The 144,179-nt window shown below is 43.2% G+C and overlaps 2 protein-coding genes across 4 annotated transcripts; both read left to right on the top strand.

The window, feature by feature from the left end:
- Nucleotides 1–59,425: 59,425 nt before the first annotated feature.
- Nucleotides 59,426–93,132, top strand: SLC5A3 (solute carrier family 5 member 3). Of its 3 annotated transcripts, none has more exons than XM_043893073.1 (2): nucleotides 59,426–59,624; nucleotides 81,894–93,132. In XM_043893073.1, the coding sequence occupies exon 2, from the start codon at nucleotides 82,234–82,236 to the stop codon at nucleotides 84,388–84,390; it is 2,157 nt and encodes a 718-aa protein (XP_043749008.1). In that variant the 5' UTR covers nucleotides 59,426–59,624; nucleotides 81,894–82,233; the 3' UTR covers nucleotides 84,391–93,132. The 3 variants fall into 3 exon arrangements, with proteins under 3 accessions (XP_043749008.1, XP_043749006.1, XP_043749007.1); XM_043893071.1 differs by lacking the exon at nucleotides 59,426–59,624 and adding an exon at nucleotides 59,987–60,118; XM_043893072.1 differs by lacking the exon at nucleotides 59,426–59,624 and adding an exon at nucleotides 73,684–79,670.
- On the top strand, nucleotides 59,789–123,741 carry MRPS6 (mitochondrial ribosomal protein S6). The gene is made up of 3 exons (XM_043893076.1): nucleotides 59,789–60,118; nucleotides 107,931–108,070; nucleotides 123,186–123,741. Exons 1-3 carry the CDS (start codon nucleotides 59,804–59,806, stop codon nucleotides 123,373–123,375), a joined length of 645 nt encoding a protein of 214 aa, XP_043749011.1. The 5' UTR covers nucleotides 59,789–59,803; the 3' UTR covers nucleotides 123,376–123,741.
- The last annotated feature ends 20,438 nt before the right edge of the window (nucleotides 123,742–144,179 follow it).

Genomic DNA, 144,179 nt, shown 5'->3' with positions numbered 1-144,179 from the left:
AAGAAGAGTAATGCCAAAGAATGTTCAAACTACCACATAATTGCACTCATCTCACACGCTAGCAAAGTAAGGCTCAAAATTTTCCAAGTCAGGCTTCAACAGTACATGAGCTGAGAACTTTCAGACGTTCAAGCTGGTTTTAGAAAAGGCAGAGCAACCAGAGATCAAATTGCCAACATCCACTGGATCACTGAAAAAGCATGAGAGTTCCAGAAAAACATCTACTTCTGCTTTATTGATTATGCCAAAGCCTTTGACTGTGTGGGTCACAACAAACTGTGCTGTGAAGTGCTAATTCACTTCAGTCGTGTCCGACTCTTTTTGACCTCAGGGACTATAGCCCACCAGGCTCCTCTGTACATAGGATTCCCCAGGCAAGAATACTGGAGTGGGTTTCCATTTCCTTCTCCAGAGGATCTTCCTGACCCAGGGATCGAACCCAGATCTCCTGCATTGGCAGACAGATTCTTTACCACTAGCACCACCTGGGAAGTCCCAAACTGTGGAAAATTCTTAAAGGGATGGGAATACTGGACCACCTTACCTGCTTCCGGAGAAATCTGTATGCAGGTCAGGAAGCAACAGTTAGAGCTGGACATGGAACAATGGACCGGCTCCAGATCAGAAAAGGAGTATGTCAAGGCTGTGTATATTTTCACCCTGCTTATTTAACTTATATGCAGAGTACATCATGGGAAATGCTGAATTGGATGAAGCACAAGGTGAAATAAAGATTGCTGGGAGAAATATCAATAACCTCAGATATACAGATGACACCATACCTATGGCAGAAAGTAAAGAAGAACTAAAGAGCCTCTTGATGAAAGTGAAAGAGGAGAGTGAAAAAGTTGACTTAAAACTCAACATTCAGAAAACAAAGATCATGGCATCTGGTCCCATCACTTCATGGCAAATGGATGGGAAACAATGGAAACAGTGAAGAGACTATTTTTTGGGCTCCAAAATCACTGCAGATGGTGACTGCAGCCATGAAATTAAGAGACGCTTGCTCCTTGGAAGAAAAGCTATGACCAACCTAGACAACATATTAAAAACCAGAGACATTACTTTGCCAACAAAGGTCCATCTAGTCAAAGTTATGGTTTTTCCAGTAGTCATGTATAGATGTGAGAGTTGGACCATAAAGAAGGCTGAGCTCGAAAGAATTGAAGCTTTTGAACTGTGGTGTTGGAGAAGACTCTTGAGAGTTCCTTGGACTGCAAGGAGATCCAACCAGTCCATTCTAAAAGAAATCAGTCTTGAATATTCATTGGAAGGACTGATGCTGAAGCTGAAACTCCAATACTTTGGCCACCTGATGCAAAGAAGTGACTCATTGGAATAGACCCTGATTCTGGGAAAGATTGAAGGCAGGAGGAGAAAGGGATGACAGAGGGTGAGATGGTTGGATGGCATCACCAACTCGATGGACATGAGTTTGAACAAGCTCCAGGAGACGGTGAAGGACAGGGAAGCCTGGCATGCTGCAGTCCATGGGGTCACAAAGAGCTGGACATGACTGAGCGACTGAACTGAACTGAAAACAACAAATACTTATTATCTCACTATTTCTGTGGCCAGGAATTTAGGAATGGCTTAACTGGATAGTTTTGGCTCAAGATTTCAGCAGGGACTGCAGTCATTTGAAGGCTTGATCAGGACTGAAGGATTGTCTTCCCGGTTTACTCCCATAGCTCGTGGCTGGAGGCTTCAGTTCTTCAGCTGATGAGCCATTTTTTTTTTTTTAACTGATCTAAAATTTGACTTTTTTTTTTTTTTTTTAGATTTTTTTCTTTGGAACTTTTAATTTTATATTAGGGTATAGCTGATTAGCAATGTTGTTATAGTCTCAGGTAGATAGCAAGGGAACTCAGCCATATATTTACATGTATTCATTCTCCCCCCACATCCCCTCCTATCCAGGCTGATTCATAACATTGAGTAAGTTCCCTGTGCTGTATAGTAGGTCCTTGTGGGTTATCCATTTAAAATATAGTCGTATGTACATGACCATCCCAAACTCCCTAATTATCCTTCATGAATATGATTAGTGTTTTTTTTAACTGATTTTTAAATTGGAGTATAGTTGGTTTACACTGTTGTGTTAGTTTCTGCTATAAAGCAAAGTGAATCAGCCATGTGTGCATGCTAAGTTGCTTCTGTTGAGTCTGACTCTTTGCAATCCCATGGACTGTAGCCCACCAGGCTCCTCTGTCCTTGAGATTCTCCAGGCAAGAATACTGGAGTGGGTTGCCATGCCCTCCTCCAGGGCATCTTCCTGACCCAGGGATCGAACCCACATCTCTTATGTCTCCTGCATTGGCTTGTGTGTTCTTTTCCACTAGGCCGCTTGGGAAGCCCATCCATATACATATACACACTCTCTCCTAGACTCCATTCCCGTGTAGGTCATTGTAGAGCACTGAAGAGAGGGTCTTGTGCTATACAGCGGGTTTTTATCCACTACCTTTTATAATTAGTAGCATGTATATATCAATCCCAGCCTCCCTTGGTAAGCATAATTTTGTTTTCTACATCCGTGTAATTAGTGTTTTTATAAGAAGACCCTCAGACAGTAAAGAATCCGCCTGCAACGGAGGAGACCCAGGTTCTATCCCTGGGTCTGGAAGATCCCCCGGAGAAGGGAATGGTAACCCACTCCAGTATTCTTGCCTAGAGAATTTGAAGGACAGAGGAGCCTGGAGGGCTACACAGTCCACGGGGTTGCAAAGAGTCAGACATGACTGAGTGGCTAACACACAAGAAGACTTTAGAGAACTTGCATGATGATTCAACAAGAAGACAGCTTTCCATGAAGCAGAAAGAGTGCCTTTCTCAGACACTGAATCTCCTGGTGACTTGGTCTTGAGTTCCTCAGCCCCCAGAGTTATGAGATTAAATTCCTGTTGCTATAAGCCACCTGCATGCATCTTAAGTCGCTTCAGTCATGTCTGACTTTTTGTGACCCCATGGACTATAGACCACCAGGCTCCTCAGTCCCTGGGATTCTCCAGTCAAGATTGCTGGAGTGGGCTGCCATTTCCTTCTCCAGGGAATCTTCTCAATCCAGGGATTGAACCCACGTCTCTTATGTCTCCTGCATTCGGTTCTTTACCACTAGTGCTACCTGGGAAGAAGAGGCTATGGTGTTTTTGTTATAGTGGCCTGAACAGACTAAGGCAAGGATGAAAATAAGAATGTTTCTGAAAGTTTCTTCATGTTTTCTGTAGTGACTTTTTGTTTTTCCTTCTCCAATGGGTTTCCAAATAGGTTTACCTGTCCCATTGCACTAGGCCTAGTTGAATCACAAAAGACCATCACCCTTTAAAAAATTTATTTTTTAATTGAAGGATAATTGCTTTATAGAGTTGTGTTGGTTTTTGCCAAACATCATACTAGCCTCCATTGTAGTCTCTGTTGACACAAAAATTAAGGTATGAGTTTAATAAGCTTATGTAGTAAAAGATTAACTATACAGTTCACTTTAAAAAACTATAGAAGAAGAAATAAGCAAACAGAAGAAATTACTTTTAACTGGATGAAGAAAATTCCCCCTTTTTGTCGAACTTTGCTATTTGATAATGGAATACATTCTTAAATATATGTGATTATGTTACGCATTATTTTAATGTGCATTTCTAGCTTTGTTTTTGCCAATAACTTGTTACTTGATGTTTATTTTTTATTTATTTTAGACTATAGAAATGATGTTAGAAAAAAAACAAACGAGAGATTTTTTTGAGTTCGAAATGGGTCTTAAAGCAGCAGAGACAACTCTTAACATCAACAACGCATTTGGCCCAGAAACTGCTAACGAATGTACAGAGCAGCAATGGTTCAAGAAGCTTTGCAAAGGACACGAGCCTTGAAGATGAGGAGTGTAGCTGCCAGCCATCGAAGTTGACAATGATCAATTGAGAGCTATCATCAAAGCTGATTCTCTTACAAATACATGAGATGCTCCTGAAGAAATCAGTGTTGACCATTCCATGGCCATCCAGCATTTGAAGCAAATTGAAAAGTGAAAAACCTCAATAAGTGGGTGCCTGGTGAGCTGACTGGAAATCAAACACTGTCATTTTGAAGTGTTATTGTCTCTTATTCTGTGCGACAACAACGAACCATTTCTCAGACTGTGATGGGCGGGCGACAAAAAAGTGGGTTTTATCCGACAACTGGCAACCACCAGCTTGGTGGCTGGACCAAGAAGAAGCTCCAAAGCACTTCCCAAAGCCAAACTTGCACCAAAAAAAGGTCATGGTCACTGTCTGGTGGTCTGCTGCCTATCTGATCCACTACAGGTTTCTGAATCCTGGTTAAACCATTACATCTGATAAGTACACTCTGCAAATCGATGAAATGCACTGAAAACTGCAATGCCTGCAGCTGGCATTGGTCAACAGAATGGGCCCAATTCTTCTCCACAACGACACCCAACCGTAGCATGTTGCACAACCAATGTTTCAAAAGTTGAACAAGTTAGACTGTGAAGTTTTGCTTCATCTGTCATAGTCACCTGATCTCCCGCCAATCAATTACCACTTCTTCAAGCATCTCTACAACTTTTTGCAAGAAAAGCGCTTCCACAGTTAGCAGGACACTGAAAATGCTTTTTTTACACTACAGGAATAAACAAAATTATTTCTCATTGGCAAGAATGTCTTCATTGTAATAGCTCCTATTTTGACTAGTAAAGATGTGTTTGAGCCTAGTTATAATGATTTAAAATTCATAATTCAAAATTGCAATTACTCTTTCACAAGCATAATATAAACTCTGAATAATATTGTCCAGATATGAGGCAGGGTGGATTAAATTGAGAAAACTCACAGTCACTACATAATTCCACAGTCCTGAAAGTCAGACTCTGTTCCCTGAAGTCTTCAATGGTGAATTCGAACATTTGGCAAAGAAATAACACCAGTCTTATATGTATGGTCTCAGAAAATAGAAAAGGAGGAATTCTTCAAAACTTGTTATATGAGGAAAGCACAACCTTGAGGTCAAAACTTGACAAGGACATTATTCAGAAAGGAAAATTCAAGTCAATTATATTCTAGAATCAACAAGCAAAAATCTCAAACACTGGCCAACCAAATTCAGCATTATGAAAAAATGATATCTTGACTAAATTAAATTTATTCTGTGAATAACATTAGAAAATAATTGGTGTAATTTGCTACATTAACAGATTAAAACAATTATGACCACCTCAGGGATTTGGCAAAAAATCTTTTTTTTTTTGGATAATGGATAAAATTTATCATCCATAAAATTTTGTTTTAGAAAATTGCAAATGAAAGAGAACTTCCTCAAGGTGGTAAAAGCTATCTAAGGAAAAAAACTACAGTAGCAAACATCATACTTATTGAATGAGATGTTAAACGGTTTCCTTTTGAAGATGTGAATATGACATAAATGTCCACCCTTACTCCTATTCAGCATTGTGCTGGGGCTCCTAGCCAATGTAGAGAAAACTAGATAAGGAAATGAAAGAGATATGAATTAGGAAGGAAAATATAAAAATCTCATTATTCATAATTAATATCATACCATGTGTCAAAAAGACCTAGTGGTATTGAAACGCAGAGGACAGAGAATTGCAAAACTTCCCTAAGAATAATAAGGCAGAAGGATTTGGTCTACTGGATATCAAGTTATGAAACCACATTAATTAAAATAATGTGTATTAGTGGATGGGCAGGCAGATGTTTCAATGGCACGATATAAAGAGATCTTGAAACACATTCATGCATATTTGGGCCCTGGGTATTTAACACATTTCTCTCCAACAAATGATGTAGGACAAAGAATATCTACATGGAAAGAAAAAAAACTCAACCCATATCTCACATTATACATAAAATTCAATTTCAGATGTATTCTATATCTAAATGTGAAAGATAAAACCAAGCTTTTAGTTGATAATATAGTATACTCTTTTCCTACTTTGAGAGAGAAAAAAAACCTTCCTAAAAAGGGCACATAATGTATTAACCATCAAAATAAAGATTAAAAAATTGTACTTTATTAAAAGTAAGAATTTTTGTTCAACCAAAGATACCATTAAAATAGAGAAAGGGCAAGCAATCATTCAGGAATTTTTTAAAAAGCAACTTTTACAAATCAATAAGAAAAGGCTTCCCTGGTGGCTCAGATGGTAAAGAATCTGCCTGCAATGTAAGAGACCTGGATTCGATCCCTGCATCTGGAAGATCCCCTGGAGAAGGGAATGGTTACCCACTCCAGTATTCTCTCCTGGAGAATTCCGTGGACAGAGGAGCCTGGCAGGCTACACAAAGAGTCTTAGCAACTGAGCACACATGCACACTAGAAAAAGATAACTAGGAGAGAGGCAAGCAATTTGAATGGGCAAAAAGCATTAATCCAAATGGCCGATATGCCTCTAAATCAAAAAGATGCACATTAAAACCACAGTGAGGATCAACAGAGTCATCAAAATGGCTATGATTAAAAAGACTGATAATGCCAAGTGTTGGTGAAGATATAAAGCAAAGGGAACTCTCACACACGACTAATAGAATAAATGCCGCAACCACTTTGAAAACAGTTTAGCATTACTTCTGAATTTGAAAGTACACACACATAATATTCCTACAGTTCCACTCCTATTTCTATGCCCACTAGAAATACATGCACTGTGTATGCGCAAGAATGCCCAGGAAAAAGTTCCCAGGAACCTCAAACTTTAAACAGTCAAAAATTCCTATAACAGTGGGGTACATAAATGAATGAGAACATATTCATAAAATAAAGTGAGCAATGAAAATGAATGAACTTCAGCTGTATGTAACAACATGGATTAATGTCATAAACATAAATGAAGTAAAGAAACTAAATGCAAAGGAAGGCATACTACAAGTTTCCATTTATATGAAATTCAAAAATCAAGTGAAACTAAACTATAATGTTTAGAGATATAAGCTTAGGAGGTTAAAAACTTTTTAAAATTCAGGAAGTGACTTCCATAAAAACCAGGATAATGGCTACTCTTATCAAACAGGTATAATGATTGGGATATTGAGGAGACTTCTAGGCTGCCAGTAATACTCTGTTTTGAACTAAAGAGATATTCACTTAAACAATTATGCCATATGTTTTTGGTTTTTCCCTTTTCTGTATTTGGGTTCTTTCTCTCATACACACACACACACAATTACAAAAAGAAAAAAGAATGATTAAATACGTTAAGATACATGTAAATTACAGTGTCTAGTGATGCTGGGCATCAGTTTAACAAAATGAAGTAGAATTATACATAGTGATGTTGGAGAGTTTTTGAAGACATATTGTTACCACTGAGAAAACAAAGCAAATTTCTTAATGATGCACACAATGTGATACATTTATATCAAAACAAAACATTACTATATATTTTTGTATGTACATTCATACATATGCAACTACATATACTTCTATAGTACATAGAAATAATTTCAGAAGTATTTATATAAATCTAAAAACTGTGGTGACTTATAGGGAGAGGCCTGAGTCCTTGTTGGTGGTGGATGCTGTATGTATCACTTGCATAACTAAAAGTAAACAAAGGTGGAAGGGAGGGAGGGAGGAAGGAAGGACCAAGCCCAGAAATTTGGACCAAGTCACACAAGATTAAAATGGAGATAGTTTAGAGTAGCTTCACTAGTTGCTTCTTTCTTCAGTTCAGTCGCAGTCATGTCCGACTTCATGTGACCCCATGAACTGCAGCACACCAGGCCTCCCTGTCCATCACCAACTCCCAGAGCTCGTTCAAACTCATGTCCATTGAGTTGGTGATGCCATCCAACCATCTCATCCTTTGTCGTCCCCTTCTTCTCCCGCTTTCAATCTTTCCCAGCATCAAGGTCTTTTCCAGTGAGTTAGTTCTTCACATCAGGTGGCCAAAGTATTGGAGTTTCAGCTTCAGCATCAGTCCTTCCAATGAATATTCAGGACTGATTTCTTTTAGAATGGACTGGTTGGATCTCCTTGCAGTCCAAGGGACTCTCAAGAGTCTTCTCCAACACCACAGTTCAAAAGCATCAATTCTTCGGCAGTCAGCCTTCTTTAGGGTCCAACTCTCACACCCATACATGACTACTGGAAAAACCATAGCCTTGACTAGATGGAACTTTGTTGGCAAAGTAATGTCTCTACTTTTTAATACACTGTCTAGGTTTGTCATAGCTTTCCTTCCAAGGAGCAAGCATCTTTTAATTTTATGACTACAGTCACTGCAGTGATTTTGGAGTCCAAGAAAAAAATATCTGCCTCTGTTTCCGCTTTCCCCCCATATGTTTACCTTGAAGTGATGCACACAATCTTCTAAGATACCATGATCTTAGTTTTCTGAATGTTGAATTTTAAGTCAACTTTTTCACTCTTCTCTTTCACTTTCATCAAGAGGCTCTTTAGTTCTTCTTTGCTTTCTGCCATAAGGGTGGTGTCATCTGTATATCTGAGGTTATTTATAATTCTCCTGGCAGTCTTGATTCCAGCTTGTGCTTCATCCAGCCCGGCATTTTGCATGATGTACTCTGCATACAAGTTAAATAAGCAGGGTGACAATATACAGCCTTGACTTACTCCTTTTCCTATTTGGAACCAGTCCGTTGTTCCATGTCCAGCTCTAACTATTGCTTCTTGACCTGCATACAGATTTCTCAGGAGGCAGGTAAGGTATGTCTGGTATTCCTATCTCTTGAAGAATTTCCCACAGTTTGTTGTGATCCACACAAAGGCTTCAGAATAGTCAATGAAGCAGAAGTAGTAGTAGCTTCTTTCTTACTTCCACACTTGGGGGTGCCATTAGTCAAGAATTAGTTCATTCATTCATTCAACAAGCATATATATTATTGTGTTTCCTGAAGTAAATGTGTTTGTAGCTTTCATGTTTCAGTACAACCACTGAATGGGCAAGTATTTGATGATAGCATGGCACCCTGATGACATTCAAAAACTTCACCATTAACAGGTGACAGGTAGATCATGTTTATAAGAAATGTGTGCATTTCTGAATGTTTAGTTAGCCAATCTAAGAATTGCACATGTCCTCCTTCATTCAGTTCATCAAAGTTTAAAAGTCTTAAAAGTGCAGTGATGGCAGAGGAGCTTCTAGAACTCTGGGAAACTCTAGGGGAAATGTTGAAATGTTTTGGATCCAAATAGACACAGTGACGGATCTGAAACTCCAAGGAGACAGGAAAGGAACAGCAGAGACACAAGCACACAGGAGAGCCAGATGTAAACGTCTGCCTAGGTGTGATCCACACAGAGCTTGACGCTGGACGAGTGTGTGATTCCCGGGAGCTGCTGGAAACCCAGGCTTGTTCTCACACATCCCATCAGGCACAGACGTGATTGTCGTACCCAGCAGGAAATCTTCTCAACGTGCCTTTATAGTGGGACGTGTCAGTAAAGCACAAGAACACCTAACGAGAGCGGCTTCCAGAGACATGAAGTTGGAAACTTCCCCTTAGCATCACAACAGCCTCCTGTGGTCTCCCTGATGCCCCTCCCGCTCATGCAAACAACTTCCCATATGCAACTGGGTATTCCTGTCAGAGCAAAAATTAGATCACCTCTCTCCCTGACTTCAAGCCCTGCAATAAGGTGACTTCTATGAAATGTCACTGCTGCATCCATATTTTCCTATTCAGCATTTTTCTCAGCATATTTCTCATTTTTTTCTTCAAGCACCCTGACATTGGAGCTGTTCTTAAGATTCCCACCTTACAGATGAGGAAGTTGAGATAAAGAGTTCAGTTCAGTCTCTCAGTTGTGTCCGACTCTTTGTGACCCCATGGACTGCAGCACGCCAGGCCTCCCTGTCCATCACCAGCTCTTGACTAGACCGTCTTGACTAGACGGACCTTTGTTGGCAAAGTAACATCTCTGCTTTTTAATATGCTGTCTAGGTTGGTCATAACTTTTCTTCCAAGGAGCAAGTGTCTTTTGATTTCATGGCTGCAGTCACCTCTGCAGTGATTTTGGAGCCCCCCAAAATAAAGTCTGCCACTGTTTCCACTGTTTCCCCATCTATTTGTCATGAAGTGATGGGACCAGGTGCCATGATCTTAGTTTCCTGAATTTTGAGTTTTAAGCCAACTTTTTCACTCTCCTCTTTCACTTTCATCATGAGCCTCTATAGCTCTTCTTCACTTTCTGCCATAAGGATGGTATCATCTGCGTATCTGAGGTTATTGATATTTCTCCCGGTAATCCTGATTCCAGCTTGTACTTCACCCAGTCCAGTATTTCTCATGATGTACTCTGCATATAAGTTAAATAAGCATGGGGACAATATACTCCTTTCCCTATTTGGAACCAGTCTGTTGTTCCATGCCCAGTTCTAACTGTTGCTTCCTGACCTGCATACAGGTTTCTCAAGAGGCAGGTCAGGTGGTCTGGTACTCCCATCTTTTGAAGAATTTTCCACAGTTTGTTGTGATCCACACAGTCAAAGGCTTTGGCATAGTCGATAAAGCAGAAGTAAATGTTTTTCTGGAACTCTCTTGCTTTTTCAATGATCCAACAGATGTTGGCAATTTGATCTCTGGTTCCTCTGCCTTTTCTAAATCCAACTGGAACATCTGGAAGTTCGTGGTTCACATACTGCTGAAGCTTGGCTGGGAGAATTTTGAGCATTACTTTGCTAGTGTGTGAGATGAGTGCAATTGTGCAGTAGTTTGAGCATTCTTTGGCATTGCCTTTCTTTGGGTTTGGAATGAAAACAGACCTTTTCCAGTCCGGTCTTCGTGAATCCTTCAGCTAATTCTGAGTGCCTCTCCCTCGCCTCCACCCCAGTGCTCTCTCCCATTATTCTGAGATTTTCTTCATGGCATTTAAAGGACACATGCTCCTTGAAAGAAAATCTATGACAAAGCTAGACAGTGTATTAAAAAGCAGACATCACTTTGCCAACAAAGGTCCATAGAGATGTGAGAACTGGACCATAAAGAAGGCTGAGTGCCAAAGAATTGATGCTTTTGAACTGTGGTGTTGGAGAAGACTCTTGAGAGTCCCTTGGACTGCAAGGAGATCAAACCAGTCTATCCTAAAGGAAATTAGTCCTGAGTATTCATTGGAAGGACTGATGCTGAGGTTGAAACTCCAATCCTTTGGCTACCTGATGCGAAGAACTGACTCATTGGAAAAGACCCCGATGCTGGGAAAGACAGAAGACAAGAGGAGAAGGGGACAACAGAGGATGAGATGGTTGGATGGCAGAACCGACTCAATGGACATGAGTTTGAGCAAGCTCCGGGAGATGGTGATGGACAGGGAAGCCTGGCATGTTGGAGTCCATGGGGGTCACAAGAGTCAGACATGACTGCATAAGTGCACAACAAAATGTTTTTATAGGGGCTTCCCAGGTGGTGCTAGTGGTAAAGAACCCACCTTCAATGCAGGAGATGTAAGAGATGTGGATTCTACCCCTGGGTTGGGAAGATCCCCTAGAGGAGAGCATGGCAACCCACTCTAGTATTCTTTCCTGGAGAATCCCATGGACAGAGGAGCCTGGAGGGCTACAGTTTATGAGGTCCCAAAAGAGTCAGACACAACTTAGTGACTAAACAACAACAGCACACGTTTATAGGTCACCTTTCCCCAGTAGAACACAAGCTTCAAGAGGAGAGGGACTCACTAACTTTGCAGTATCCCAAGTGCCAGAAGGATGCCTGACATACGGTGGGCAGTCAAGAAACCTGTTCACTAGGCACTGAACAGGTGAGCTTAATGCTAGTCCCTCTGGAGCTTATTACGTTACATCCAAAGTGATCAGTATAGTTGCTTGCATTTATAATGAATTATGTAAATAAAAGAGTTACCCTTTGAATAACACTGGGGTTAGGGACACTGATGCCCTGCACATCTGAAAAATCTGTGTATAACATTTGATTCCCTCTCAACTTAACTACTAGCAGCCTTGTTGACCAGAAGCATTGATGATAAAATAATTGTCAGTTAGTACATATATTGCATGTTGTATGTATACCTACATATATTTTATGCATCATGACATACCTAACTTTTTCTTGATTTTTAAGATCTTTCTTGGCTGGATACACAGTTTGTGAGTTTTTTTAAACTGTTGCAAATCTCTCCCAAATATGTAGTATATTTAATGAAAAAGTATATAAGTAGACTCCCAGAGTTCAATTTTGTGTTGTTCAAGAGTCACCATACATTACATATGATATTAATTCAACAATAAGAATGAAGCATGTTACCTGTATCTAGTTCATTTACCAAATGTTGACTGTGTGCCACACATTGTTGGGTGTGGGTGAAAAAACTAACCATTACTTAAGGAGCTTGTAAGTATGTGTGTGTGTGTGTGTAGGGTGTGGGTGGGAAAGAGAATACAACACTGAGTAGTAAGTGCAATGGTAGAGGGAACACAGATGCTGGTGGCACAGAGGAAGGGCAGGTGAATATGAACAGGATTACAGTGGGGTGTGAGGGGAAGCTTTCAAGAGGAGCTGAGAATGCAGCTGAGTTAGGAAGACCATAATAATCATCCAAATATGTGGGGAAGCCTGTGAAGGGCATCAGCTTACTAAGAGAAAGGAAATGGCCCTTTGCGGGGTGCCGTCTGGCACAGGCAGGGGTGCCCTGACAGGTTAGACTGGGTATGTGGAAGAGACACTCACGGATGACTCTGGGTCTCATTGAGTTTCTTTTCTTTTCTTTTTTTTCATTTATTTTTATTAGTTGGAGGTTAATTATTTCACAACATTGCAGTGGGTTTTGTCATACATTGACATGAATCAGCCATGGAGTTACATGTATTCCCCATCCTGATCCCCCCTCCCACCTCCCTCTCCACCCGATTCCTCTGGGTCTTCCCAGTGCACCAGGCCCGAGCACTTGTCTCATGCATCCCACCTGGGCTGGTGATCTGTTTCACTATAGATACTATACATGCTGTTCTCTCAGAACATCCCACCCTCCCCTTCTCCCACAGAGTCCAAAAGTCTGTTCTGTACATCTGTGTCTCTTTTTCTGTTTTGCATATAGGATTATCATTACCATCTTTCTAAATTCCATATATATGAGTTAGTATGCTGTAATGTTCTTTATCTTTCTGCCTTACTTCACTCTGTATAATGGGCTCCAGCTTCATCCATCTCATTAGAACGGATTCAAATGAATTCTTTTTAATGGCTGAGTAATATTCCATGGTGTATATGTACCACAGCTTCCTTATCCATTCGTCTGCCGATCGGCATCTAGGTTGCTTCCATGTCCTGGCTATTATAAACAGTGCTGCGATGAACATTGGGGTGCACGTGTCTCTTTCAGATCTGGTTTCCTCAGTGTGTATGCCCAGAAGTGGGATTGCTGGGTCATATGGCAGTTCTCGTTGAGTTTCACATCACCATGTCTCCCCTGTTTGCCAGTGTACACCCAGTGCTGGCACAGTGCTTGTCGGATGGTAGGACCTTGGCAAAGATTTTTTGAATGAGTGAATAGACTTGGAATGTTACTCCAGAGTATCCAGGAGCCAGTGAGAGTGTCAATAGGGAGGGGGACCTGATCAGAATGCCATGTGAGATAGACCCCTCTGGAAGCAGCAGCAGAAGATTCAAGTCAGTGAGAGGTGATTAGGAGTGAATTTAAGGACCCGGGAGTGAGGTAGGTCAGAAGGACGAGATGGATTTGAGAGTTACTTGGCAACTGATTAGATGACGGGAGGTAAGAAGCAGGGTCAAGGTTGCAAGGGTTGCAAATTTCTGGCTTAAGAACTACAGGACCCAAAGGGGAGTTACTGGATTCAGCCGGACTCTTGAATCTGAGTCGCTTTTGGAACATCCTGGTAGAGATGCCAAAATGTGGGCCTGGAGCCCAAGAGACAGATCTGGGCTGGAAGATCTCTGGGAGCCAGCAGTGTCGAGGTAGTGCATGGAGACTGCGAGTGAGGAGACAGCCCAGGGAGGGGGCCCTGCAGGGTGGGGACTGCAGAGGCACGTAAAAGGATGAAGCAGAGAGGTGCCCACGAAGGGCTGAGAGATGCTGGTAGATGGAGAATTACTGTTTGAAGGAACCAAAGTCCAAAGCAAAAGGATTTTGCCTATGAACACAGTTGAAGCATGCAAGAATAACCAATAAGAATCAAAGTTGAAAGGATAAAATCCAGGATGGAGTGTGGCCTGAAGGAACAGACCAAGGCAAGCAGCCTGGCACAAGCAGGGACTCCCTTTTTATATGATGCCCTGGGTGAGGTTAGGGCTTCCCTGGTGGCTCAGTCGGTTAAGAATCTGCCTGCAATGCAGGAAAACCAGGTTCGATCCCTAGGTTGGGAAGATCCCCTGGAGAAGAGAAAGGCAACCACTCTAGTATTCTTGCCTGGGAAATCCCATGGACAGAGGAGCCTGGCAGGCTACTGTCCATGGGGTCACAAAGTGTTGGACATGACGGAGTGACTAATACTTTTCAGGCAGGGTGAGGTGCTAGGTGGGGTGGCTTCCAGGAACCATTGGGTTGGGGCGGTTTCTGTCTTTTTGCAACTTTGGATGCCATCTCCCAGGAGAGTAGAGGTTCTCTAAGTGTCTTGCCCCTGGGCTTGTGGCCTTCGCCCATCCTTCTCCCCTGCCCAGCCTGTGCAGCAGAGCCCTTGAGCAATTCAGGGCGGTGCAGAAGGTCCAAGTGCACCACCTGCACACGTGGGCAATTACACGTCTAGACTCATTACTCACATTCTCTGGCACAGATTTCCACATAAATCAGGTGTTTTCAGCCATTCCCAATTCCTCTTCCTGGGTCCTCTGACCTCTTACCCTAGTTCTGGGAAAGTTTGGTTGTAGTTTCTTGGAGACTGAGAACTTAGGATGCTTGCTATTTGGGCCTCATTTCCCCCCCAGTTCTGGCTCTCCTTTGAGGGCTGCTCCACCCTGCTATGCCCTCTGTGGGAAAACCGTGTGACCTTAAGACCATAAATAGTTCAGGAAATTCTTCCTTGGGACACTGAGTGAAGGAGGACTTCCTAAATGCAGGAAAAAAAACCGATGCCCAAAGATGTTCGTTTTGGGATTGGTTTTAAGAATGAAGCATGAAAATAGCACTGAAACATGTATATTAGCATATGTGAAATAGACCGCTAGACCAGGTTTGATGCAAGAGACAGGGCTGGTGCACTGGGATGACCCTAAGGGATGGGATGGGGAGGGAGGTGGGAGCGGGGTTCAGGATGGGGAACACATGTACACCTGTGGCTGATTCATGTCAATATATGGCAAAAACTGCTACAATATTGTAAAGTAATTAGCCTCCAATTAAAATAAATAAATAAATTTTTAAAAAAGGAATGAAGCATGTAAAATGGTGACGTGAAATGACCAAAAGCAGGGGAATGATTAAGAGGACAATGGCATTTCCTTGGATGGAATATAACACACTGGTGTAAAAAAAAAATTTATTTATTTGGCTCTGGAGGGTCTTAGTTGCAGCATGTGGAATCGAGTTCCCTGTCCAGGGGTCACTCCCTGCATTGGGAGTGTGGAGTCTTAGCCACTGGCCACCAGGGAAGTCCCTAATGCAACAGTTTTTATAATAGTCACAAAGATAATTAAAGAGCTTGAAAATGTTGCTGGTAAGATATTAAGGAAGGAAATAGAATACAAAATTATGTGTGTAGTGTGATTAAAACTATGCAAATGAAAATGCACAAGAAGTCTAGAAAGGAAACTCTAAATGTCAACAGTGGCTGGGTTTGGATTATGGGATTATGGGCATTTTTTTTTTTTTTTTTTTTTACTATTTCCCAGTTTATCTGTAATGAGGTTATATTGATCTTGCAATGGAAAATACACATAATAAAAATAACTTTAAAAGCCCTGAAGTCTAATTGGAAAACTATCTTCCCTTCTCAGACTTTTCAAGAACAGAATTGTCCCAGGCTTCCATCAACTCCCTCTGTCCTCCACGGCCTGGAATTTATCTATCGATCTGGGGAAGTTCATGGAAGTAGGCTAGAACCTGCTAGGCAGGGCGTCCCCTGGAGACTAGACCCCCTCCCCAAGGTGGGGTAGGTAGGGCTCTGTCCTGGGGTGTTGGCATTCAGAATGTGCAAAAGCTACTAAACACAGGTTGTGAAGAGCACGCTGAGCAGGGAGAGCTACCGGAAAGTTCCTGAGGGCCGTTCCCACACCCTGTCCCTGACACCCGTCACGAAGTCACACCCCGGCACACTCCTGGGGGTGGAGCCCTCAGCCTCCTGGGGCCAGTCTGGAGCCCCTTAGGACCCCACCCTGGCTCACCCATAGTGGACTCCCAGGCCATCCATACAGAGTGAAGTCAGAAAGAGAAAGACAAATACTGCATATGGAGGCATATATGTGGAATCTAGAAAAATGATACAGAGATGCTTATTTACAGGGCTGGAATAGAGCTGCAGACAGAGAATGAACTTGAGGACACGGTTGGGGGTGGGGACGGAAGGAAGGATGAACTGGGAGATTAAGATTACAGTAGCATGTGTAAAGCTGCTGTAGTGGGAAGGGGCTGCATGACACGGGGAGCTCGGCTTGGTGCTCTGTGATGTCCTGGAGGGGTGGGATGGCAGGGGGTGGGGAGGAGGGGATATAGATACACATACACCGAAATCAGATTGATTATATTCTTTGCAGCCAAAGATGGACAAGCTCTATACAGTCAGCAAAAACAAGACCAGGAGCTAACTGTGGCTCAGATCATGAACTCCTTATTGCCAAATTCAGACTAAAATTGAAGAAAGTAGGGAAAACCACTAGACCATTCAGGTATGACCTAAATCAAATTCCTTATGACTATACAGTGGAAGTGAGAAATAGATTTAAGGGACTAGATCTGATAGGCACAGTGCCTGATGAACTATGGATAGAGGTTCGTGACATTGTACAGGAGACAGGGATCAAGACCGTGCCTATGGAAAAGAAATGCAATAAGGCAAAATGGTTGTCTGAGGAGGCCTTACAAATAGCTGTGAAAAGAAGAGAAGCAAAAAGCAAAGGAGAAAAGGAAAGATATTCCCATTTGAATGCAGAGTTCCAAAGAATAGCCAGGAGAGATAAGAAAGCCTTCCTCAGTGATCAATGCAAAGAAATAGAGGAAAACAACAGAATGGGAAAGATTAGAGATCTCTTTAAGAAAATTAGAGATATCAAGGGAACATTTCAGGCAAAGATGGGTTCGATAAAGGACAGAAATGGTATGGACCTAAAAGAAGCAGAAGATATTAAGAAGAGGTGGCAAGAATACACAGAAGAACTGTGCAAAAAAGATCTTCACGACCCAGATAATCACGATGGTGTGATCACTCACCTAGAGCCAGACATCCTGGAATGTGAAGTCAGGTGGGCCTTAGAAAGCATCACTACGAACGAAGCTAGTGGATGTGATGGAATTCCAGTTGAGCTATTTCAAATCCTCAAAGATGATGCTGTGAAAGTGCTGCACTCAATATGCCAGCAAATTGGGAAAACTCAGCAGTGGCCACAGGACTGGGAAAGGTCAGTTTTCATTCCAATCCCTAAGAAAGGCAATCCGAAAGATTGCTCAAACTACCACACAATTGCACTCATCTCACACACTAGTAAAGTAATGCTCAAAATTCTCCAAGCCAGGCTTCAGCAATACTTGAACTGAGAACTTCCAGATGTTCAAGCTGGTTTTAGAAAAGGCAGAGGAACCAGAGATTAAATTGCCAATATCCGCTGGATCATTGAAAAAGCAAGAGAGTTCCAGAAAAACATCTATTTCTGCTTTATTGACTATGCCAAAGCCTTCAACTGTGTGGATCACAATAAACTGGAAAATTCTGAAAGAGATGGGAATACCAGACCACCTGACCTGCCTCTTGAGAAACCTGTATGCAGGTCAGGAAGCAACAGTTAGAACCGGGCATGGAACAACAGACTGGTTCCAAATAGGAAAAGGAGTATGTCAAGGCTGTATATTGTCACCCTGCTTATTTAACGTCTATGCAGAGTACATCATGAGAAACGCTGGGCTGGAAGAAGCACAAGCTGGAATCAAGATTGCCGGAAGAAATATCAATAACCTCAGATATGCAGGTGACACCACCCTTATGGCTGAGAGTGAAGAGGAACTAAAAAGCCTCTTGGTGAAAGTGAAAAAGGAGAGTGAAAAAGTTGGCTTAAAGCTTAACATTCAGAAAACTAAGATCATGGCATCTGGTCCCATCACCTCATGGGAAATAGATGGGGAGACAATAGAAACAGTGTCAGACTTCATTTTTTGGGGCTCCAAAATCACTGCAGATGGTGACTGCAGCCATGAAATTAAAAGACGCTTACTCCTTGGAAGGAAAGTTATGACCAACCTAGATAGCATATTAAAAAGCAGAGACATTACTTTGCCAAGAAAGATCCATCTGGTCAAGGCTATGGTTTTTCCAGTGGTCATGTATGGATGTGAGAGTTGGACTATAAAGAAAGCTGAGTGCCGAAGAATTGATGCTTTTGAACTGTGGTGTTGGAGAAGACTCTTGAGAGTCCCTTGGACTGCAAGGAGATCCAACCAGTCCATCCTAAGGGAGATCAGTCCTGGGTGTTCATTGGAAGGACGGATGCTGAAGCTGAAACTCCAGTACTTTGGCCACCTCATAGGAAGAGTTGACTGATTGGAAAAGACCCTGATGCTGGAAGGGATTGGGGGCAGGAGGAGAAGGGGATGACAGAGGATGAGATGGCTGGATGGCATCACCAACTTGATGGGCATGAGTTTGAGTAAACTTCGGGAGCTGGTGATGGATAGGGAGGCCTGGCGTGCTTCGATTCATGGGGTCACAAAGAGTCGGACACGACTGAGCAACTGAACTGAATTGAAATGAACTGATAGCTGATCCACTTCGTTGTACAGCAGAAACGAATGAAACGCTGTGAAAAGGACAGCCAGCTGGCGTTAGAGCTGACTCTCTGAGGGAGGAATTAAGGGGGATGTAAAACACCAAAGGCAATGGCAGCCCACTCCAGGATTCTTGTCTGGATAATCCCATGGACAGAGCAGAATGGTGGGCTACAGTCCATGGGGTCGCAAAGCGTCTGACACGACTTCAGCAACTGAGCGCGCATGCACACACTCTGTGGGCTGGATTATGAGGGACAGGAAACCCCCGCGGGGTCATCGTGTTGTTTTGCACAGCTGTGGACCCAAGAAAGGAGAATGCCCTCCTTCTCCACATGCCACTAGGATGGAGAGGCTGCCATTTGCTGAAGACCGAGCTGTCTTGGAATTCCTCCTAGAATATTCTTAATTTAGGCCTCCTGAAGGGACTCCTTAGCTTCCCCTGTAGCTCAGCTGGTAAAGAATCCGCCTGCAATCCGGGAGACCTGGGTTCGATCCCTGGGTTGGGAAGATCCCCTGGAGAAGGGAACAGCAACCCACTGCAATATTCTGGCCTGGAGAAATCCATGGACTGTATAGTCCATGGGGTCGCCAAGAGTCAGACACGACTGAGCATGTCATGGGACTCCTTAGGGGGAGGGGGCCCGGGGGCAGAAATGGCAGTGATCTGTGTCCCAAATGGAGCCCAGAGCCTCAAGTTTGATGATCTTGTTTTTCCTCTAGTCTCCATTCCCGGGAGCTTCACTGAGCTAAAGGCTCGGGTACATCCCATCCCGGGACTCACAGGTTGACACCCACAGCCTTCCCCTAGACAAAATGCAAGAAATGCTGCCTTGTCCTGCCAGCAGATAGTTACTGCATGCCCTCTGTGTGTCGGCTGTTCCACAGGAACCAGGACCAACAGCAGTTAGACTAAGCCCCTGCCCCGGGGACGTCCCAGAGGCACTGCAAACCCGTTATGTTCTGTGGCTGACGCTGACGGAACCAGGCACTGTCTCAGAGGCTTCACACATGTACACAGATTTCATCTTCACATCAGTACCTTCCTCATTTTCAGACAAGAAGCCTGAGAAAGGGGCTAAGGGGTTTGCCTGGATGTGCAGTTAGTGGGCGCAGAACTGGATTGGAACCTGGGCAGCCTGATTCTGTACGCTACTAAACTTCCTGTTTTTTTGCCTTAAATAGAAATTGTGATTTCCCTCTCATGTCATCTCCCTAAATGTCACCAGTATCTATCCAGTGAGAGAATCAGAGCCCAGAAGTCCCCGTTGACACCTTCTTCTGCCTCACCCTCCACGTCCACTCAATCAATAAGCCTTGCTGATGTTACCTTTTATGTTTTTCTTCAGGAGGCAGAAGGGTGTGTTATTTTGGTCGCCAATGGGTCCGGCCACCAGCGTGTGTACTGACCACTCCACGCTGAGTGCATCAGTGAACTCCACGCTAGTGCTTGGCCTGGGGTTTTTCTACCTTTGGATGCATCCCTTTGCTCTAGATGGAGAATGAACATCCCAGGGGCAAATCATGACTGAGATAGAGTCCCTCGTCAGGCTTGGTAGGTGGGAGCCAAACCAGAGAATCTGATTTAGATTGATATGTAGGTAGATAGGTTAATTAGTGAATGCAATAATTCTAGTGCCTGTGATGGGGAGTAAATTCATGCAATATCCATCTGTTTTCTTGTCTGTCTTTTTGATCAGAATACATAGCACACAGCTATGAAACACTTCCTACATGGCAGGCAGGTTTCCCCACGCTTTCCACGTGCTACCATATAATCCTCACCACCGTCCTTTGCTTTGGCTCTGATTGTGTTATAGATGGGGAAACTGAGACCCAGAAAATCCACCCACTTGGCCAAGGCCACACAGTCGTGAAGTGGTGGGACCATGAGTTTGGATCCAGAAAGTCTAGCTTTGGCTCCATACCCTTTACTGGCAAGTTCTATTATCCCCAAACTGCCGAGGACAGCTCTTTCCTGAGGACCAAGTATTTGAACTCCATGGCCACACCCCCTTGGGCTCCAGGTGGATGTATCTCCCAGGGTGGATCTCAAGTGAGTTTCCTTCTTCAGGCCAAAGATGACGGTCAATGTCAGTAGTCACCTGAGCCCTCAGGGAAGTCGGGCTATGGGACAACCACCTTCCACGTGGGAGTTGGGGCTGGGCGGAAAAGCAGAGAGACAAGATGGGGTGGGGAAGGGGGAGACAGCGTCAGATACTTCTAGAGCAGAGCAGATATATGTAGTCCCAGAGACACCAAGACTGTCACATCTAGTTCCTTAGGAGCCTCAGCTTCACGTTCTGTTTCTGGATTCTAGGATATACTCTGGAATCCTTTAGTAAACTCCTGGGTTTTTTTCTTTGTTGTAACAATTATAAAATGATGGTCAGTGAGACAGGCAAAAGCATAGAATATCAGCATTCAATTAACTCATCTTACGGATAAGAGACGAGCTGCAATCTAATGTCTGTGTGTGGGGGTGAGTCTTCATATATTTATAGGGTATGTCTACTCATATCAGGGACAAAAAGCTGGCAGAGGCGTCAATCAAAATAGTATAAAGGAGAAACTTGAAAGCCACCTGGAGAACACATGATATAGTGTTAATGAAAACAAAATTGTAGGTAAAAGGCGTAGGCAAGGAAATTCCTTTTGACCCAGCAGATAGATTCCAACTCTAATACCTCAGCCCTAGCTTTCACAGCTGCTCAGGAAGAGTCACTCTAGAATCACCACGCTCCCACGTCCACTGCCTGTCTTCACGTCTCTACCAAGAACTTGAATCTGTAGCTACTTCACGGTCCTGAATTCTTCACAACTGGACTCAGTTGGCCTGAGACAGCAAATATCCTCTTCTTGGTTGTTGTGTTAGTGATTTTGTAACCTCTGGAAAATGTGGAGATCAGAATAGAAAATGAACTAATCAAGACCAGAGTACTGCCGTATTTTATCCATTTTAGCATCTTGGAAATCAGAGTGTATTCTACAGTCAATGATATCATATACTTATAAATGGTGTTATTTCTTCTTTCTTAATGATATTAAGAGTTCCAGGATATTAAACTTCTGGAGTTGGCGATGGACAGGGAAGCCTGGCATGCTGCAGTCCATGGGGTCACAAAGAGTCGGACATGGCTGAGCCACTGAACTGAACAGAATGATATTAAAATAATGTTGCATATTATAATTGAAGATATCGTGGATCCTATGAAATATTGTTGACCTTCGAACAACACGGATTCAAACTGCACAGGTTCACTTATATGCAGATTTTTTTCAATAAATACATTGGAAGATTTTTTCTTGAATTTGCAACAATTTGAAAAATTTACATAATTTTTTTGTAAATTGCATAGCCAAAAGAAAAAAAAAAGAGAAAGGAAAAGGTAAGTCATGAATGTGCAAAATACACATAGATGCTAGTCCATTTGATCATAAAATATGCAGAAATCTATTATAAAGAGTTAAATTTTATCAAAGCATGTACGCCAACACTTATAGACCATACATGGTACCATTTGCTGCTAAGAGAAACATAAACGAATGTAAAGATACAGTAATAAACCACAACTGCATAAAATGAACTGTAGTACATACTGTGCTATTGTAACAATTCCACAGCCACCTTCTGTTGTATGACGGTGAGCGCAAGAGCTGTGATATCTAGTTAAAACACCATGTGATGCTTATCATCTCCAAGTGAGCAGTTCCTCTCTCCAATATATTGTGTTTCAAAGTAAAAAGTGACCGCGGTTCTGGCTGACTTTTCAGTGGGTTTAATGTAATACTGTAAACCTTGAATAACACACTGGGACCCATACAAAGTGTCACTGGTGGTGTTGGAAGTGCTCCCAAGACACAGAGGAAAGCCATGACATTACAAGAAAAGGTTGACTTGCTGACATGTGCCATGGAGACGGCAGTGGCCCACCATTTCAAGATAAATGAATGCAATATAAGGACTCTGGTTAAAAAAAAAAAAAGCTACATCAGTATGTGTGAAAACCTTGAGGTTTATGAAGTATCTTTTTATCTGGTATTGAAAATGCAGCTGTTGTGGGAATGCAGGATTAGCATTCCTATGGACTCTAACATAGTTTGAGAAAAGGCATAGTCATTATATGATAACTTAAAGCAAAAGGAAGGTGAAAGATCTAAAACAGGAAGATTTAATGGCAGCAAAGGATGGTTTGATAATTTTAGAAAGAGATTTCACTCAAAAAAGGTCAAGATAACAGGAGAAGCAACTTCTGCTGACCAAGAGGCAGATGACTTCCCAGACATCATTGAGGAGAAAGAAACCTGCTTGAGAAGGTCTTAAATGCAGATGAAAGTGCCCTATTCTGGGATAAAATGCCACAAAGAACATTTATTAGTAAAGAGGAGAAGTGAGCACCATGATTTAAGGTAGGAAGTGATAGACTAACCAACTCTAGTGTTCTGTGCAAATGAAGTTGGATTTCTGATCAGGACTGCTGGTTGTACAAAAAAAACTTGAACAACAACCTTTTTTTCTGGAATTGGTTCCACTAATGTGTTATTCCTAAAGTTAGGAAGTTACCTTGCCAGTAAGGGACTGCCTTTTAAAATTCTTTTGTTATTGGACAATGCTCCTGGCCACCCAGAATCTCACGAATTCACCATGAAGGTGCTGAATTGGTCTAGTTGCCACGAAACACAGTATTTCTAATTCAGCCTCTAGATCATAAGAACCGTGAAGGATCATTATATCCAGTACTCCATGGAGGGGATTGTCAAGTACTCTATCAAGGGGATTGTCAATTGTCAATAGAAGAGACCCCTGACAGAGAGATCATCATGAATGTCTGGAAGGATTACATCATTGAAGATGGTATCGTTTTTATAGCAAAAGCTGCGACACCCGTCAAGCCTGAAACAATGAAGTCCTGCTGGAGAAAACTGTGTCCAGATGTTGTGCATGACTTCATAAGAAGTATGACAGAGCCAATCAAGGGAATCACGAAAAAGACTGTAGATATGGAGAAATAAAAAATAAAAAAGCTGGGATGAACGGTTCCAAGATATGGGTCTTGGAGAAATTCAAGAGCTCATAGCACCACACCAGAGGAATGAGCAGAAGATGACTTGATGGAGATGAGTGCCAGATGATGAAGAAGACAGAAAAGACAGTGCCAGAGAACAAGACGTCAGACAATCTGGTAGAAGCGTAGGAGAGTTCTGATTATTCAGGACTGCTTTTGACTTCTTTTATGACGTGTATCCTCTTATGATATGGACAAAACTAAAACAAACAGTGGGAGAATGATCGGGACCAGGTAGAAACACTTTTAGAGCCATGAGAAAGCAAAGAAGTCAGACAGAACTTAGGATGTATTTCCAGAAAGTCCTACCAAGTGTGTCTGCACTTCCTTGCTCCCCTCCCCACTTCTCCACCTCTTCTGCCTCTGCCACCTCTTCCTCCTCTTCTTGGCCTCTTGAACAATGAGGATGAAGACCTTTATGATGATCCACTTCCACTTAATGTACAGTAAACAATCATCATGCCATACAGTTCATGAGGATATCTTTTGTGTGTATGTGAATGTCTTTGTATGAAAATCTAATAACTGTGCATCAAGAACTGTGTGGAACACTTTTGTGCCATGATCATGGCCTAAGTATTCATCATGTAGAATATCATGGACAAGACTAATATTGAAGTGGATCGCCTCTCCTTACATGGACATAGGGTGAGTGATAGCGAACATCAAATTAGTAATACATTAGTTTTCTTACTGTTTTACCACTTTACTTTCAAAAGAATTACATTATCTTACAGTACACCCCTCTCCTTTGTAATGGGAGAAACTGTGTATCAACCTATCTTCACAGGTTAGCGTTTTCTAAAGAAGGTAATGCTGTTTCCAATACTGGATTATGACTGGGACTGTAATACTGTATGACATAAATGTTTTAGAACAATTCGTTCATTTGTGTATGTGAAAGTCGCTCAGTTGTGTCCAACTCTTTGCAACCCCATGGACTATACAGTCCATGTAATTCTCCAGGCCAGAATACTGGAGTGGGTAGCCTATCCCTTCCTCAGAGGATCTTCCCGACCCAGGAATCAAACCAGGGTCTCCTGCACTGCAAGCAGATTGTTTACCAACTGAGCTATCAGGGAAGCCGTTCATTTGTGAATAGGCTAGGCTATCAGGGAAGGGGCTTCCTAAAGTACAATAGCTAAAAGATGTTAGAAGTTTACTTCATGCTCCTGTAACAGTCAGGTGGTGTGTGGTCAGAGCTGTGGACCAAGCAACTCTGCCATGTGAGGTCTCTAGGAAATTGGGTCCTTCTCTACTTTGGCTCTGCCATGGTCTGAGGGGTTATCTTTATCAACCTGGATAATGTTGGCACAGCACCACATCCAAGGGAAGTGGGAAAGAAGTGAGTCCAGGGCGAGGATGTTAGAGGGGCACACACCACATCTGCTCGTGTCTCATTGGTCACATGGTCACACCAGCTGCAAAACACACCCTGCTGTTGGGTGGACATGTGTCCAGTGAAACCCAGGGGTTTTAGCTAAAGGAAGAAATGGGAGAATTAACAATAGCAAATATTTGGCAGTCATCCACCGTGAGTCTTAAGAAACTTCACTCAGTAGATTAAATTACTAAATTTCAGTAATTGATTAAAGACTTAGAAAGATTTCACTTGTCAGTTTTATACATTTGCCATGGCAGATGTTTGAAGTGTTTTAGAGAGACAGATATATTTTAACTTTAAATGCACTTAAAATGTTTCAGGATATTAAATTATAAGTTTATAAATAGGGTTGATTATTTAGGAGAATTTTGTTAAATTTAAGAATCAGTTCAACATTAATCAGAGAAAAGTGGAAGCAATTAATGTTATTTTAATTAAGAAAAAATTCTGTGTTAAACATTTGTTGTCCAGTCACTCTGTCATGTCCGACTCTTTGCGACCCCATGAACTGCAGCATGCCAGGCCTCCCTGTCCATCACCACCTCCCGGAGTTTGCTCAAACTCAAGTACATTGAGTCGGTGATGCCATCCAACTATCTCATCCTCTGTCGTCCCCTTTTCCTCCTGCCTTCAATCTTTCCCAGCATCAGGGTCATTTCCAATGAGTTGGCTCTTTTCATGAGGTGGCCAAAGTATTGGAGCTTCAGCTTCAGCCTCAGTGCTTTCAAAAATGAATATTCAGGACTGATTTCCTTTATGATTGACTAGTTTGATCTCCTTGCAGTCCAAGGGACTCTCAAGAGTCTTCTCCAACACCACAGTTCAAAGGCATCAATTTTTCAGCACTCAGTGTTTTTTAGCTGTCCAGCTCTCACATCCGTACATGACTACTGGAAAAACCATAGCTTTGACTAGACGGACCTTTGTCAGCAAAGTGATGCCTCTGTTTTTTAGTACATGGTCTAGATTTGTCATAGCTTTTCTCAAAGGAGTGTCTTTTAATTTCATGGGCTGCAGTCACTGTCCACAGTGATTTTGGAGCCCAAGAAAATAAAGTCTGCCACTGTTTCCACTGTTTCCCCACCTATTTGCCATGACGTGGGACCGTATGCCATGATCTTTGTTTTTTGAATGCTGAGTTTTAATCCAGCTTTTTCACTCTCCTCTTTCACCTTCATCAAAAGGCTCTTTAATTTCTCTTTGCTTCCTGCCCTAAGGGTGGGGTCATCTGCATAGCGGATGTTATTGACATTTCTCCCTCCAATCAAAAATGGTTACAAAACCCCTTAAACATAAATGGTTACAAAAATCCTACCTTTTAAAAATGTAACAACTTTTCAGATGGACGTCTTAAACTTACTAATAGCATTTACATTTCCTCCATGTCTTTTCATGGCTTCACAGTCCATGTATGTTTTATTGCTGAATAATATCCAATTGTTTGGATGTACCATAGTTTTGTCAACCTAAATGAACTTAGGAGGCAATACTCAAACAAAAAGTGTTTATTTGGGATTGAAGAATTGCAATTCGAGACGCATAAATTCAGGTAGCAATCCAAACAGAATCCCACTGGGAAGTAAAAGTCAGGGGCTTCTAAAGGTAAAGAACAGAAGTTTGCATTACAAAGAATTTTAATTGGAGTTGGAGGCAGAAGTAAGTCTTGGCTAGACATGATTGATTGCTAGAGGGAAGAAAAAGTTCATTAATGTGATAAGTTGCAGGTGTTTTTGCAGAGTCCTTGGAATAATTGTGTTTTGGCCCGGTTCAAAAGTTCATAGCTCCACCTGGGGAGGATGAGTATGTATGATCTTAATGTTCTCTCAGCTTCATTTAAAAACCATTTTATAAAAGTGGCTCCATTGTACTTCACAGTTTCTTCATTCATTCACTTGCTTTGGGACATCTTGGTTGCTCCAAGTTTTGGCAGTTGTGAATAAAACTGCTATAAACATTCATGTGTTTTTGTGTGGATATAAGCTTTTAATTCCTTTGGGTAAACACCAAGAAGTACGATTGCTGGATTGTATGTTAAAAATATGTTTAGTTTTATAAGAAATCACCATACTGTCTTCCATACTGGCTGTATGATCTGTATGATTTTGAATTCCTACATTTCCTATTGCGTCATATCCTCACCAACGTCTGATGCTCTCAGTGTTCTGGATTTTGACCATTCTAATCTGTGTGTTGTGATATTTTCCTATCATTTTAATGTGCATTTTCCTGTAACCGGTGATGTCAAGTGTATGTTCATGCTTATTTGCCATGTGTATATCTTCTTAGATAGGGTGTCTGTTAAGGTCTTTGGCCTATGTTACAACTGAGTTGTTCTTTCTTTCATAGATTGTGCCTTTGGTATCATGTTTAAAGAGGCTACACACTGTGTTATTTCAATTACGTGACATTCTGGAAAAGGTAAAATTATGGAGACAGTAAAAGAAAATCAATAATTGCCAGGGGTTAGAAAGGAAGAAAGGATGAATAGGCAGAGCACAGAGGGTCTTTAGAGAAGTGAAAATACTCTGTATGATACTGTAACAGTGAAAACATGACATTACATATTTGTCCAATCCCATAGAATGTATAACACCAGGAGTGAACTCTAATACAACTCTGGACTTTGGGTGATGATGTGTTAATGCAGGTTTATCAGTTATAACAAAAGTACTACTCTGGTGGGGGATGTTGACTGTGCTGGAGGCTATGTATGTGTGAGGGCAGGGAGTCTATGAGAAATCTCTGTACCTTCTGTTCAATTTTTCTATGAATCAAAAACAGCTCTAAAGAAATAATCTTGATTAATATTACCTGTGAGGTCTTCTGGCCCTGAACTTACATTGTTGGGAATTTTAAAAATTACTGATCATTAGTCTCCCTTCATATTTTCTGTTTCTTCTTGGTTCAGTTTCAGGAGATCATACATTTCTAGGAATTCATCCATTTCTTCTACAATGTCCATTTTATTGGCATATAATTGTAGTAACCTCTTATAATTCTCTGTATTTCTGAGGTTTCAGTTGTAACTTCTCTTTTTCTATTTCTGATTTTATTGATTTGACTCTTTTTCTTCTTGAAGAGTCTAGCTAAAGGTTTACCAATTTTGTCTAACTTTTCAAAGAACTGGCTTTCTGATCTTTTCTATTGTTTTTTTAACTTCTATTTCATTTATTGCTGCTCTGATCTTTATGATTTCTTTCCTTCTAACTTTGTTTTTGGTTTGTAATTCTTTTTCTAGTTTCTTTAGGTGTAAGGTTAAATTATTATGAGATTTTTATTGTTTCTGAGGTAGGCTTAAAGAGATGGGAACACCAGGCCACCTGACCTGCTTCCTGAGAAATCTGTATGCTGGTCAAGAAGCAACAGTTAGAACTGGACATGGAACAATAGACTGGTTCCAAATGAGGAAAGGAGTATGTCAAAGCTGTATATTGTCAACCTGCTTATTTAACTTATATGCAGAGTACATCATGAGAAGTGCTGGACTGGATGAAGCACAAGCTGGAATCAAGATTGCTGGGAGATATCAATAACCTCAGATATGCAGATGACACCACCCTTATGGCAGAAAGCAAAGAAGAACTAAAGAGCCTCTTTTGATGAAAGTGAAAGAGGAGAGTGAAGAAGTTGGCTTAAAACTCAACATTCGAAAAACGAAGATCATGGCAACTGGTTCCATCACTTCATGGCAAATAGATGGGGAAACAGTGCAAATAGTGACAGATTATTTTTTGGGGCCCCGAAATCATTGCAGATGGTGATTGCAGCCATGAAATGAAAAGACTCTTGCTCCTTGGGAGAAAAGTTATGACCAACCTAGACAGCATATTAAAAAGCAGAGACATTACTTTGTCAACAAAGGTTCATCTAGTCAAAGCTATGGCTTTTCCAGCAATCATGTATGGACGTGAGAGTTGGACTATAAAGAAAGTTGAGTGCCAAAGAATTGATGCTTTTGAACTGTGGTGTTGGAGAATACTCTTGAGAGTCCCTTGGACAGCTAGGATATACAGTCCATTCTAAAGGAAATAAGTCTTGAGTATTCATTGGAAGGACTGATGCTGAAGCTGAAACTCCAATATTTTGGCCACCTGATGATAAGAGCTGACTCATTTGAAAAGACCCTGATGCTGGGAAAAATTGAAGGTGGAAGAAGAAGAGGACAACAGAGGATGAGATGGTTGGATGGCATCCCCGACTTGATGGACATGAGTTTGAGTAAACTCCGGGAGCTGGTGATGGACAGGGAGGCCTGGCATGCTACAGTCCATGGGGTTGGAAAGAGTCAGACATGACTGAGTGACTGAACTGAACTGAGGTAGGCTTGTATTGCTATAAATTTCCCTCTTAGAATCACTTTTACTGTGTTCCCTAGATTTTGGATCAGTGTGTTTTCATGTTCATTTCTCTCCAGGTATTTTTGAATTTCTTCTTTGGTTTCTTTAGTGAAACATTGCTTGTTTAGTAGCACATTTTTAGTCTCCAATTGTTCGTGTTTTTCACAGTTTTTTTTTTTTTTTCTATAGTTGATTTCTAGTCTCACAGTGTTGTGTTTGGAAAAGATGCTTGATATGATTTCAATTTTCTTAAAAATTACTGAGAGTTGTTTTGTGACTTAGCATGTGATCTATCCTGAAGAATATTCCCAGGAGCATTTGAAAAGAATGTGTATTCTTCTGAATGAAATGCTCTCTCTCTCTCTCTATATATATATATATAGTCCATTGGGTCTAACTTGAGGGAGGAGGCTGTATGCTGGGTCTTCATTGCAATGCGCGGGCTTCTCATTGTGGTGGCTTCTTTTCCTGTGGAGCATGAGCCCTAGAGCATGCAGACTTCAGTAGTTTTTGCAACTCACAGGCTCTGGAGAGCAGGTTCAGTAACTGGGGCATATGAGCTTTGTTGCTTCACAGAATGTGGAATCTTCCTGAATCAGGGATTGAACCTGTGTCCCCTGCATTAGCAGGAGAATTCTTAACCACTGGACCACTGAGGAAGTCCTAATGTGTTGTTTAAAACCAGTGTTTCCTTATTAATTTTTCTGTCTGGATGGTCTGTCACATTGATGTCACATTGATGTAAGCGGGGTGTTAAAGTCCTATTACTATTACTGTGTTATTGTTGATTTCTCTCTTTCTGTCTGTTAATATTTGCTTTATGTATTTAGGTGCTCCTATGTCTGGAGAAGGAAATGGCAACCCACTCCAGGATTCATGCTTGAAAAATCCCATGGACCGAGGAGCCTGGTGGGCTAGAGTCCATGGGTTTGCAAAGAGTCGGACACGACTGAGCGACTTCTCTTCACTTCACTTCACTTCATGTTGGGTACACATATATTTACAATTGCTATATCTTCTTCTTGGGTTGATCCCTTGATCATTATATAATATCTTTCTTTGTCTCTTGTCACAGTCTTTGTTTTAAAATGTATTTTGCTTGATATAAGTATTATTACTCCAGCTTTCTTTGAATTTCCATTAGTGTAGCATACCTCATGCCTGTCAGAATGGCAATTACCAAGAAACCAAGAAACAACAAGTGCTGGAGAGGATGTGGAGTAAGGCGGGTCCTCATGCACTGTTGGTGGGAACGTACCCCAAAAGTAAAAATAGAACTAACATGTGATCAAGCAATTCCACTCCTGGGTATTCATCTGAAGAAAACAAAAACACTAATATGAAAAGATGTATGCACCCCTACGTTCATTGTGGCATTATTTATAATAACCAAGCTGTGGAAGCAACCAGATGCTCATGAATAGGTGAATGGATAAAGAAGATATGGTGTGTGTGTGTGTGTGTGTGTGAAATATTACTCAGCCATAAAAAAGAATGAAATCTTGTCCTTTGTGACAGTGTGGATGGACCTACAGAGTATTATACTCAGTGAGATAAATCAGGCAGAGAAAGACAAATACTACGCAATTTCACTTATATGGAGAATCTGAAAAAACAAACCAAATGAACAGACAGAACAAAATAGAAACAGTGTTATAGAAAATAAACAGATGGTTGCCAGAGGGAAGAGAGTGAGGGAGAAAAGAAATAAGTGAGGGAAATTAAGAGGTACAAACTTCCGTTTGTGAAATAAATGAGTCACAGATATAAAATGTACAATGTGAAGAATAATTATAATATCTTTGTAATTATGTAATATTTTTATATGCTGACAGATCATAACTAGGCTTATGGTGATCTCTTTGAGATGGACAGAAATATCAACTCATTATGTTGTCTAACAGAAAATAATATAGTTTTGTAGGTCAATTACACCTCAGAAACAAACAAACAAACAAGCTCATAGACAAAAATATTAGATTTGTGGTTACCAGGGGTGGCTGCTGGGGGGAATTGAATTGGATGAAGGTAGCCAAAAGGCAGAAACTTCCAGTTATAAGATAAATAAGTACTAGGCAGGCTTATTTGCTAGGTCATGTCCAACTCTTTGAGATTCCGTGGACTGCAGTCCACCAGGGTCCTCTGCCCATGGGATTTCCCAGGCAAGAATACTGGAGTGGGTTACCATTTCCTTCTCCAAAGTACAAGGAATATAAGATAAATAAGTGCAAGGGATCTAAAAAATCCAACTTTAACAAATTGAATATTAATTAAAACAAGTAGCTCTAGGTGATTCTCTGCATAAATTTGTTTTATTTTCGGCTGTACTGGGGTCTTTGTTCCTGTAGGTGGGCTTTCCCCAGTTGCGGCGAGAGGGGGCTACTCTCTAGCTGTGATGTATGGGCTTCTCATTGCGGTGGTTCCTCTTGTTGCAGAGCACAGGCTCTAGGGTACTCAGGCTTCAGTAGCTGAGGCACATGGGCACAGTAATTGTGGCTCACGGGCCCTAGAACACAGGTTCAATAGTTGTGGTGCACATGGTTAGTTGCTCTGTGGCATGTGGGAGCTTCCCAGATCAGGGCTTGAACCCATGTCTCCTGCACTTGCAGGCAGATTCTTGACCACTGAGCCACCAGGGAAGCCTGATCCTTGACACATAAAAGCCTTCATCAGATATTAAAAAAATCTCGAGTGCCATGTTTATGAACTTTTCGATAGGTTCTGTTACTTACAACCAAGAATGTCTTGAGGGAGATTCAGTCTCTTCCCTAACCCCATTACATCATGTTTCCAGTTTGCCATGTGTCATAGGTCTCACGGTTATATTTCTAAATTTCATTCTGCTTATGATAACCCTCCACGCACACATGGGTGGACAAGATGCTTATTGGGATGCTTGTCTAGGCTTCTCTTGGCTGCATACTGTTTCTCCCCACTCCAAATCTACAGAGTTCAGAGGTATCTTAGCTGTCATGATGATATGATTTGGTCCACCTTGGTCCAAGGTGACCACTAACTTAAGCAAGGTTAATGAGAGTTCCAGTTGAAAGAGAGCCTCAGACTCTCTCTAGGTGGCTAGAAGGATCATATGTAGACGAAAGACTGGAGAGCAGAGGAAAAGGGTCCTTTTAGAGACAGAAGAATCAAGCTCATGGCAGAGAAACTGAAACAAAGATAGATGGAGAGCATTTGGGTTCTAGTCTGTTCCTGAAGCCCAGTCAGCTGCACATAGCCTTGAGTCTTGGGAGACATCTGGTACACTAATAATAATTCATCTCTCCCTTCTGAACAAAACAGAGTCAGTTTCTATTATTTGTAACCAAAAAATGCTATCTAATATGCCTGAAAAGATATTAAACTCTTCATACGAAGCAAACTCAAGGGTTTTATTTTAAAAAGAAATACCTACTTGGTTGTCTCAATGAGAGGAACTTTCCGGTGTGGATCTGACCTTTGGGTTATAAGTACTGGTCCAAGGTGTGTCCCCTGAGAAGTCCACAAAATTGAATTTATCTAAAACTCATCTATTAGAGTAACTGTGGCCTGATAATCACTTGCAAAATACCCAACGCTGAGTATAAGTTACAGTCAGTTAACCACTTGTGACTTGTGTCAGTTCAGTTTAGTTCAGTGGCTCAGTTGTGTCCAACTCTTTGTGACCCCATGGACCTCAGGCATGCCAGGCCTCCCTGTCCATCACCAACTCCCAGAGCTTGCTCAAACTCAAGTCCATCGAGTCGGTGATGCCATCCAGCCATCTTATCCTCTGTTGTCCCCTTCTTCTCCTGCCTTCAATCTTTCCCAGAATGAAGGTAGTCTTTTCCAATGAGTCAGGTCTTGCACAATGCCCAAAACTGAGTGTAGAAAATTACAGTCAATTAACCACTTGTGACTCGTATAGCATCTCATTATACTTAGTCTACTGGGAGATCCCCAAATTGCATTACATAGTCTGTGGTTAAAACTGTTAGTTCACCATTCTCTCCCAGCAAAAACTACATTTCCCAGCCCCTCTTGAAGGCAAGGCCAGGCCATGAGACTAAGTTCTGACCCATAAAAAATGAGTGGACATGACAGGTGTAACTTTCAGAACATCCCTTAAAGGAATGTTCTTTTCTTCTTTTTCCCTTCCTTCTCCTGAAATTTGAACGTGGTTTTGGCAGCAGGTCCAGCCATGCTGGAACAACAAGGGGAAAGTCATGTATTGTGAATAGAGATCAAAAATCTACAAAGAGCTCAGGTCCCCAGACCTACTTACATTTAGACCTTTCCATATGAGAGAAATAAACCATTTTATTTAAGTCTCTATTATTTTGACTTCTGTTTCAGTAGCTGAGCCAGTTGCTTAGCTATAACAACAGTCTTTACATGGTTTTCTACAGAAGGAAGCACAGCCAAAAGTAAAACTTTAAATTCATGAAACTCACTCATTCACCAAAGATTTATTGAGTCACAGAGGTCTGAATGGAAATGTGAAGTACCCTTGGAAAAAGTGTTCAGGCTAGTGAAGCAATCCAGCTCATACGAAATGAGGAGCACCCAAAAGAACATGGACCATTTAGCCTAGGGAAAAGGTTAGGATAGATTGGAGAGCTGTCACAAGACTTAGGAAGAACTCATGTGGAAAAGAGAATAGCTCCATCTGCTCCATATGGTCCCAGGTGGTTGAAGTAAGGCCAGGAAAGCATGTAGGGACGTGAAGCACTAAGATCCAAAGGTTTCCATGTCAGTTCCGGCTCTTGGCTTTAAGCAGTAGAAACAGACTCTAATGTTTTAGGCAAAACCAAAACTTGCTGGAATGGTATTTGCAGGGGAATCACAGATTTAACCATATACCAGATTACTGGCCTCCAATGGCTCAGCAGGTAAAGAATTTGCCTGCAATGCAGGAGACACAGGAGATGAGGGTTCAATCCCTGGGTTGGGAAGATCCCTCGCAGAAGGAAATAGTAACCCACTCCAGTATTCTCACCTGGAAACTCCCAAGGACAGAGGAGCCTAGTGGCCTACAGCCCAAAGGGTGGCAAAGAGCCGGACATGACTGAGCAACCAAGCAGGCAGAGTGCTGGCCAGGGACCAGTAGTACCCGGAGTGCTGGTTAGCAGGAAGAATAGCCACAGCCACGGGGCAGACCGAGGTCTGACCAGAATGGTGAATGACTTCTATCCGGTCCTCATGCCCCCGAGTCATTCACTCAGGAGTCAGAGTCATGGGAGAAAGTCTTATGGTTGCACCTAGATCATCTTCCATTCCCTGGCTGAACGCAGGGTGGATTAGGGGAAAAATAAGGTCCCTGTTGACTCTCATGTGGAAGTCAGGCACCACCCCCAGGAGGAACCAAGATACTATCAGGCAAATTTCCAGGGCCACCCCCTAATGATTCTTGCAAAGCCTGTGAATCTGTGACCTGTGTCTTGTGATTGGGAAGAACTTGTCCGTTCAGGGAAGTTATTTCTGTTCTATATTCCTCACATATGCTTGTATACTCTCTGCTGAATGATTCCATCCCTGAAAGATTCACTAGTTCACAAGTTCTTCTTCACATTAAGACTAAATAAAGCTGGGAGTTTAGACTCTGCCTGACACTCAAGACCCTCCAACTCTGGTTCTACTTTTGAACAGTTAAATTCTGTGATTCTTCCATCCAGCTTATTCACTCAATGTCACCATCCTCTGACCCCATGAAAACATCTTATTTATTCTCATTTATTCTCCTGTCTATCTAAATGTTATCCATTCTTCACATTCCAGCTCAGATCCCACATCCTACATGAAACATTCCTGAACCATCCCAGCCCAAAGTAACTCTTTGGAAATCATTTGCCTGTATGCTTCACTAGGCATTTAATCATTCTCCTTTTAAATGTTTTCTATTTTTTAGAATTGATACTTACACCTCATTAGATAATTTAACTTTAAACATACTTATATCCATCCTCTCTCTCCATCTGGATTATAACTTCTTGAAGACATGAACTATTTCTTATCCAACTTTGTATCTCCCATAAAACTTAACAAAATTCTTTACACATGGACTTTTTCCTCCCTTAATTGATATGAATACCAGAGGTAAATATGGTCTTGACTCCTTATCCAGGAATTTGGGGAAGAGGAAGCAGAAGATGAGGGAAGAGGTAAGTCAGGCAATAAATTTACAATAACTTCTTAGGCTATAATAATGTTGTGAGTGATTTATGCTTTACAGATTTTTCCAGTTATAATTGATACACAATACTGCACATATTTGCTAAATTTTGACATATGTATACTTCCATGAAACTATTGCCCTAATCAAGATAATAAATATATCTTTCTCCTCCCACAAGTTTCCTTATGCCCCTTCATAGACTCTTTCATTCACTTCTACTTCAAGCAACTGCTGATATGTTTTCTGTCACTATGGTTTGAATTTCCAAGAATTTTATAGAAAACAGAATCATTCAGTATGTACTGTTTTCGTCTGGTTTCTTTCACTCCACATAATTATTTTGAGAATCACCCATGTTGTTAAATGGAGAAGGAAATGGCAACCTACTCCAGTATTCTTGCCTGGAGAATCCCATGGACGGAGGAGCCTGGTGGGCTGCAGTCCATGGGGTCGCTAAGAGTTGGACACGACTGAGCGACTTCACTTTCACTTTTCACTTTCATGCATTGGAGAAGGAAACGGCAACCCACTCCAGTGTTCTTGCCTGGAGAATCCCAGGGATGGGGGAGCCTGGTGGGCTGCCGTCTATGGGGTTGCAGAGAGTCAGACACGACTGAAGCGACTTAGCAGCAGGAGCAGCATGTTGTTGAACGGAGCAATAGCTCACTCTTATTCTTTTTATTGCTGAGTAGTATTCCATTGCATGAGCATACCACAATTTATTTGTCTGTTGGTGGTCATTTGAGTTGTTTAATTGTTTCCAGTTTTTGGCTATTAAAAGTTAAGGTGCTATGAACATTTATACAAGTATTTTTATGTGGACACATGTTTTCATTCATCTTAGGTAAATACCCAATAGTAGAATGCCTGGGCCTTAGGCTAGGTCTATGTATAACATTTACGGAATTACCAAAATGATTGTGCCATGTTCATTCCCATCAGCAATGCAGGAGAATTGAGGTTGCTCCTTCTCCTCACCAATAGTTGCTTAAAAACAAACAAACAAAAAAACTTAGGCCATTGTGGTGAGTGGTAGCTCACTGTGGTTTCAATCAGCATTTTCCTAATGACTAATGATGAACATCTTTTCATGAGCTCATTCATCATCTTCTTTGACAAAGTGTTTGTTCATATCTTTTGTCCATTTTTAAAACTGAGTTGTTTTCTTACTGTTGTGCTTCAAGTTTTTCTGTAGATTCTGGATACAATTTTTTATCATACACGTGACGTAAACATTTTCTCATGGTCCATGGCTTGCTTTTTAACTATGTCTTTTTAAGTTGTAGGATGTTTAAATATTGATAAAGTCCAGTTTATCAGTATTCTCTTTTATGGGTTGTGCTTTTGGTGTTGCAACTCAGAAATCTTTAACTCAGGGTCACAAAGATTTTCTTTTTCTGGAAGTTTTATAGCTTTAAGTTTTACCTAAATAGGTTTATGATAAATTTTTTTACTTAATTTTTGCCTATGGTGTGAAGTACTGATTGAGGTTCATTTTTTCTAGTAAAGACATTAAGTTGCTCCAGAATCATCTGTTGAAAAGATGATCCTTTCTCCACTGGATTGCCTTTGCAACCATGTTGCAAATCAGTTAACCATATGTGTGTGGATCTGTTTATGGACTCTGTTCTGCTCCAATGGTTGTTGTGTCTATCTTTACACCAATACGTCACTGCATGATTTATATTCCTATAATGTTTTAGATAAAGTGCTTTCACCCATAGATATAGTGTTGTGTTCATGGTGTGGACTCTGGAGTCAAATTACTTATGGGCAAATCCTGGCTCTAGCACTACTGGCTATCTTCTGCATGTGTGCTAAGTTGCTTCAGTCATGTCCAACTCTTTGTGACCCTATGGACTGTAGTTCACCTGTCTCTTGTGTCCATGGGATTCTCCAGGCAAGAATGCTGGAGTAAGTTGCCATGCCCTCCTCCAGGGGATCTTTCTCCAGGGATCAAACCTGCGTCTCCTGTGGCTCGTGGGTTGCAGGCAGATTCTTTACTGCTGAGCCAACAGGCAAGCCCACTGGCTATATTACTTTGAAAAGTGAAAATCACTCAGTTGAGTCTGACTTTTTGCAACCCGATGGACTATACAGTCCATGGAATTCTCCAGGCCAGAATATTGGAGTGGGTAGCCTTTTCTTTCTCCAGACATTACTTTAGGCAAACTTTTAATATCTCTGTGCCTGAGTTTACTCATCTATATAACATCCACTCATCAGATTTCTTTGATCATTGTGTTGGTCCAGAAAAAGTATATAGAGCAACATTCAATAAAAGTTTTCTCTCATATAATTTCCTGCATAAAACAATCATAGGAGCTAGTTAGGAATTACTGTTCCTTTTAACAGATAAAGAACTTAAGATGAAAAGACATATTATCAGTATTGGCCATGCCACACAGACAAAAACTACACTTAAGTCTTCTGATGCTAAACCCAGTGTCTTTTCCACTCCATCTCTGAGACTATAATGGAGGCCCCAGTCTTTCTATAACCTAACCTCTGAAGTCATCTTCTGTCACTTCTGCTGTATTCAGTACTCTAGAAGCTAGTCTTTAAATCTGGCTCACACTCAAGGACAGGGAATTATTTGAAGTATAACACCAGTAGGTGGGGAATCACAGGAGACCAGGTGAGAGGCCACTTATGACTGGCCCCTCCCCCTTTCTAGGAGTCTCACAAGTCTGATAGGTGGGGTTGTGCTCAGAGGTTTTTGAACTGTGGAATGAGAGGTCAGAGCATTTCCAAGCCAATGACCTAGGAGGAGACTTTGCTTTCCCCTCCTGAAGAGAAAGAGAATCTTAGCTCCTTTGTTCACTGCTCCACATTGGCCACATCTTTTAATCAAGGAAGTGCAGTCTCAGACTACACCCATGGAAATAAAAGAGGTATCAAGGCTGGGCCGAGCAGTTTTCTTCTGCCCTTCAGATGACACTAGAAACATGTTCACGTAAGAGATTTCTTGGAGGAAATGCCTACCAAGGACAGACCTATGAAAGAGGGAACCAGAGAAGGTGGGAGAGCTTTCAGATTGCATTACAGGACATCTGTGCAAGGCAGGGTAAAGGAGGTGGGGACAGAGAGTTTGTGCTGCAGTGCAATTCCAAGAAAGGACATGCCAGCTCACTGAGAAGTCCTTGATCCATCATCCATCAGAAGGGTCCTGGGGATAATAGAAGTGAGCCTGGAATGGTACCCCCGCTGTGCTCAGCCCTTGGCTGGGAGCAGTCTGAGGGACGTGTGGCCTCAGCACTAGTAGAGCAGGGGGTCCTGGGGGACAGCAGCTAGGCATCTGGCCACATCTTCTCACATGTGTCATGCTCATGCCGTAGGGTCGGATTCCTGTGTCAGTGAGGTGAGCACAGGTGTTAGAGGAGCACAGAGGCGGTGCATCTAATCCAGACTTTCAGGGTGAGAGCGGAGCTTTCTGCAGTGCAGTGGTCAAAACTGACACAAGAGCAGAGAAGAGGAATTAGCGAATCCACCCACGCTGCTAATGCAGGCACGTACTGGTACCACCACTTGGGAAAACCACTGGTGGTGTGTAGGCAGCTGAAGTCTTTGCATGCCCTGGGAGGTAGTGCTCCACTCCTGGGGATGGCAATTAGAGGAAATCTTTCCCCGTGCACATGGATGCACTGGTCTGTGTGTACAAAAACGTGCCCAGCAGTATCACTGGTACTCGGCACCCACAAAGGACACAGTCCACGCCCATCAGCAGAACAGATGACTTGTGGTCCAGTGGGATAGTATCAGCAAGGAAAGGAAGTGAATTTATGGCTACACTCAATAACTTGGATCATGAACACAATGTTGGTGGGGTGGAAATCAGTTCACTAATGCAACATTTTAAAAGGAGGCAGAAACAAGATACTGCTTAGGGAATGTATGCATAGATGGTAAGACCATAAAGAAATACAAGGAGAGACTTCCCTAGTGGTCCAATGATTAAGAATCTGTCTGGCAATACAGGGCACCTGGGTTTGATCCCTGGTCTGTAACCAAGATTCCACATGCCTCGAAGTAACTAAGCCTGAGCCCTGTAACTAAGATCTGTTGTGATGAAATAAATAAATATCAAAAAAAAAAAAAAAAAAAAGAAAGAAAGAAAAGCAAGGAAAGTGAGGGTGAGTTGGGGCTAAGTTTCTGTGGAGAGGCACAGAAAAGGATTCTGGGATGGGGGAATCCCAGGATGCTTGTCTTGAATAATTTTTCTCTAAACTCTTCATATGTGCTTCATGCAATCTCTGTATAAGTCGTAGTTTTTTCTTTTTTTAAAGGAAGGAGGATAGGAGTAGGCTACGTGGAGGAAGTGGAGTGTGTTCCAAGCAGAGGGCAAAGGACAGGAGGGGAGGTGTGTGCAGGGGTTAGGGACTTGCAAACCCCGTAGGGTGACGAAATGAGGAGTGGCAGATCATGGAGGCAGACAGAGGCCCCTGCAGATGGAGGACTTTGAACCAGAGGGCAACAGGGAGCCCCTGAAGTATTTAAGCTGTGGAGAGACAGAATGAGATCTATTTCCAGAAAGATCCTTCGGCCCCAGCATGAGGATGTGCCTCAGAGATCCAGGTGAGTGGGGATGAGCTGGGGAAAGGAGGAGGGTGTCTGGTCCTCGATGTTGCCAGTGGCTGGTCTTCTTCACCATCAGGCCAACTGCTCTGCTCTGCTGCATCCAGGGACTTGTCATTTCTTAATCACAGAATCATTCGTAGCTGGAGGAGAGTCCCTACCTGGCTGCTCTCAACGTCAATCAGGAATATTACTGATGGAGGTGAACTGTAATTCTGGGTCCCAAGGGCCCTTTCATTTACATGCTGGACATTTTGGTGGAGAGGGGTAAAGAAAAACAAACAAAAGGATTTGTAAGTAACTAATCATCCCAAAAGTTCACCCTTTGTAGGAATCATTTAATAATAATGCTATATGTAACGATTCTTTATCACTAAAAAAACTTGTTCCATCTGCAGTAATATTATAGATGAGTGTTTGGTTAACATGGGGAAGTTTTTTTTTTTTAGTGATTATGTATTCGATTTTAAGGTAAGTTGTGGACTTCTTTATTCAAGTCAGGAACTGAATTCCCAAAATATTGGCCCATCCAAAAAGTTTGTTTGGGTTTTTAGGTAACATGTTATGGAAAAACCTGAATGAACTTTATAGCTAACCCCAAACTCCTGCATGTTCTCCTAAGGTCTCAGTAAACTTAGGCTGAAAGTTCAAGCTGATGTAATGTGGGAGGAACCACCTAATGGCTCCCAATTATCCTGTAATCTTAATTGCATGTGAGGAAATTATTTTCTTTCTGGCAGCATAAATAGCTGCTATTGTTGCCATTGTATTTATTTTTAAAAATATGGCCTATTTGATGAAATTAACAATATTTCTTTATTATAATCTATCTGCCCATGTCCATTTTCCTGTCTTAAAAATGTTTTATCATCTTTGGTTTGTTCAAATCAGGATTCAGAAGTTTCACAGGTTGTATTTTGTTGGCATGTCTCTTATGTGTCATTTTATCTGTAACAGCGGTCAGCAAACATTCTGTAAAAGGTTAGATACTTAATATTTTAGGCTTTGTGGCTTGTACAATTGTTGAGAAAGCACTAAACTCTGCAGTTATAGCATGAAAGCAGCCCCTTGAAAATGTGTGAAAAAGTCACCGAGCTGTATTCTTGTAATAAAACCTTATTTACACAGACAGCAGAACAGATTTGGCCCACTGCTTAGGGTTTGCAAACCAACCCCTGGTTTACGGTTCTGTAAGGAAAGAGGTTGGGTTTCCCAGGTGGCGCAAGTGCCACCAATGCAGGAGACATAAGAGACAGCAGAGTTTGATCCCTGAATTGGGAAGATACCCTGGCGGAGAGCAAGGCAACCTACTCCAGTATTTGGTAGCTCAGCTGGTAAAGAATCTGCCTGCAATGCAGGAGACCCTGGTTCAATCCCTAGGTCAGGAAGATCCCCCGGGGAAGGGAAAGGCTATGCAGTCCAGTATCCTTGGGCTTCCCTGTTGGCTCAGGTGGTAAAGAATCTGCCTGCAACGTGGGAGACCTGGGTTCATCTGTGGGTTGGGAAGATCCCCTGGAGAAGGGAATGTCTACCCACTCCAGTATTCTGGCCTAGAGAATCCCATGGACAGAGGAGCCTGGCAGGCTACAGTCCACGGGGTCCCAAAGAGTTGGACACAACTGAGCAGTTTTCACTTTCAAAGAAAATAACTTCAAGCATTATAAAGTTAATGAGTTTCTTTTGGAGATGCTCAAAAAGTATGGGCAATCTGAAAAAACAGATACTATCTAATAGGAAAACATTCTATCTAGATTTGATACATTCTAAAGTACAGAATCTTTCTCATAGCAGCTTTTGAGGAAGTTGGTTACTTACTAAATACCTTCTCCAGTAAAAATAATCATTTACCTTCCGAACATGTTCTCTGTTGGAATCCCTTCTGCCTCCTACACCCTCTCAGCTAGCTGTCCTCTTCTTCCTTTGTAAAAAGATGGTCAACGAAGTTCAGATCAAGGGCATAGCACTGTTTTGCCAAGGCAAACTTGACCCTGAGTCAGCAGGGGGCTGCATAGCTATTACTTGTAATCTAGTGCCTATGTGCTTTGCTTCTTTTACTAAATCTCTTCTCAGTCCTGTCTGATGATAATGGGGACATTCTCGCCAACGTCCATCAACAGAGCCCAAGCAAGACAGGGTGTGATGCTCCTCCCAGAGGGCTAGACTTTGAGATGGTGCTTGTATGTTGATTTTCTTTCTGGGAAGTGTTGACCTGTGGTGTCACAACATCCACCTTTCGACATTCCTCGGGTGACCAGGTCATTTTGGGGGTGCTTCTCATGCAGGCTTCAGGACTATTGTCTTCCTTCCTTTGGTTAAAGTTCTCTGAACAGGGAGACTATTTTGAGCAGTAAAAGACATCACCTGGGCTCTACAGAAGATTACAGACTTGCTATGAAGATTTATGAAGATAAAACAACCAGAGGAAAAAATATCAACCTGCTGAGTTGTAATCTAAGTGTGATAAATTAGGAGCTGAGGAAACATCATCCGGGGGTATGACTAGAACAAGGGAAAGTCAGTCTAGAATGTTTTCGCTATTCTTGACCTTGCCTTTCTAGCTGCCCCTCAAATATCCTATCAGTCTCCCAATCTGACAGGTTCCACCCCTCACACTCCTTCCTTCAACCTCCACGAGCTCGGTTCATGGTGACCTCTGAGTGTGTTCCTGCTTACACAGGTGCACACTTGCACACCTGCTCCCTTTGAATCCATTTAGCCCCAATTACCTCCAGCTGAGAAACTCCTCCGTGCTGAGCAGGGCTCTCCTTGAATGACTGCCCCCCTAGTTTATTTTTCTGGGTACTCTCACCTCACCCCGGAAGCCTGGTCCCTCCAAGACCCCTGCAGATGCTGTCTGATCCATCTGCAACCTTCTCCAGCTCATGGCCTTTGTTCATTTTATTAATATACATCTAAGATCTTATTGTGTGTGCATGCTCAGTTGCATCCAACTCTTTCTGACCTTATGGACTTGTAGCCCACCAGGCTCCTCTGTCCGTGGAATTTTCCAGGCAAAAATATGGGAGTGGGTTGCCATTTCCTCCTCTAGAGAATCTCCCCAATCCAGGGATCAAACCTTTGTCTCTCGTGTCTCCTGCATTGGCAGGCAGATCCTTTACCTGTTGAGCCATCTAAAAAGCCCCTAGTTTATTTTTCCGGGTGCTCTCACCTCACCCCGGAAGCCTGGCCCCTCCAAGATCCCTGCAGATGCTGTCTGATCCATCTGCAACCTTCTCCAGCTCATGGCCTTTGTTCATTTTACTATTATAAATCTAAAATCCTCCTATGTGTGTTCTTCTGGACTTTGCACTTGTGGAGAAAGAACACAAAGCTGTTTAATACCTCCCACATTATCAACGTTTAACATTAAGAACACTTATAGGCCTCCAATAGGTAGTTGAGGATACTTCACGAAAAAGTTAGAATAAAAACTAACTGCTTCAGTAAGTGGAGATACAGGAAGTATTGTCTCTTTATAGTCATAAAATTAAAAAATACATTAAGTATTTCTTTCCTAAAAAAAAAAAGCTATTGTGCTAAGGAGAACATCTCCCACAAACATCCCATAATTTATGTGCAGGGGAGGGTAGGCAAAGGTGAAAAATAAGAGAACATTCCATTTGCTGCTGCTGCTGCGACTTACCGCTTCAGTCGTATCCGAATCTGTGCGACGCCATGGACTGCAGCCTACCAGGCTCCTCCGTCCATGGGATTTTCCAGGCAGAGGTAATGAAGTGGGGTGCCATTGCCTTCTCCGACATTCCATTTAGGCAAACTTTTGCTTTATCTTTTTATTTTTCCTTGTAAGTGGAGCCCAGATTTGAGCTGCTCCTCTTCAAAAAAAAAAAAAAACAAAACAAAAACAAAAAACCCTTATTTTTTTTCAAAATTAAAAAATAACTTGAAATCGGTGGATCAAAAGCGAGGAAAATGTTTAGGGAACTGCCTAATGCCTGACCTAATAATGTATGTTGCCCACAGGGTTTCATTCTGCAAGGCACACAACCAGTAGCACATGCAAGTTGATGGGGTGAGAGAGATAAAGATTATTTCCGGGATATTATTTCCTGGATATTTACGGGAGGCTTGCTGAGAAGATGGACAACTGCAGGCAAATCAACACAGCTAAAAGGATCTAAACGTGGGAGCAAGGGTGTGGGGAGTGGGGGACAGGAAATATTATGGGTTCACGGGGCTTCCCTGGTGTATAGACGGTAAAGAATCTGCCTGCAATGCGGGAGACCTGGGTTTGATCCCTAGGTCAGGAAGATCCCCCTGGAGAAGGGAATGGCAACCCACTCCAGTATTCTTGCTGGGAGACTTCCATGGACACAGGAGCCTGGTGGGCTATGGTCCACTGGTCACAAAGAGTCAGACACGACTGAGTGACTAACACTTTTTTTTTTTTTTTTTTTCATTTCACTGGCTCACTGGTAAAACATTTAGGAACAAGATAAATTTAAAATGTTGTGACTTGGGTATGAGCCACTGTATCAGGAACAAAGGTGGTACTGAGCAGCCAGGCAGAGATACAGGATTTTCCCGGCCATGGTCTGGCTCTGAGCAATTAGTGATGAAAACAGCCCCAGGTCTCAGCGAGGAGGGATTTGGGAGATAGAGCTCGCATTTGCCAGAAATGGTGGCTCCCTTTTTCACCATGGAGAAGCTGATAGGCTGATGAGAGTGATGACTGACAGCTTTAAATATGACTTGGTGACACCATGGGATTTTTTCTTCATTGAAAACATTCACATTTCTTCACTTCCTAAGGGCTGTAGTTAGAAACTCAGGTCTATTTTTGAGGCATCTTTGAGAATTAATGATCTTGTGTGAAATCAATCAAGTCCCTTTCAGTTCAGTTCAGTTCAGTTGCTCAGTCGTGTCTGACTCTTTGCGACCCCATGAATCGAAGCACGCCAGACCTCCCTGTCCATCACCAGCTCCCAAAGTTTACTCAAACCCATGTCCATCGAGTCGGTGATGCCATCCGGCCATCTCATCCTCTGTCATCCCCTTCTCCTCCTGCCCCCAATCCCTTCCAGCATCAGGGTCTTTCCCAATCAGTCAACTCTCCCCATGAGGTGGCCAAAGTACTGGAGTTTCAGCTTCAGCATCAGTCCTTCCAATGAACACCCAGGACTGATCTCCTTCAGGATGGACTGGTTGGATCTCCTTGCAGTCCAAGGGACTCTCAAGAGTCTTCTCCAACACCACAGTTCAAAAGCATCAATTCTTCGGCACTCAGCTTTCTTCACAGTCTAGCTCTAACATCCATACATGACCACTGGAAAAACCATAACCTTGACCAGACGGACCTCTATTGGCAAAGTAGTGTCTCTGCTTTTTAATATGCTACCTAGGTTGGTCATAACTTTCCTTCCAAGGAGTAAGCGTCTTTTATTTTATTTTATTTTTATTTATTTTTATTTTTTTATTAGTTGGAGGCTAATTACTTCACAACATTTCAGTGGGTTTTGTCATACATTGATATGAATCAGCCATAGAGTTACACGTATTCCCCATCCAGATCCCCCCTCCTACCTCCCTCTCCACCCGATTCCTCTATGTCTTCCCAGTGCACCAGGCCCGAGCACTTGTCTCATGCATCCCACCTGGGCTGGTGATCTGTTTCACCATAGATAATATACATGCTGTTCTTTCGAAACATCCCACCCTCGCCTTCTCTCACAGAGTTCAAAAGTCTGTTCTGTACTTCTGTGTCTCTTTTTCTGTTTTGCATATAGGGTTATCGTTACCATCTTTCTAAATTCCATATATATGTGTTAGTATGCTGTAATGTTCTTTATCTTTCTGGCTTACTTCACTCTGTATAATGGGCTCCAGCTTCATCCATCTCATTAGGACTGGTTCAAATGAATTCTTTTTAATGGCTGAGTAATATTCCATGGTGTATATGTACCACAGCTTCCTTATCCATTCATCTGCTGATGGGCATCTAGGTTGCTTCCATGTCCTGGCTATTATAAACAGTGCTGTGATGAACATTGGGGTGCACGTGTCTCTTTCAGATCTGGTTTCCTCAGTGTGTATGCCCAGAAGTGGTATTGCTGGGTCATATGGCAGTTCTATTTCCAGTTTTTTAAGAAATCTCCACACTGTTCTCCATAGTGGCTGTACTAGTTTGCATTCCCACCAACAGTGTAAGAGGGTTCCCTTTTCTCCACACCCTCTCCAGGATTTATTGCTTGTAGACTTTTGGATAGCAGCCATCCTGACTGGCGTGTAATGGTACCCCATTGTGGTTTTGATTTGCATTTCTCTAATAATGAGTGATGTTGAGCATCTTTTCATGTGTTTGTTAGCCATCTGTATGTCTTCTTTGGAGAAATGTCTGTTTAGTTCTTTGGCCCATTTTTTGATTGGGTCATTTATTTTTCTGGAATTGAGCTTCAGGAGTTGCTTGTATATTTTTGAGATTAATCCTTTGTCTGTTTCTTCATTTGCTATTACTTTCTCCCAATCTGAGGGCTGTCTTTTCACCTTACTTATAGTTTCCTTTGTAGTGCAAAAGCTTTTAAGTTTCATTAGGTCCCATTTGTTTAGTTTTGCTTTTATTTCCAATATTCTGGGAGGTGGGTCATAGAGGATCTTGCTGTGATTTATGTCGGAGAGTGTTTTGCCTACGTTCTTCTCTAGGAGTTTTATAGTTTCTGGTCTTACATTTAGATCTTTAATCCATTTTGAGTTTATTTTTGTGTATGGTGTTAGAAAGTGTTCTAGTTTCATTCTTTTACAAGTGGTTGACCAGCTTTCCCAGCACCACTTGTTAAAGAGGTTGTCTTTTTTCCATTGTATATCCTTGCCTCCTTTGTCAAAGATAAGGTGTCCATAGGTTCGTGGATTTATCTCTGGGCTTTCTATTCTGTTCCATTGATCTATATTTCTGTCTTTGTGCCAGTACCATACTGTCTTGATGACTGTGGCTTTGTAGTAGAGTCTGAAGTCAGGCAGGTTGATTCCTCCAGTTCCATTCTTCTTTCTCAAGATTACTTTGGCTATTCGAGGTTTTTTGTATTTCCATACAAATTGTGAAATTATTTGGTCTAGTTCTGTGAAAAATACCGTTGGTAGCTTGATAGGGATTGCATTGAATCTATAGATTGCTTTGGGTAGAATAGCCATTTTGACAATATTGATTCTTCCAATCCATGAACACGGTATGTTTCTCCATCTGTTTGTGTCCTCTTTGATTTCTTTCATCGGTGTTTTATAGTTTTCTATGTATAGGTCTTTTGTTTCTTTAGGTAGATATACTCCTAAGTATTTTATTTATTTTGTTGCAATGGTGAATGGTATTGTTTCCTTAATTTCTCTTTCTGTTTTTTCATTGCTAGTATATAGGAATGCAAAGGATTTCTGTGTGTTAATTTTATATCCTGCAACTTTACTATATTCATTGATTAGCTCTAGTAATTTTCTGGAAGAGTCTTTAGGGTTTTCTATGTAGAGGATCATGTCATCTGCAAACAGCGAGAGTTTCACTTCTTCTTTTCCTATCTGGATTCCTTTTACTTCTTTTTCTGCTCTGATTGCTGTGGCCAAAACTTCCAACACTATGTTGAGTAGTAGTGGTGAGAGTGGGCACCCTTGTCTTGTTCCTGATTTCAGGGGAAATGCTTTCAATTTTTCACCATTGGGGGTGATGCTTGCTGTGGGTTTGTCATATACAGCTTTTATTATGTTGAGGTATGTTCCTTCTATTCCTGCTTTCTGGAGAGTTTTAATCATAAATGAGTGTTGAATTTTGTCAAAGGCTTTCTCTGCATCTATTGAGATAATCATATGGTTTTTATCTTTCAGTTTGTTAATGTGGTGTATTACATTGATTGATTTGCAGATATTAAAGAATCCTTGCATTCCTGGGATAAAGCCCACTTGGTCATGGTGTATGATTTTTTTAATATGTTGTTGGATTCTGTTTGCTAGAATTTTGTTAAGGATTTTTGCATTTATGTTCATCAGTGATATTGGCCTGTAGTTTTCTTTTTTTGTGGCATCTTTGTCTGGTTTTGGAATTAGGGTGACGGTGGCCTCATAGAATGAGTTTGGAAGTTTACCTTCATCTGCAATTTTCTGGAAGAGTTTGAGTAAGATGGGTGTTAGCTCTTCTCTAAATTTTTGGTAGAATTCAGCTGTGAAGCCATCTGGTCCTGGGCTTTTGTTTGCTGGAAGATTTTTGATTACAGTTTCGATTTCCTTGCTTGTGATGGGTCTGTTAAGATCTTCTATTTCCTCCTGGCTCAGTTTTGGAAAGTTATACTTTTCTAAGAATTTGTCCATTTCATTCAAGTTGTCCATTTTATTGGCATAGAGCTGCTGGTAGTAGTCTCTTATGATCCTTTGTATTTCAGTGTTGTCTGTTGTGATCTCTCCATTTTCATTTCTGATTTTGTTAATTTGGTTCTTCTCTCTTTGTTTCTTAATGAGTCTTGCTAATGGTTTGTCAATTTTGTTTATTTTTTCAAAAAACCATCTTTTAGCTTTGTTGATTTTTGCTATGGTCTCTTTAGTTTCTTTTGCATTTATTTCTGCCCTAATTTTTAAGATTTCTTTCCTTCTGCTAACCCTGGGGTTCTTCATTTCTTCCTTCTCTAATTGCTTTAGGTGTAGAGTTAGGTTATTTATTTGGCTTTTTTCTTGTTTCTTGATGTAAGCCTGTAATGCTATGAACCTTCCCCTTAGCACTGCTTTTACAGTGTCCCATAGGTTTTGGGTTGTTGTGTTTTCATTTTCATTCATTTCTATACATATTTTGATTTCTTTTTTGATTTCTTCTATGATTTGTTGGTTATTCAGAAGCGTGTTATTTAGCCTCCATATGTTTGAATTTTTAACAATTTTTTTCCTGTAATTGAGATCTAATCTTACTGCACTGTGGTCAGAAAAGATGACTGGAATGATTTCAATTTTTTTGAATTTTCCAAGACCAGATTTATGGCCCAGGATGTGATCTATTCTGGAGAAGGTTCCGTGTGCACTTGAGAAAAAGGTGAAGTTGATTGTTTTGGGGTGAAAAGTCCTATAGATATCAATTAGGTCTAGCTGGTCCATTGTGTCATTTAAGGTTTGTGTTTCCTTGTTAATTTTCTGTTTAGTTGATCTATCCATAGTTGTGAGTGGGGTATTAAAGTCTCCCACTATTATTGTGTTACTATTAATTTCCTCTTTCATACTCGTTAGCGTTTGCTGTACATATTGCGGTGCTCCTATGTTGGGTGCATATACATTTATAATTGTTATATCTTCTTCTTGGATTGATCCTTTGATCATTATGTAGTGTCCTTGTCTCTTTTCACATCCTTTATTTGAAAGTCTATTTTATCTGATATGAGTATTGCAACTCCTGCTTTCTTCTGGTCTCCGTTTGCGTGAAATATTTTTTTCCAGCCCTTCACTTTTAGTCTGTATGTGTCTCTTGTTTTGAGGTGGGTCTCTTGTAGACAGCATATATAGGGGCCTTGTTTTTGTATCCATTCAGCCAATCTTTGTCTTTTGGTTGGGGCATTCAACCCAATTACCTTAAATTACCATTTAAGGTAATTATTGATAGGTGTGGTCCCGTTGCCATTTACTTTGTTGTTTTGGGTTCACGTTTATACAATCTTTCTGCATTTCCTGTCTAGAGAAGATCCTTTAGCATTTGTTGAAGAGCTGGTTTGGTGGTGCTGAATTCTCTCAGCTTTTGCTTGTCTGTAAAGCTTTTGAATTCTCCTTCATATCTGAATGAGATCCTTGCTGGGTACAGTAATCTAGGTTGTAGGTTATTCTCTTTCATTACTTTCAGTATGTCCTGCCATTCCCTTCTGGCCTGGAGGGTTTCTATTGATAGATCAGCTGTTATCCTTATGGGAATCCCTTTGTGTGTCATTTGTTGTTTCTCCCTTGCTGCTTTTAATATTTGTTCTTTGTGTTTGACCTTTGTTAGTTTGATTAATATGTGTCTTGGGGTGTTTTGCCTTGGGTTTATCCTGTTTGGGACTCTCTGGGTTTCTTGGACTTGGGTGGCTATTTCCTTCCCCATTTTAGGGAAGTTTTCAGCTATTATCTCCTCGAGCATTTTCTCATGGCCTTTCTTTTTGTCTTCTTCTTCTGGGACTTCTATGATTCGAATGTTGGGGCATTTCACATTATCCCAGAGGTCCCTGAGGTTGTCCTCATTTCTTTTGATGCTTTTTTCTTTTTCCCTCTCTGCTTCATTTATTTCCACCATTTTATCTTCTACCTCACTTATCCTATCTTCTGTCTCCGTTATTCTACTCTTGGTTCCCTCCAGAGTGTTTTTGATCTCATTCATTGCATTATTCATTTTTAATTGACTCTTTTTTATTTCTTCTAGGTCTTTATTAAACATTTCTTGCATCTTTTCAATCTTTGTCTCCAGGCTATTTATCTGTAACTCCATTTTGTTTTCAAGATTTTGGATCATTTTTATTATCATTATTCTAAATTCTTTTTCAGATAGATTCCCTATCTCTTCCTCTTTTGTTTGACTTGGTGGGCATTTTTCATGTTCCTTTATCTGTTGGGTATTTCTGTGCCTTTTCATCTTGTTTAGATTGCTGTGTCTGGAGTGGGCTTTCTGTATTCTGGAGGTCTGTGGTTCCTTTTTATTGTGGAGGTTTTTCCCAGTGGGTGGGGTTAGACGATTGTCTTGTCAAGGTTTCCTGGTTAGGGAAGCTTGCGTCAGTGTTCTGGTGTGTGGAACTTGATTTCCTCTCTTTGGAGAGCAATGGAGTGCCCAGTAATGAGTTTTGAGATGGGTCTATGTGTTAGGTGTGACTTTGGGCAGCCTGTTTGTTGACGTTCAGGGCTATGTTCCTGCGTTGCTGGAGAATTTGCGTGGTATGTCTTGCTCTAAGACTTATTGGCTCTTGGGTGGTGGTTGGTTTCAGTGTAGGTGTGGAGGCTTTTGGACGGTCACTTATTACTTAAAGTTCCATGTAGTCAGGAGTTTTCTGGTGTTCTCAGGTTTTGGGCTTAAGTCTCCTGCCTCTGGATTTCAGTTTTATTCTTCCTGTAGTCTCAGGACTTCTCCAACTATACAGCACCGATAATAAAACTGCTAGGTTAATGGCAAAAAGATTCTCCCCCCTTAGGGACACCCAGAGAGGTTCACAGAGTTACATGAAGAAGAGGAGAGGGAGGAGGGAGATAGAGATGAGCAGGAGGAGAAAAAGGGGGACTCGAGGAGAGAGACAGATCTACGCATTTGTCTGTTCCCAGAGTGTTCTCCATAGCCCAGACACCTACAGAGATTCACAGAATTGGATTGGGAAGAGAAGGGGAAAGGAGGAAATAGAGGTGTTCTGAGGTAGAAAACAGAGAGTCAAGATTGGGAGAGAATAATCAACACACTCCTGAATAAAAATGGGAACTGAATATTGGATTCTTAAATGTTCAGAATTTATATCATATACTGAAAAACAAAAATTAAAAATCTAGAGTAGAGGTTAGACTCTTAAAAATACTATATTAAAAACAAAAACCAAAACACACACAAAAAAATTTTAGAAATATATATGAAGTTCGGTTTAAAAATAGGGCTTCTCTTCTTTTTTTTTTTTTGGTAAGATTATAGTGTATTGAAAATGAAAATTAAGGAGTAGTAGAGGAGTACTAGAGGACTTTAAAAGAAATAAGAGAAAAAGAAAAATATAAAATAGAAGAGAAAAAGGAAAAAGAAAAAAAAGAAGGAAAAAAAATTTTCCCTAATTAAAAAAATCGTAAAAATCTATGAAAATGAAAGTTAAGGAGTAATGGGGGAGTAATAGGGAATATTAAAGGAAAATAAAAGAGAAAAAATAAAAAATAAAAAAAATTTTTTTTCTTACTTAAAAAAAAAAAAAGTAAAAATATATCTAGTTATTTCTCTGGAGCTGTTGTGGTCAGTGTGGGTTCGGCTCAGTTTCAGATAGCTCCTCATTCCAGCTTACACTTCTCGATATCTACAGGCCCCTTCCGGTGTAGTCGGTGTTTTCTACAGGGATTTTAATCTGTTGCACCGGTCCCTTCTGAAGCGGTTCCCTTTGTTTATTTGGCTTCTGTTTGCCGGTCTCTTCAGAGCCTCATTTCCGCCCTGACACAGGCGGGTGGAGGTGAGACTCTTATTCAGGTAGCTAGTTCCGTCGCTCTGCGGGGAGGGGCTGGCGCTATGGGGAGGGGCTGGCGCTGCTTTTTCAGTCTGCGCCGCTCAGGCTCCCGGCTGTTCTATATGGAGCGCGCCTCGCGCTGTGCGCGGTTCCAGCCCTCCCGTGTTCCACAAAAGCGCGGAACAAAAGCTGCGCCTGCTCTTTGTGCCTTCCCCGTCAGAGCGGTCCAGGCAGCCAGGGCCTTGACAGGCGCACTCTCCCCGGGTGCGGCGCGCCCACTCCCTTCCGCGGTCCCAGTCTCAGTTTCTGCCGGCGCCAGTCGGGTGCGTGCGCCTTCTGCCCTCCGCGTCCCCAGCTCCAGACCCCGCCCGCGCCGGTCGGGTGCCTGCGCCCTGTCTCGCCGCGACCCTCCCGGCGGATGTCGACCATCCAGAATCTCAGGAGGTCTTTGATTAGAAACTGGAGGCCTGTTTGCAATAGGTTGGGGTTGCGGTCCTTGGGGCCGAGCCTGCCCCTTTCCCCTCCCCCCGCCCCCTGCCTCTGGTGGGGCTGGGCCGGTCCGCAGCCTGCGAGCTCTTCTCTGGACTTTCTCGGTCCCTTTGTTCTGCGAACAGCCGGCAGTGTGTTCGGCCGGTTAATTTTCTCTCTCTCTTTTGCTCTCCCACAGTTCAAGTTGGCAACTCACAAAAGCTTCCTCCAATTGTCCTCAGGGCACTCAGGCCCGGACCCTACCCAAGCAATGCTGCCGGCTCCTCTCAGTGCTGCCCCCACTTGCTGGTGGTGGATGCGGGTGTCTGGGGTACTTTTCTGCTGGGAGTTGCTTTTAGGCTCATAATCTGTGGGTTTTATTTATTGCTTCCCTCCCAGTCAGGTTGCCCTCCGAGATTCAAACACTTCCCCCTGGCCCGCCAGTGCGAGGGTTTCCCGGTGTCTGGAAACGTCCTCTATTAAGACTCCCTTCTTGGGATGGATCTCCGTCCTTAGCACTTTTGTCTCACTTTTTATCTTTTATATTTTGTCCTACCTCCTTTTGAAGACAATGGGCTGCTTTTCTGGGCGCCTGATGACCTCAGCTAGCGATCAGAAGTTGTTTTGTGAAGTGTGCTGTGTGTTCAGTTATTCTTTTGATGAATTTGTAGGAGAGAAAGTGGTCTCCCTGTCCTACTCCTCCGCCATCTTGGCTCCTCTCTCAGTAAGCGTCTTTTAATTTCATGGCTGCAATCACCATCTGCACTGATTGTGGAGCCCCCCCAAAAATAAAGTCTTACACTGTTTCCACTGTCTCCCCATCTATTTCCCATGAAGTGATGAGACCAGATACCATGATCTTAGTTTTCTGAATGTTAAGCTTTAAGCCAACTTTTTCACTCTCCTCTTTCACTTTCATCAAGAGGCTTTTTAGTCCCTCTTCACTCTCTGCCATAAGAGTGGTGTCATCTGCATATCTGAGGTTATTGATATTTCTCCTGGCAGTCTTGATTCCAGCTTGTGCTTCTTCCAGCCCAGCGTTTCTCATGATGTACTCTGCATATATGTTAAATAAGCAGGGTCAGAAGTCTCTTATACAGGAACATAAAATAAGAAGGAAAAGGTGATTATACTGACCTAGGGCATACACTGAGGTTACTTTTTTGGAAAAGGATCAGATTTTGACATCTGGGCTTTTTTTGGCTGCACCGGGTGTTAGTTGTGGCATGTGGGATCTTTAGTTGTGACATGTGGGATCTTTAGTTGTGACACGTGGGATCTTTAGTTGTGACATGTGGGATCTAGTTTCATGACAAGGGATTGAACCTGGGTCCCCTGCATTGAGAACATGGAGTAGCCACTGACCACCAGGGAACTCCCTGACTTCCCTTCTTATTTTTTCTTTTCTAATAATGTAGTGTGTGTGCTCAGTCGCATCTCACTCTTTGCAACTCCGTGGACTGTAGCCCACCAGGCTCCCCTGTCCATGGAATTTGCCAGGCAAGAATACTGGAGTGGTAACCATTCCCTTCTCCAGGGGACCTTCCCAACCCAGGGATGGAACCTGAGTCTCTTACATCTCCTGCATTGGCAGGCAGATTCTTTACCATTGCACCACTTATTCCCTATCACAAAAACTTAGTTGAAAATGAATGACAATTTCTGGCTAGTCAAATCTTAAACATATACCATATAAAATATTTAGGAAACTCTAAATTACAGAAAATTTTTTTTTCTTGTCAAACTGAGACTTTGTATTCTTTGACTAATACCTCCTGGTTCCTCGCTTCTTGCAGCTCCTGCCAATCACTTCCCATGTATGCTTCTATGCGTTTAACTACCTTAGATATTTCAAGTAAGTGGTATTATATAGCATTTGTCTTTCTGTGTCTGGATTATTTCACTTACATAATATCCTCCAGGTTCATTCATGGAGATCATTTTTGTACAGTTCTTCTGTGTATTCTTGCCACCTCTTCTTAATATCTTCTGCTTCTGTTAGGTCCATACCATTTCTGTCCTTTATTGAGCCCATCTTTGCAAACAAACAGCAAAGTTTCTCTTTTTTAAGGCTGAATAATATCCCATTTACCACATCTTCTTTATTTACTCTTGGACATTTTTTAAAAAAAGATTTAATTACTTATTTTATTTTTTCACTGTGCTGGGTCTTTGTTGCTGTGCATGGACTTTCTGTAGTTGAGGTGAGCCAGGACTACTGTTTGTTGTGGTGCCTGGGCTTCTTACTGTGGTGTCTTCTCTTGCTGGGGACCACAGGTTCCAGGCATTCAGGCTTCTGTAGTTCCAGAGTGGGCTCAGTAGCTGTGGCACCCAGGCTTAGCTGGTCTGCAGCATCTTCCTGGAGCAGGTATCGAACCCATATCCCCTGTGTTGGGAGCTGGATTCTTAACCGCTGGACCACCAGGGAAGCCCCATTCTTGGACATTTTATTTCCTGTCTTCGAGTGAGAGATCTCTTCAACACCATGATTTCAATTCTTTTAGATATAGAATCAGAAGAAGGATTCCTGGGTCATATGGTAGTTCTATTTTTAATTTTTTTTTTGCAGAGCATACATACTGTTTTCCATAGTGGCTGCACCAATTTACACTGTCACCAATAGTGTGTAGGGTTCTCCTTTCTCCACGCTCTTACTTGTGTTCTGTTGGCTTTTTGGTAACAGTCATTTCAGCAGGTGTGAGGTAACATCTCGGTGCAACTTTGATTTGCATTTCCCAGATGATGATCCCAAGGATCTTCCCAGACCAGGGATCAAACCCACATCCCCTGCATTGGCAGGTGGATTCTTAACCATGGGACTACTACGGAAGTCCCCAAGAAATTATTACCAAGGCCAATGTTAAGAAGCTTCTTCCTATGTTTTCTTCCAGGAGCTTTATGGTTTCAAGCTTTATGGTTTCTTTATATATATATTTAACCTGTTTTGAGTTGATTTGTGTGGGTGGTATGAGGCTACCCCCCATGGCTCAGCAGTAAAGAATCTGCCTGCAATGCATGAGCCACAGGAGATGTGGGTTCGATCCCTGGATCAGGAAGATCCCCTGGAGGAGAGCATGGCAACCCACTCCAGTATTCATGCAACCCACTCCAGAGAAGCCCAGAATAGACAGAGGAGTCTGGCAGGCTACAGTCCATACAGTTGCAAAGAATTGGACACAACTGAATCGACTTAGCATGCAGCACATGTGTGGGTGGTATAAGACAAGTCCAATTTTGTTCTTTTGCAAGTGGATATACAGTTTTTCCAGCACAATATACTAAAGAAACTATCCTTTTCCCTTTGTGTATTCCTGGATCCCAGATGAAGGTCATTGGTTGACCTTATACTTGTGGGTTTGTTTCTGGTCACTCTATTCTGTTCCACTGGTATACATGTCTGTTTTTATGCTAGTACTGTTTTGCTTGCTATACCTTTGTAATACAGTGTGAAATCAGGAAGTACACTGCCTCCAGCTTTGTTCTTCTTGCTCAAAATTGCTTTGGCTTTTCAGGTTTTTTTTTTTTTTAATTCCATATGAATTTTAGGATTGTTTTTTCAAAATTCTCAAAATATTATTGAGATTTTGATAAGAATTGCATTGAATCTGTAGATTGCTTTGGGTAGTACTGGCTTCTTAACAATATTAATTCTTCCAACTCATGAACATGGCTCTCTTTCCATTTATTTGTGTCTGCTTTCATTTCTCTCAAAAGTGTTCTGTAGTTTTCAGTACATCGATATTTCACCTTTTTGGTTAAGCTTATTTCTAAGTATCAGAGCAACTTTTAAAATTAATAAGTGAATACTGCAGAAACATTTTATAATTCTAAATGACTCTGTGTGTGTGTATTAGTCGCTCAGTTGTGTCTGACTCTTTGTGACTCCATGGACTGTAGCCCATCAGGTGCCCCTGTCCATGGGATTTCCCGGGCAAGAATACTGGAGTGGGTAGCTATCCCCTTCTCTAGGACATCTTTCCAACTCAAGGACTGAACCTGGATCCCTTGCATTGCAGGCAGATTCTTTACCATCTGAGCTACCATGGGAAGCCCCCTATATGTCTATGCAGAGTACAAAATTCAAAAGATCTTTTTTGGTGAAGTAACATTTATAGTTATCATAGGAAGACACTAAATTTGCAGCAGCATTCTCTATGATTTTATTATTATTTTTAAATGAACCCACCAGTATTCTGCCACTGTGTTTAAAATTTTGTTTAAAGGGTTGTAAAATTTATTAATGGGGACTTTCTCAGTGGCTCAGCAGTAAAAGAATATGCCTGCAATGCAGGAGACACAGGAGTCTCAGGTTCGATCCCTGTGTGGTGAAAATCCCCTGGAGGAGGACGTGGCAACCCACTCCAGTATTTCTTGCCTGGACAATCCCACCGACAGAGGAGCCTGGTGGGCTACAGTCTATGAGGTGGCAAAGAGACACGACGAAGCGACTGAGCACACAGCAGAAAGTTTACTAACAACCAAAAAAGAAGGAACAGTAAACAGCTACTGAATATAGGATACTTTCTTATTTACATGTTTCAACTGCAATAAGCATGTTTTAATCAACATTTCAAGTACAACTCCTTTTTCTCCTTTTCAGAAGAAACCCATGAGCCCTCAGGCAGTCACCAGATTGGGAGAGTTGAGGGTGCTGACTGTTGAAATATTATGCAGTCAGGCTAATTTCCTTATGCTACTTCTCAGGTTAGAGGGAGGAGGAGGGGAAGAAACCAGATTCTCAAGCAACCCTGGGCATTAGGGGAAATTATGGTGACTCTAGAGGAGATGCTAAAAGTTGAAGTCAGCTCATGGTATTGCCCTGGTCTTTGTCTTGGCATAGTCCTTTATGCCACATTTCCTCATTTAAACTGGGACATGTGACAGGAGGGACAGCTGAGGTAGGTACCATCCTGGGAAAACTGTACATAACTCACTTCTGAAGGTTCAGAAATTTCTTACTTCCTTTTTATTTATTTACACTACCTTATTCTCTTTAACCAAAGGCGAAATTACACTAACTAGGTAATTTGTACTACTGCCTCCATGGTTTTTCTTTGAAAGGACAAGGTGATGGAGAGGTCAGAGAAAATGTCAAAATTCAGGTGTCACAGAAGCGGTTGTACTCAAACCATCCTTACCTTTCGTGGTGGATGCGAGGTTGGAGATAAGAATCAGTAAGGTGTCTGGATACGGTGGCATACGGAGTCTCAATTTTGGTTTACACAGAGTACATGGTAGACCTACTGCAAAACAGTATGAGCTCAGCCTCCATATAGTCTGGCTCCAAACTTGGTCCCTATTCCTATCAGACCTGGGGCTGGTCTTGAGTGACTGCTTCTAAATCCCTAAGGAGGGGTTACCCTAACAGTTCTTGCCTCATACAGCAGTTATGAGATTTTAAGACACATAAAAAAGCCACATTGTGGTCCCTGGTACACAGTAAGTGCTCAGTAAACCTTACCTATTATTAAAGCAGTGAAATGTTGACAAACATCTTGCCTACAGACCCTTTTAATGGGGCAAGCACGGGCAGGGACAACAGTTGCAGGGGAATCAGGAGCGAGGCTTGAGAAAGAGGCATCGAGTCCAACTCCTGCCTCAGTTGGTAAAGTATCCGCCTGCAACGCAGGAATCCGCCTGTGATGCAGGAGACCCCTGGGTCCCTTCCTGGGTCTGGCAGATCCGCAGGGAAGGGAAATGGCAACCCACTCCAGTATCCTTGCCTGGAAAATCCCACGGACAGAGGAGCCTGGCAGGCTACAGTCCATGCGGTCACAAGAGCTGGACACGACTTAGCGACTAAACCACCACCGCCACCACCACGTGCCGGGGCCGGCACAGCCAAGCCTGTTGGGCAGTGAGCTGTGTGTGCATGTTTGGGGGTGGGGTGGGGTGGGGCGAGGGTTATTCACTGCGTCCAGGGCACGCACAATCCCAGACGGTTACTAAATGGCCTTCCAAGCTTTCAGCTTGGTTCTCTAAGTGAACGCCCAGTAAACATTGAAAGAATATCGGTTTGAGCCGGAGTATTAGCCTGTCCTTAGCAACAACACGTGGGTCAGGCTATGCGCACAAAACAACAAATGCCAGTCTGTGCCAGGCAGCGTTCTCAGCGGTTTATGAGCATCAAGTCACTCACAGGTTATCACGGCCCCTAGGAAGCAGGTGCCCTTCACATCCCCCTTTTATGCAGGAGCCGGCCCCAAGGTCAGGCAGCCCGCGAGGGATGGGGAGAAAAGGGGAGCCCTCCCGCCCCACTGCCGGCGCCGGGCGCCCACTTTTCCCGTCCAAGGGGTCCAGGGAAGCCGCCCCTGGGCAGCCACGCTGGAAAAAAGGAGAGCTGTGGGCAAGGTCGTCTAGGGCAGCCCACCCGGGTATCCCCCCCGCGGAGTGGGAGGTGGTGGTGGTGGGGCGCAGATCGAAGCCGCAGAACGTTCCAGAACCTGGGTGAGCGGCCGGGGGGAGGGTGGGGGTGCGGGGAGAGAGAACCCCCGTGTCCCGCAGATATTCCCGCGCGGAGCAGTGTGACCGCGGAGCAGGCCCCTCGCGCCCGGCAGTCGGGGCGCGCGAGCGCGCGCAGGGACCGCACCGCACCGCACCGCAGCGCACGCGCACACGGGGGCGCAGGCTCGTCCGCCGCCCAGGACGAGACGGGAGGCCTGGAAAGTTCCAGCTGGTTCGAGAAGCGTACGTAGCCAGCGCGGCGGCAGCAGGGTCGGAGGGGGGCGATCGGCGGCTGCCGGCGGCTCCCGGTCGGAGAGACCCGCGGCGCGTCCCCGCTCCGTCGCGCCGGCCAGGCCCGGGGGCTGGGGGCGGAGGAGGGGAGAGGGAGGGTCCCCGGGCGCCGCCGAGAGCCGGGCTTTTCGATGGGGGCGCGGCGCGGCCGCCTTAAGGAGGGGGCGTGGCCTGGCGCCTGTGTAGGGGGTGTGGCCCGCCGAGGGGGCGTGGCAGCCCCGTCTGCGCAGCTGCCAGCGGCTTTAAGCCCGGGCTCGCGCGGCCGGAGCGTGCTGTCGCCGCCCGGGAGCCTTCCGGCCCAGTTAGTGAAGCCCGTCAGCTTCTCCGCGCGGGTCAGCCCGCCCTCCTCCGGTGTCCTGGGAGCCGGCTCCGTGCGGAAGCCGCACGCCATCCGTTCGGGCATGCCCCGCTACGAGCTGGCTTTGATCCTGAAAGCCATGCAGCGGGTGAGTGACCTTCCCACCGCCCCCCCCCCCCCCACCTCACCTCACCTCAGCCCGCCTTCCCCGCTAGGCCGCCGCCGCCGCCCCTTCCCTCAGTCCCCGCGGGGCCGGAGGTTGGGGGAGTGGGGGGACTGGGGCAGCGGGCGTTCTCGCTTGATGGGGCGCTTGTGGAGTGGGGGGAGGCCCCCGCCTGCCCGGCGAGGCCGCGTGCGCGCGGGAGGCGGGGGTGTGCCGGCGCGGGAGGGTGTGTGTCTCGCACGCGGCCTCGCCGGGCGGGCGGGCGGGCGACGGGAGGTGGGGGGACGGGCCGGCCCTCGGGATCCCAGTGAGAAGGTCCGCGGGGAGGACACGCGCCAGCGCAGGCCTGGAGCCCAGGGCCCCCCGCGCGCCCGCCGTCGCGAAGCTGCCTCGTCGCCGGCCCCGCTCCGCCGCCGCCCACTCGCCTCAGCCTGCCTCCGCCGCCCGCCCGCCCGCCTTCCACTGTAGCGCCCGCCGGCCGCCCCGGAACCGTCCGTGCTCAATAAAACCTTCTCCAAAGCGTGTGTGTGTGTGTGTGTGTGTGTGTGTGTATGTGCGCGCGCGCGCGCGCGGTTGTGTCTGGACCATGGTCGCGTAGAACCGGTTCTCACTTTAAAAAAAAAAAAAAAAATCTTTGATTTTCTCTTTTTGTGACTTCAGAGGCAGTCCTGCTCCGGGTGCCCTTAGCCCAGTTTTCATTCATCCAAGTTGTGGCCTTTTTTTTTTTGCGCCTTCCGGAAGAAACTTGGCTTCCCCCCACCCCGGCCCCCCACCCCCGCCCTGCTTTTGATTGCTCTTGAGGTAGGGGATTTCAGATTTGGAGGGATGCTAAGCGATCCTGCAAGTCCGTTCCACTCCAGGGAATGGTGCGGCCGAGGACAGGGACCCCGCAGCCCGGAGCCGCTCTTCGTTCTCTGTTCTGGGTCAGGTGCTCCTCAAGCCGTCGCCGAAACCCCCTTCTGTGAATTTGGTAACGTAGCGTGTGGTGTATGCTTTTTTTTTCCCCCCCCCCCCCCCACCCCATTTCCCTTGCAGGTATAGATAACGACGACAACAACAACAACAAAATACTAATGTTTGAACTTTGGGAACATAGCTAGCTTCTTAACAGCGCCAGAGACTTGGGCACATTGTATATTTTGGGTCAGTTTTGAAAACGAGCTGTTAGAAAGTTAGGTGGTACTTAAATTTGGGGCTATTGGAAAACTACCAATCCCAGAGCATTAGGAAATTTTTAGTTCTTTGCACACTATGAGCTGGGAAGACACCAGTGTCTCTGGATCAGGTCGGGAGAGCCTGGTCAGGCATGCTGTTGTGGCCTCAAGCTTGTTCTCCCTGAATTTGGGAGAAGATAAAGTTGCATTGTTTAGCCTCTTGAGTATTAGCGCTTTCTTGGCTCACTTCCCTCTAAAATACAGTGCTTAAAGAGAATAGGAACAATGAAAAAACTCTTCCTTTTAACTTACCCGTTTTAGGAGGTATCAGAACCTGGGAAATGTGTTGAAATTTCTTTTGTTTCACCTTGTTTTAGGGAGAAAGCAAGTATCATGAGTCAATGTGTATAGTATTTGTTCATTCCATAAACCTTTGAAATGAAAATTCAGAACTCTTTTATCTTTAGGATAGCTTCTGAGTACTGTGCGTTTGTTCACAGAGCTTCTAGTATGTTAGTTAAATGTATTTATTATATACTTTTTTTGTGTGAAGATTATTCAATCATCTGCGGTGTGGAACACACATTTTTTTCACTCCAGATAAGCTACATAGTGCAGTTTAAAATAATAATTCAATTAACTTTTCTTGAAATCCTGGCAAGTGTGTGTGGGGGGTACTTTGCAGATAATCAAGGTGAACTCCTGCCTGGAGGTGCAGGCCTCCATGGCTACAAATAAGGACATTGTAACAATGATGATGAAGTTGTGTTGAAGAGATCCTTGATCTAAATAAAGTAAGATTAAACAGTAAAAAAAAAACCCTCTCTTTTTTTGCATTCATAAAACGTGTTTTTGAGTAGGTTGTCAATTCGAGTAACAAACACAAAACTTCTGTCTTCTAAGTTCTGCTTGCTTTCAATTTGGGGAAATTGAGTTCTAAAATAAGATCAATACTTAGGGGGGAAATGAATGAAAAATGCCACTGTGAGCTTTGACAAGCTTTAGGAAAACTTCCTTTCTAATATGCAACAGTTTTGTCCTGCTGTAGGTAGCCCATTGTGTGTAACTCCCAAATTTTAAGTAGCGTATCTATTTTTAGATTTGGAAATGTGTATGCCTCTTATGGTGCACCTTTTTGATGACTTAATTTCCACCTCCCTCAAGTCATTTATGTATTTTGGAATAGAGGGAATACTCTAGGTGATTTTTAAAACAGATGTGGATGTTGAGACTAATTTTTTCAGTCTTTTCATAGATTCCCAGAGAGATTTTGTTTCTTTTTTGGGGGGGATACTCTATAGGTCTGAAGAGCGTTTGAGCCTGGTGGGCTACAGTCCATGTGGTTGCAAAAGAGCCCGATGTGACTTAGTGACTAAACCACCACCATAGGCCTGAAGAGCATTCCTCCTCTCTTTGGGGTGTATTACTTTTCCCTGTCCAACTCTTGCATTTCCTTTGACTCCCTAGCTCAGAGTCCTTAAAATTGAGCATAGAAGAGGTGTCGAATTTAAGGTGCAGATACTGTGTTGAGGCTTTCATAGCATTTCTTGTGTTGGAGCCCCACTACATTGTAGCAGTCTCTACAGGAGTCCCCATTGGAAGATTTCAGAGTGTAGTATGTAGAATGATTCCTTATTGAACTATATTCAATTGTGTGTTAGTCACTTAGACGTTTCAGTGCTTTTTCTCGTTTGCAGTTGGGAGTCACTGTGAGTCTGCTTTTTTTGCACTTGGAAGTCTGTGCCCTTAGGAATGTAGATGCCAGACCTCCCAAGAAGAAATTTACTTGCATGTACCATTTAGCTTGAGTTGTATTAAACATGTATATATAAAGTTGACTTATTTCCATATTTCCCCTCTTTTTTACCAGTCTGATGCGAAAAGTAGATAACTTTAATTCTGAAAATTGATGCAGTAAAGTCATGGATGTTGTGAAACTAGACTTTTAAAGGTCATGATTAAAGCCATTTGAGAAGGTGGATGCTTAGACCAGTCTTAGACCATTATGTAGAAGAGTCTCCAGAACAAAAAGGTTTTGAGAAGCTTATCATAGATTTAGCATTGTGAGAGTTACATTCACTTCTTGCAAACACAGTATTCAAGGCTGTAGTGTGGAAGGACACAGCTGCAGAGGAAAGACCACACACTGCAGGCAGTCTCAGTCCAGCCTATGGAAGACATTTTCCAACAACTGAAAAATTAACAAATTGCCTGTGAGATGGTGAGTTTTCTCTCCACGTCCCTGCTGACCTCTTGCTGTGAGAAGTTTAGGTAGATAGAGGAGAGGAGAGGTCATGACTTTGGTGGGTGAGATAGGACTCTGATTTCTGAGGTCCCTTCTCTTGAGAGTTTGAGAAATTGCTTATGTCTGTTGAGTTCACTTTGCAATTTGATATAAAAGATGGGCGCTTCATTTAAGCTAGGTAAAAGAATGAATTGACAATTTTTTAACTTAAAGCCATGTACTATGTTGAAAAGCTGAACTTTTAGAAAATATTTGTACGTTTGGGGTAGGCTCCGGAAGAGGAATTTTGAGGTTAAAAAGAGATCTATGCAGAACATTTATATTTTTTGGTTACTTAGTTTAGGAACACGTAACATGTATTATCACATTTGCCCAAAGGATGATAACCAGTTGGCATATTTAGAGTTGTAAAAGCCCTGGGAAAATATTTTTTCCTGAAGTCTTCTCATTGCTACTCAGGAATTTTTCCATGAAGAATTAAAGGTTAATGGTTTAAATAATTAGTTTAGTTCTAATTCTTAGTTTAATTCTAAGTAAATATAGGTGTGTACAATAAAATAGCATTTATATATTCTCGTATATTTTTCGAATAGAAGTAAAAGCAGATGGCTGCTTTGAAAATCTTTTTAATTAAAACAGATTTCACAAGTTATTTTATGTTCAATATCTTTCATATTTAATTTTGTTGCAAGATTATATTTAAAATTTTAAGGCTAGCCCATTGAAATAGTTCTTTGCAAGTAAAGAGTTTTATGATGTGCTGAGTTTATGACTTGGGGTTTTTACATTTAGAAATAGAAGTGTAGTTATATTCTAGTTTCTATAATTGTACAAAGCAATAGGTTTTCTGATAATGCAGGGAAGAGTTTCTCATATTTTTCTTCAGTCAAGCATTTTTGATTAGAAGACCTGGCAAAAGTGTGTTCTAGAGGTGTATCCCAAGTTTAGCGTTTTGTGAAAGTAGTTTCTCCAAACTGTTAGCATTTTAGATACTTTCTGGAGGCGTAGGGTCTAGCTGGGAACTCAGTATGAGACTGGCCAACCTTAGGTCATTGTAGCTTGGCTAGCTTGGCAATATTTGATAACTAGGAACTAGTGGTATTTTTGCTGTCAGGTGGTGGCAGACAGAAGTTCAAATGGAAACATCCTTGTTCTAGTTGTCAGATGACTGTTTGGTCTTTTTTTTTCCACTTCTCCGAGCCTGCCCTTAACAGCTTAGCTTGTATCTTTATCTTCAGTAACCACCCTTTGTGTTTTGCCCTTGAGCTACAGCTAAGGTACAAGGAGTGGCTGGGGGCTAAGGAATCCTTCACCAGATGTGGTTTGTATGTGTGAAGACTGTTGGTCACAAGTTTGACTTTCTGCACTAACCTTTTTTTGTTTCCTTTGTGACTTGCAAATTCAATGAAGATGTTGATTGCCTTTCAAAATCTAGATGTTTTCACATGGAGACTACCACTGAATCTTCTCAACCTTTAGATTATAAAATCACTCCAAGGAAAACTTAAGTTTGAAAGCAATGAAGAAATTCTAGAGTAATGTTTTTCATCTAGTACCCTCATTGTATTTGTAGTACAGGTAGGACTTATCTGTTCATCATGAGGAATGCATCTTTTTAGTGGAAGGCAATTCTAAACCAACAGGGATTGTTGCCAACACAGGTAGTTAATCTTTTCTTAGGGGAATCAAATTGAAGGAATTAGTCAGATTTAAAGAAGTCATTAACATTTAATGACTGTCTGGTAAGTTACCAATTTATCTCAAGGAAAAACTACCATCAGAAGTTTGGAAAAAGACAGTTAATCCAGTCCTGTTATCCTTGTTGTGCTCCAAATAGCAGTTGGCGAACTGTATGGCTCACAGGCCAAATCCGACCTGTTGCCTGCATTTGTGTGGCCTGTGAGATTAAGGAAGGATTTTACATTTTTAAATAGTTGGGAACAAATTAAAAGAAGATTTTATGGAAGTTATATGAAATTCAAATATCAGAGTCCATAAATACAGGTGTGTTGGAACATAACCCTATTCATTTGTTTATATTTATTATCTGGTCCTTTACCAAAAAAAAAAAAAAAGCTTGCTGACCCCTGATTTAGAGGAAACAGACATAATTTCCTAGGTTCACCATTTATCTTAACTTCTTACAGTGTTATATCCTGAGATTTCTGCTTTGATTCCTTCCTTTCCCTCCTTTTTCTATACTGTACCTTTGCCTTCGTATGGTTTGCCTTTCTTTGGTAGCAAGCCGAGAACTCTGGCATTTTGTGCTTTTCTGTGCTGGTTATAGCCTCCTGGATGTTCCCATGACACTGCTAACTCGGTTTGGTTCAAACTCGGTGAGTTGCCTACCCCCAGACTCGCCCGAGTTGTTGCTGTTTGTGGCTCCTGTTTTCTGTCACACGGGGCTAAACCAGTCCGACTCTTGGTTCCCGCAGTCTCATTCCCATATAGTCTCTTCTCTGCCCTAGCTGAGCTACTTAGGTTCCTCGCTTGGGTTCTTGCACTTTCTTAGTTGATCTCTCTAACGTACTGCTGAGGGGAGGGTAATCAATGCCTATTAAATATGTTTTCTGGGGTGCAAAAATACAAGTTTTTGAAATACTTTTAAAGAATTAAACTGGGATGCATTTTTAGGGAAATAATACAAACCATTGTATAGTGATGCCTTTTTGATTACTTCATCACCTCCCCATGTCAGTTGACTGTGTCAACACCATTGCCAAATTACAGCACATTCAGATATGTGCTCTTTCTCAGAGATACTTGGAATGAAGTCTGGCATTCAACGCCACCTGTGATACGACTCATCTTTTTTTTTTTTAACCTCATCTTTTAATTTCTTTCATTCTCCATTTTTGTACAGTACTGAGTAAAGAAAATTGCTGTATATCCCTATAAATATCATTCCCTTCTATTTCCTTTGGTGCCTGTGTGATACTGCTTTTCTTGGAATGATCATCTCCAAGAAAACATGCCTCAAGTTCATTTTGACTCTTTTGGTATATGAAACAAATACTGGGGACCTGCCCTGTTTTGAATTGTAATCTTTCCTTTGAACTTGCATGGTGTGTTTCTGTGTCTTATCCCGTGGACAGCTTTCTCGTTAGTGTTACAGTTTATTGGTGAATGTTTCATATCTGCTTTGGTAGGTTACATGTGCTTGAGGGACAGGTCTGTTTCAGGTCTGCTCTGCTTTACCCACAAGGTTGATGCTTATTTAGCTTCCTTGGGGATTCCTGTTCTCATCAGTCTAAAGCAGTTCTTGACTATGAGACAGCATGCTGACCTCTGGTGCTAGTAAGTTGCTTTTAGATCAGTACACATTGCATTGAGGGAGTTGTATGCTTACCAGAAGTTGTGTTGGTTTCCACGACTGTTTCACGGCAGGTAATCTTGCTTTTATAATATAATAGTTTAAATATGTAAACTGATGAAATGAGTGCAAACTTTTTTTTTTCTCTCCTGAAAACCAAGTTGGATTCTTTGGAAAAAAACATGCTGAAGGTGAGTCCCTAAAATAATGACTGTAGAATCAGGTATAGTTGTCATAAAGTTTTGGAAAGAAGATAACAATAGTCCAGGATGATTCTGTATGTAGACTGCCATACAAGGACTCCTTAAAGCTTTGCACTTTGGTGAAACTGGAATGGAGATGGTAGATGATGGATTTATAGATAACAGTTTAGATCAAGCAGAAGGAACTTCGGTCAGCAAGGAGCTCTACGTCATCAGTCCTGTTCTGCCAAGTGCTTGACCCCATACTCAGATTGGGAAATACATTTATATATTACATGTAGGTAAAATGTTTAAGGTATGTATGATTTTTTTTAAATTTCCTATTGTAGCTTTAACCCCCTTTTTACTTAATACTTCTGTGTATGATTGTTTTGGATACAGATGCTTCTGCTTCAGTAAGTGCTCCAGTTTTTGTTTTCTCAATGAATAGAAGAGCAAAAGATCCGAAATGAAGGTCCTGGTTGTGTTATTTTGGAATAAACAAAGAACTGACTCTGGGGCAGCAGAAAGAGCTTTAGAGACAGTGAACCTGGGTTTGGTTCCTGGCACCTAGCTACAAGGAATAGTAACCCTCTTGGATCCTCACTCCTGTCTGTGAAATGGGAGTGATCTGTCAATTGGAGGGTCTTTGAAGATAAATTGGTAACATAACCTTGGAGGTAGTAGGTGTTCAGTATGTCATTAAGGTACCTTTGTGCGCTCAGGCAGGGTATTAAACTTTATTGTGTAATTTTCCATTATTCCCGCTTTATTAATGAAGAGACTCCAAAAGGTAAATTTTGTTAATGTGTAAGCTACCAGAATCCAAGACTTGAGTCAAACCTGGAATGTAGCACTTGCTCAGAAGTTTTTGAAATGAACATGAAAGTTTTTGAAGTGAACATGAGCCATACTTTCTAATAGCTTGTATGCTAATTAAGTAAGGTTGAGCTTTTGCATCCGTGAAATGTAGAATGTATGTGAGGGGGTCCAGTGAATGAACTCCACCGCTTGGAACGACCTGTCAGACAGATGTGCAACGTTGATTCAGCAGCTGCTGGTCTTTGCCAGGCTGAGTGCACTGGGATTCCTCATCAAGAACTAAACTATTTTGAAGCTGGACTTTGTGTTCATCTCTGTCTCTCATCTGACCTTGTAGAACTAGTATTCAGTTAGACTTATGTCTTTTTTAAGTGAGGAGAAGGTTGGAGAAAGTGAAGAAAATCTAAAGAAAAGAATTACTTTGGATAGGCTTGTAAGTGTCAAAGTGATTTGAGGCAGGTGAGGGGAAAGCTTAGTATTTTAATCTTCAAGTAAATTTTGATTGCTGTTTGCCGAATTGCTGCTGAAACTTCAGGGATGACCCTGTTTCAGTAAAATTGACACATGGAGCAGGTGGATCATAGCCTAATCGATTTCTGTTGCTGTGTGATACCTTCGGTTAGTATTTTTCTGTTCATTTATTTTTTTTAACTTATAATTTTTGATGGAGCAATGTATTATAAGACTACACCTTTCCATTTAATACTTGATTTTTTAAGAGTTTTTTTCCATTCCTATTGGTACAGATTTTATTTTTATAAAGGAATTAAAATAAAACAGTATTTGGCATTGTAGCATATATTGCTGGAATGTACATATATCATTAACATGATTGAATTTTAAATAATTATCTTGTAAGCCAGAGGGACCTATGATCCAAATCTGCAAGACCAATTTACAAGAGAATGCACATTTTATTTTGATGTATATTTAACTGTCAGCTTCTGAAGTCCAACTTTGTTTCAGACTTAATTTGTGACTTTTTTTTGTACCCGATTATTTTACTCTGAAGCTCCATAATGAGATATTGGATGATACAGAATATCAGGCACTTATGAAGCAGATTGAGAAATGTGTGTGTGTGAGTGGATGAAGAAATAAGAATGTGACTAAGAAGATTGAATAGTAACACTGGTAATTTTAAAATCATTTTCATTGTGTTTGGAGATGGCAGTGTGAAGTAAATATGTTTGTGAGTTAATGTGAAAACTGTTTAACAAAGTTGTCTAAGGAATAGAAAGGTTATGTGTTGAATTCTTTTGACTTCGGTGTTTTAAAACTGGTAAGTATGAATTAGCCTTAGATTATTTTGTCCCACTTTGTAATGTAATTCAAAGACTGAAAAGGGTTAGTGGGCCTGTGGCAAAATGGTAGAGCTGCTACAGGTGTGTGTGTGTGTGCACGCGCGTGCTCGCTCATGCTGGTGCTGGTGCTTACCACTACAGTGTATTATTGCCATGGGGAGTGCGGGCCTGGTTTTGCCACCTTGTCTTTATCCTATTCTTAGCCAAAACTCCAGATGTTACAGGAAGTTGATTTTTTGGGGTTCCTTTTGTCTTTGTTACATTTTTAGATGTTTGCAACAAAAATATTAAAGCACTGTGGATCTAAGGCAATGTATCTGTTGGTCAGATTTGGCTAACATCGTGTAATTTCTGATTTAGATAATGGGTTTTAGATGTTCTTTAAAGACATCCTTAATTGCCTTTGGACCTCTTTCAGCATTTAGGTTACAGAAATTGCCGCTCACATTGACAGAACCCATCTAGTTAATTGACCATTGATTTACAATAGGACTAATAGTAAATGGCAAACACATCCAGGTCTTTAAAAGAAGTATCAGTTTATATCTAGTTTTGGACTAGTGGATTATGTATGCCCATTTAGGCCAAGTGTACATACAGACTTCAAAGAGTCGCACAAAGACTGAGGTATGACTTAGTGTGAACTGTCAGAAATTGGTATTTGTAGTTCACTTTCTCTTTAGATGTCTGGGTGATTGCTTATTTTAAGGATTCCTTAGTACAGTTTGGTTTACATCTGCTGTACTGAAGTCCTACAGGTTTGAAATACTGCTTCTTGAAAGAGTTTGCTTTATCTAGAAGATGACATTTTCCCTCAGGGTATATCAGGGTAATTCACGTTAGCTTACATGATCCTTGGAATATAGTATTACTATGAAAAAAAATTAGGTGTTTCTCTAGTCAGAGTGTAGAACAAGGGGATGATGTGGCATTACAATTTTTGGCCAGGCTTCATGTTTCCATAGAACGGAAGCCAAATCATTACCCTGACTGACTTTCCCTTTTTGTCTTTGTTACTTCCCCACTCCCACTCCAGGTACTCAATAGCAGATTGCAAATAAACTCAGGTCCAGTTTGTTCTTCCCTACCTTTCAAGTCCAGGGTACAATTGACTTGTTCCCACTCATCTCCCCTATCATTTTTATTATGATTACAGTGCCCTAGTTAAGGGAATCCCTACCCACTTTGGGAACATTTCAGTAGAGATTGACATGGATGAGAGCTTAAAAATGGAATTGCAAGTGAAAGCAGAGACTTCTTAAAACCTCCATCTGAAGCACTCAATGCTCATAAACTGGCATTTGCCTGTTTCTGCCCTAGCTTCAAGAATTCCTGGTTTTGAATTCCCTGGCAGTCCAGTTGTTAGGACTCCGAGCTATCACTGCTGTGTGCGCAGGTTTGATGTCTGGCCAGGGAACGAAGATCCTACAAGCCCCGTGGTGCAGCCAAAAAAATTAAAAATTCCTGGTTTTGTCTTTGTTTAGACTTCGATGTTTAAAGTGTCTCCTTGGCTATTAAAATGCTTTGATTTTTGTCAGGTGTAGAAGCCCGAGGGCAGCTCTAACAGCCAGGTTGCTGTGGAAGTAGTTCAGTACAGGGACACCTTGGCTGGGTGGTGGTCAGTTAAGTCTGGAGGTAGGATCTTTGTCAAGCATGTATTAGAGGAAAGGTGTACTTCAGTGTCCTTTTAAGAAAGTTGGCTTCAACCAAGGTAAATATATAACCCAGTAGTAGGTGGCTTTGATTCTCATTCTTTTGTGCTAGTATACTGCTTGTTTTCTGTTTTGTTGGCAGTGACATGAGAGCGCAGTTTTGTAACGTTTACGATCTTGAAAACTTAGAATGCTGAGTTTCCATCAGGGATGATCTTTAGTTCACGAGACTCTAGTAGCCTGATTGGTTTCAGGGATGCCATTCTTATGTATAGACTGAGGACCAAGAGTTTGTGCAAATCCAGTTTAAGAAGATTAAAGTGAAGAAATTTCTCCTAATACCCTTTCCTTTATTAAATATTTTATCTGATTTGGATGAAATAATTGGAAGCTGCTTACAATTTCAAGATCTCCTGCCTTCTGACATCCAAGGAAAGCATTTCTGATCTTATTTCTCTGTATTTTACTTGTTCTATCTTTGAAATGTAAGAGAAAAATCAGCTGCATTTGTAATCTGTAAAACCATGCCTCAGTTTTATGTTCACTTCTTCGGTTCTGTTCAGGGCATAAACTCGACCATTCCTTCCAAAAACTGTTACCCTGTTTATGGTCCTGTTGTTTAGTTCTTGAAAACCCTGTATTCCCCAAACCTTTGAGAAGATTAGAAGATTTAAAAGTTTTCTAACCAAAAGCATCTGCCTGAGGAGTCATCCCAATTTCAGGATCTTCTGTTTTATGACTTGGCCTTCTGGGAGTTAGAATCTGGTTTACCAGGAAGACTCTTGTGTTTACATTTTCTGGCCTCAGTCTCATGGAAAAATGAGAAACTTCTTGGCTTCTCTTCTTCTAGGAACAGTTTTTCTAGGAACATAAAATTGGAACCAAGTAAGATATGAACGGAAAACATGAAGGTAAACCATCACAAGTTGACGTGGTTGGGTGTCCTACATCTATAAAACTTATGGCTTGTAATACCTCATCCTCAGTGGCTGGTTTAAGCAAGTTGTGTGTATTGTGTGTGTGTGTGTATTCTCCATTTTACACATGAAAACACTGAAGCAGAAAGGTACCCGGGACCACACAGCTCAGTAAGGTGCCAAGTTAGGATCCTAAAGGCAGTCTCAAAGCTAGAAGCTAAACTTTTGATCACTGCATCCACTGTAATAGTATTAGAGCGAAAAAGTCGCTTTAGACCGAAGGAAGTGTTTCACATCTATTTTGAGTGTCTACCACTATTATGTGTTGTAGACTATAGGACAAAGTTCCAGCTTTCCTGGGGCTTACATTCTAATGAGGGAGACAGACTTAGCAGATGCTGTGAAGAGAAACATCAGGATAAAGGGACAAAATGTGGCCTAATATATTTTTGTTACAGTGCTCGGGCAAGACTGAGACTTCAGCGAGGGAGCGAGCCTTGGCCACTAGCTGTGGGCAGAAGAGCAGAGATGAGTGCAGACGTGTTGGAGTGATTATATTAACATGCATTCAATCTAGCAGGCTTCTATTTTATAGGTTGTCGCCAAGCCTTCCCGAAAGAATTGACTGTATATGATGGTTGTTTAATGCTTACTTTTTTCCCACAGGACTTTTACCTAGTAATCTACCTTGATTAGTAATCCGTCTTGATGATGTTGGCTTGAACTACATGTTTTTTTCTGTTTTGTAGAAGTGAGAATTAAAGACATGGGCTTGAGCATACACAGAAGTAACTCGTTTAACGAATCTCTGTATTGTACCTATCACCCAGCTTCAACAGTTATCAATGTTTACCACTCTTGCTTTATCTCCACCACCCCTTCCCTTTATTCGTTTATTTTTTGCTGGAGTACTTTTATATTTTTTTTTCCTGAAAATTTTACACCTTTAGAAGAGTTATAAGAACCATTAAGTTAACACTTGTATGCTTTTCCCATAGATCACTGGTGATTAAAATTTGCCCTATTGGCTCTTTATCTGTACCATCTGTTGCTGGTATTGTTGATCTGCCTTTCTTAGGAATAAGGACTTTCTAACCATATCATGACCATTACAAGTTTGACATTACTACAATACAATTGCAGAATGTTCAGTTTGTGTTCAAGTTTACCTTATTCCAGTGTTAGCCGTTAGTTCTTTAATTCAATATTCAATCAAGGTTCATGCATTTGGTTGTTACTTAGTCTCCTTGATCTTGAACAGATCTTGAACCGTTCTTTGTCATTAAAGACAGTGTCACTTTGAAGAGCCCAGGCCCTCTAGTCTGGAGAGTCCCTAGATTGGAATTTGTCTAGTTGCTTTCTCATGATTAGAGATAGGTTAAACGTTGCTGGCAGGAATATTACACAGGGATATCAATGTGTTATACGAGGAGACAGGTCAGTTTGTCCCATTGTTGGGGATGTCACATAGTCATTTGGTTAAGGTGATATCCACCAGATTGTTCCATTATTAATGTACTTTTTTTCCTTTAGAAATTATTAAGTGATTTATGGAGTGACAAACTTGAGACTGAATATTCTTTTCTCCAGCAGTCTTCCACCAGATTTAGCATTTATTGATAATTCTGAATCAGTTGGGGTTACAAAGAGTTGGACGCAACTGAGCAGGTCACACACATGTGCATGTGTGTGCATGCACATACTAAATCAGTTTTTGCTGGAGTCCTTTAAAGCAAATGCAGACAGAAAAATTCACCTGTAAATATTTAGTATATATCTGAAAGGTAAGGGCTTAAAAAAAAAACAAACAAAAAAACAGTGCCTTTATGCCACTTAACCATAATTCCTTAACATCTGATACCCATATTCAAATGTCCTAAATTGTCTTAGATGTGTCTCTACAGTTGACTTGCTTGAACCTGAATCGAAGCAGAGTCGACAGGTTGTATTTACTTGATGTCATGAGGCAGCTGTTGTCAACTTCATTCATCCATTCTGAAGTCCCCATCAAATGTTTTCACCTTCTAGCATCAAGCATAATCATTGCCTCAGAACATTATTTCATTAGGGATTACAGAAGATGATTCTCAGATTGCATCATTTCCCCTGAATTGATTGGCAGATTTTATTTTTCTGAGATGTATTTATTTCTACTTTTTACATATATCTTCCTGGGGAGTGTTGTGAAAGGACACATTCTTCATCTTTACTTCACAGAGGATGGTTCTGGACTTCCTTAGTAATTCTTTTAATATGTCCTCAAATTTAGAGTAGTTATCATGCCTACCTCTGGGGGATTTTGTGAGGATTAAATGATCTGGTGCATGTAGTATAAAAATGGTGCCTGGCACTCGAGTTGGGAAGTGCTAGTTATTAAAGTAAGTTTTTAGTGAACTCTTCAAGTGTTAGTGGAGAGGCAGAGATGGGAAAGATTTCTTCCTGCGTTGACATCAACAGGAGGCTGGGGCCTGTGTCGAGGGAGCTGAGGGAGGTGCTGCTTGCCCACACCAGCATGGAAACAGCTGTAACACACGAAGCATGTGCCACTGCTCACGGTGAGGTGGCTGTTGGCAGTTGCAGAGGTGAGATCTGGGACACATTGTGAAGTGGAGCTAGCACATGAAGGAACATAGGTAGGTGGATGAGATGAGATGGTCGCTCCAGACAGGTTTCTCCTGGGTCATGGCCCACTGAGGTTTTCATCTGAACAAAGGGCAGCATGCTTGCCTAGTCTGATCTGCCTTGTCATTCTGCACACTCTCAACCAGCGCTGTTTGAGATTGCAAATCACTTTGCTAAGGGAGGAAATGCTTAACCTACTTCTTGGCCTTTTAATCTACCTTCTGTTACTGCTTTAAAACCCAATTGTTGATGAGTGTATAGACAATTGGAATTTTAACACTCTTGATAAGGTGCTTATTCATTAATATTGGATTCATTTAACAAACATTTGAGCATATAGTGTGTAAGATGATGTTCTAGACAGACCAGCCACATCTGTGAACCTGAGAGACGAGTCTCTGCCCTCATGGAATTTAACGTTCTGGTAATGAGGTGACAGTAAACACAACGAAGATTTATTGAAGTATGTTAGAAGTTGTTGCGTGCTGTTGGGGGAAAAATAAATCAGGATAAGGAGAGATGGAGATGGTTAGGGAAATGACCTTTGAGCCAGAAGGTCAGGGTGCTAGCAGTTGAGATTATAGATGTTCTGATTGTGGGTATATTTTTGAGATAAAGCCAGCAGATTTTGCTAATGGATTGATTGTGTGTGGGTTGAGGGAAAGTGAGCAAGCCTTCCAAGTGAAAGTGGCTCAGTCGTGTCCGACTCTTTGCAGCCCCATGGTCTATGCAGTCCATGGGATTCTCTAGGTTAGAATACTGGAGTGGGGAGCCTTTCCCTTCTCCAGGAGATGTCCCCAACTCAGGGATTGAACCTGGATCACCAGCATTGCAGGTGGATTCTTTTTCTTTTTTTTTTTTTGCAGGTGGATTCTTTACTGTCTGAGCCACAAGGGAAGCCCAGACCTTCAAGGATGGCTGTTAATTTTTGACTGAAACAGTAATAGTGAGGATGGAATTGATGTTCTCTGAGATGAGGAATTCAGTGGAATAGTTTGAAGGGTGATGAACCAAATTATGCATACTCCCAGGGAAAAGGTGGTTACAAACAGTTCATTCAGTAAGAAGAGTGGTCTGTAGATTTTACTATGAGAACTCATCTCTATAGATCACCGAGCTAATTCTTTCAATCTTAATGTTTTAAAGATGGAAGTTAGCAGAGGACGGAAGTTAGCAGAAGAAAGAAGGATGACTGAGACACATATAGCCATGGTAACAAGGTCAGGTGTAGAATAGACTTTGAGACTTAATTTTTTAATTCTAACACTGAAAAAGAGAATGGAGGCAAAAGCCTTCATCTTGAATGAGAAACTGGTTAAACCTTGATCTTCTAGCTGAATTTTCTGATCTGCACGTTTTTACTTACATAGGAAGCCTGTGCCTGGGACTTCTTTTTGTTTTAATCTCTTTATTTTCTTCATACATGTATCCATCACGTATGATCATACATAGATACTTTAGTTGGACTTTATCCTGTGCATTTTTTTGCAGTCCCTTCTGTTTAACATTTGTTATTTATACATCTTACGTGTTTGCAAGCTCAAAAATTTTTAAACTTTTTAATGTTGATGTTGAATGACTTTTATTAATATTGTTTCTGTTAATAAATTGCCCTTTGCATTAAAGATAGTATTGTGTAGTGATTAAGGGAAGAAGCAGTTTAGACACAAATGGGGGTACAAATCCAGATGTAAATACAAATAATTGTATCCTGGGGTGTTACACTACCTCACTGGTTTCAGTTTTCTTGTGTGTAATATGATCATAATAATTGTACTTCTCCCACAATTATTGTGAGGATTAAAGTAATGCAGACAGCACTTTAAGCACAGTACCTACAAGGTGTCAGGACTTAGTGCCAAGTTTTTATTTTTTAATCTCCATTATGTATAACTTACATGATAATCAATCTTTTACAAGCAAACCGCACTGAGCCTCTTGAATTCTTCCCCATTCAAAATTAACACCAATGTTTAGTCATTGGGATTACATAATATGGTACCATAGGCGCTACAACTCTTGTTATTTTATGTTTTCGTTGCTCTGAAAGAAATAGGTTATTGGAGTTTGCTCCATACACATGTTCTGGCATCATCCAATAAAGGTTGAAACCAGCGGTAGTTTTAAAGTTGCCCCCATACCCAAAAGACCTTCTTCATTAGCCGAGACTTCTTTAGAAGAACAACCAAAACCAGACAGACCCATTGTGAGCCACACTCGGGCAGTGGTAGAAGCAAGTCAAAATGACTGCATCTCAGGGGTGTTTGTGTATGGATGAAGTGATAAGTCTGGTGGTTTATGAACTTTTCCAGGTGAGCAACATTTTATTTGAAGAATTAATTTACTTACCTGGGAAGTCATCCCTCCTAACCCCTCTCCCAGCAGTACTTTGCTTAGAGTATAGAGCTGTTCTGGTTGGTCGAGTCTGCTAGAGCAGGGCTTTAATCCCTGCTCATTCTGCCTCACCTCCTGCCCCTGTGCTGGGACACGGTGACTAGGAACCCTCAGAATATAAACCCTCAGAATAAGCCATTTGAGTTTAATTCAGGGCTTCAGACAGTTCTTATATACTTCCAAAAGCTTGAATAGTGAGATTGTAGGTATAGTAGAAATACTTTGCCAAAGAAATTTAAGGGCAGGCTCCTTAAAAGTTTTAGGGACTGTTCTATGACTACATACAATGTCTCCAGCTCCATTTGTAATTTGATCTAAGAATTGATCTAAGTTGTATTAGAAGCACTCGGCTTTTGTTTTGGTGTCCCTGATAAACTGCTCTCATAGCCAAGCTCTGCATTTTTAAGGGAAGCAGGGGTTGGGCAACGGAAGGTCCTGTTTCGAGTATTTACATACCAAGCATGAATAGCCTGTTCCACTAGTGGAATTGGCTTTATTGGACTTTGAATCAAGATGACGAAAGTGAAAAATATGTCTGAAAAGTAGATTTTTATGTAAATTTAGTGAGTTTTTTTTTTCCTTGAGTTTTGCTTGAGTGAGTTTTATTTGAATGAAGTGATGTAGATAGGCACTAATAGTTGATGAGGTGGTTGGGAGTTAGTTCGAAATATTCATGAGAGAACTGCATATTTAATACATTATTTTATCTATTTCTTTTTTATCAATAAATAACTTCTAAGAAGCTCCTATGGAGAAGGGAATGGCAACCCACTCCAGTATTCTTGCCTAGAAAATTCCGTGAACAGAGCAGCCTGGAGAGCTATAGTCTATGGGGTCCTAAAAAGTTGGACTGGAGAAGGAAATGACAGCCACTCCAGTATTCTTGGCTGGAGAATCCCATGGACAGAGGAGCCTGGCAGGCTACAGTCTATGTGGTCGCAAGAGTTGGACACGACGGAACAACTAAGCACGTAGCAAGCACAGCACAAGACGCTCCTAAAATGCCTTGGGGTATCGTTGGCAGTTTAATTTGAAAGAGGCTGATGGCACCACTTCCAGTCTATGCAAGTTGTAGATGGTGAAGTGACATTTACTGAACACCGGCCTGTTGCACTGGGCAAGATGACAGACATCCTAGGTGTGCTTACTCCTTATCAAACCGTTGGGTCAGAAAATGCACGAGACTTGGCAAGCCTACTTTTGTCAGTACTGGGTTCTGCCTGTTCAGATGGTACTTTTTGAGCCCAAAGCTAAAAAGATTGTGGTTTGGTCACCTTGAGAGTCGTTGCGTTCTACTCTTTGTCGGTCCACGTGCCTCATTGACTTGATTATGACTTGGAGCCCTGATGGCTTTAGAAATTGTTTTACTTGTTCTTTGTTTGGTTTTTATGGCAGATGAATTTCTTTTTAGAGTGACCATACATCCTATTCTGGACAGAGTGTCCCAGAATAACTTCCTAGTTTGAAAGATAAATTGTATGGTCTCCCTAGATAATAGAAGAGAAATGTTAGATTTGGTCATTATAACTAATTTGTTTTGATTATATTATCTGGAGGAGTTTAATAGCTGATGTTAATTTGATCTTTCCTATTTGACTCTTTCTAGTTCAAACAGCAGATATTTATGTATGCTTCTCTATCTGGATTAATTCTTCAGTTGTAATTTAGTTCATCCAAGTACATGAAACAGTGCTTTCATTTACCAAGATTGTATTCTAATTTTGTGCAGAACTCCCAATAAAACCCTGTTGTCTGAGAAGGAAGCCCTCTCCTGTTGGCAGAAGTGTCTCTGTTTCACGACACCCTTGTGTTTGATTCAAGTTGGCTAAATTTATTATACTGGCCATTATAACTAGGGGACTATTTCTTTATACATTCTATGACTATTACTTACATTATAATTGTTTTCTTAAAAATGCACTATGAGGGAACCAGCCCACATACTTACCATTACTATACCTACTTTATTCCTTGTCCTACATTTCTCACTTAAGGGATTTATCTGAACTGTGAACCAGCTTAGTCCTAGAAATATGAAAACATAAATTAAAAGGCTTCTTTTTAGCAGCTGGAGAAAAAATTTTTTCCATGTGTCTTCTTTCTAACAGTAAAGGAACTCTGGATAGTGTTCACTATATTTTTGTTGTAGAAATGTTTACTTATTAAAAAGAGTGAGAGAAAATATGCAAAACATACTGTATAGTTTATTTGAGACCATTTTTAGGAATTGCACAGTTCATCTTCTGAAAGGCTGAAGTTCAAGGCTGTGACAATCTAAATGACTCGATATGAATTTGGCTGCATTGCATTGAGTATTTTACATCTTTCTATAAACTGATTTGACCTATTTTAATTTTCCTTTTCCAGTCTTCACTAGGTGCTGGTTTCTGGATGTTTTTTGTTTAAATTGGAAAAATCTTAAATCTGTCCACAGACTGACACAGTGTCCCGTGAGATGGGGGCTGCCGGCAGTGGCTTTTGGAGGATCTGAGGAGGGAGGAAGCATTGAGAACTGACTAGCGTTTGCCCTCTCTCTGCCGCCTCTCCTGCGGGCAGACCATCTTTTCTCTAGCTGACCCGCTAGCTGTTCTAGGGAAGTTAGGGGTTAGACCAGCCTAAGCATTCATCAGGGAGCGGAGTATGGCTTAAGATGTCTGATGTGCGTCATGTTTGACAGTGGGAACAGTGTGGTCAATTTGCACTGCTTCCTAGTGATCAGAGAAGGAAGGGCTTAGTTTGTGCCTGAGTGCTTTGTTCTTCGAACGAATAAGCTGCTGTAGTGGCCACTACAATGCGTACTCCACTCCACCTTCCCTCCAAACAGAAATAAACACTGGGTGTTTGTCCCTCTTGAGGAGATGGCCAACGACTGCCATTGAGAAGAGAGACACTTGAAATGGCCCTCGGACCAGTGAACTAGGCTTACCTGTGTGTAAGTTGGAACAGAATGGCAGGGGTGTGGCTGGATGTTGGGTGGCAGGGGGAGCCCTGTTGACAGCGGGGAAGGATCTCATAACTGCCAGCTACAGTTTTCTGTGTAGTTGAGGACCTAATTCATAGTGAAACACTAAAGATGCCCTTTTAAATAATAATTGCTTATTAGTTATTTGATTAGATTTTATTTGAAATTTAGGTAATTCTTCCTAAATAATATCCAGGTTTTTAAAAAAAATAACTTGAATGTTTCAGGGTCAGAGAAAGTAGTCATAGAAATACTACCAGTTTCAGGATTTGGCAAGAATACAGTGATACAAGTCCCAGCTTTTAGTGTATTTTTGTTTTTGTTTGTGGCAGTTTTACTCATGCCAGTCATTATTGACACTGAGTTTTAGGATGAAGGATTTTAGTCAGTTTTTTTTTAGTATAGTTGCTGTAGTGTGTTAAGCTTCAAAAAGGCATAGAGAACAGTTTAAGACATTTCTATGTGGCAGTATTATTAATTAGACTTAATAACTAATACGGTAGAGCATTTATCTTTAAGCTTTTTTCCCAGCTCCTTAAGAGGTATGTTGTTAAGTGACTAGTACTGTGGTCTGTTTTGAAAAGAGGTGGCTTTAGTATCATTTATAGGACTTGATAACTTTGCTACTGATTTTTAAAGGAAAATATCTCGGTTCATCAAAAAGCATCTGCTTTGTCAAGCATAGAAAAACGTTTCACTCTGACTTTGGGTTATCTCAAAAGGAGAAATCACTTCAGGAGTTAACATGTGGAAGGCATTAGGTTGAATAACAAAATGTTTTTCATATTCTTTCTCAGCTCCAATTATAATTACTTTGAAGGTTGAGAATTTTTCTCTTTTTCCAGGAGAAAACCTGTCATATTCATAAACTCAATTTTAGGTAAATTTAAATGTCTGTTTTTCAGTGATTTTCTTAATCCAGGACTGGAAAAAATCTGATTAATACAATTAATAAAAATATCTGATTAATAATTTGTTACCTAATGGCTTACAGATGTCTGTTTTGTTTAGGTTTGGAAGATATAACAATAATGATGTTGTTTTTCAGTCTTCCAGAAAAATTTTCTCTTTTTCCCTTCTCTCCTTGCTTTGTATACCATTCAACGAGAGAGCATTAAAAGGAAAAATCATTCAGCAAAATCACACCTTCAGTTAGTGCCTTTATCCTCTCAGAGGATCTCTTGGAAATAATGCCTGTTGGAAGGGAAGGAGATTACTTTCTTTAACATTAAAAAAAAAAAAACCCAAAACTTTTTTCAATGTCTTCTAGCTAACAAAATAAAAATTCAGGGTTGTTTATAAATTGTATGTTCCTAGTTTCTTTGTATGGAAAATCTGGTTTCCCTTTAAGGCAGGAGTCATGTCACAGTTTCTAGGTTAATGTGTGATGACTAGCACAGATGTACATTTGTGGTAGGAATTTAGGGAAATTTTGTGACAGTAGTTTACCTAGATTAAGCAATACTTGGTATTGTGTTTGGGAGTGGATAATAATACCTAGTAAATACCTGTTCTATCCAGGACCCTAACTTAGCTACAAAATACATTACTCTTAGAACTCAACAGTAGTTGAAGATTCATTTTGTTGTCGTTTAGTCATTAAGTGGTGTCTGACTCTGTGTGACCCCGTGGATTGTAGCCCATCAGGTTCCTCTGTCCATGGGATTTTCCAGGCAAGAATACTGGAGTGGGTTGCCATTTCCTCCTCCAGAGGATCTTCCCTATGCAAGGATTGAACCTGTGTCTCCTGTGTTGGCAGATGGATTATTTACCACTGAGCCACCTGGGAAGACTGAAGATTCATTTAGGTGACCTTATTTAGTATGAATAATTAGAGTCCCCCTCCCCCAGGTTGCTTTATGACCTTGGTGCTTTTCCAGTCTGAGACTACCACAGTAAGAGAAGAAAGGGCAGTGTCATGGTGGGCAGTTGTCAGTTGCCAGAGAAGTTAGATGACTTACTTAGGACAGTATATTTTTGTTTTCAGTTCAAAATGATAAATACTCTCCCTGACTTTTAAGTGATAGCATGGATCATTCTTTCCTGTGGAACTAAAGTATATATATTTTTAAAGTTTTTTTTTTTTTTAAATAATGTCTTGTTGCGCCGTTTTGTTAGACTGAAAGTTTCCTCATCGCTTGGTGAGCCCCTCCTCTAATTCAATCTTTGTCTTTTGTCTTTGCTGCCTTGCAGGGTTGGTACAGTAGGCTTCACTAGACTTAGCTGCAACTCAGAATGTCTCCTCCAGCCCCTGAGTAAATGCTGATGGTCTTGTGGAGAGTGGATTAAGAGGACGAGCTAAGTTCTCAATCCCAATTAAGAAGCGGAGGAAAATTTAAACTGTCTCCTTCAAAGTTTATCACAACCACCACCATCAAGACAGCAAACCAAAGGACAAAGACTTTGACCTGCTGTGTTGCTCTGTGTAGTCCAGTTCACGTATGGTTTCCAGACTTGGCTGGGGTTACTCACGAGTAAATAAAAAGTCGGACACTTCTGTCATTGGACGTTTTTATTCGCAAAGTTACCAAACATGAGGGCTGTACTGGAGACAGCAGACATTGCCATAGTGGCCCTGTATTTTATCCTGGTCATGTGCATTGGTTTTTTTGCCATGTGGAAATCTAATAGAAGCACCGTGAGTGGATACTTCTTGGCGGGGCGCTCTATGACCTGGGTAGCAATTGGTGCCTCTCTGTTTGTGAGCAATATTGGGAGTGAGCACTTCATTGGGCTGGCAGGATCTGGAGCGGCAAGTGGATTTGCAGTGGGCGCATGGGAGTTCAATGCCTTGCTGCTTTTGCAACTTCTGGGATGGGTTTTCATCCCGATTTACATCCGGTCGGGGGTATACACCATGCCAGAATACTTGTCCAAGCGATTTGGTGGCCATAGGATTCAGGTCTATTTCGCAGCGTTGTCTCTGATTCTCTATATCTTCACCAAGCTCTCAGTGGATCTGTATTCGGGTGCCCTCTTTATCCAGGAGTCTTTGGGTTGGAACCTCTATGTGTCTGTCATCCTGCTCATTGGCATGACTGCTTTGCTGACTGTCACCGGAGGCCTTGTCGCAGTGATCTACACAGACACCTTGCAGGCTCTGCTCATGATCGTTGGGGCACTCACACTTATGGTGATTAGCATGATGGAGATTGGCGGGTTTGAGGAAGTTAAGAGAAGGTACATGTTGGCCTCACCCAATGTCACTTCCATCCTGCTGACATACAACCTTTCCAACACAAATTCTTGTAATGTCCACCCCAAGAAAGATGCACTGAAAATGTTGCGGAACCCAACAGATGAAGACGTTCCTTGGCCTGGATTCATCCTTGGTCAGACCCCGGCTTCGGTCTGGTACTGGTGTGCCGACCAGGTCATTGTGCAGAGGGTCCTAGCAGCCAAAAACATTGCTCATGCCAAAGGCTCCACCCTGATGGCTGGCTTCCTGAAACTTCTGCCGATGTTTATCATAGTGGTCCCCGGAATGATTTCCCGGATACTGTTTGCTGATGACATAGCTTGCATCAACCCCGAGCACTGCATGCAGGTGTGTGGAAGCAGAGCCGGGTGCTCTAACATTGCCTACCCGCGCCTGGTGATGAAGCTGGTTCCCGTGGGCCTCCGGGGCCTGATGATGGCCGTGATGATTGCTGCTCTGATGAGTGATCTGGACTCCATCTTCAACAGTGCCAGCACCATATTTACCCTCGACGTGTACAAACTCATCCGCAAGAGCGCCAGCTCCCGGGAACTGATGATTGTGGGCAGGATATTTGTGGCCTTCATGGTGGTGATCAGCATCGCATGGGTGCCCATCATCGTGGAGATGCAAGGAGGCCAGATGTACCTTTACATCCAGGAGGTAGCCGACTACCTGACTCCCCCAGTTGCAGCCCTGTTCCTCCTGGCGATTTTCTGGAAGCGCTGCAATGAGCAAGGGGCTTTTTATGGTGGAATGGCGGGCTTTATCCTTGGAGCAGTCCGCTTGACACTGGCCTTTGCCTACCGTGCCCCAGAATGTGACCAACCTGATAACAGGCCAGGCTTCATCAAAGACATCCATTACATGTATGTGGCCACAGCGTTGTTTTGGATCACAGGACTCATTACTGTAATTGTTAGCCTCCTCACACCACCTCCTACGAAGGAACAGATTCGCACCACCACCTTTTGGTCTAAGAAGAGCCTGGTGGTCAAGGAGAGCTGCTCCCCAAAAGACGAACCATACAAAATGCAAGAGAAGAGCATTCTGAGGTGCAGCGAGAATAACGAGGCCATCAACCACGTCATCCCCAATGGGAAATCTGAGGACAGCATCAAGGGCCTGCAGCCGGAAGATGTTAATCTCTTGGTGACCTGCAGAGAGGAGGGCAACCCAGTGGCTTCCTTAGGTCATTCGGAGGCAGAGACACCTGTGGATGCGTATTCTAACGGGCAGGCAGCTCTCATGGGTGAGAAAGAGAGAAAGAAGGAAGTAGAGGACGGAAGCCGGTACTGGAAGTTCATCGATTGGTTCTGTGGCTTTAAAAGTAAGAGCCTTAGCAAGAGGAGTCTCAGAGACCTGATGGAGGAGGAGGCTGTTTGTTTACAAATGTTGGAAGAACCTCCACAAGTTAAAGTAATACTCAATATTGGACTTTTTGCTGTGTGTTCACTTGGAATTTTCATGTTTGTTTATTTCTCCTTATGAACTTTTAAGGATATGATGAGACACTAACTTAAGAAAATACTAGTCTTTGGAAAACAACAACGAAAAAAACCCCTGCAAACTTATGTAACTGTTGCATCTCTCAGGCATTGTTTACGCTGTAGGTTTTAGCCAAATTTTACTTAGCAGAAAAATCATCTATTTGCAAGACTTTTATTTTCCCAGAGATGGATGAAAGTAAATTTTCAACCTAAATGAAGTAAAACTTATTTAAACAGACTGAATTGTGCAAATGTGGTTTAAAATTTTCCATACCAAAGTAAGGAGAGACCGATTATTCTCACAGAGCACTTAGAGCAGAGTCACACGCTAAGGTGTCACGAGTAAGATAACTGTCCACACTGCCAAATCTTGGTAGGCCTTCTTACCCTGAAATGGAAGACTTGCTCATTTTAAAGTTTTTTCTCTGTCTCTGTAATCCCTACTCCCATTTTAAAGAACTGAATTTGTACATTGTATAATCCATTATATACTAAAAATCTAACATGTGCTTGTGGAGTACTTGTTTCAGGGCAAGTTCGTTTGCCAGGTTCATTCTGTTAGCATGAGCCTATGGATTCTGTATGCTGGAAGAAAGGAAGAGGAATGTTTTCTTGTAGCTGTTCCTGTACCACCAGTATATGGAATGTTGGAAAAAAGTTCCAGCTGTTTTTTGTGTTCTTTTTTCTTTTTTTCCCTCCTCTGAAGTTTAAGTGAACCATACTCAAACGACCACCAAGTAGTTTTGTCTTTATAAAGTTGTGTGTCATGACTGTATTGTAAATGATTGTGGGGGGGGGAATGAAGTTAACATTGCTGATGATCCTCAAATTTACTGACCAAGTTAAGATCATTTATATAGTTTGAAAATTAGCATCCCTTAAAGCAGTGTTTGATCAACTAAGCTGAACAGGTGATTCCTCGTACACCGTTAATTCTCTAGCTTTGTTCTTGTCATTTGGTAACATTCTTTATTAACCAGTTAACCTTCCTGAGTGGATCCATTTGGAAAATGCGTCCGGAAATTTGAAGAAAAATTAACTCAGCTTTTGTGGGTTGCCCCACTTGATTAGATTGTGGTACATTGAAGTTGAGTTTTTAGAGTGAAAATATCATTCTGAGATCATAATGTATCATTCGTAAGTTTTTTTTCAAATTTTTTTTTTTTTTAAGACAACATATGTACACAGCCTCTGCATTTTTGTTTAAACAGTTACAGTGAGTGAGAGCATGAGGATATTTCAATGCAAACAGACCATTAGTAATAGAAAACTCAAAAGAGCGCATGCTTTGCCACTGGTGGGTTGCAGTATAGTCTTTCTGTAGAATGGATAGCATATTCAAGAGAACTTCTACGGGTTTAGTAGTGTGTCCTGTGGAGATTACAGGACTTGTGTAATTGTAGGACCCTCTGTCTTGACATGTCTCGGTATCCAGTTTCAGCTTTCTGGAAGAGAATCCATTTTTCACAGGTGGATTCCCCTTCATGAGGACAGGGTACGAAAGATGTTTGAGAAAAACTCTCCACGTGAGGTCGTTCCTTGTGCATGCTGTCCTTTTTCCTCCATGGCAGATGAAGGAAACTAATTTTGTATCTACTTTCTTTGACTTTTCTGTAATCTCTGATATTTTTTAAATTGCATGATTTTATTAACCTTGTATTCTTTAGGGGAAAATTATTACTTTTTTAGATACTTTTGTAGATTTTGAATCAAAACTCAGTCCTAATGACTTTAAATTTTTTTGTATTTGTAAATTAAGTTCATTATGATGGACTTAATTAGTTCAAAGTTGATTTTTAGAAATTATTAGGTAGCATAATGTCTTCCCATCTCCAGGAGGCTTTCTGATGGACTGAGTCTGTAGTAATTTGTGTTTGAGTAGTATGATTTCTGCAAGCTTATTAGAGTGCCTTGTGGAATTTTTTTCTTAGTTTCATTCTTAGGGTTTATAAGCTGGGGGCCAAATGAAAGTAAGGACCGTCCTCGAGTGGAGGCCGAGGCTGTGACATATCCAACGTTACAAAGTCTGTTAGGAAGAGCAGAAAACCGGGTGTCTGGGTCTGGACTCATGGTTTGTCCTCTTCTCAAAGGAACTGTTCTTCTTTTGAGGCAGCCTTTTGGTGTTTGGGGAAATAATAGGATCTTAGATTTTTCAAATTGCCATTAAGTTGTAGAAATTAAAATTTTTCTTTGAACACATTGCTGTGTAACTCAGCAGTGAGGTTTGACATACTGGCTGAGCAGCCTTCTTACCCCTTCTGTTAAAAGCATAAATGAATAGGTGGCGTCTAAGTGGATTTTCCCCCCTTTATTTAATGTTGACTCCTAATAGTTTGGGGTTTTAGCATCCCCCTGCCTTCTCTCTGCTGTTGTCTTAGTATGATACATAAAATACATCATCTTGTGTCTTATTTGTGTGTATATAGCAGTAGGTCAAGTTTAGAGTACTAATGTTTGTAAATAAGGAATGGTTATTAGCATATCCGTTAGGATTGTTTATTCTTGCCAGTGTAAACATCACTTTATTAGACTGAAGTCCCTGAAGCTTGCCCTTCTTATTGCTTCCCAGTAATAGATAATGTGCTTGAATGAGTATGTGAATTCCTGATTGCCGCTTTATTTCAGGGGACCATTCTTCAGTCTTTATTTCATTAGAATGATCATGGAATGATACGTAGTCTCATAAAGCTAGCAAAATAGTCATACTTTACACTAAATGGGTCTTAAATGATGACATTGATAGCTAGACGTTAACATGTATATATTTTCTTATTGGCTCAAGCTAAGGTTGAGAACTGGCTAAGAGTGATTGACTGAAATAGTTAGCTAAGAGGATGAAGTGAGGACACTGGTACTCAAAAGTGGAGACAAATACTGTCTCATCTGGTAGCCCCAGTTCTTAGATTTTGTCCTCTCAGGCAGTCTTCGTCTCAAGATCTGACGAGCAGAGCTTGTTGCCCTGGCATGCAGAGTGGTTATGGGTTCCTTTGTGGGACGTCTCATTTCCCTGTTGAAGAATATTTTGTCCTACCCTGAGATAGTAAGTGGCTTTTGAAACAGCAGAGCCAATCTCTTCCCCAGCCTTTCTTTCCTAGTGAAGTTATCACTCTTATCTTCTGGTTAGAGAAGCATCGAGCAGTAGCTGTGCTTCTGTGTCCTTTGGCCTCAGTCCAGCAGATCTGATCTCCCAAGGCTTCTTTTTCACTTGGCTCAAAGGCGCCATTGTCTTTCTGCAGAAAGAGGCTGGCCTGGGTCACAAAGCCCTAACTCCTACCAATGGCACACAAAGTAATTAACAGGGGCCTGTTGCTTCGTGAAATTTCACATTTTAAGAATTGAGGAGGAGGGTTGCTACTCAATTCTCTAACCTGAAGCTGAGTAGGGGCTTGAAAGTCTTGTCCAGGGTGGTTAGAACCTTTAAGTCTCTACATTTCTCAGTCCATTGTTACCTTCTGTATATTGGGTTTTGTGGATCCTCTCTCTTTAGAGATCACGTAATACAGGTTACTTTCATTCTTCACCACCCTGTAGACCTGCTGTATTATTAGCTATTAAAAACTTAGACCCGTTAATGTTCCCCCCGGCAGTACTTTGCTTACGCTGTACTCCCCTGTGTCATTTTCATCTGAGGTATGATGGCTGAAAATGACCACATGGGTATCTAGCAGTGACACCTCCACATTTCCGAGTTTGGGTTGAGAGATGTGTAAAGGCCATTGCTGTTAAGTTATGTGACTGCAGAGATCCTGCCAGGACAAGATTTTCTGAAGAAGTCGGAAAAACTACTAGAGGAGATGCTGAGAAGTACCTGGGTGTAGCAGACCTAGGCTTCAGTATTCATATGATTTCTCATTAGTGGGGTGTTAAGTCGCTTGTCCTTTTAATGTTGACGTTAGCCTGAGCAGGCTTGGCGATAGGACTTACTCCTGTTTGTGTGTCAGGGTCCACCTACATTCAGAGAGACTGGTTTCCCCTTGGTTTGTCTCCCCTCACATTGCTTTAATTATTCACTTTTTCTTTGTTGGAACACTTAACATATTCCTATTTTGATCTTTCGTCAGCTTAATTCACTTTCAGGCTTATTGCCATGGTGTGCAAAAGTGGTGCTTTGCCCCAGATTTGAAGGCCTGGATCCAGAGGATGATTCACTAAATAGTAGTTATGTTTAAATATACTAAAATATCTATTAGCTTAAACTGTTAATGCTCCAGAGTTTTATTTTCAGACTTTGTGTTCACTAATAACAAAAGCCCTAATAATTCATCAAAATTTTATTCTCAAAGCTCATTTTTCAAAAATTAGGCAGAAATAGTTAAAATTCACACCAGTCCCTTGGAAATGATGTATCGCAATGTAGAGAGGAATGGAGTTTGTTTTGATGCCAAAAAAACCTTGTTGCAGCAATTAAAGGTAAAAAGTTGGAACTAGTCAGTATATAGAGAAACTCTTTTGTACTAGTTAGGTGTGAAGCTGGATTATGTAAGAAGTAATCTTTTGATCACTACACTTGGTTTTCTTGGATGACTTAACTCAGGGCTACAAACCCCCTTTTCCTTCATTAAGCTAACTTCTCCTAATTTGGTATGTTTATTTTGGTCAAACTCACCTCTGATGGAAGAGTAGATATTCAGTTACTTTGACTGCAGAACAGAATTTAGCTAAGGTTCAAAATAATTGATAGGCTTTGCCAGCGCTGAGTCTCACACCATTATTCACGTTGTCATATAAATATTTTTATTTAAACTTCTCTCTCCAGTGCTGGGAATAAGGGTTTAAACTACTGATTCGCCTTTAAAGGAATGTTGTGTGAATTGATATAATTTATGTTTGTTTCCATCTCAAATCCTTTATAAAAGATAGGGTTTAGCTTTTTGTTTCGGGTTAAGCACCCCATTTATCTGGTAACTAATGGCCTTAACCATTGGCATGTAGTCTTTTGTTCAGAAATAGACACAAAGGTTTGATGTAGCTGCATCATTTCTCATCTCATGCACTTTACTTTTTGGAGGGAGGACCATATCTGAGACTTGACTTAAACCAGTAACCTTAATTTATGTAATGACTTTTGAGGTTTGATTTGGTTACCTGGATTTATAGTGTGTTTGGGGAGAGGGATGCTAGAATAAATAAGACAAAGCACAGTGGTCTCAGATTCTTGCTAGTGTAGGCGCAGTGCCCTGTTCTCCTCAGAGAAGCCCTGGATTGTGATTGTTGCCGTGATGATGGAACCAGCCCCCCCTCGCAAGACAGTTTACAGAGAGTGAACTCTTATCAGTGAGGGAAGTACATTTTTTAGTGATTTCGGCAACAGCACAGATGGAGAGTAGGTACCCACATCTTTATTGGAGACTTGTTTTGACCCTGATAAATTCACCTTGTCCCCTAGTGCTGCTGGATAAAGGAGTGTTTACTTTTTTTTATTGCCTCTGGACAAACTTGTCTGGATAATTTTTCAGTATATCAATGTCGCCTATACCTCTGTAAGTGGAATGTTCACTAATAACTCACTTTTTTGTTTTAGTAGTTGGAAACTGAAATTAAGCTCATTGCTATCTAGAGTATTGATATCCCAAATTGGCACAGGCCATTCTGTAGGGTATTCCTTAATGTAATCAGCTTCTGAAATTTATGTTTTGATTAGTGCCTTCTGGTTGCTGATATTTAATCTGCTAGTTCACACCTTTCCCTTTCTTGATACATAACTCTTACACAATTCCTCTTTTTAAATTTTGCTATGACTAGTGAAGAAAATACATTTATACTAACATATTTTACATGCAGGCTTTATTTAGGTTCAAAGAACCAGGTAGGTCTAGCTTGTGTTGCAGCTTAAATGTTATTTATTCATCTGTGTTTGTTTCCTTTATATCCTTAATTAAAGATTCAAGGTTACTTATTCTGTGAATATGTTTTAACTTTTATCATTTTCCAGTGTAGGTTGGGTAGGCATATCTGAGAATATACATGTGACAAGAGTTTCACATTCCATGATAAGAAAAAAGCTTAAAGTAAATTTTATAGAAAGCACAAAACCATGTTCCCTCATGTGTGTAACTCCACATGTGGAAAGCACAAGACTAACAGTATTCTCAGTATCCCACAAGTGCCCGGCATAAAAAGCCCGCCATGGGTCATCTCTGGAGTTGTCAGGACGACCCCACAGTGTTGCAAGCCCCGGACAGTGAGAGGTGCCTGAGCTGGGGGTCCTCAATCATCAGAGAGGCAGTGTTCTAGTCTGAGGACCTGTGTGCTGCTTTGGTGGAGGAGACAGTACTACTGGCAAGACTGCTGCGGTTGTGCTGGGGGGTCACCAGCTCAAACGGGCGCTGTGGGCTCCTCCCTACAATCAAACTGGAGAAACAGGAACAGACTTCTAGGTTTCTGGTGGGTGGAACATTTTGACAAACTTCGGCTTTAAGCTGTAGAGCCTTTGGGTTATTTTTTCTAATCATAAATCTATAGGAAATTTTACCTCCCGTCAATAGCACCCTGGGAGCATGGAGAAGTCTCACATTTTAATAGGGCAAATACTAATCTTTAATCTTCGTGTAAGTTTAATAAGGTTAATGAAGTTATTTTTTCATATGCCTGGCTACCCTTCATTTTAATAGAGCAGAATTTGATCCAGGAGTCATAAGCATCAAACAAAGTGAGACATCTGCCAAGTGGAACTACTTTTTGCTTTTCACATTGGTTGTAAGAGTCTAAAGGATTCTTTTGCCTGTTGCGTTACAAGACTAGATTAGATGAAATCTATGAATATGCCTGCAAAAGAAGAAAAAAATAATGTGTTTTTTTGCACTCGGCATTGCCCTTATTTTACTCCTCAACTTTCTTCATCTGAATAGTCCCTGTTTATCAGCAATGAATAAATACATCTCTCTTGGATCTTGCCCATACGTCAAAAGATAGGAAAACTCAGAATGGAGAGAAGTGACTACCTTTTTCCCACTCTCCTCTGTTTCATATATTTATATTAGGGGTAGTCAATTTTAATAATAATATGGAATGAAGATTCAAGCTGGTGTAGACTAATGGAACATGGTTTAGAAGAATTAACCTGAGCACTTTGAGGGAGAGAGTATGGCCTACAGCAAAAAGCCAGCAAGTGTGTCCCTACAGCAGTTTTTGAGAATGTAGCACCTCAGGCTTTGGTGGAGTTGAGGAGAGGAATGAGAAATACAGGGAAAATGAGAAGTTTGAGGAACATCTTTGGCTTAGCCATGTGTGATAAGGCAAAGCAGTAATAACCTGTTAGTCCTGTATACTATATAGAATGGGCTCTGTACCTTTAAATTTTGTTTTTAAGTCTAAAATTGTTTTTAACAACTTAAAGGATGCTTTTGAAGATTCCTTTGGCAGAATATCTTTCATTTCTAATTTCCATGAAAAATTGCTTTAATTAGTCTAGGTGAACTAGGTGGTTGTAGCAGTGTAAATATGTACAATTAGAACTTTCTAATTTCACTGTGAGATCTCTTTTGAGTGGCAAACAGATCAACTAGTCTTTTTTGCTCATGAACTTTTCTGTGGGGTTGTTAAAATGCAAAAGCTTTATTACTTTCTTTTTAAATAATGACCTATTACGTTCGTGTCAGATGATGGTATGGAATCTGTTGCCCTGCTCCCCCACCACTGTCGCTTCAGTTGATGGGTTGCCGACAGTTCAGAGATGAAGTGAGGATGCGCCCTTTGTTTGCTTGGCCGTCCCGTCTGTGTTGCCTGGACCTGTGTTGGCGATCACATGTGAACTATGTTCTGTTTCTCAGTGCTGCTGCTGCTCCTTTTTTTTTGATAAGGTGGATATCAAAAATAGTTGCTGTGCAAAAGTTAGTAGTCTTCTTCAAGAAGAAAACCAATTCCTTTTCTAATATCCTGTGAAATTGCTTCATTCATTCCTTTATTTTTAAGCCAAATGTCAGCAGAGTACTGCTGCCTTCTATCTAGTAATTTTGATATGTAAGTATTAACGCATTTTTAACAGATGTCTACATTGAAAAATGTTTTTCCCAGCGTCCTGCCTCTTAAAGCTTTGTTCACATGTTCTGTGAGAGCCCAGTCTGTGCACTGGGGTGTGTGTTGTGTACATGGATTGCTTCGTCACTTACGCATTGTAGACCAAATGTGATCTTAAATGGAGTTGTTGAGTTATTGGTGAGTTTTTTGACTTGTAAACTGATTTTCCAGTGTACGCTTCATTGTCTGCAGTGTTTTTTGTTTTTTTTTTTAAGGTTTGACTTATCAAGTCCATCTCATTGTACAATGTTTTAGTTGCGAATAGAAAGTAGAATTTGGTATAAACCAGGTAACTTCCATATTGAAAGGCATACAATTGAAATTGTAGATTTAGGATTGTTAACCATACATGACAATTCTAACTTGACTATTCTAACCTATTGTATACAATCTGATTTTTTAAATTGTAGACATGTATGATCTTGGTTTAATGTGTTTTTAAAAGTGTTATTGTTTAAAAAAAATGAAAAAAAATTAAGCAAATCTGCTAAAGAGCTGTCAGTTTTCATTACTGACTCTGTAAAATACACTGTTCTTTGTGTACTGTGTGTTACTTTGCCAGCTGCTGCATTAGCCTTTAAAAGTATTTGGAAACTTAAGATGAACTACATTTCTTGCAAAGTATATTCCTTTCTGTGGTATTTTGTCCTGTAACTGAAGTATAGTAATTATTTTATGGAAACGTTAGCACTTCTGTACCGACTTTGAATAAAATGAAAAATTTACATTTCTGCGACTGAGTATTTTCAGTACGAACGCACGTCCGTCCTCAAGAGGCTGTGTCTCAGTTCCTTTTCTCTTGGCTCATAAAGTGTTCCAGTGCGTTTCCCCTACCATTTTTTGCTCTTCTTTACCTTGGTAAGCATGAACTAGCAAGTATTAACTGAGAATATAAAACATGGAGTAAATAAAAATATGCTCAGTGTTTTCACTTCTAATTCTGAAATAATTGCAGATTGTAGGACAGTTGTAACGATAGTGTGAAGAACCCAGGAATCATTTTCATCCAGACTTATAGTAGTTAACATTTGGCCGCAGCTGCATTGTCATTTCTCTCATCACTTTTGTGAACCATTTGAAAACATAAGTTGCAGACCTCACTCTCCTTTACCCTTTGGTACTTGGGGATATAGTTCTTAAAACAAGGACAGTCACCCATATAATCATAATTATCGAAATATGAAAACAGTGATACAATATTTTAAGCTAAAGTCTTTATTTAGATGTTACTCTGTTAAATGTCTTTTATAGCAACTTTTTTTTTTTTTTTTTTAAACTTTGGAAACCAGTTCATTGCATTTAGCTTTAATGTCTATCTCTTGTAGTCTGAAATAGTTTCTCAGCTGTTCTTTTTGTCTTTGTAGTACTGATATTTTTGAAGTTTAAATGCCAGTCATTTCGTGAATTCCACTCCTATTTAGGGCTGTTCTCCTCATGACTTGACTCACTGCATTTTGGGCTACATTTTGACTACAACATAAGCAATAATAATAGGTCCACAAAGCCTCACATTGGGAGGTGTGTGATGTGTTGTCTCATTATTGTTGACATTAACTTTGATACTTGATTCAAGTGGTACCTACTACGTCTCTCCACTGTCTAGTTAACATTTTCCCTTTTGGTAATAAGTAAGCTGTGGGGGAGATAACTGTATTTATCTCCCTAATAAACTCTAATTTGGGCTTCCCTGATAGCTCAGCTGGTAAAGAATCCGCCTGCAATGCAGGAGACCTGGGTTTGATCCCTGGGTTGGGAAGATCCCCTGGAGAATGCAAAGGCTACCCACTTCAGTATTCTGGCCTGGAGAATTCCGTGGACTATATAGACCATGGGGTCGCAAAGAGCTGGACATGACTGAGTGGCTTTCACAGAGTTCACATAAATAACGTACTATTCCTCATCAAACTTTGCCCATAGTTTTAGCATCCACTGATAATTCTTGCCTGAGCAAGTTATTCCTGTGGTGGTGTAAAACAGTGATTTTTCTTTTTTCTTTTTTAACTATACTGAAATCAAGAATTTCCTCTTTTCCCCATTTATTTATCAGTTTGAACTCATGTATTACCTTGTCTAGTAGGTTATGATTCATTACTGTCATTGTTTTGCTCAGATGTTTTCAGATTTAGCTAGCAGGTGTCTCTTCAGGCTAGTTTGTGTTCTCTGTGGCACATTCCATTGTTTCTTGAGTACTTACTGGCACAGTGGTAAAAGAATCCGCCTGACAATGCAGGAGACATGAGATGTGGGTTTGATCCCTGGGTTGGGAAGATCTCTTAGTGGAGGAAATGGCAACCCATTCCAGTATTCTTGCCTGGAGAATCCCCTGGACAGAGGAGCCTGGAGGGCTACAGTTCATGGGATTGCAAAGAGTCAGACACAACTGAGTGTGCATGATACTGCCTCTTACAGCTGTACCTGGGTCCTCCAGTCCATGTACTTCTTTGTTTTATCCACTCCAGAGAATCAGCCTCCAAACATGCATCTAGGGATCCAACTACTCCATAAACTTTCAAGCAATTTTATTTTCGTTCCCAACTCACCCCCATTTTCAGAGCTGTACTCAGTGTTGCCAGTCCCCACGACTTTGGGGGGAATTCTACAGTGTAAACATGGTTGACTCTTGATTTTCCCCACTGGTGCTTTTTCTCCACTTGCTTTCTTTTTCCTAAAGTCATATTGCTGTTTTCCCCTCCTCTCCCTCATTCTCATAGAGTTGTGTGTTAACAACAACACTGTTTTACAGGAGTTCTCATAGGTTTTCAAGAGGGGGTGTAATATGCTTCTGTTGAGTCCTCCCAACTTGCTGGGGAATCCTGTTATTCACTCTTAGCTTTTGAAGCTCGAAATTTCAGGGCCTGTTGCCCATTTCTGCCTTATCCTAAAAGAACATGTTGTCAACCAGAAGCACAGTGGGAGCTGAGAAATTCCGCTTACCTTAAGAGTTAGACAACTTTTATATGTGACCTCCAAGTTTGAAGGCAGTACTCCAGGGTAGATGCTGCTGGTTTTAGGCTGACAGGAAAAAAATACAACAGAATGAGGTCTGTCGTTAACTTTGGATTTTACTCCTTCTAGCTCTCATTTGAGATTTTATTGTCATGCCCTATAGCAGATATGCTGTAAAATACTATTGTCTCTACATGGGGCTTGCTGACTCATTAACAGTTTTCATAGGTGTTCCATAGGTGTTTGGAGTTTTGTTGTAATGTTCTCTGGTACACTCTAAGAGTTGAATGTCCACTGGTTTTTTTGCATTCCAAGAATCTTCAGGAGTTTGGAGGCACCTTTATGAGTCTCCCATTGTGTCTTTATTTCCACCCTCCACCTGTTTGTTCCTAGTTCCTTGACTGTACATCTCTGATTTTGACTAACAAGATATGCTTAACTCTCTTATGCGTCTCTACCTTTACATACATACAGTATGTATATAATGTATAGTTGTATACATATGTGTGTGTGCTCTTTTCCTTTTTGCAGTGAAGATCTTTTTTCTCCTTGCATTTTATTTCATTTTTTAGTTGAAGCCTTTTTTCCATTCTAGTTGAATTAAGTACAGCTAGTAACTTCCATCTATCTTTCCACATATTCTCTGATGTACGTATTCATCAGACATTTGTCGACTGCATCCCGTGTGCCAGGTTCTTTGGCTCTCCAGCATCTGGTGATGATGGAACAGAAAGCCACCTTGAAGAGGCTTGATTGGGGAAGAGGGTGTCCTGAATAATGGCACTCGCAAGATGTATGTGGAGTGAGAGACTCACAGGATTAGGGAAAGAAAGGCACACTTTTCCTTGGAAGTAGCTGACTCTCAAAGGGTGCTTTGATTTCTTGAATTCCTCTGTGCTTTTAAGCCCTTTCTCTTCTCTTCTCTTTAGAGCAGTGTAGTCCCATAAGAACCTTCCTTTCACCGCTTGAATTAAGCACCCCTGCAGGATAGTAATGGTTTTGGTCTGTTGTTCAGCAAGATACGCAAATCTGGCTCTCTTGCCAAAGCCTGCGTTTCTGCCTCTCTTCGAGGCGTATTTTTAAAAAATTTCCCTTAAACCTGTCGGCTGATATTTTTGCTAAACCCATACATAGAGTGACACATAGAAGGCTCACGGAAGCTAAACTAACTCTTCTGATAATCCTTGTTCTCTGCTATCAGAGTCCTTTGCTGATTCTTACCTCCTTGGTCTCTCTGTCATTCCAGTGCTGCATCCCCCTCCTGCTCCCTGAACGGTTGAAATATAAGGCGAAGGCCGTGCTCTGAATTGTGCATGAAGGAGAGCAGTCAATAAGACAGGTGCCGCTCCATGCTGTCCACCTGATGCCTGCTCTCACTATCAGTTTCATGAGCTGTGGCATTTCATCTGCTTGCTGCCATGGTAACCAGGACTCCTGCCAATCTTCTTGATTCCCATCTTTTATTCATCTGTAAGTGCGTCTGGAGGGGGAACGAGGAGGACAGAAATGGAAATCCGTCAGTTTTAAAAGGATTGTGGGTTTTGAGTGTTCTCAGAATAGGAACCATGGATACCTCAATTTTGGCATTTCTCCACCTTTTCAGGTAGTATTAACCACAAGTAGTCACCTATTAAAATTGTAATTTCACATTCAGGGAGGGCCCCATTATTATTGTGAGAAGAGTGGAACTTTTATGTTGCTTAAAGTTGGCGGAGAGCATTGCTGAAAATCCTGTTAACTATAGTTCAGCCAGGATCATTCATCTTTAGAGTGATGAGAAGCCAGCCAACTTCCTACTAGAATGTGATTCTCACCTTTGTTCACACATGGTGTGCTCTGAAAAATGACGATGCCCAAGGTTTTTGAACCCCCAGTCTAACTGAATCAGCATATCTGAGGGTGAGACGCAGGCTTCTCCCTTTTAAAGGCTCCCCAGATGATTCTGATGAGATCTAGAGCAGTGCTATGGGGATTCCGCCCTTTTCCTTTGACTTACCCGAATCACAAAGGGAATGGTTGGGTATGGGCAAACGAGCCCCCACTTTGGCCCTTAAGTGACCTCTGAATGACCTTCCTTTTTGAGTTGAGACCTTGGACACAAGTGGGTTTATTAAGGAACAAAACTGCATTGTGGTTGAACTAGTCAAGTTTACTGATAAGTGAAAAGAAAAGTGTTAGTTGGTCAATCGTGTTCAACTCTTTGTGACCCCATGGTCTGGGGCCCGCCAGGCTCCTCTGTTCGAATTCTCCAGGCAGGAATTCTAGAGTAGGTAGCTGTTCTACAGGGGCTCTTCTTAACACAAGGACTGAACTTGGGTCTCCTGCATTGCAGGCAGATTGCTTTACCGTCAGAGCCACCAGAGAGGCCCGTGTTTACGGATAACCCAGACACATGAAAAGCCAACAATAGTGATTTCCTGTGTTTCACTCAGTCGTGTCTGACTCTCTGCGACCCCATGAGCTGTAGCCCACCAGGCTCCTCTGTCCATGGGATTCTCCAGGCAGGAATTCTGGAGTGGGTAGCCATTCCCTGGTTCTCTTGTAATCACGGCTTCCTTCTTGCTCATTCTTTAAATTTATTCATTTATAACCTTTGACACCAACGCTGATATTGATGTCTCTGCACGGACTAGCTGTAGGGGTCCTTTGAACGCCCGCTGCATTTAAGGTAAGTCCAGTTTGTGATTGAAAGGCATGGTGCCGATCTTGCAGCTAACCCTTTTATGCCCGCGCATTCGACCGTGCTGCGGACCATGACTCGACTTTACTATTTGCACTCTGCCATTGGCACAGCGTTCATCTGCGCTGAACTTGGCAGTCGTTGGACACTCACCCCTCTGATTTTTTTTCCTTCCATTCTTCCCTGGGTTCTTTCTATTTTCTTCATGTCATCCAAAGAATACATTTTGGTGTTAGCTTTCCTAGATCCTTGAGAATCTCAGTCCTGGCTGCCTGGCCGTAGAATGGGCAGCTTGTCTTAACTGTTCTCATTCTCTTGCTTTTCTTGGCTGTTGTGTTTTCCAAGGCCACACTTGGCCTTTCCCTGTTGCATCTCTTTGGTCTGCCCTGATTCGAGACTCAGATCAGAGATCTGAGATCAGAGTCTCAGGGATCCAGTTTTCCCTCTCATTCCCCAAAGATGGAGCAGCCAGTTGTAAGCACTCATGTTGCTGGAAGTACAGTTTGCAAGGCTGTTTGAGTAAACCCTGAAAAGCTCTCTCTCTCTGAACCACCCTGATTGTTAAAATATTTTAAATGGATATGGATATGGAGTCAGTGGAGTTCCCAGTGTTGAGGCATAGTTTCAAGGCTTTGACACAGAATTCACAGCTGTGGCATCTAAGAAGATAACAGTTGGCATAGGCTTAGGGGAAGAAATTCTTCTTAAAACCCGAAATATGAGGGTTAGGAGAATATGTTGCCATAACAACTTAGGGACCACGCCCCGAAACAGCAGGAAGTAGCTATGGAACGAAAATGACACCCCTTTCCCTTGGCAACATAATTCTCCTAAAAGAAAAGGGGGGAATGAAGGAGTCATTTCCTAGGCAGGTTGATAAGTCTAGGGGTCCCCAAGGAGAGAGGTCTGGAACACTCAAGGAGGAAGAAAGGACAAACTTTTTACTTTTTTTCCTCTACATTCCTTAGGATTATATAATAATAATGTATCCTGCCTGAGGACAGTCTCTGGATTAAACCCTCTGGCTAATTCTGTTATCTTAAAACATAAATTATGGGAGTAGTTCTGGTCTTTACAAGGATTATATAACAATAATGTATCCTACCTGAGGACAGTCTCTGGATTAAACTTTCTGGCTAATTCTTTTATCTTAAAATGTAAATTATGGGACTAGGTCTGGTGAGGCCTTTACAACCTCCAGACATTCTTTGGATTCATTGGCGAGTGTATAACCCCATTGCTAACACTAGCAAGTACTCTTTCTACCCCTTTCTGATGTCTGTGTCAGAAGCTTTCTCTGTCTCCCTTATACTTTAATAAAACTTTATTACACACACACACACACACACACACACACAAACTGAATTTGCCCTTCACACCCATCCTAAAAGTTTGTTTTTAAAACACCTTTTCATTTTAAGTGTAAGAGAAATTAGATAATGTAATGAAAGTGTAAAAAGAAGAGACTGGAATACTCTCATCTTAGTGCTTAAAGAAAACTAATACAATTTAGGTGTATATTCATGTAGAAGCTATATATATATATATATATATATATATATATATATATTTAGTACTTTTTTCTTCTGGAAAAAGCTGTGTATTGACCCTACATGCTGATTTTTTTCTTTATTTTATTAAAATACTTTTATGTCAGTATTTAAGGATATTAGGATCAACACTTTTTTAATGACTGCATAGTACTTGTTCAATCAGTGAAAATAATTTATTGAACCAGACTCCTGTTAATGGACAACTATGTTTCCATCTCTTCACTAGCCTGATAATTTTGTGGTATTTTGGTAGCTAAATTCTTGTGCATGGATATTGTAGTTTTCTTAATTTCCTAGAGGTGACTAGGATTGAAGGTGTACATATTTTAAACTAATATATATTGCCAAATGGTCTTCCAGAAAGTTTACGTTTTTACCAAAAGTGTGTTTGAAGAAACTGAACTCCTAAATGTTCTAGGCAGAAAACAGCCGTGAGTGGGAAAGCAAGGCTTCCACCTGTACTGAGGAAAGTGCCCACGCGGATTCCGTCCCAAACGCAGATTCCATCAGAAGCTGCTGCTTGTTGAACTTGTTATCCTACACATGCTCCGAGAGGACCCTGGCTAACCCTGCGCTGTCTTGAAGAGGTGCTCAGCCCTCAGAGTCTGGCTGAAGTCTGCCAGCTCTAACCTCGCCCAGGCCCCCTCAAGAGTGTTCCCCCTTCCCTTTTGTTAGTTACTTACCTGTGTCTGCAGTCTGCCTCACAGCCCTCTGAAGGGCGGGGACTCTGTCTCTTACCCTGTGGCATTTCTTTTGGAGGTGGATCACCTGGTGAGCGACTTGGAAATCCTTGTCCTGAGGAAGACACTTGGAGAGGAATGTGGGTGGGTAAATAGAGGTTGAACCTTAGGAAATAGTCACTATTTGAACTGCTTGATTCTCCCCAAATGGCAGTTTCACAAGGTTCAACCTATATTTCTGATACCCACAGACTGTTGTATTTATGGGAGATCTATCCAATTTATTCTCACTCCCTTTCCAGATGTGAATGTCTGCACCTTCTCTCTTACAGCTGATTTATGCCATTAAGATTATTTTAAAGTTGTTCCCCAGCAGAGATTTCTAGACGCCCCCCCCCCCACGATAATTGTTTCCCATAAAAGATGATTGTGTAAAACATTGAATCTCATAATCATGAAGGCTTTTTCACTTAACACATACTTCAGCAGCTCTTAGGGTGCTTTTGCTTTAATGGCTAAATGACCACTTGGAATGTCTGAACTGTGAATATATTTAACGATATTTTAAAATTTTGAGGTATTTTCGGCTTTGTGAAGCACACAGCAGAGGCATAGAAAAAGAAATAGTTTTTCACAGCGTTACAGTATTTACTTTCCTGCTACACTGGATGTGTATTGGTTCCTGACTCTTCTCCCATCCTCTTCTCTGCCTTTTAAAGTCTGTTGAGTCTTTGTTGATAGTTATTGTACATCTTTTTAAAAAAATGATCTGTTAAATATGATTCATGGGCCAAGTAGTAGAGCAGTTAAGATCTCAAAAGTATTTTCTCTCTTTGACCTTTAAAAGTTTTATAAGAGTTATTTTTCTAGCCACTTAACCTACAAGTTATATCGTATATAATAGTCCATTGTAGATAAGTATAATCATGTTCCAGCATGTTTTTATATATCTTTACATTAAAAAGATTTTTTTTTTTAGTGTTCTACATTTGTCCTTACTGAATTTTATTCAGAATTTTAAAATAGCTTCTGTACTTAACAGTTTTAATACTTAATTACCGGGAGGACTGCAACTCTTGATTCAATAAATTGTGGGGCAAAGAGATTTTCTTGAGTCATAAAAAATATTTGATGAAACAGTTTCCATGGACTCATACCCAGAGTTGGGCTCTGTGGATGTTTTGCAGGGCTGGCCCTTCACCACCTGCTTGAGGTAAGTGGTGTCTGTTCTCTTTTCTAACCCAGGACTGTCAGTGACAGAGCTTCCTTGGAACCTGGTTTCTTCTGTTGGAAGGTGCTCACAGATTTTGTTTTTCCAACTGCTGTGAGAATCTCAATGCAGAATTTCCAGGCACAAGTCTCTCTATTTGGAAATGTAAAGTTTAAGGAAATTATTTTAAGGAGAGAAACCTTAGAATTAAGGTGCAGCAAAGATAGGGAAAGGCTTTTACATTTACATTTTCACAGGCTTTGCCAGTTTTCTGACTTGGTTCTGTCTTCCCTAAATCCTCCTTGCTCCCAGGAATTGGGCTACTCTTTGTAGAGTGAGAAAGCTGAGATGTAGGTGGGTGCTGTATGCCATTAAGTGTTGTGAATTTCTGGGGATTTCTCTGGTGGTCCAGTAGCTTAAGACTCCGCTCTCCCAGTGCAGGGGGCCCAGGTTCCATTCCTGGTCAGGGAACTAGATCCCACATGCTGCCACTAAGACCTGGTGCAGCCAAATAAAAAACGTTTAAAAAAAAAATACTGTGTATTCTGTATGGTTTTCTGGTGGGACATGAGGGTGTTGTAGTGGTAGCTGCATGCACCACTGGTTCAAAACTGTGTCTGCCGGGGAGTCTAGTTTATGAGGTAGTTCTGTTGGCAGGCTTCTCTTCTGGGATGAACATGTGTTCAATTAAACACTGGTTATTGACTGATGGTGCTGTTCATTGTACTCCCGTGAATTCTTAGCTTAAATAACCCTGCTGAAGGGCAAGTGGAGATGCTCTTCCTTTGTTTTCCTCATCTCCTTGCTCTTTGTTTATTATAGCAACTTTGCCCATTAGAGTCCTTAGAACTGCAGGTTTCAAATTGTGATCTGAGGAGCCTTGGGTTTCCCAGGGACCTTTTCAGGGGATCATTGCAAAAACGACAGTGGGTAAAACAGCTGTTGCCTTAGTATAAATCTAGGCACCACCACCAGACTTTACTCCTAGTCAATGTATTCCTCACCACCGTGCAATTGGAGTGTTTTTAAAAATGCCATTTTACTTCCAAGTATCCTTCAGAATGATTAGTGGTCCCAGAGTAGTATTGGAATTTAATCTCAGCAGGGGCTTTAGGGGCCTTCCCAGGTGACAACAGTGCTAGAGAATCAGCCAGCCAATGCAGGAGACGCAAGTTCCGTCCCTGGGCCAGGAAGATCCCCTGGAAGAGGAAATGAGAGCCCACTCCAGTATTTTGTGCCTGGGACAGGTCTGACCTTCCACCCGGTCCAAGGCGTGATCTGATGGTTACCCCATGTCTGTGCATTTTGAGTGATGGGAAGGTTAGTGCTTCACAAGGCAGCCTGTTTCACTTTCATGTAGCTGTAATTTTCAGAAATGTGTTCTTGTTTATACATCAAGGCTGTAATTTTCAGAAGTGTGTTTTTGTTATACATCAAGGCTCTGTTTCTCTGTAATTTTTATCTTTTGATTCCAGTCTAAGTCTTAGGGTCCAATCAAAACATGCCTATCTTTTACATAGTAGCCCTGTAAACATTTGAAGTTAGCTATTGGCTTCTCCCTAAGTCGTCGTCTTCGGTAGCCTGAACACCAGCAGTTCCAGTAATGAACAGTAGTTCAAAATTTTAACCTAATTAGGTGTTAATTTTGTTTAGGATGAGCTTTCTTTTTAAAGTATTGTTTAGTGTAAATTTTTTGGATAATAGTATATCTTAGCAGCAGATTATTACAACAGTCCGAGTTTAACATTAATGATTGTGTCCGTGAGGAATTCCTATTCCTGAAGTACATGATCTATTTAGTTTCACTTCTATTAAGTGAATTCTGGATTCTTTTCAACTGTAGTCTTAGTGTAAGCCGCATTTTGGCACTACGTGAAACAGGGACAGAGAACACCTACACTGAAATGTTGTTTCGGTGTTACAGTCATTACCCTGATAGTGAGCTATGTTGTACATGAAAAGCGGCTTCAAGCTGTATTAGAGAAAATAGGAAACTTCATGTCCCTGGGGGTAAAACTGGGAGTAGGTAAGCAAGAGGCCCCCTTGGGAGGAGGTACGGTAGTTTATTTAACAGCTATTTCTAGCGCCTGTTCTAGCGATACAGACTGTTGGAACAGTCGTGTACAGGATGGACTAATGTGCGTGCTCTCCTGAGTCTTACACTGTCGTGTTGAATCAATGAGTGGAGTGAGTGATAGTTGTTCAGTTGTGTCGGACTCTTTGCTACCCCATGGACTGTAGCCTGCCAGGCTCCTCTCTCCATGGATTCTTCAGGCAAGAGGGAGAACCACATAAAAAGTCCGGGATTGGGATGGGCACCTCTGGGTGATAAGGATATCAGAAGGAGGAACATTGAGAGAAAAGACTTGGTTAAAAAAAACAAAAACAAAATTTTTATGTGCCCCCAGGATATTTTGAGAATTGTGGCATAAATATTGTTTGTGTGAAACTTAACAGAGACAGAAAATTTGTTGAGAGCCAGTATAAGTTAGCACCTGAGGAAACTGAGGCACAGCTTTAAGATGGATAGATTCTAATAATTTATCCAGAGTTGCGTAGCATTAGTGAAGGAACTATGACTGGAATTCAGTTTTTCTAGTTCCCATTCACATTCATTCACTGTTTCTTTTCCATATTTTTTTCTTTTTCTCAAGTGAACGTTTTCGGCTTTCCAATCTGTGCCATAACAGAACTGTGTTTCATTGACATATGGTGGGTTGGAGGAAAGTCTCAAGGAGCTGCTTTCAGATAGGGTGAGAGAAGCCCGCAAGAAGCATGCGTGCACAACCTCTCTTGGAATAGTTGGAACTAAAGGGTTCAGAAGCCTGTAAATGAGAATTACGCCAGCGAGGTCCCGTGCTTCCTGTAGACCATATGTTTTTTTGTTTTTTTTTTTAAACAAATTGAACATTGTGCTTTGTTGAACAGAATTTTTTTTTTTAAAGAAGCCTAACATTTTTATTTTAATAGGCTTCTGAGTTTCACCAAATGAGGAAAGTTGGATGCCTGGGCTCATGGGTTGATTAGATGAGGAGCGGTGGATGGAGAGGTGGATTTTGCAGAATCCCGTCTGTATCCCGGCGTGCTCTGTGCAGTGAGGCTGATGTCCCTCAGCACGTTGGTGCCCGGTGTGTCCAGCTGAGGACCCATCCCTGGGGGACCCACGGTCTGGAGCTCAGAGGCCCAGGCTCACCACGTTGGCTGCCGTACATTTTAGGGAGAGGAGGTTGAGGCCTTGCCCGCGTCCCCTCAACCCAGTAACACTGTAGAGCAGAGGTCGGCCAGATTACTTTCCACTTTGCAGGTCATACAGTCTCGGCTGTAATTTCAAGTCTGCTTTTAGCATGGAAGCAGCCATGGACACTGTGTAAAATGCCTGAGCTGACTATGTGCCACTAAAACTTTATTTGCAATTCTAGTGTGCTGAGATTTAGCCCTCAGGCTCTGGTTTGCTGACAGTTGACTTCAAGTTGATGAGGCAGGTATATAGGACAAGTTGAGCAATTCTCTTCACAAACAGGAAGACTTAACCCCTCCTCCATCTTTTTTTTTTTTTTTTTTTTAACTTTTGGTAACATGAATTACAGTGAAATGAATGTGGCCATTCAAATAGTCTGCCATTTGGCCATTTGACCTTGATGTGCCAAAGTTAGAGTGTGTTTTGATTTACTGAGCTACATTCTTGTTAGGTAGCCTTTCCCCTTTTTTGGACAGAAGAAAATCTTTGATTTTACAAGCTCTTACTTCAGAAGAGGTGCTCCATGTTTCATACTGTAAACTCTTCAATCGGATTTTAAACAAGGCAAGAGGGATTGAGATATATTCCTTTCTAATCAGGCAAAACTGAATTAAAATTTATGATTTGAGTAGCTAGTCAGAAGACTGTAATTAGTCAGAGAGAGTGTGTGTGTGTTTCCCTTACCCATTCTTAATTTGTATAGACTGTTCATCTACCTTATCATAAGTTAATTGATGTAATACCAAGTCAAGAAATAGCATTTTTAATGAAGTGAAATATTACCCTCCTGTTAGATATGAGGTTTCTGCAGAATATGGAAATGTCTGTGAACTAATGAAATGTGAGAAGAATTTAGACTCCACTTGATTAGAGCGATATAAAAATGTCTATGGAGAAAGTGCCATAGATTTTTACCCAGTGTTAACACAAGGAGATTTTGGCCCCTTTTTTCCTCCAAGGAAATTTGTTTATCATAAGGTTGGTTAAATATGTAAATACACATAATTTTCATTAGTAGGAATTAAAAAAAAAAATCCCTAGTGGGCTACAGTACGAAATTCAAGTAGAAATTTTATTTCTAAACCTTGAACTAACACTCAGTGCATTCATAGCATTTTAGCAGTATTTGTCAGAAAGAAATTACACAGGTGCGTGGTGGGTTTTCTTCAATTACCAGGATGTACACTTTAAGCTTTTTCTGCAGTTTTCTTTTCATTTGATCCAAAACAAGCCGCGGGAAGGTAGCCTTTTCTGAAGCTCACTCCTGCATTTCGGGATGTCTTTGCTGGCGTTCCTTCACGCGTGTCTGACTCGTGCTCCTCGTCCTCTGGCCTTCTTCCCTGACTCGGCTTCCTCAGTGCTCCTTTTCTTCGCATCAGGCTCTCCAGTTGTCATTGGCCGCATGGTCTCCAAGTCAGGACATCTCTCAACAGCCCGATTGCCAAGTCTGTAAACCTCCTTTCTCCCTTTTTTTTTTGGTCCTGATGAAGATTAAATATATGTAACAGTAGAACACCAGACCAGGTCATATAGCAGTTATGCAGCACATCGTGTTGGCAATGAATAAAAACATCCATCTTGTTATCCTTTGGCTGGTTCATTCCCTTTAACTGCTGGCTTGCTTGTTGTTTTCTCTCTCCTCAAACACTGCTCAAATTTGCTTGCCCCTCAGACTCTGGTGCTTTCTCTTTCCGTCACGTCTCTACCTTGGCAGAGCAGCTTCTGGCAAGATTGCTGAGTGACCGTGTGGTCCCCGTACTGTGGCCTTTCCTTCTTCTCCATGCGGTTTCTCTGGCAGCTGCCTGTTCCCTTGGTTTCTGTGACAAGGCCGGTCTGGTTTCCCTGTTGCTCTTTGCTTCTCTCACGTGGAATCCTCGTCTTAGCCGCCGCCTGTCTGTGCTTCCTGAGGCTCTGTTGTTGGTCTCTCCTGCTCCCCCCCATGCCCTCTCTCGTGCCCTCTCTGCTCCCAGGTCTCAGGTAGCCCCGCTCTGCCGATGATGGTGAAACGTGTAATCCTAGCCAGCCCTGTTGTTTTCAGCTGAATGCTTACATCTTGAGAGGTCAGCTGTTCCCTTAGCTGTTAACAGTGACCCCGTTCTCCCAGCTACCATGTTTGGGGCCTCTCTTTGGCCTCGTCTCTTCCCCCATTTTCCACCTTCATTTATTTAGTTGTGTCTTCTTAAGTTTACCCCTGTGAAGTGTCTCTTCTTTCAAAAGCTTTTGGTATATACATATGCACAGATATTGGAAAAGAAATTCACCACACTGTTGAAAGTCTTTTATCTCTGGATGATGGAGTTTCTTATCGTTTGAATTTTGGGTCTCGGTAACAGGTATTAGTTGTTTCTGTACTTGGACCCAAACTGCAGTCTTCCTCTCTGAGCCCCGCCTCGTCCTGGACTTCCCCCGATGGGCTCCTGGCTGTCGCCTGCTGTCGCTGCTCCTCTGCTCAGCGCCCGCTTGGTGTGTGCTTGCGTCTGCCGTCGTCGTTTTTCAGGGCTCCCGTCAAGACCTCTTTCCTTCGTGGAACCCTTGTTCCAGCTGCGTGTGCTTTCTCTTTTCACGAGCTCTTTGGTCCCCGTGTCACTTCTGTGTCCTGCCCTCTGGTCTTCTTAATGTGGGTTTTTTTTTGTGTTTATGTCTTCATTAGATTGTAAGCTCCGTGCGGACAGAGATTGGGTCTTACTCACCTTTCCCCGTTTTGGTTTACAGTCTCTTACTTTTTCTTTGGGAGACAGCCCCTTCCCCCCCTGGCTGTCTGTAGTTCTGGTGGGATGGCCGTTCCAAGCGTCCTGCCGAGAGGATGCGCTTTCCCTGGAGTTTGAATGTTGAGTCCTGGTCTGCAAGGACTGGCAGTGACTGGTGCTGACTCACCCTGGCCAAGGTGCTCTGAAGAAGCCACTGGTTAGTCCCTGCCTCCCAGACCCCTGGAGCTGCTGTGGTCCCTGAACTCTCCGAGGCCTGCCTCTCCAGATTTTCCTCCATATCTGTGAGCTATTTGTATCCTTACAATAAATGTGTCTTTCTTTCTCTCTCTTTTTTTTAAACTTTAAGTTAGCCAAAAATAGTTTCCGTTAATTTTACCCAAAGATCCCTTCCAATAGAGCTGTTACGATCGGAACTGACCAAACTTTAATCATTCTGCTTCTTACACTGATTCTCATGTGTGTCTGTTTTTTTTTTTTCTTCTTCTTTTTAAAAACCAAAACAAAACCCAGCCTGAGACTGCTGCGGCCTTGAAGCGGACGCTGGAAGCCCTGATGGACAGAGGGGCGGTGGTGAGGAGCCTGGAGAACCTGGGCGAGCGCGCGCTTCCCTACAAGATGTCGGCCCACAGTCAGCGGCACACCAGGGGAGGGTAAGTCCTCCTCGGGTCTGGGACCCGTGCCTCTGATGGGCTCCATCGGGAGCGTTGTGGAGCGCATCTCAGAGGTGACCAGATGCTCACAGCCCCACCCCGTTGTGCTGGGTGGCATGCGGGTGGTGGACCCCAGCGGTGTTCTGTTGCAAATGGGATGCATGTATGCTCACCCACAGTGAACTAACCAGAGCCCCGAAGGAGGCATGCCAGTGGAAACACATTCATAAGCCTTTGATTGTGGGAACCCTTTCTTGTCAGCGTAAGCAGTCTTCCCCTGACAGTTCTTTAACATTTGCCTTTAAAACACCTCATTGAGTGACGTGCTGTCCACCTACTCAGCACTTCCTTTGCAATTACAAAGACTGCAGGTAGGAAGCAAGATGCGCTTCTTCATACCAATGTATATAACCAGAACTTAGAATCCCCAGTAGAAGAATGGTTTTACCTACTCCAGCCAATTTTAATCACAATATTTTGTAATGGGATTTTTTTTTTTTTTTTTCATGTAGTATATAGCAAGTTCCTCAAACATGTCAAGGGTTCGATTTTATAGCAGTAACTATCTTTGCAGAAATTCTCTGAGGTCATTTTGTTTGTTGGGTTGGTTTGACAGGTCTCTAAAGTTTTGCCCTGGGTTTCTGGTTTGGAGGAAGAATATTACATTGTTGCATTTTGTAGAAGTAGGTTGGTGGAGACCCAGGAATCAGTTTTTAGCTTTGCTGGGAAAGCCCAGGACTAGATTTAATTCTGGCTCTCCTAGCTGTGTGGCCCAGACCAGGTCACTCAGCTTCTCTAGAAGGAACCCAGGTGGTTGTTCTCCCATCCATGTTGCCACAGGGGTGGAACGGGATGGCCTCGAAAGATGCGCTCTGTGGACAGCGCTGCGTGCCGTATGACACCGCTCTGCATTGCGTGGGCACGCGGCCTTGTGCAGGTGCGATGCATGCGACGGGCCCAGGGGGCGTCTCACCTCACCCCGGCTGTGCCTCCCTGCCTGCAAACCTCCTGCCAAGATTGGCACGGACGGCACGTGCCACCTTTTGACTGCTTCCCCTTGTTCTGTGCTTGTGTTCAGCTTCTGGAGAACACCTCTGAAAGCGTGCCTGAGGTGTTGCTAGGCAACAGGAAATGCACAGTGGCTTATTCCTCTCCACCATCATAACAGCAGTGAGTGATGGACATTGTGTGTGTGAATTTTTTGTTTAGCTTAACCGAAAAGGAGTTTGGTCTTAATAGCCAGGCTATGAATCCTTTTGCCAACTCCCCCCCCCTCTTTTTTTTAAGAGAAGCTGATAAAACTTGGCCAAGGCTCATTAGTGAGGTTCTGTGGTGAGAGGTGCTGACCAGGGAGAGGAGGCAGTTTCCTCCTTAGTACCTGCTGCAGAGTGCTGTAGGAGTGCTTTCCTCCCGCGCCTTTCCACGCGCAGGGCTCTCACCCTGGTGAGGACGGCATGGCAGCCCTGCCTGGAGAGTCCCCATGGACAGGGGAGCCCAGTGGACTCGAGTCCGTGGGTCACAAAGAGTCTGGCACGACCGAGCAGCTAAGCCCAGCACAGACCCCTTTCCACGTGGAGGAGTCTGACCTTGTCTAGGGCTGGTGCAGCCAGCATCCTAGAATTCGCTTCTCAGGGTGCCGTGGAGCACGCTCTGAGAACTACAGCGCTGACTCGCTACTGAGTTTCTGGGCCTCTGTGTGCCGTGCTGGGGTAGGTAACTCTCTGTCGTCTTCATGGGTAGAATAAATTCAGCTCTGGAAAGAGCTCACCTGAAACTAAGCCAGAGCTGCTGACGACACCAGCTGCACATCCCGGGTTCCTGTCACGGAGCCTGTGCCCACCGGGGACTCTGTGGAGTCACATGGTTCATTTATAGTTAAGGACTTTATTTCTGGGGGGTGGGGGGGGGCGGAGTTTGTTTGTTTGTTTGTTTGTTTTTACTTTCAAACTCTTCAGGAAACGAGAAGTAACATGCTGAAAGTGTATCAGACTGTGTCTGTTTCACATCACCACAGAAAGCTGTTTCCCAGCCCTGGGCAGGGGGAGGGGGCTGTTAGTATTTTTTAAGCTTGCTTTGCTGAGGATAAAGCAGTATGTGGGATTTGTTTGTTTGAGGTAATGTTTTCCAAAGTGTGGTCTCTGAAACTCTAGTGATAGAGATACGTGCCACCAAAAATGGAGGCTGTGTGCAATCAGTCAGACGTGGGAAGCCTTACAGAAAGGGGTGGGGGAGGCGGGGACTTCGCTGCTGGTCCAGTGGTTAAGACTGTGCCTCTAGTGCAGGGGGCGAGGGTTTGATCCCTGGTCGGGGAACTAAGATTCCACATGTTACTAGGTTTGTTTGTTTAAAAAAAGACGGGAAACCTTGCATGATCTAATCCTTCCAGAACTTGACATTATACGTTAGCGTATAAATGGTGAGAATCCCCTTCGTAAGATGCCTCCATTTGTCAATTTTACTTGACCACGTTTCTTTTGTTTTTGTAACACTCACTGATACTCTTCACAGTGGCTCTTGGAAATGAGATGGGAGGCTCCTGTCGTCTGGAGTCCGTGGGTTGGAGATGTAGAATTGAGTGACACCAGACGTCTGTGGTGGGGAGCGTCATTGCGCTCTGGTGCGCGGTTCCCTGCAGCCAGTCCTACCGTCGTCCTTGACCCCAGCGGCACTTGCAGTGGGATGGTGTTCACTCGGAGAGTTCATTCTGTGCACTGGCGCAGCCAGAGGAGGCGTTACAGACGGGTGCTTAGCAGACTGTGTGCAGGGTGTGTGAGGTGTGCTCACGGCTCGCGTTCATGAAGTGCTTGGGAAGAAACAGCGGACTTGTCTGTTACGCGTGTATCAGTGTTCATAAGTTTTTGTCTCTTCAAACAACCCCGGAGGCCTGTATCTGTGTCTGAAATGTATCTGTAATTTTCGTGGGGCCCTGTGGCTCAGTGGTAAAGAATCTGCCTGCCAGTGCAGGAGATGCAGGAGATACAGTTCTGATCCCTGGGTTGGGAAGATCCGCTGCAGGAGGACGTGGCAACCGACCCCAGCATTCTTGCTTGGGGAATCGCATGGACAGGGGAGCCTGACGGGCTGCAGTCCACGGGGTCACAAAGAGTCAGGCACGACTGAGCGCGCACGTGCTGATTTGAATCCTGAAGTTGATATGTGAGAGCCAGGTTTTTGGCCAGTTGACGAGTGAGCCCTGATGCCCCCCAGAATCCATGCTGTGTTGCCTTGTTGTGGGTCTTACGGCTTGTTGCCTTTATGTTTTGTGGGAAGAAGTGATACATCCTAGTGGTCTTCCTAGGTCTCAAGATGGTTCTTGTGATCGTTGTGGTTCCTCATCTCAGGGAGTTTTCAGTTGAATTGAGGACTTGCCTGCCTATTGCTAACCTGGGCTCCAGCTAAGGGTGCATCGTCAGGGCAGGGGCCGAGCATGGAAGGGTCCCCCCAGCCGGGCTGACTGCCAGCTGTCCCTCTTCCACTTACTTCCCTCATGTTGACCGATCGCCTCCCATCCTCACCTCCTTCCCCCAAATCCGCACCCCTACTGCACATGTGCCCAGTAGGCCTGAAAGAAGAATGAGAGAGTACTTAGGTGGGAGAGGTAGGGGTTCTTTAGGTTATTTGGGAAGTTTTCCAAAAGGAGGAGGTGGTAGCCAGTGTTTATTATAGTATCAAGTATACTACCAGTTTATGGCCCCCAAAATGTAATCATTGTATTCCAAATATTAACTTAGTACTGACTTTGGAAGCAGGTTACATTCCAGGGATTTGTAAGTTTATTGTTTATAGCTGGGGACCTATTTTCCCACTGGAACAACTTGATGGTTAAGTTCCCCAGGCTGATCCATAGGAACTTAGTTTTAAACTCATCATCTCTGAGGGTCAGTGGAGTTGGACACGTCATTTTTGTCCCCCGGTGATGTGAAATTAGGAACAGAGAGGCGTTGACCAGATGCCCTGTCTCTGTTGGCCCGGGTGGGATGGCTGGGGAATCTGGGTCTCCTGGACCAGCTCTCTAGATGGCTGCTTCCAGCCCCAGCCCCCAGCCCCCTGGCCCCCTGGCCCCCCAGCCCTGTTTCACCAGGCAGTGTCTAGAACCCCCTGGCGGGAGCATGGTTAAGAGCTGGGTGGAGGGGGTGGGGTGGGGAAGGTCTGAGAAGGCCTGGGATTTAGTCCCAGCTCGGGCTTTGCCTGGGTCTCTCAGGAGGGGCCCCCGTTCTCTTTCCTACGTGCCTTCACATGCTCACCTTTGTATCCATGTTGACTTTCTGGGAAATGCAAGTTTGGTGTTGTGGAAAATTCTTAACTGTGTTCCTTGGTGTCTAAAAGGGTGCAGCATGACATACTCAGAAGGGAGCCACGGGGGTAAGTGCTCGTTTAGACCCTTGTCCAGAAGGGCAGGTACCGTGCCAGGGCCTGGCATCTGTCCTCACCCTCTGCCTGCAGCAGCAGCACGGCGTCTTCCTGCTGGGCCATACAGCCTTGCTTAAGGCTCTCTTTCCACTAGATGGGGCTGGACTGAGACGCAGAGCGGTTTCTCATGTGGGACAGGGAACCTTAGAAGAAACCCTGGTCCATATGGCAGCATCGGGCCTGTGCTCATGTGTAAAAGAACTCCTCCCCCCCCACGCCCCGGTTGGCTTTGACTGCCTTCTGCCCCGTCTGATCTCACTGCAGTGCTGCTGGGCCGCCTCCAGCGCGTGTGTCTGAATGCTTAAGCCGGCAGGGAGGCTTTTCCCGCCGCTCTGCCCCTTCTTCTCTGTTCTCATCTGCTGTGAGAGGTGAGTAGGTGCTCACAGCAGAGATCTGCTGGCCTACATATAAGATGCCCTTCTACTTACGGGTAAGCAGAGCGGTAAAAATAACTGGCCCTGTGGTGAATCAGTGGAATTTTACTGACTCGCTCCCCAAATGTGTCTGCAGCATCCTCCAGGAGCGCTGGCACCCTCTCTCTCTCGAGGAGATTGATGCTCCCCTGTAGTTTTCCCATTGGCTCACGTTTCCATGTTTTTGCACTTTGCGGCCAGCGTCAGGCCCAGGCCAGCATCCTGACCCCGTTCTCGTGTGTAGAGGTGCTTCACGACGGGTTTCGAGGCAGGGCTGCTCTGGCCTCGCTTGCTTTTTCGGTGGCAGTGTCCCAAGACGTGTAAGCATCCTGCAGCAGGTTTAATGGTTTTTCAAATGTACGAGACCCCATAGATACCAAAAGAAACGGGGGCTTTTCCACACAGAGGGTGGTTTGAAGGCGAACAGTCCCCTGCCTCAGGGAAGCCTGAGTCCAGCAAGCTTTAGCCCATGCACTCTGGGCTGTGGCGTTCGCTTGGGTCTCTTTCTGCTCTTCAGAAAGGCTTGACGAGGCTGCGCGCTGCAGAGCCCGCTCCCCCGCCCCTCGCCCACCCCACTCTCTGTGAGCGGCTGCGCTGCAGTGGAAATTTCCACCCGTCTGCCGGGGGAAGGGGAGGCGGTGAGCGCGTGTGTGGCTGTGTCTGAGAGAGACAGACAAAGAACATAGCTCACATTCAAGCAGGCACTTTTTCTAGAAAACTTGTAAATGCAGGGTGAAGACAAAAGTGAAATGAAAACCAAATACACCCTTTCCACACAAGAGCATGGCAGGAAGGCACGTTTCTTCCCTCCGCCCCTTGTGTGGGCCGGGGGCTGGCAGCCAGCTGAGCCTTGAGTTGGGAGGTGACTGAGTGGTCCCCGGGCTCGTCTCCTAGACAGGAGGAGCCGAAAGGACACTCAGGGCTGCTGGCTCCCTCGAGAAACTGGGCTGGGCTGGAGTGTCCTGGTAGCGGCGCTGGGCTCAGCCCATCCTGGAGAAGCCCTTGTTGATGGAGTCTTCTCTGGTCTCTGTGGTGTTTCGTAGTGGAGAGCTTTGTAGCGAGTGTCTTCAGAAATACCCAGGAGGGTGAATTATCACCTTCAAGACCACGTGGGCAGTTCTGCCCACGAGACGGCTCCTCTGTTCCTCCAGCTTTGGAACATGGGCTCTGTGATGGGAAATGCACTCATGTACTGGACCGTTTTTTTCCCTTTCTCTCCTTGAAAGTTAAAGTGTTAGTCAGTCAGTCCTGTCTGACTCCTTGTGACCCCATAGACTCTAGCCCGCCAGGCTCCTTTGTCCATGGGATTCTCCAGGCCAGAATCCTGGAGTAGGTAGCCATTCCCTTCTCCAGGGGATCTTCCCGACCCAGGGATCGAACCCAGGTCTCCTGCGTTTCAGATAGATTCTCTACCATCTGAGCCACCAGGGAAGCCCCTTTCTCTCCGTGCCTGATATCAATCATCTCCTGGCTGCTGCTTCTGCAAGTTGGTGCTGCATAAAACCCTAGTGCTTTTCTGTAGAAAGGAGAGAGGCTGGGATGAAGCTCCTGTCTACCTTGCAGATAAAGTAATCCTGTAATTAGAACCACATGTGGGAAAAACACACCTCAAAGTGGCAGCACCACTGGGTTTTGTGTTGAAGGTGAGGGCAGTACTTACCCTGTCTACCTGGCGCGCAGAGCCATTTCCCTGGTGCCACTGAGCGCGTGTCTGAGGATGCTGGGAATGTGTACTACGATTAGACTTCAGATTACTACACTGGGTTTTTCCAGAATAATCCGTTCACTTTATTGACTTAATCACTGATGAGAGTAAATGGGGAAAAGGGAGAACTAGCTATTTGGAGAACTTGATTTCTTTTTCTCCCCCTTATTGGAATGTCAGCTTTGGGGCCCGTCTAGGCCAGGCAGTTAAGTCATAATTCTGAACTTCCTTGAGTGAGGAGCTTATTGTGAGGATGGAGGTGATGAAAGAGTCACCATGTGTTGTGACGTTGGGGGTCTTTGTGCTGACTCTGCCTAGCTGGTTTAGGGCAAGCAGCCCGCGTGGATGGTCTCATTGTGGGCAAAGGAGGGGCAGAGTCCTCTGGAGGCACGGAGCCCCTCTTCTGGCGCCTTCCTTAGAACAGCCCTGATGTTGAAGCTCCAATCCTTTGGCCACCTGATGTGAACAGCCCAACTCATTTGAAAAGACTCTGATGCTGGGAAAGATTAGGGCAGGAGGAGAAGAGGGTGACAGAGGATGAGATGGTTGGATGGCATCATCGACTTAATGGCCATGAGTTTGAGCAAGCTGGGAGATGGTGAAGGACAGGGAAGCCTGGTATGCTGCAGTCCATGGGGTTGCAAAGAAATGGATATGACTGAAAAACTGAACAACAGTTAGAACAGCCTCTCGTCTGAATTTCAGAGTGGCCTCTCCATGGTGGATTTCAGTAGGAGGTAGGGTGTGCTGAGGTTGTTTTGTCAACCGCACTCCCATCTCTACAAGTCTGTCCTGGACCTGTGCTGTCACGGGAGAAGGATCCTTGCAGGCATCAGAAGCTGCCCAGACCTACAACCCTAAGTAGGCTGTTGCTGAGCCTCACTTCCTCATGGATAAAAAGTCCCACGGTCATTCCTCAGGCCCCCTGTGGTTAGAAAACGCCAGCAGCCAGGAGTTGGTGTCCATAACCGCTGCATCCCTTCACAGCCCTGGCAGGACGAGAAGATGTGCGTGGGTCGTTGAAGACTGCGTGTCCGCCAGCACAGCGGCCCTGTGACCTGTCTCCTCAGTCGGACTCAGGTCAAGGCCATGTGTGCCTCATCTTTTTTGTCTCCTGAGCTTTGCCCATTGTCGGTGGCCACTGACAGGTTAAGTTTGCCTGAGATAAATCAGTGAGAAAAAGACTCTGCCCTGCAGCCACCAGGAACTGGTCAGGGCACCCCTGTGTGGAGAAGCCAGGCTGGACTGTTGCTTTATGAACTTGGGCCGCTGAGGCAGACGGAGATTGTTCTGGACCCTGGCTTGGTTCCCTTGTGGTGGGGAGGGACAGCTTGGTTCCCAGGGGGTTGGGGGGGAGATGGTGGAGGTCAGAGGTTCAGCTCTGACCCAGGAGTGTTGGCTGCAGCAAGACCTGCCTATCTGTGAGCCATGCCTCCCCTTCCCTGTGGTGGTGGTGTTTCCTTTTGGTGGAAATTTCCATGATGTAATAAGGAGCATGGGAGTGGAAGCTGTCTTTGCCTACATCAGCCCCAGGCGTAGATCAGCAGGGTGATAAGCGTGAAATGAGTGTCACAGCTGTGGCTGTGGGCACAAGCCCATTTGCATCTCGGCCAGTGCTTTTGTCTGGAGTTGATTGCTGGGCGAGTGTGACCAGGAGAGGGAAGGCAGAGGAGGTAAAAAGAAGGTGAAGACTGGGGGGCTTGGAAGTCACAGAGCCTCCCCACCGACCCCGCCCCCCCCCCCCCCCCCGCCCCCACCAAAGCCAAGCTTATGCTCTCCAGGCCTTTTTCTCAGGCTTTTCTTCATCCTTAAGAAACCTCCAAAATGCTGGTTGCTGTAGTTTGGACCGAGTGGGAGCCATGGCGGTCTGGAGCCTGCTCCTCACCCTGTGACCCGGTGCAGCTCACGTCTCTCGAAAGCAGCGGCAGGGGTTGGACTGTGTCATCTCCATGGTCCCCTCCAGCCCTTACGTTCTCAGATTCTGTAACCCTTGGGTTCCAAAGCTCTCGGTGGCTGTTAGAATTCTGGCAGTGGTCACTTAGTAAGCCGAGTGACCTTGAACGAATGACTTAATTGGTGTGAAATTCAAAGGAGGGTATGGCGTAGGAAACCGTGCTGAAAGCGGCTGGCGTGCCAGTTGTTGCTGGGGAGAGGCTTGTGGGCCCCAGCCAGCACCAGCACGCTTCCGATGCGCGCAGTCCCTGAGTTGCCTCGCAGAGTGGAGTGTCCACTTCCTCCCTCTTCTTCAGGAGCTGTTCAAAAGAAAGTTCTACCCAAGACATTTTCCTTTCCATTTCTGAAATGAGAGGTTTCTGATCCATCTGGCCTCTGGTTTCCATCCTTGGGGATCCTCTTTCCCCTTATCACAAAGTGGCATCCTAAGGCTGGGGTTATTTCGCGGCATCATTTGACGAGTGCCGTGGCCGGAGAACCCTGCCGAGGAAGCCTGCAAGAGAAGTGACTGGTGGCGGTTGAGCTGGTCGCTGGCTGTTGTAAACACATTCTTTCTCAGAAACTGTTTAGACTTGGAGGCGAGCCCACAAAAATGCCTAGTAGAATGGAAAACGGAAGAAAACAATACTTCCGAACCCCAGATATGGTATTTGAATAACTTGACCATAAGGAAGGGCAGGCTTAGCTCACTAGCGCAAGAGATCCCTGTGTGCTTCTCTGGAGGGAGGAGACTTGGGACACCTGGGAGCTGGTTGTGGCAGCTGCCGGGTTGCTATGTGCCAAGACCCTGCTGGGCCCTTGTTCATAAGCATTTCCCTCCATAGATTACCCCATATCGTAGACGGCAGGTCACACTGCACTTAGCCCGGGCTGTCAGGGCTTTAAATGGAACAAAGCAAAAAGAGGACACTTCTAGGGGACCCTGAACAAAAGGGAGCTCAGAGAGGATGCATATGTCTTTCAAGTAAAACTCCCTGCTGTGGAATTAAGCATGGTGGGATATTGACAGGCGGAGGGTGAGGTCACAACTCATCCATGGCATTCTGATGACTACTGGATGAAAGAACAAATGGATTACAAGGGAAGAGAGATGCCAGAGGCCACATTGAGTGAGTGAGTGCCCAGCCCTGGCCACCAGGTGGCATAATTATTTGGGGGTTGGAGGAGTGGGTAATGTGCTGGGGGTGGACAAGGAGAAGGTAGCTTAAGGTCGATTATGCTTACTTTGGGCTTCCCTGGTGGCTCAGATGGTAAAGAATCCACCTGCAATGCAAGAGATCCAGGTTCGATCCCTGGGTCAAGAAGATCCCCTGGAGAAGGAAATGGCAACCCACTCCAGTATTCTTGCCCGGGAAATCCCATGGACAGAGGAGCCTGGCAGGCTACAGTCCATGGGGTCACAAAGAGTCGGACACAACTGAGCGACTAACTCTTTCTTTCTGCACTTATTTTTTAGGCTCTAATTCAGAGCCTTAGTCAAGATAAGTAATCAGCAATTAGCCATTGAACAAATGAGCAGTTCTTAAGTTGAGTGATTGCAGTCTTAGTGGCTGCTATGTGGAGTAGAAATAAACAAGCAGAACTAAACCTTGGAAAGTGTGGCCAGGTTGGTGTGTAACGTTCAGAGTAAGCCCAAATGGTGGTCTCCTCATTGAGCAAATGTGCAATGCAGTGCTTCAAGAAGTTTGCCCAGGTAGTGGAGGAATTGGTGTTTTTATTAATATTTCATTTCATGAAAAACCCTTGGTGTCTTAATCAGCTGTAATTACTCCCACCACTGCATCAAGTGATTCACCAAGACTTGCTCATTCAACTTCTGTATACCATTTAAAAATCAACAGCTTTATAGAGGTATAAATGACACACAGTAAACTGCACATATGTATAAACCCATAAAATCTCCACAATCAAGATGTAGTTTCTTTTACTCTGCAAAATTATTATGAGGTTCACCACTGGTATTTATTAACAGTTTATTCCTTTTTATTGCTGAGTAGTATGCTATTTTATGGATATACCACAGTTTGCTTATCAGTTTGCATGTTAATGAATGTTTGTGTTATTTCTAGTTTGGGGTTGTTAAGAGTTACACTAGTATAAACACCGACATACGAGTTGCTCTGTGGGCGTATCTAGGAATGTAAACCTTCAGTGGGAGGGCTTGATCATAATGGCAGGCATATGTTTTATTTTTTAAGAGAATGCCACACTGTTTTCTGAAGTTGGTCATATCATTTTGCATTCCCACTAGCAGTGTATGAAAGTGTCAGTTCCTCTCCATGCTCACCAACACTTGGTATGGTCATTCTAATAGGTGGTTTGGGCATTGGGCCATTCTCGTAGGTAACTCTTTGTAGTTCTAGTTTGCATTTCTCTGATAAGTAGTGGTGTTAAGCATCTTTTCATACACTTCTTTGCTATTGTAAATCTTCAGTGAAATGCCTCTTCAAATTTTCGGTGCATTTTTAGAAGTAGTTTTTTAAGTTAAACTTGGAGAGGTTTTAATATTCTAGAAATAAGCCCCCTATCAAATACGAGATTTTCAAGTCCCAGTGTATGGCTTATCTTTCTATTATCTTAAAGAGTCTGTTTCAAAGAGCAGTTTTTAATTTTGTCGAGGCCTAAAATACCACATTTTTCTTTTATGGAAATTGTGCTTTTGGTGTCTTATCTGAAGAATCTTTGCTTAATCCATGGTCACAAGGATTTTGTCTCGGGTTCTCTTCTAGTTTTATAACCTTATGTTTTATGTTTAGATCTGAGTTCTATTTTGAGTTAATTTTTCTATATGGTACAAGTATGGATCAAAGAGTTCATTTTTTGGCCTGTGGATATCAAATTGTTCCCGTACCTTTTGTTGAAAAGGACTATCCTTTATTTTCTGAGTTGGGTTGGCACCTTTGTCACAAATCAGTATCCTTATGTGTATGGATCTAATTCCAAACTCTTTTCTATGGATCTATTTGTCTTATCTTCATGCAGATACCTCACTGCCTTGATTACCATAGCTTCATAGTAAGTCTTGAAATCAGGTAATGTTAGTCCTTCAACTTTATTCTTTATCAAAGTTGTGTTGATTGTTCTTGGTCTTTTGAATTTCCATATAAACTTAAGAATCAGTTGTCAATTTCTAACAAAAAAGTCTTAAGATTTTGACTGGGATATTTTTGGCTCTTTAGATCAGTTTGGGAGAATAGATAGCTAAATAAATTGAATCTTCTACCTATGAGCAAAGTACACCTCTCCATTTATGCAGGTTTTCTTTTAACTTTCTTTCAGCAGTGTTTTGTAATTTTAGTGTAGAAGTCTTGCACATCTTTTGTCAGATTTATCACTAAATATTTCATTTATAATTTTAAGGTCTGGTTATTTGTTGCTAGTATATAGAAATACAGTTGATTTTTGTTTATTGATCTTGTATCTTGTAACCTTGCTAAACTAGAGTTTTGATATCTTTTTTATAAGCTTCAGATTTTTCTGTATACACAATTATGACATCTGCAAAAAGATGGTTTTACTTTTTCCTTATCAGTCTAGATGGCTTTTGCTTCTTTTACACTTCAGTAAAATGTTGAATAGAAGTAGAGTAGACGTTCTTGTTTGTTCCCTTTCTTAGGGGGAAGGCACCTAGACTTTGACCAGTTAGTGTGATGCTGGATGTGGATTTTTCACAGATGCTCTATAAAAGGTTGTAGAAGATTACGTCTTTCCCTAGTTTGCTGAAGGTTTTTATCAGGAATGGATATGGGGTTTTGCTAAATCCTTTTTGCATGTATTGGAGTGATCACATGGTTTTTCTTTCTTAGCTTGTTAATGTGATTGTTTTCATTCATGTTCAAATGTTTAAGCCCATTTTGCCTTCTTGGACTAAATCCTACTTGGTCAGGATATATTGTTCTTTTTATTAGTCAATTTGCTAGAGGTTTATTGAGAATTTTTTCATTTATGTTTATGAGGGACACTGGTCTGTTTTTCTCTAATTTTTAAAGAAGTGTCTTTGTCTCTGATCTTGGTTCCAGGGTAATGCTGACTTCTTAGGACAAGTTCAAAAGTGTTTCCCTACTTCCCAGATCAGTTTGTGTCAGAATTGATGTTTTTTTCTTAAATGTTTGGTGGAGCTCACCAGTGAAACCATCTTTTCCTGTAGTTATCTTTATGGGAAGATTTTAAACTACGAATTTAATTTCTTTGATAGATACAGGGCTGGTCAGGTCATCTGTTTCTTCTTGAGTGAGTTTTGATGGTTCGTATTTTTTCAAGAAATTTCAGCTAGGTTGTCAAGTTTATTGTAAAATATTTTTTGGGATATTCACTTACCATCTTTTCAGTATCTGTAAACTTTGTAGTCATTTCACCTTTCTTATTCCCAAATATCAGTGATTTGCATCTTAACTCTTTACTGATTAGTCTGAGTGGACTTGTTTGTGTCCGTTTTTCCAATCTTCTCAGTGCGCTAGTCTTCCGTTTCACTGATGTTCTCTTTCGTGTGTCAGAGGTTTCTGCTCTGATTTTTATTATTTTCTTTTTTGGTCTGTCTTTGTATTTAATTTGCTCTTCTTTATCCATTTTCTCAAGGTGGAAGCTGAAGTCATTAATCTGAGCTCTTTTTTCTCACCTAGATGTTTAGTGCTGTGAATTTATTGCTAAGTACTACTTTAGTGGCATTCTCCAAATTTTCATGTGTTGTTTTCATTTTTATCCAATCAAGGTATTTTGTAATTTTCCTTTTGATTTCTTCTTTGACCCGTAGGTTGATTAGATGTATGTTTAGTTTTCAAGTATTTTGGGGATTTTTCTCAAGATCTTCTGTGTGACTCAAGTCCCTTTAGATTTATTGAGACTCATTTTATGGCCCAGAATATGGTCATCCTTAGTAAATGTTTTATACGCCCTGAGAACAAGTATGTGTAATATCTTGCTGTTGTTGGGTGGAGGGTTCGTTAAATATCAGATCCAGTTGGTTGAGGGTGGTGTGCGCTTTTTCTGTATCCTTGCTGGTTTTTCTGTGTACTAGATCTGTCAGTCACTGAGAGGCATGTTAGAAGTTTTCAGCTCTGATTGTGGATTTGTCTCTCTCCTTCGTTTCTGTTAGTGTTTACTTACTGTATGTTGAAACTCTGTTATCTCCACACACACACACACGTAGGATTGTTGTGTCTTCTTGGTGCACTGTGTTGTCTCCTTTTTCCCCTGATAACTTTTTGTTGTTGTTCAGAGGTCTCCTTGGTCTGATATTACTGTAGCCACTTGAACTTTCTTCTGATTAGTGTTTTTGCATGATATATGTTTTTCTGTCCTTTAACTTTTAATTATTTTTACTTGACTTTCCCACTAGGCTTGTGAATGGTCACACGTGAGGTTGGGAAGTTTTCTTATGAGTTTTGAATCCTGAGTTTGTGTAGAATTACACAAAATGCCATAGTTTGTCTTAATAACTTTCTTCCTTGCTGAATTTGTTCATTTTCAGTTTGATCTTTCCTGCTTTCTGTGAGAATTCCACCCTTCAGGCTAACATATCACGGTGAGATAGTTACTGTGGGTCTGATGTGTGTTAGCCTGTGTTCAGGGTGCTGGGGGTGTAGTGACAGAGTCCTCCTTCCTAGGGCCATTCTGTTTGAGTGCAGTGAGGCCGGCTGCAAACAAGTGCCCCGTGCCAGGTGGCAATCAGGTGCGGGGCTAACGGAGCCACAGTGTTAAGAGAGGGAGGGGAGAGCGACTGAGGCCAGGCGGGTGGGGCAGCAGGCCTCTCAACAAGGTGACTCTTGGACCGAGATGCGATGAAAGTGAGGGACGGGCCGTGTGGACCCGGGTGAAGAGCATTTCTGGCAGAGGCACAGCGCCTGCCGAGACCTCGGATAGGAATATTGCCTGGGAGGAGAGTGTGGCCAGAACCAAGTAAGTGATGTCAGAGGTCATCTTAGCCAGCTGGAACACTGAAGAATTCTGAAATACTGCCCTGAAAACTGTCCCTTTAACAGCACTGTGGTCCAAACTAAACAGCACAAGGGAGGCTTAAATGTTTAGAACTGAGGGGTGGGGTGGGGTGGGCAGGGACTAGAGACGCTTCTTCCTTTGTATCAGCGTACAGACAATCACTGATAAAGTTATTGATCTTTTAGCACCAGTGAGCTGTAAGAGATGCTTATCTGTCTTAGTCTGGTCTGAGTAGATGAATGTTAAATTCTTTTCTCTCACCACAAGATTCAAATTATTTTCTTTTTGTTCCTTGTCAGTTCTTAAAGGTACCGAATGGCCTTAGATGAGTCCTAGGCCTCTTTTAATTATTTTCTTTGTTTGTGAATATGGCTCATGGTTCCTACTATATCTCATAGGTGCATCAAGTCACTTGTAAAATTCTTTGGAAAATTAGAAGACTCGTAGATGTTTTCACAAAAAGTGTCAACTCACGGTTTGGAAACTTCAGTAGAGTGAGTGGGAAAGGGAGGTTGGGCATGCTGCTGCACTTGTCTATAACTGGTCTCTTGGCAGTTTCTCTTGTGACAAACATGTGTATGTGTGTTTATGGGGAGTTGGTGTCTTTATGTAGGGAGAAGTAAAATGAAAACATCGACCAAAATAGCAAAATTGCTGTCTTGCAGAATGCAGCTGTTCACACATTTTTATTTTATTGCAGGTACTTCTTGGTGGACTTTTATGCACCAACAACAACTGTTGAAAGCATAATGGAGCACTTGTCTCGAGACACTGATGTGATTAGACCAAATGTTGTAAAACACCCTCTGACCCAGGAGGTGAAAGAATGTGAAGGGATGGTCCCGGTGCCCCTTGAAGAAAAGCTGTATTCCACCAAGAAGAGGAAGTGAGAAGGCATGCCTCACTGGAGCCTTCTGGTTAATTCCCTCACTTTTGAGCACCACGGGTAGATAATTTACAGGCTTGGTCTGAGGGTGCTATTGGCGCTGTTGGACTTTCCCGAGGTGCTTTTGGCTCTTGGTCCTCTTTGCTGTGAGAACTGGGGGGTGACTCCTTAGGGCCACTTGGTAATCTTTGGCACCAGCATGTCCTCCTTGATTTCACTCCATGAGTATGGTTTGTCAGTGAGGACTTCCTGCCCAGCAGCAATACTAACCCCAGTTTGAAGAGCAAAGCTTATAAAAACTACTTTGGATTGCATGCTCGTTACTCAGACTGTATACACCCATACAAAATAAAATTTTAAGACCACCGTATTATATGCATCACTTTCGATCCGAGTGAAAGTGTGTGATTTTTTTTAAAGACCGTTGGCCTCTTAGCCCTCCACGGCACCGTGCACCAGCTGAAGCCTCACACACAGCTGCAGGCTGCCCAGACTGCTGGCAATGTTGGGAGGAGCCCAGGTTCAAGCCTGGGAGAAGCCAGGCTGAGGGCAGGTGGGGTGGTCTGCTCCTCTGCTTGTCCTTGCAGCAGGCACTGCCCTTGGTGAGGGGCACGTGCTGTGTGCCGGTGGGAGGTCCTGTCACTCTTCTGCCACTAGCACTGCCCGCCCCCTGCCCCTCAGCCCCGCAGACCTCTTTGCGGAAGTCGTCACCTCTGAATTCTGCACCCCATCACTTTTCCCTGCCACCCTGATGACCTGGAGGCTGACTACTGTTGACTTGGAGATGCCTGAAGTGCTAGCTGGCGCTAGTGCCTGTGGCCAGGGGCATGCTGAGCTCTTAATTCCAGGGCACTTGTTAGAAGATGCATCTTTTTTGTTGTTTTTATTCGATACTCATAGACTTTTTTTTTTTTAATGTCCTGGAAATAAAACAACAAGCTTGAAGAGTTTTTTTTTTTTATGTTGGCAGAGGAGAAGTTGGGTTTTTGAAATGTTATACTTTGAGACTCAGAAGCAACCAGTCTTTGCTTGAAATTGAATTGATTTACTTAGCAGATAAAAATGCAGGATGACCAATTAAATGTGAATTTCAGCTAAATGACAAGTCAGCTTTCACAAATATTACATGGTAATACACTTATACCAAAAATAAAATGATGCATTGTCTACTTGTGTCTATTTGACATTCAGATTTACCTGGGTGTCCTGTATATCCTAAGTGGTTAGCTTTAGTATAACTCAAATAAAGGAATAAACAATATCAAGCCAGAGACAGCAAAGCTGAGAAGCAAATGAAGTCAGTGTCCAGCATTCTGACTTCTCGGCTGACTACACTGGCAGGGAGGCAAATGACAGACGAGAACACAGCGGGCGTGCTCTAATTTGCCTCAAGCCCGTCTTCTCTCAACCCACCAGAAAACTGATCAGGAGACCAACTGAGATTTCATGTCTGGTCAGTCCCAGAGAATCTGTTGTGTGAGCCTGAATTTACACCCCAGTCTGAGAATTCTTCGCCAAGTTGCATGTATGTCCCTGGTGGCTCAGATGGCAAAAAATTCACCTGCAATGCAAGAGATCCGGGTTCCATCCCTGGGTCGAGAGGGATCCACTGGAGAAGGAAATGGCGACCCACTCCAGTATTCTTGCCTGAAGAATCCCCTGGACAGAGGGGTTTGGCCGGCTAGAGTCCCTGAGGTCGCAGAGAGCGGAACACGACTCAGTGACGCACACTTTGACCTCGGTCTCTGCCCCAGGCCTGGGGAGCTGAGGCCCCAGGTTCCCTGGCAGTGGGATGCCTTCCGTGGCAGGTGAGGATGGGTGAAGATGGAAGAGTCTGTCTCTCCTCCCAGGAGCTGGTGCATTGGAAGAAGCTGCCCAGCCTTTCCATCTTCCCAGAGCAGGGCCCCGCACAGGGTGTCTGCCCGCAACCTGAACAGTGAAGCTTCTGCACCTAGGTTGTTGGGAGAAGCGTCAGTTACCAAGTCAGATCTCCCGTTGTACTGATTATACAGTCAGATGCTGTTAGGGGTGGAGAGGGCGGAGGGCTGGCCTCCGCCTCGTCTAACCATGGCGACACTGAAGCACTGACAGATGAGCAAACAGGTGCCTGACCCGCCCAGCTGTGAACTGGCCTGGGGCTGCCTCCCTCCATGAGACAGCCCTAGACCACCGGATTCCTCACGTGGCTTTCCCTTAAAGAGCCCGGACAGCATCCAACTTCCACTTCCTCCAGAGGCATAAAAAGCTATAAAAAGTCTCTTTGAAGAGCAATAGTTTAGTAAAGAGGGTCATTACGAATTGGACACTGGAAATAAAAGGGATAAAGTGGAGATTATCTGGGAAAATGGGCTACTTCCTGTTCCATTAGGAATTTCCTGAAAGCACAGGCACTCGGCCAGGTCTGGAGGGAGCACAGATTCTCTACCAAACGGTCTGGGTCTCGATGCACTTTCACTCAGGTCCTGATAACCGAGGTGCAAGCTTCCGTTTTCCTGAAGTGTGTGTGTTACGGGTGTGCTCCATGCTGCGCACACACAGTCTGCACCTCATTTAGCCTCTTCAGCAGCTCGGTGGTGAGGCGCTCACCCTTGTTATCTGGATGAGGGAGCAAGACTCCCAAGAGGTCTGACCCTGACCCGGCAACTTCCGAGGGACCGCTCAGATCTTGAGTTGGGGACCCTGATGCCGTGTCGTCTTTTCCCTCCAGTAGCGTGGAGGCTGTCTGTCCTTTCTGGTTATAAACAAGGCACCTGGGTGTTGGGTGAGCGTGTGCCACGTGCCACGGAGGTGGTAAGCAGCCACCCTCAGGGCCTGGGGGTGCTACTGCCACTTCCTTTTCCTGCACTTGCTGGTCCCCGGGAAGACTGATGGAGGCTCTTGGGCATTCCAGGTCATGGGGTGTGTGGAATCTCGTGTCACAGTTTAGAGGGTGTTCGGAAGGAGGCTGGCTAAGTAGGACGGCCCTGCCGTGTGCCAGTTCCCCTCCTCCGAAGCTCCGGAATGAAGCCACTGTCCCTTCCCCTACCCCGCCCGCCCCCCCCCCCCCCCCCCGCCCCAGGCGCTGATTTACAGCTGGACCCTCGGCGCTGAGGGCAACCCTTGCCCATTGCAGCCTGTCGGGGGTGCCGGTGTTGGAGCAGGGCTCGTGTGCAGGTCATCCCCGGGCTGGGCGGGGGTTCTCTTGCTCAGGTAGGTGGTGGGCGGAGGCGATATTTGGGTGGTCTGCCCCCTTCAGTGGATGGTGACTTGCGTCGTGCTGGGGACAGAGCAGCGAATAAGACAGCCCTGGGGGGCTGATAGTTGGGAAGGCAGAGAACTTGGGGGGCTGCCGCGAAGGGAGAGGGTGTGGGTGGGAGGGGGCGGGGGGCTGAGACCCGTGGGATGCGGAGCCAATCACGTGATGTGGTGGTTCCAGCAGAGGGCGCAGCCCTTGCAGATGCCGGGAGACCGGAGGCAGAGGGGGCCTGACGAGGCGTCTGGGGGGCCAGGTCTGGGAGGCTGATGGGACACCCTCGAGAATAAATGCGAAGGGATAGGAGTCTGCCATCTGAATTGAGCCACAGAAGCTGAAGAGACCAGGCCTTGGGGTGAAGCCACAATTCTGGAGCACTGCCTCTGGGGGCCTCTTTCTCACGCTTGTCACCCTATTCGTGGTCCACTTTGAACAGGATTGAACTTCCAGAAGCACAGTTTTTTGTTTTCTTTGCACGAGTTAGGCTCAGGAAGGTGCAGAATCGGGGAGGCTGCAGGCCTCCAGAACGCTAGTCCCCGGTGTGCCCTGGAAGCTGCCTCACGGAGACACAAGTCAGGGAAGCACTGGCAAGCATCTGAGCTCCAGGCAATTAAGTCCTGTACCCTGAAATGTCCGCAAAGAACCACTGAGCCCAAGCGAGCCTTTTGCTGAAAGACCAGGTTTGTGTTGATTAAGGTGAAATATTGATTAAAAGATAGGCAGAGTGCTGGAAGCATGTGCTACTCTAGAAGAGCAGTGAGCCAGCCATCCTGACACACCTGAGGGACACAACACAGCTTCAGCAAAAGCTCAGTGTGGGCATTATTCCTTTGCCCTCTGCAACGCCTTGAGGCGTATATTATACCCATTTTGCAGATGGGGCACCCACGTGCTAAGACAAGTGACTCCTCTGAGGCAACCCGATGGCTCAGCAGGTTAAGAATCTGCCTGGAATACGCGAGACACAGGTTCGTTACCTGGGTGGGGAAGATCCCCTGGAGAAGAAAATTGCAACCCAGTATTCTTGCCTGAAAGATTCCGTGGACAGAGGATCCTGGCGGGCTACAGTCCATGGGATCAGACAACTGAGCAGCTAAGCGCACACACACAACCTCCCAAGGTGACTAGAAGAGTCACCTGGAAGAGTTGGGACTGGTCATTTGAGTGTCCACTTTGGGCACACCACACCCTTCCAGAGGTGGACACTGCCAGTACCATGCTCTGAATGACCTCTGCCCTGGGCCTTTCCCATCCCGCCACCAGACCAGGGCCCCCGGCTTCATCATAATAGGAGGGGAGGGTGGAGCTGGGACTCCTGGGATCTGTTTTTAATCTCAGCCCTTCAAAGGGAAGTCCTGAGAACATCGGAAGCAAAGTTGGTGTGTACCCCGGAGACCAGGCCTCCTTTTGTGCTGTTTTTTCCAAACTGCTCTGCCATTTCCCACAGAGCTTTTTTCTTTCCACATTCCCCGAGGGGTGTGTGTACAGGTGCCGCACATGGCAGGTACTGCCCTGGGCAGGATACAAAGATGAGTGGGTCGTGACCCAAGCGTCGAGGCTCTCACAGATCGGGGAAGGTGGAAATTATTCAGCCCTAATTAAAAGAATCACTGAGATGCAAACCGAGTGCTATATGAACAAAGAACTGGATTCCCAGCAAAAATGGCCTTTGAGCAGGCATGGGACGACTTGTGTAGAGCAGGGGTGGTGGAGATGGGAGGTGCCAAAAAGGTGTTTTGGAAACACCTGGGAGCGGGCAGGTGTGGTGTGATGGCAAGAGAGGCGTGGGGTGCGGGACACCCTGCAGATTCAGGAAGGGTCCAAGTTGCCATCTGCTGGTTGGAGAGACCTTTCGTGGCTGCCAAGGGTCTCCTGAACTGAAGGGACCACTTCCAAGAGCCAAGAACAAGTCCTGCGCATATTCTTACACAATGAGCCTCCCGATGGGCCGGCCCCCATGGTGCCCACACATTGGTGAGAAAGAAACGATTCTACCAGTTCCTCACGGAGAAGTACCAGGAGGGCTGAAGCAAGGTTTCCAGGTGTCCTCCAGCAGCAGACAGAGTGGGGTGGACAGGGCAGTGCTTGTCCCGTGCCCCCTCGTGGACCCAGGGGTGCTCCGAGACGCTGCCGGGAGCATTTGAAAAGCGCGCACTGTCCTCTCTGTGCAGTGCTCTGGGCTATTGCCACTCGGGTTCTGAGGGTGCAGTGAGAGGTTTCTGCCCCTGGATACACCTGGAAGGCCGCCTGCCGACCCCTGCCCTGTTTTCTGCACCTGGGCACAGGCCGGTGTGGTCCTGGCAGCGGCACGTGTCCAGGTCTGTTGGCAGGATTGTTTATCACTTTGGAGAAAACGTAGTAGTGGGATGAGCATAGCGTGTGGGCTGAGAGACCTCCATGGACTATGTGATCACGGACCGTTTCTTCTTTCAGCCTCCATTGCACGAGCTGCTTTCGAAGAGTCCTTCCAAGTCTGTGTGGCCCCGGCCCAGGTCCCACTGCTCAGTCTGCTGGGGTTTGGGATGTTTGGTCAGCGACTTGAGAACCTGGTAACTGGCAGGGTGCAGAGATGGGGAGAGTTTCGCAGAGGCCTCTTCTTTGCACACTCTTGTCTTCAGGTAAGGATGACTGTTGTTCCCATAGCCTGCCAGGGGGTTGGGTGGGGCTGGTACTCTAATTCTAGACAGAATAGACTCTGTACTTACCACAGGGAAACAGCCAAGGGAGCCTCAGAGGCCAGCGTGGCCGCTGGCTGCACTTGAATTGCCAGCATTCTTTTTTGCTCTGAGAACAAAGCTTTAAGGCACGTGATTTGGACCCAGACACAAATGCGAGGCATCCCGTTAGTCCGTGGGAGAAAAATGGTGTGACCAGGAAGTCCCTGGGTGGTGGCAAGCTCTGGTTTTGGGAGAGCTGCCCCATGACTACCTAAATCAGCCCCTAAATTTCTAGTTGTTCAGTCGCTAAGTCATGTCTGACTCTCTGTGACCCCACAGACTGCAGCCCACCAGGCTCCTCTCTCCTTTACTATGTCCTGGAGTTTGCTCAGATTCACATCCACTGAGTCAGTGATGCTATCGAACCATCTCATCCTCTGCCGGCCCCTTCTCCTCCTGCCCTCAATCTTCCCCAGCATCAGGGTCTTTTCTAATGAGTCAGCTCTTCACATCAGGTGGCCAAAGTATTGGAGCTTCAGCTTCAGCATCAGTGCTTCCGGTGAACATTCAGGGCTGACTTCCTGTTTATAGTGCCAGCAGCAATAGCTTGATAACCTTGTGTGCTTCCAGCTCCTCTCGACCCGACAGGGAGATTAGCAAAAGTTGAGCTCTGGAAGCCAAGTGTCCAGAGTACTCAAGACCTTTGGGGTGCTGTGAGGGGGCAGAGTTGTCGTCTGTATATTGCAGTTGAACCCTTTTCTCCAGAACACTTGGGGCTAAGCTTTCTCCTTCTGGGGAAGGAATTGTGACTTCACTTCTTTTCCCGGAGATTTTGCCTTGAGCTGTGGTTGCATTGTGAGTGGAAAAGACAAGGATGCATTGTCCAGTGGATAATGCCAGAAGTGAGGATTGTGTTAATACAAAGTGGGTTCTTGAGCTCTCCGTGCCAAGTGGGAGACTCCATTGTGTCCATAAACTCGTACTGATTTGACTTGGATGGAGCACTGTGTGTCCCTGTGGATCCCAAAGTGTACGTGCCTCTTTGTGGAAGGTGAGATTTTGCTTTTTGGATGGAGGGTAACTGCTACTATTAACTTTGCCGACTAAGGTCTGTCTAGTCAAAGCTATGGTTTTTCCAGTAGTCATATATGGATGTGAGAGTTGGACCATGAAGAAAGCTGAGTGCCAAAGAATTGATGCTTTTGAACTGTGGTGTTGGAGAAGACTCTTGAGAGTCCCTTGGACTGCAGGGAGATATAACCAGTCCATCCTGAAGGAAATAAATCCTGAATATTCATTGAAAGGGCTGATGCTGAAGCTGAAGCTCCAGTCCTTTGGCCACCTGATGTGAAGAGCTGACTCATTGGAAAAGACCCTGTTACTGGGAAAGATTGAGGGTAGGAGGAGAAGGGGACGACAGAGGATGAGATGGTTGGAGGCATCACTGACTTGATGGACATGAGTTTGAGCAGGCTCTGGGAGTTGGTGATGGACAGGGAAGCCTGGTGTGCTGCAGTCCATGGGGTCGCAAGGAGTCAGACACGACTGAGTGACTGAACTGAACTGAACTGAGGCCTCTCTGAGTGGGAGTTTGATGTATGACACGGGGAACCCAAAGGCGGTATTCTGTGACATGCTGGAGGAATGGGGTTGGGAGGGAGGTGGGAGGAGGGTTCATTATTCAAAGATTCTGTTTTTATGAATTTGCCTACTTGGGAAAACTTGTCTGTAACCCCCAAATCAATATGGTGTCTTCGTGGTCATTCACCGAGTGGCAAAATTTTGAGTCTCCAGTGTGTCTGTTCCCAGGCAAGGAGGAACAGATGACTTCTTGTTTCAGCTCTTATGCTGTGAGTAAGTGTCTTTTCCTCAGTCAATTTAGTGTTGTGATTTTTGCATTTACCTGCTTTTTGTTGGTGATTTTGGGGCTTAAAATGTCCCCTCCACCCACCATTAATACAGAAATGCTGTCTAGTGTTCTTAAGCACAAAAAGGCTGGGATATGCCTTATGGAAAAATGTATGTGTTAGGTTGGCTTTGTTCAGGCCCAAGTTATGGTGCTGTTGGCTTTGTCCAATGTTTTTGTTTTTAATTTTTATTGGCATATAGTTGACTTACAATGTTGTGTTAGTTTCAGGTATACAACAAAGTGAGTCAGTTACGTGTATTGGTATATCCATTTTTTGGGGAGGGAATTCTTTTCCTATATATGGATCAACAACATATATTAAGTAAGATGTCATTAAGGGACTTCCTTGTAGCTCAGACAATAAAGAATCTGCCTGCAATTCAGGAGACCAAGATTTGATCCCTGGGTCAGGAAGGTCCTCTGGGGAAGGGCATGGCAACCCACTCCAGTATTCTTGCCTGGAGAACCCCATTAACAGAGTAGCCTGGCAGGCTACAGTAAGTGGGGTCGCAAAGAGTCTGACACGACTGAGTGACTAACACTACTCCTACGAAGATGCCATTAAAAAGAAACACACATAAAGCAAGGTTATCTATTGGTGCGTGACACAGCTGTTGTGACCAAAGCCTCACAGGAGCCTAGCCCTGCATTTGCCCTAGGAACAGAGGTTTCCAATTCTCTAAATCAGCATTTGAAGCAACTTTATATGACAGAAATATCATGCATGATGAGAATTGACTGTATCTGATGCAGGTTTGTGCTTTTTCTGCTGAACACCTCTTCGGTCATCCAGTAACTCTCCAACTTTTATCTGCAATGAGGATTTTTATCCCCACCCTTGTCCTTATTCTGCGTGTCTGGCTCGTTGTTCACTGTCCTGCCTTCCCTTCTCATCACATTTGCGTTCTCCTTCACCAGCTTCCATCCGCTAGAGAGCCACACATCTACGTGTGCCAGGGACCCGCTCTTTGAAAGAAACACTTAGAAAAGAACCTTGGCAGAAGGGTTTGGCAATGTGGCCAGAAAGAGCCTGGACACTGTCCATTTGTCTCTCAGCCTTAGAAGCAGGCAGTGCGGTGGGTTTAGTTAAGGCCATGGAAAGAGATAATTAGATAGGCAGTGCAGCAGCCCCTGCCCCCTTCCTCGGGCTCTATGATATCTCAAGGGTTTTCATCACACTCTCCAAATCAAATACGTTTTAATTACCTTTAAAACAACTGCAAAAAGTTGTTCACAAAGTAAGATCACAAGGAATTTTAAAGGCGCTGATTTTATAAAGTAGGCAGTTACAGCCAGTGTTTTGAAAGCTTGTTCCTCTTCCATTTATTTCTTTTAAAAAAAAAAAAAATTCTTTCTGGCTGCACTGGGTCTTTGGGGCTGTGTGCAGGTTTGCTCTACTTGTGGCAAGCGGGGGCGCCTCTCTAGCTGTGGTGCACAGGCCTCTCATTGTGGAGGCTTCTCTTGTTGCGGAGCAGGGGCTCTAGGGTGTGAAGGCTCAGTAGTTGCGGCTCCTGGGCTCTAGGGCACAGGCTCAGTAGTTGCGGCCCACAGGCATGTGGGATCTTCCCGGACCAGGGATCAAACCTGTGCCTCCTGCATTGGCAGGTGGATGCTTAACCGCTGGACCACCAGAGAAGTCCCTTCCATTTATTTCTTTCCAGGTCTAAATATAATAACGTGGAACAAGTTACATAGTCTGGTTTGCAAAATGGTTAGGGCATCTCTGTTTACTTAACGCTCCCTTATCCCTCCTCATCCCATGATGGTTCTAGGTTGAATCTCCATTGTGGTGAAACGTGATGCTCTAATCATGATTGCCCTCACTTTACAGCACCGTCCAGACACTGCTCGCTTTCTTAAAACCTGCACGTGGACTGATACGCTAGAAATAGTCTACTTTAAAAAAATTCAAGCATCCCTAAAAGAACAGAAGATACTATAACAGACTTGAGGTCCTTATCACTCAGATTGAACAGATGTATTTTTGCTGTATTTCTTTCAGGTCTTTTATTTTCAAGAAATAAAATATTAGATATAGTTGAAGTCCTTTTTCTGTATCTCTTCTCATCTATTCCTTTCTTCCCAAGAGGTAGTCATCATTCTCAAGTCAGTGTGTATCATTTATATGCATCTTTTATGATTTACTGGAAAATCCCATGGGTGGATTTTCAGTCCACGGGGTCGCAAAGAGTCGGACATGACTGAGCGACTTCACTTTTTATGTTCTATGTTTATATATACATATATATATCTATATATATATATACTGAGAGTTGCTCAGTCGTGTCCGACTCTTTGCGACCCCATGGATTGTAGCCTGCCAGGACTCTCTGTCAGTGGGATTTTCCAGGCAAGAATAGTGGAGTGGGTGGCCATTCCCTTCTCCAGGGGATCTTCCTGATACAGGGATTGAAGCCTGGTTTCCTGCATTGCAGGCGAAGTCTTTACTCTCTGAGCCACCAGGGAATCTCATATGTACATATATATTATCATAATTTCATAATACTGCTTTGTGGATTTTGAATGAACCAACTAGATTTTTAATGAACTGACTGGATATGGAGGCTTCAGCAACATGATTTTTTTCCTTCAACAATATCATCTTGTGCCCTGTCATGGAGATCTAATTCACTGATCTCATGTTCTATCAGGTGCCTTTTGTGACTGCAGTCAACTGTGGCCACTTGCCTCTTAATGGGCATGTCTAAATTTACAATGTTTCAAGCAAAGCTGTAGTGAACTTGCTGGTAGGCAAGAATACTAGAGTGGATAGTCATTTCCTTCTCCAGGGGATCTTCCCGACCCAGGGATAGAACCCAGGTCTCCTGCACTGTCAGGCAGATTCTTTACTGTCTGATCCACCAGAGAAGCCCCATTATATGCCAGTTCTAAGTTTTTTATGAACATTAATTTACTTCATTCTTTTTGATCTCTTAACATCCTTACGCCATGGGTGCTAACACCCTCATTTTACAGTGGAGAAAACCCAGGTATGGAGGAGTTAAGCCCCTGTCTCAAGACCATACGTCTTGTGTGCACGATCGGAGTGCCCAGTCCTGGTGGGGGCACAGCACCCCCTCTCCTTGAGGGCTTGGCCGAGCACCACCTTCCCCATGAGCTCTTTCCTGACCACCCTGCTTTGAAATGCAGCTCACACCCCTGCTTTCCCCACCTCCTTCCCCTGCTATATGTTTTACCACTGTGTTTACTTTGCCATCTGATACACATGTTGTTTGGGCTTCCCTGGTGGCTCAGATGGTGAAGCATCTGCCTGCCAATGTAGGAGACCCAGGTTCGATCCCTGGGTCAGGAAGATTCCTCAGGAGAAGAGAATGGCTACCCACTCCAGTATTCTTGCCTGGAGAATCCCATGGACAGAGGAGCCTGGCGGGCTATAGTCCATGGGGTCGCAGTCTTAGCGACTGAGCACACACGTACTGTCTGTCTCCTCCCAGATGGAATGTAAGCTCTGTTGGGGTATGAATTTTATCTGGCTGGTTCATGGAGTGGTGCCTGGAACATTGCAGTTGGATGAACGAAGAGGAATTTTCCAAGAGAACATGGAGATCTAAAGTTAGTGTCCTAGACTTTGCAACCTCCCATCCCGAGAGCCAGCTTCAATGGCACTGTTGCCCATATGTCTCAGGGGAAGAAAGGATTGGTCAAAACTTGATAACGATGAGTCCAGCTAAATAGCTGTTAGATGTAAAATCATGACCTACCAAGAGTAAGTTGGCAGTAGGTAACAAAAGCCACCAATAAATGCATGGCTTGTGGCCCAGCAATTCCACTTGTGAGCATTTACTTTGAATCATGCTTGGCACAGAAAGTCACCACATTGTTCTTTGATAAAATCAAAATGTTGAAAATCACCTGAATGTTCTACAGTAGGATACTGCTAAGTTGTGTATCAACTTATTCGTCGTTTAGTTGCTAACTCGTGTCTGACTCTTTTTGCGACCCCATGCACTGTAGCCCACCAGGCTCCTCTGTCCATGGGATTTTTCAGGCAAGAATACTGGAGTGGGTTGCCGTTTCCTCCTCCAGTGGATCTTCTTGACCTGGGGATTGAACCCGTGTCTCCTGCATCAGTTCAGTTCAGTTGCTCAGTTGTGTCTGACTCTTTGCGACCCCATGGACTGCAGCACATCTGGCTTCCCTGTCCATCACCAATTTCCCAAGCTTACTCAAACTCATGTCCATCGAGTCAGTGATGCCATCCAACCATCTCATCCTCTGCCTCCTGCATGGGTTTCCTGTATTGCAGGCGGATTCTTTACACCTGAGCCACTAGGGAGCCCCTATCAATTTTCTATGCCGCTATTAAAAAAATCAACATATAACAGCATGAGAAAATATTAATGATATATCAATGAAAGTAAAATGAAATGGTATCTTAGATATATTAGATATATTATATCTTAGATACAACTTAACATGAAGATAGAATTGCACCAAAAAAGAGAACCAGCTTTGCAAAGATAGTAAAAAATTTAAGGATGGGTCAGCATAATAATATCAATGAAAGCTCATGGATATAATAGAAAATCAGTGTCTGGTATAATTTTGAGCACAGAAAGGGCATTAGGTTGGCACCACTTGCGAAGAACGGCAACCAGCATGGGGGTTGCCCACAAGGAAGGACCAGGTGGGCATTCGGCAAGCTTGTCTAGGACAACAGCAGTGCTCATGTGGGGGCCCTTACGTGGCGGCCTAGAAAACCCACTGTGGGGGCCATAGTGCCCCAGAGAAGGTCGTTATGTAAACCTGGGTGGACTCAGAAGACAGAGCAAAGGAGAGTTTGGGGTTTGAATAAATATGTCAGCCCAGGTCTTCTTGAGTGTTTGCTGGTGTTTTCCCCCACTTACTGGGCTGGCTTTTCTTCAGGTTAAATAAATCAGTGTTGGTAGATTCACTTTATTTTGCCCCCTAAGCCAATCTGAACTGCTGCTAAGACTGATTCCAAGACTAGGAGCTGCTTTTGTTTTGAATCGGGTTGTAGCAATGGCGACCCAACAGCCCTAAATGAGGGAGAAGGCCCTGACCAGGGGGAGAGCCTAGGACCCCGGCTGTTACTGAATGCAAAAAGGTGCTTAAGAGCAGTCCAGTCCAGTCTGATCCCATCTTAAGAAAAGAAATCAGGAAAAAAGACCTGACTCTTCATTGGAAGGACTGATGCTGAAGCTGAAGCTCCAATATTTTTGTCACTGATGCAAAGAGCCGACTCGTTGGAAAAGACCCTGAGGCTGGGGAAGATTGATGGCGAAAGAAGAGGGCAGCCGAGGATGAGTCGGTTGGATGGCATCACTGACTCAGTGGACATGAATTTGAGCAAATTCCGGGAGATAGTGGAGGGCAGGGGAGCCTGGCTGCAGTCCAGGGGGTCGCAGAGAGCCGGGCAAGACAAGTTACCGAACAACAACAACAAAGACTGAAGTGCTGAGTGCCATCCTACCGGCAGTAGTTGCCTCTGAGAAGTGTCATGATGGCAGTTTAAATTTTCTTCTTTCTGCTAACTGTAATCGCTAACTAAAAAAAAAAACACACAAAAACCAGTGGTTATGTGCTGAAGCACACAGTAGAAATATTTCCAATAACAACAAAGAGCAAGCAAAACAGCAGGAGAAACAACCCAAGGGGTCATCACAGCAACTTTCCCGTGTTTTCTGCTGACATGTGATTTAGAGAAAGCCTGTATGTCGCAGAGGCTAGTAGACCTGGTTTGTGAAGTCATGGTCCCTGGAGGCTTTATTAGGCTCTTCCAGGTCTTAGGGGAGACCCAAGAGGGCTCAGCAAAACGCAGCTAATAACAGAATTAAGAAGATCATAGCAGTTTGGATTATTTAGCATAAAAGAAATTGGGGCTTAAAAGGCTTAAGTGAGTGAAGAGGTTTTAGGTGAAGACAATGATAAATTCTAAAACATTTGCACAGAGGGCAGAAGAAGAAATGGGCTTAAATTGGCTGAGAGTTTGAAGAAGAGATCCTCGCTAGGGAGGCTGTTGAGAGCCTGGCCTGGGCTGAGCTGACCGTGGGCTCGCTCAGTCCCGGGAGAACTAAATATAGGAAACACATCCGTCCTCGAAAATCTGGGGGAGACTTTCCAGAAGATTCCTTGAAGTTCCAATCCTATGATGTCTTGATGAAAGTATAAGCTTCCCTAGTCCATTCCTGAACACCCTATCCTGGAACGCGCGGTGTCTGTGCTCTTGGCCAGGAGTGGGCTTGGGAGAGCTGGTGGCCATCTGTGTGATGCCATGGCTGCCAGCATGCCAGGCCCCCGCTGAGCCACGCTGTCGGAAATTCCACTGAGTGACAACCATTCTTTGGTCATCAAGAGCCCAATGGAGTGTGAGTGATGCACTTAGGATTTTCTTTCTTCTTCTTTTTTTTCTTTTTCTTTTCTTATGTTCGAGAAGGAATAAATGTGGAGATTTTGAGATAACTAGTTCAGAATTTCTTTTAGAGATGGTCAAGAGAAATTACCCAACACTCAGAAATAAGGCAAGAGGGCATGCCCTCCCCATGTCAACTAGGGGCATTGTTGGACCGGCTCACCTAGGGATCACTTAATTCTTGAGGGGAATTTATCTGTGTCTTCTGTCACCATTTACTAGTTGAGAAACCCAGACACAGTAGCGTGACATGTTAACTTGTCAATTCCTGTCCCTTAGAAATGAAAACCACAAAGATTATGGTTTTATTCTCATTGAGGGCATTCACCATTTTGGTATAGTATCTGTCAAATGATCCAGCCATCCTTCTGACATTCTGTTTTGTTTTTAAAGGTCACGAAAGTCCACCAATGATCTTTGTACCATCTTTCCTATCCTACTGATTGGCTCATTTTCCCAAGTTAAATAAATCTTGGACACGTGTTCCTTTTATGTCTTTATGGGAATCACAGGCTTTGCTTTTGAAGATGAATACTTTGAGAGGAAGGAGAAGAAGTCACGCTAGGAGAACAGCTTTAAGAGCATAACGCTGATTCTCTCTGTATAGAGGTTTCTCTGGTCATTTTTGGAAGGAGAAGGATTCGACAGTTCTTGTGTAATCGATGATGAGCCAATACTTGGTGAGCAAAAGGTGACTGGGTTTTTTTCCAGCCTTAACTGAGGCTAGCTGAGAGCAAGGTCTGTAGGATTGGGTGTGGGTATAGTTGGTGCTGCCAGAATCAAAAGGAGGGAATTCCAAGCGACAGGACGATTAGAATCCTGGAGTGAGAACCTTGGTGGATGCAGAGGCCAAACTGGAGAATACGATTTCAGGGGCAGAGGGGCTCAGGGGAGGTTAAGGTCCTGCTGTGAGTGTGGGGGAAGGTGGGGGACGCTCACTGGGTCGAGGGCTTAAGGCAGAGGGTGGCCAGGAACCAAGGAAGCTGCCTGTGATGGCTCCTCCCTGATGGTGACAGAGCCTGGCAGTGGTGACAGGAGCACTGGTCCTGGGATGCTGGAGGGGACCGGGCTACCTGGAGGAGGGCCAGGCCTTGGTCATGGCCAGAGAGTGGCTTCCGTGGGGGTGCCAAGGAGAGGCGCCTTTAAACAGAGTGGGGCCAGCATTGGGGCAGGGTCGCAGCAGAGCTCTGTAGGGGAGCGATCGAGGAACAGGTGAGAACAGGTGAGCCAAGGAACCAACAACTCAGACTGTGCCAACAGCTTCCGGGGTGAAGGCAGGAGGGAAGGAGGTCAGCCCTGAGAGGCTTAAGCATCGTACAATTTACGCAGGTGACCCAAGGGGCAGGGTGTCCGAGGAAGGTCCCTGCCTGCCCTGCCCCAAGGCGCAGACATGGTAAACCTAAAGCCGGCTTTGTATGGCACTGACATCTCCTTCTAGGCCTCTCTCAGGAAACAGCCAGCGTGCTTCCATGGTGGCTCAGACCGTAAAGAATCTGCCTGCAATGCAGGAGACCTGGGTTCCATCCCTGGATCGGGAAGACCCCTGGAGAAGGGAATGGCTACCCACTCCAGTATTCGTGCCTGGAGGATTCCATGGACAGAGGAGCCTGGCGGGCTATAGTCCATGGAGTCACAAAAGAGTGGATGGGACTGAGCTATTAACACGTTCATTTTCACTTACTAGGCCTTTCTATTTTCTTGGGCTCCAAAATCACTGCAGATGATGATTGCAGCCATGAAATTAAAAGACACTTGCTCCTTGGAAGAAAAGATATGGCCAACCTAGACAGCATATTAAAAAGCAGAGACATTACTTTGCCAACAAATGTCCATCTAGTCAAGGCTATGGTTTTTCCAGTGGTCATGTATGGATGTGAGAGTTGGACTGTGAAGAAAGCTGAGAGCTGAAGAATTGATGCCTTTGAACTGTGGTGTTGGAGAAGACTCTTGAGAGTCCCTTGGACTGCAAGGAGATCCAACCAGTCCATCCTGAAGGAGATCAGTCCTGGGTGTTCATTGGAAGAACTGATGTTGAAGCTGAAACTCCAATATTTTGGTCATCTGATGCAAAGAGCTGACTCATTTGAAAAGACCCTGATGCTGGGAAAGATTGAAGGCGGGAGGAGAAGGGGACGACAGAGGATGAGATGGTTGGATGGCATCATCGACTCAATGGACATGAGTTTGAGTAAACTCCAGGAGTTGGTGATGGACAGGGAGGCACGGTGTGCTGCAGTCCATGGAGTTGCAAAGAGTCAGACACGACTGAACGACTGGACTGAGCTGAGGCCTCTCTGAGTGGGAGTTTGATGTACGATGCAGGGAACCCAAAGGTGGTGCTCTGTGACAGCCTGGAGGAATGGGCGGGGAGGGAGGTGGGACGGGGTTCAGGAGAGAGGACACGCATGTATGGCAAAAATCATCATAATATTGTAGAGTAATTATCCTCCAACTAAAATAAATAAATTTAAAAGTAAACAAAGAAAATTTTAAAAAGAAAGCAGCCTCCTCCCTCCCTCAAGTTGACACTGACCCAGCCTTTCAGGCCTTAGAAGGTAACACACAGCTGCTGAGGGCTTTGGACCTGCAGGGTTGGGTGTCACTCAGGATGCAATGACCCCACGCCCTCCCCCGCCACCCCCCATGCTGGGGCTGCTCCCCTGACCCCGGTCCAAGGCTCAGATGCCACGTCACACAGCGGGTCCCAACTGTGGAGTGTTTGGGGTCCAAGCCCCTCATAGTCATGTCTTCTGCACACCCATTGTGCAGGGGCTCCTTCACCCCCAGGGGCATCCCTCTTCACAGCTGCACGTTCCAGTTTTATCTCTGTTGTGTTTTTGAACCTGTTTGCTTTTGATTACGGTTAGGTTTTGAAAGGGAGAGGCACATGCTCTCTACCCCCCTGTTTTCTTTCTTGGATGGAATAATACAGCTTTGGGATAGTGAAATGTCTTTTTCCATTATGGTGTCTGTAATTTTATTACTCTACTACCTGGTGTTTTGAATTGCACAGGGGAAGAAACGCATCAGAGAATACTCCGTTGTGTCTTTTTTTTTTTTTCCCCCTCCTGTAGTTGATTGCGGAAAAAAAGTGAAGCGTCCGATTAGTCATTCTGTACCGTGATGGTTTTTTGCCTGTGACCAACGGGATTACATTTTACACTCAAAAGAATTCTCTGTATGAACCCGTTCAATCCAATGCAAGTGACGATAAGGTTCAAAGTATGGCCAACCCCATGCATCACACACAAAGTCCATTTCTTCCTTGGTTGATGATAGTCTCCAAGGATGCACAGTGTTTAGAGCATGAAAGGGTATATTTTTTTTTTTTTTTGGCTAAGAGAAGTCTGGACTTGCTGTTCCTTTTGCTTTTCTTTCTAGTGAAACCAGTTGAAGACATTACTTAACTAGGTATTTTGCTACCACCCTTTGGTTATAGCCACCTTGGCTCTCCAGCTTACTTCCCTGGTGTTTGCTTTCTTAGTCCTAGAAAGGGAATAAGAAAAACCTCTCTCCTTGGAACCAAGAAGCTTCCTCCATTGCTCAAGCAGATGTGCAGATCTGGCTGTATGTCACAGGAAGCCTTGTTACATGTTCTCATCTTAGGTTTGAACCTATATTTCTTACTGTTTTCTACTGTTTTCTTACCATATTTTCTACTGTGTTGGACTAAACAGGTACTTTAATGAGCTGCTTCTGCCCCTGTCTTCATTTCTGGGAGAGAAAATGGAATCACAGAGGAGGGTGCTTGCCTTGCCTGGAATCTGCACAATTTAGGAGGAAGACTTTGATCGAACTTTACGGTTTCTGCGTCAATTTATACAGATAAAAGGGAAGCAGATCCTTACCAACTTGTGATGCTTTCCAGGAAAGAGTTGGGGAGGCTGAATATCCCATTTTTCTGTAGTTCAGCTGCACCTTGGTTACTTTAAAAAGTGTCCTACTGACATGGAGAAATTGGAACCCTCATACACTGCTGGTGGGAATTTAAGCTGCTACAGCTGCTTTGAAAAAGACTCTGGCAGTTCCTCAAAAATTAGCCATAGTCCATAGCATTCTCCAGGCTACAATACTGGAGTGGGTAGCCTTCCCTTCTCCAGAGGATCTTCCCAACCCAGGGATTGAACCCAGGTCTCTTGCATTGCTGGTGGATTCTTGACCAGCTGAGCCACAAGGGAAGCCCAAGAATACTGGAGTGGGTAGCCTATCCCTTCTCCAGGGGAATCTTCCAGACCCAGGAATTGAACTGGGGTCTCCTGAATTGCAGGTGGATTCTTTACCAACTGAGCTATGAGGGAACCCCATACAATATACATACGTACATATAACTCAGCAACCCTATTTGTAGGAATCTACCCAACAGAACTGAAAAACTTATGTCCACACAGAAACTTGTATACAAATGTTCATAGCAGCATTAGTCATAAAAACCAAAAAGTAGAAACAACCCAAATGTCCTTCAACTGATGAATGAATAAATATCATGTGATACATCCTTACAATGGAATAAAATTTGGCAGTAAAAAAGAATTTTAACAAGCTATGTAAACCAAAAATAAATCATTGGGGGCAATTTTTACTTCAAATCAAGGAACCTATTTATATCTAAATAATAATAATGATAGCATTCATTTGTTTATTATAGTTATTATTCTACATCTTATTTGATTCTCATGCTAATCTTTGAAAATTGCTCTTATCATTTCCACTTTAAAATGAGGAAACTGAGGTTCAAAGAATATTTTCTGCAGCCCCCTGCTTTTCTGTCCCCAAAGCCCTGCCTCCTGAGAGTTTCCGAAACGTGAGGTGCTGAGCACAGAAGTGGCAGGCGTGGTGGCATCATTCGATGCCGCCTCCTGAAGGACGCGCTTGACCTGCAGCTGGCAGAGCAGGGCAAGGGGTAATAATGAGGAGAACCAGTTACAGCATGGGTTCACCCGCTCCAACAACTGTGCCCTCAGGTGAAGAAGCAGGACACACAGACACATGCAGTTTCTGTAGCTCTGATACATACCACTGAAGTTGATAATTAGGTAAAAGATTCAGGCACCAGGAGGTAGTCTTGCTCCTGCACCCACCCCAATAATGAGTGCGGGGGCAGTTCTGATCTCTTAGACGGGAGGAAACTTTGTCATATATTCACTTATTCCACTTACTCATGGGTCGTTCTTTTTCCATCCATGGCTTGGTCTGGGCCTGAGATAAGCTTCCTGGATCCATGGGTAGAGAGTTCTTCTATTAATAGTTTAGTCTCTGGAGACAGATCACTCTTGGTAACTCGTGGCTCCATGCCGGTGGCTCCTCTAGCTCCCCACCTCGCCTGACCCTCCAGCATGGCCCCCCCCAATCCCAGTCCAGATGTCCAGACCGGTGTTTGACTCCGTGAGGCCTTGGGCTGCTTTTAATATTTTAGCTACTGCTCACTGCTTTATGTCACCCCCCTTTTGTTCTGGTCTCTGTTCGGTTTTGAGCTCAGCTATGTAACAAAATACAGTTGTTGTATTTCCATCCATTTGGAGCAGGTCATCCTTTCTTATCATCTGTCTTCCACACTGAACAGGATGTTTTTATCTATTTTTACCTTTTCCTTTGTGGCCTAATTGTTATGGACTGAATGTCTGTGTCCCCCCAAAGTTCATATGTTGAAGCCCTCATCTCCAGTGTGATGCTATTAATTGGCGGGGGGTGGGGGGTGGCTTTGGGAGGTGATTAGGTCATGAGGATGGAGCCTTCATGAACAGCGTTAGTGCCTTTATAAGAGACAAAAGGCTTCCCTCTCTATTCCTTCCCCCACTACAGCCCCTGGCCTCTTTCTCTCCCTCCTACAATGAGAAATCAGCTCTTACCAAGAGCCTGACCATCTGGCCCTCTGATCTTGGACTTCAGCCTCCAGAGCAGTGAGAAATGAATGCTTGTTGTTTAAGCTGCCCAGTCTGTCCTATTCTGTTACAGCAGCCTGAATTAATATACTCATCAGTCCGTTTTTCTCAAATCATTTATAAGTGTTTGAAAAGAATTTTTCTAAATTTAGTCTGAACTTCTCTGCAGATGACATGCAGCTTATTGGTTCCTCAGTGTCTCCACATCTTCACTTTGACAACTTGATCTGGTAATTTTGAAGAGAGCCATTAAAATATCCTACTAGGACTGTGGATTCATCCTTTTTTTTTTTTTTTTTTCTTTTTTAAATTTTGGGAAAGTTTTGCCCTAAGTATTTAGAAATAATGTCATAAAGAATATATAATGGCTTATAACATTCTGAGTTATACCATTATCATTATAAAACATTGCTTTTTGTCCTATTTAAAGCTGTTGGTCTTAAATTCCACTTTATCTGATCTTCAGGTTGTCTCTGTCTTTTGTTTAGTCTTGACTGGTATATTTTCCCATCTCTTTCTTTTCAAGTTTTCTTTGTAATTTTGTTTGGCTGTTTCTCATAAAGAGCATATGACAAATAGTGCTTTGAAACTATTTCAGGACTTCCCCGGTGGCTCAGTGGTGAAGAATCTGCCTGCCAATGCAGGAGACACAGGTTCAATCCCTGATCCAGGAAAATCCCACATGCTGCAGAGCAACTAAAACCTGAGCACCACCTGTGCTCTAGGGCGTGGGAGCT

The sequence above is a fragment of the Cervus elaphus genome, chromosome 31 (genome assembly GCF_910594005.1).
Source record: "Cervus elaphus chromosome 31, mCerEla1.1, whole genome shotgun sequence".
NCBI classification, from domain to species: Eukaryota; Metazoa; Chordata; class Mammalia; order Artiodactyla; family Cervidae; genus Cervus; species Cervus elaphus.
Note: the sequence above shows the minus strand (reverse complement) of the source record. Positions and strands in the feature narration are given on the sequence as shown.

Coding starts and splice junctions, on each gene's coding strand:
- SLC5A3 (XM_043893073.1), top strand. CDS start 82,234: ATGAGGGCTGTACTGGAGACAGCAGACATTGCCATAGTGGCCCTGTAT.
- MRPS6 (XM_043893076.1), top strand. CDS start 59,804: ATGGGGGCGCGGCGCGGCCGCCTTAAGGAGGGGGCGTGGCCTGGCGCC. Junction 60,119..107,930: donor TCCTGAAAGCCATGCAGCGG/GTGAGTGACCTT, acceptor AACAAAACCCAG/CCTGAGACTGCTGCGGCCTT. Junction 108,071..123,185: donor CAGCGGCACACCAGGGGAGG/GTAAGTCCTCCT, acceptor ATTTTATTGCAG/GTACTTCTTGGTGGACTTTT.